This window comes from Tetrao urogallus (assembly GCF_951394365.1).
Source record: "Tetrao urogallus genome assembly, chromosome: 3".
Classification (NCBI taxonomy): Eukaryota; Metazoa; Chordata; class Aves; order Galliformes; family Phasianidae; genus Tetrao; species Tetrao urogallus.
Window position 1 is genome coordinate 35,095,054 of NC_136815.1, and position 112,918 is coordinate 35,207,971.

The window sequence follows — 112,918 nt, forward strand, 5'->3', positions numbered from 1 at the left end:
ATACACAGTATTAAAGGTTCACAGGCTGTTTTTCTGAATTACCATTCATGTCATTTTATTACCCAGTCATGAGTAAAACAAACAGGTTCTTGAAATAAGCTATCTTCTTTTCAACGTCAGACTTAACACTTGACTAGTTCAGTTGATGTTTTGTGATAGGTGTTGCAGGTTCGTATTACCATCTTCCTGCACATCTGCATTTAAATCTCACAGGGCAGCGTAATTGGGTTTTTACAGCATTACCTTCCACCTACTGGTAACAGATAATGGCACAGATTGTACAGCAACTTATTAGCTAATATCAAAAATCTAAAGCTTGACTTCCCAAACCGAAGTCAGTGAAAATTTTACCATGAACAGGTAACTGAATTTGCATTAAAGAAACATAAAACAAAAACTTTGACGAAAAAGCATAATAGAAAATGGACATTTTTACACTAAAGGAAGATTTAATGGCAGTTTTCTTGTAAGATTCCACAGGAGAGTACGTTCCAAAATAGCTAACATGACTTGAAGGCTACAAGTTTATGGCCAGAGACTTCAACAGATATAAATCAGTAAGGTTTACCAGTTAGAGCTGGCATGATTCAACTCTTTGTGACACAATCATAGAGCCACTATGGGAGCTACACTAACAAATTTCATGTAGGAAGAAGATAAGCAATGCCACAGGCCAGATTCTGCCATTACTCCACTGAGTTGTTTCTCATTGGTATTTCTGTAGAAGCTAAGAACTATACAAACACACAAGAAGATGGGCTCCCTCAAAAGGAATTCACACCATCAAACAGCATAGAGGGCTACATACGGTCTAACAAGAATTACTAATAGTGAATAAAAATCTTTCAGTACAACTGATACTATGCATCTGTGAAACAGAATACTTTTCATCGAGGATGACGGTGTACTTTTACAGCAAGGTCTTTCCTTGTTATCTAGAGGAAACACAGCCATGACCACCACACCTACAAGATATCCAACTTGTTGGGAGTTACTGCTACTGCTGCCTAGAAGAAGGCATTTACTTCTATCTGCCAGGTGGAACTGCCAGCTGGCAGCTTTACATCCCACAAAGACCAGATAGCCTCTAACAAACACCATCAGACTTCCTGTTCCCACTGTCTCTGGCTCTCATTCCCCACCTCGGTTGTATTTTGGACTCAGCCTTTGCTTTTTCCCTGTTCAGATGGCCTAAAACATACACCTCTAATATTGCTTATATTTCACCACAGCAAATATTAATTACTTACATACTGTCAAAGACATTTGCAACCCATTTATTTGCAGCTTTTGACAGGGGAAATCAATGTCCTCTTAGGAAATATTATCACACAAAATAGCATTTTTATTGGAAACAGTTGTCTGCTTCAACTGCTTTTGCTATGTCACATCAAGCATAAGTAACCACACATTCCTTTGTCACAGAATTTATTCTTCGGATTACCAAATATATCTTCCTGTCTCTCTCTATGAAGGGGGACAAGATTATTACACCCTATGTATAATCCACTGCTGTGCTAAAAGTTCAGTGTTTGCTTGAGTTAGGTTGCACCCAAACAACAAATAACATGCCCATTAATTTAAACAAATGAAGCAATTGCTCTTTCAGTTTGAAAAGCTTGCAAGAAATCAGGTTTTACTTGTCAATAAGCGCAACCATGTACAGATTGTATCAGCCCAGTATAATTTTTTTCGTGGAAATTTCTGGAACTATTATAGTGAAATTCAGAGAAAAAATTAAAACACAAACAAGAAGGACAAAGAGACACCCACCATCAAAAACCTAAGGAGTACTTCAACAGTAAGACAAGCCAGTAAGACTTTACAGTAAGACTTTAAAGCGTTATGCTCCAGTGGGAGGAAAAGAGATACCTGTGGGAAGTTGAAGCCAAGCTCCTGAAAGCATACAGCTGGCAGAAAATGTTTATTGCTGAACATCTAAAAAAATTACAGCTTAAAAAAGAAGTATTCAAATACCTTATTTATAGGTATGCACCAAGAGCTAACCAGACAGTAAACATGCCAAAAAAAGATCATTATTTATCTCAAAGGAGGCATCAACATACAGTGCCAACTCCACTCAGGTCTGTCCATGTTCTATTCATACCATTGGGCTCCAAAGATTAATGGATGAAACACAAGGAATAATTCAACTGTGAAATTCACTTGCGTAACGAATGTAAGGTCATGGGTGTGTCAAGATGCTATGATTAAGTTACAGTTCTTCAACTGCCATATACATTTCACTGGAAAAGAAACAGGTTTAGAGAGAAATGAAAATAAAAGTTACTTAATGAAAATATCAACTTTAAGTTTTATTTTTTCACCTTGCTGATTGAAGGAGCTAATAGGAGTCCCAGGAAGGCTAGTGCTATCTGATATACCAATACTACCATACTGAGGTCGCATCCTGCGTTTCTTGTGTTCACTTTTGCCCTTGACACAAATACACTACAAAGGCCAGGAAAATCCCTTTGGCAGTATGTGTCTGTGCTGTAGGATGTGCTGATGATATGACTTGGAAAGCCATGGGTGTGAGTGAGTTCTGATCAGTTCTGCTTTAGCAAAGAGTCTAATTCTGAAGGGAAAACTACTCATCCTATTTACTGCCTTCGTCTGATCGTACAGCCAGACTGAAACTGCCTGCAAGGAAGGAACCTGTGAGCAAGTGCTTTGTGCTGAAAAGATCTCTCATAGGGAAAGCTCTACTGTTTCCAGTCTTTACCAACAGCAGCTATTGTTCACCTATTTCTTGCAGGTGCTTTCAATTTTTCAATTATTTTAAATACAGTTAAGCTTACCTGCTTTATTTCTGGAAAGATTAAGTACGTAAAAGCTTCTGAAGGTTGCAATGCATTTTATATGTTGAAGAAACCTGAGTGGTATTTATTTATAAATAAAGTTCATTAGAGAGAACGTAGCTCTTTAATTTGCCAGCAGGTTGACTGATCAGCAAGTATGTATTGGCCAGCTATACCAGAACATGCCAGTCACAAAGCTCTGTATTAATCAGATAGCACATGTTATCTGAACATTCCACAGGGATCAGCACTTAGCAGAAGCTGGGAACAACTGAGGCTGAGGTGGAAGAGGGATTTGAGAGACAAAGGAAAGAAATCTTCAGCAAATTAGGTATCTTGTATTCTACTGCTCCCAAAACATGCTGTTTTGTTTTCCGATGTGCCAAATTCAATACATTAGTATATCAGAAAATGTGGAGGTAAGCAAAGCAAACTGGCATTTGGGGTCGGCAGCTACAGATGGTGGCTGATTATAACTTGATAAGAATACTCTGGATCAATTCTGGAAAGCTGCTCAGTCATTCTCAGTAAAGTATGATGCAGCAGAAAAACCTAATTAATAAGTGCACTGCTGCTTCTGCTCCTACCTGCACATCCTCCAGGAATGATGCCCTAATTTATGAAAAGTACTTCTTTTCTTTCTTTAAAAAGACAGACAACAAAAACATACACACACAAAAAAACCATCACCAGAGCTTCAGATCAACTTTCTTTTTTCCTTTTTTTTTTTTCTCCCAACTGAGATGATCTTTCTCTGCTTCTCTACTTTATCTGTAGTCTGTACAGCAGTTTTAGTAAATGTGATTGCAGGCTAGAAATAAATTTGATGTTTTCATGTGCTCATTACTAAAAATATTAAGTCTCTGGAAAAAGAAGCAAACAGTACACAGGCAGTAAAGTATCTTCTCCTGTTTGTTATTTTTTCTACTGTTTTCAGTAATAGCTATCATAGCACATGCTGGTAATCATCAACTAAGCTCCATTCTCCTGCTCCCATTGCAATAGGGATTTTGTTTGTTATCCAAGATTCTCTAATACTAATGCTGGTTTGTTTTAGTATTTACGCCTGAATAACCTGTGTTTAGCACTGTTAGATTTATCAGTTGCTCACAATCCATCTGAAAAGCACTACTTCTAGCTACTTTCTTCTACTTTCAAGGGCAGTTTCTGATGATAATTTTGAAAATATATATCGTAGGTAACTTTTACAGGCATACAAAGAAACTTTTGCCCTTTTCTTCTCAGCTTCTCGTGCTACAGGAATAAAATCCACATGTTGGTACACACTGATGTAACAAAAGGATTTTATTAAATTTCAAGTTCAAAAACTTGTTCTGAGAAATCTGAGAAATTCTCAGCTATAATTATACTCACAGGGAATTTAGATAAATTAGACCTGACAAAATCTGCAGGAAGACTCTCAGAAGCCAAGCAAGATAGCTATAAATTCCAGACTGTCAAGCCACAGTGCTGACCCAAAAGTCAAATTCTGTTTTTGTTACTCATTGTGAGGGGCAATGCTTTTTTTTTTTTCTGAGAGCTAAAACAGGCTTTTGACCCAGACTTTAAAAAGGTCTGCATTTAACCTTACCAAGTTTAAAGTAAACTTTGCTTCAACTTTAGCTTTGCTTGAATTAGACATGTTTCACCTGGCTCAACTTCCTATATTTTGGATAATTATTCCTTCCGAACTGCCCTTTAATAAAGGGCTACATTCCATTTTCACTGTCCCTATTTAGAAAACATTCCAAGGTAGTTGCGTTCTATAATAAAAACAATATTAAAAAAAAAAAAAAAAAAAGGAAAATTCCTCCTTGAGAATTACCAACTCAAATATACCCTCCTTTGCTTACAGGCTTACCTGGTGGAAGATCACTCCAGTCAGCATAGTTGTTTATGCTCAGGTAACTGAGACACTCTATCATCCCTTTCTTCCCCTTCTTCCCAAAACTTCTGTCTCTGTTTGTCTATAAGAGGTTAGTGAATACTGACAGACAAATACAGAGAAGTGGGTGTTGGTTCTCTGCATTTCCTGCAGCATTAAAAACCAGAAAGATGATCAGCAGATCACTTGATAAACCAGAAAACAAACACCAAAACTTGTGCATCACCCTCTTTGATCTAAAAGTCAGCTGGCAGAAACATCAATTGTCTAGCAGGGTGCTCAGTTAACTTACCAGTTAGGAAAAATTACCATCTGGCCACCTTAAAATTCTAAATGCCAACATCTACTATCAAAAATCTTAGATGGTATCAGGGATTTTTTAACATATTTTTTATTTATTTATTATTATTATTATTTTATTATTATTTTATTTTTTATTTATTTTATTTTTATATTATTATTTATATATATATATTGTATTTTTTAACACATCCATCCTGAAAATTTCCTATTTGAGAATTCTCCAGTTCTTCATACTGCAATGCACTGTAATAAATACGCTTGTCTCCTCTAGCTGGAAAATTGCCTTTCTCTTAATGATTAATTGAAACTGAACTATTTATGAGAAATGTACATAGTTCAGTGGACAACTGTAACTCAGTTTGAATGGAAAACATTTACATAAAATAGCTCAGAATCACCAACAGAATAAAGGCGTGTTGTCTAAGCCTTCAATTAACGTCTGCTTACTTTTTTTCATAATGACACATAATGGCCTTGTAGAAGAGTAACAGATACCTTTATGATACGTTCAGGGATTTTTATAAGAATTTGATAGAAATCATGAATGGAAATAAAACCATCAATATAGCACATGAGTGAAAAATCAGCAAACTACAGCAAGTTTGGTACAGATGATGGTCAATTTAATTTTTTTTTTCTGTATCTGTGAGAAGAGAAAAATGCTGGGCTAAATTAATGTTTGTTTTAAGCAGGTGTCACACTTGTTTTTTGTTGTTTTTCAAATTCATCATGCCTCATTGTTTTGCATCTCTTCTCCCTGCTGCAGGCCAGTTGTATATTTCTGCTTCTTTTAGAAATTTGGAAATCAGAGATAGAGTCCTCCTCTTATGTAATTATTTCATTGCTGCTTCTACTTATCACCTCGGATGTGCTTCTTTCCATCAAACTGCAGAGTCACTGCTCTGTTAAAGGAATTCGGCCTCAAAACAGCTGTGACAGCATTAATGCAGAAGTATTTATGGAAAGTAAATGCAAAGTAAAAGCAATACCACAAGTTATGTTATGCAGAATAACTTTACTTTATCTGTAGTCTCAATCAGCAGCCAGTTCAGACATTTTGTATTTGAGGTAAATGCAGTTCTTGTCAACAGGAAAGGTTTTTTATTTTTTTGCTTTAAATGATCCAATTGGAGAAACTCCAACTCACTGCAGCTGCCTTCATTACTTAACTTCTGGTTTTATTCTAATTTTTTTTCTCTGGCTTTTTCTCTTCTCTTCTTTTCACCTTTGCTTTATAAACTTCCTCATTGTTTCATTGTTTTAGTGTCTTATTTCCTCCTACAAATACAATATTTATCTTCCTGTGGATTACTGTATTCTATCACCATCTACCAAACATTTAGCTTTAAAAGAAATCAGCAGATTGAAAACTGAGACAAGCCAGACCACACACATTCACATACCTGCGTTCAGTTTGCTTTTCACTCCATTACCTATCCTAAAATTACATTTAAAACTTGATCTAACGTGTTACATTTCAACTGAAATGTAGAAACAGAGGGATTACCATGTTATTTCTTGCAACAGTCACTCCAACAAATTTAAATCAAGCATTTCTGACTCAAGAATAAGCCATACCAAGCTGTCCCAAGCATCTCCAATAGCAAAATATGGACCACATGCTTCCACAACAGGTATACTCTGTTAGTATCCTGTAAGCTGTAGTATCTAACAGCACTAATGTTTTCTGCTAACTTGACCTGAAAGGCTGTTTATTCTACAGCCATGCTTCACGATCAGATTTAAAGTACGTGATCAGAATTAGGCAAGAATACAAGGAAAGTTTCTCTCATCTCAGCAAGATTGCATCTCCTCATATCTTTGACATTTGTTTAGAGTTATCTGAGCATTGGAAAGAAAACGGCTTTTTGATGCTACAGGAAGTCACCAGAAACCTTTGAACCACAATGTGATGCAGAATGCTGGAGATCAGAACAAAGGTACAGCACAGCTCTAAATAGTAGAACCTCGGTATGTATGCTTTAATTCTTCTGCAAGAGCCTACTTGGATGGAGGAGAGCACAAGCAGACACTGACTATGCCAGCACCTAAATGCTGGCATTTGCATACCACTAAAACAGAAGTAGGAATTTTACAGCTCATTTACATTTAAAAGTTTGTTCCGCAGTAAATAACTCACCCAATTGCTTACTTGTTCTTCATATCTCTTAACAGAATGCCAGTTCCTATAGCACAGCTCCAGGAAGCTGCATCCCACACTAATCACAGGAAACTGCCTTCTTATTTGGTAGTATCCACCACATATGAGAATAGTCATGCATGCAGTTTGGTTTGTTTTTTTTTCCTACTATCTTTTTAAATAAGCACAATGAAAAATTGTCAATTTCCAATCGCTATCTTTAGAATGAATTTTTTTTTTTCCTTGCATTGTATATTGCCAGCTGTTGGAATGATAGCTATTGTCCCCAATAGCATATCTGTGACAAACTGTATGTGCTAGGGGGTTCTGTCTGCTCCTCTTGAACATTCTGAATTCATTTGCCAGTTCCAGCTTTGCCAGATGAAAGGAGCACGTCTCCAAAACATTGGTTCCTTCCACACAGTGTGAAAAACAAGGTTTTGGTTTTTTAGAGAAAATGACACCACGGAACAGGCTTCACATTGATGCTTGTGGAATCACCTTTACTCCGAAAGGACCACACTGCCATCCTGCTACAGGATGAAGCATCTAAGTTCAATCTCATAGAGAATAACCGATTAACTCTGCTCGGTAATTTACTGTTTCAGGCTAAAACACCATGTTTACACTCAGGGCTCAAAGGTGAGTTTGCTTTCATTTCAGACGCAATTTACCATCACACCAAGCCACTGAGTAACAAGAAACAACCTGAATTTCTGTGGAAAAAAAGGCTCGTTTATGACAGACTGAAACACTCCAAAGGCTCGTAATCCTGTTTGAGAACTTACTCGTGGATGTAGCGTGCCAAACTGCTTTACCAGTTGAGCTGAAGAGGTGCTACCTGCACGCTTAATCACTTAATAATTCATGCTTTTAACAAGATATTGCCCACAGTTCGGGCATTTAGCGGCCGGCAGAGTGGGGTACAAACACCCGAGGAATGCAAAGCACGACGCTTTACCACCACAACCACGCAAGAGCCCGACACTGCCACTGCCACTGCCACCGCCACCTCCACCTCCACCTCCACCTCCACCGCCACCCCTCAGAGTAAGACCCCGCCCTCAGCTCCGCGCGCTCCCAGCGAAGCCTCGCGAGAGGCCGCCCCGCTTCCATGTTGCCACGTTCAAAGCCGCCGGCGACGGGGAGCGTGGCGGACACGCGCAGCCCTCACGCAGCCGCTCTGCCCGACCCCTCCGCCTCGCAGCCAATCGGCGCAGAGAGAGGTCACGCCCCGTCGCCCTGTGCGCTCCGCCATTGGCTGGAGGCTGCGGGCGGGAGGGAAGGGGGCGTGCCCGGCGCTTGGCCGCGGAGGCTGCCGGCGCTCCCGCACGCAGCACTCGGGCGGCGGCGGCTCCTGACTCATTCCCGGTCTAGCCCCGCCCCACGTTACCTGACAGGAGGCGCCATGGCCTCCCGCAAGGGCTCCAAGGGCACCGGCGGCACTCCCGGCCCCGGCTCTAAGCGAGGTGAGTGGGGCTGCGTTGTCTGGATGGGTAGCGGCGGATGGGGGGTGGGGGTCCGGCGCTCCGTCCCGGCCTTCCTCTGCTATGGAGCTCAGGCGGAGGCGAGACGTGGCCTAGGCGACTCCGGAGAGGTCCTTTGAATGGATCAGGGCGGGTCTCAGGCATCGGTGGTCCTATTGCAGAGGCCTGGGGTGGAGTTGAAGTGCCCGGTGGGGGATTGCTGTGGAGCGTGCGGTCGTCTGTGTGTGTTTGGAACATCACCTTCTACTTCTGTGCCCAGAAGCAGCAGTCTGAGGGTGCTGGATCTGTTACAGGTGCATCAGCTGACCCGATGGCTCTACAGAGTGCAGGAGGGTAGAGGAGTCATCTGGAAACGTGCAAGCAGAAGGTGCTTTGGAGAGAGCTGCCCCTCCGGCAGTGCTACACCAAATCTGAGTTAATAAATTGCTTAGCGTTGTGTTAGTGGGTTAGGCAGGGAAAGCCTTGTGTACACGAGGTTCTCTCAGCACAGCAGGTCGTGCCTGACTGAGGAGAAGGAGGTTTGCTTCCACAGACACTGCACTGCAGCAGGTAGAGGAGATGCTCCTACTGAGGGTTTGAGCGCTGTCACTCGGTTCTGAGCCCTGTTGATGGATGGAGTGTGGTGAAGGTCGTGCTGAAGCAGTCTGTTTCTCCTTCAGTATAGCAGTAACACGGAGAACAGTATTCGTTGAGAGATGAACTACATAGGATTAGCTTATCTATCACGTGATGAATTGAGAGAAAAAGATTTCAAGTGCTGTTTAGGTATGAAAGAGATGATATACAGTGATAACTGAAGTGGGTGGTTGCTTTTCGTTTTATCCTTTTTCAATTCCTGGCATGGGCAATAGTCTCTGCATTATGTTTTTTCCTTGGAGTGGGGCTACTCGTTGTTCATCTGCAGTCTTAAGTAAGCTGAAAACATATTTCCAATGATAATGTGTAAAGAACATGCATTTCTTGTACAATTTTGAATACTACAGAGACTCAAGCAGTTCTGTTGTTATTTTAAATATTGCTTCAAAGATTGGATGATGTTTTCAAAATGGTTTTATCAGGGAATAAGCATGAAAGCATTCTGTAGATTTTTATTTTCAGACTAAGTAAAATCAAATATTTTTAAAAATTATTAAGAGCTGTCTGGTTTGTGTAATTGCACAGGGAATTCTTTATTTACTGTTGTCAGTGAGGGGTGTAGCACTATGAGTAATGTGTTAGGCAGGCTCCTAAGATGTGACCTCTTAAAGTTAGACAAATCTTTTGCTAGTTTCAGCTACTACTAGATAAAATCTTTTGGACAAGAGTAAAAATTGAGGCTTGAGGCTGATGCCATTTTCATAAGTGGAACTGAAGAAAGAGGTGATGGATGGTGACTCCCAGGTGAATAAGAGACCACTGAGAGAAGCAGAATTCTTATAGCAGGCATGGAGCATTCTGCAGTTTTGAGCCGATTGGTAATTGAGACTGTGAGACATGGAAACCTCAACCTTGAGGCAGTTTGCTGGTACTCACTTTCACAACTACTTGTGGGTGAGGATGAGGCTCTTTGCCACACCATTGCTCACAGCTCTGAAACCACGAAGTTTACAGTGCATCTTGAAATCTGTGCAATGCCTGAATATGAATGCAGTAATCTGCTTCGAGGTTTCCACATTAGGAGATGTTGACGGTAATGTTATGGGTAGATTAGGTCTGAAATAACACTAAGGGGAATGTTCATATAACTGTCTTAAGTTTCATTGAAATGTCAGAAGTGCAATAAAGTATCACTTGGTCTTGAATTAACTCAAATTTCACAAGGCAGGAAATTTGGAAATACCTGGGGCATTAGCAGGTGTCTTTGAAGAAGCCTTCCAGTAAGAGTGAGGATCAGCAACACAACTGCTTTCAAAATACAGATGGATGAAAAAGTCTGAGTAATGTTATAGGCCGTATTTATTTGTGGAATTAAGCGTAGTGCTTATGTGTCACTTCTGTGATGCTAGTTTATGTGATGGCATGTTAAGAATTTTATGCTCTGTACCTGTTTTGTTTGTAAAATGTGTTTAAATATAATAATTTGCACAGTGCTTGAATGGAAACATGACCAACATATGTATGCACACTTAAAAAAAAAAAAAAAATCCTTGATTTTCTTTTCATAGATCATGCAGATGTTTCCTAGCCTTGGCTACTTTACCAGTGATATAGTATCAAGCTTCTATAGTGGTTACCTAGAATTGCCTCTGGGAGAAGGTGGGAGAACATTCCCTTGCGGCAGTCGTGATAAAAACTATTAAAAAAAATCCCTCTAGCTCATGTTGCTTACGTTGTGGCAGCTGGCAGCTAAACTGTAATAAGTCTGTATTCTCCAGAGGAAATTTAACCTTTGTGAGTGAAACAGGGCTCAAGTGGGAGGCTAGTTCTCTAATAAGTTAAACACAGTACAAAAAACACATTTGTGGCACAAAACATTGCCTGTTCCTATAGGTAATTGCATTCTTATTTTCTCAATGTATTAAAACCAAATTACTGCTTCTGTAAGTTCTCTGTCTCCAAGCTGTACCTCTTAATCTCTATAGCAGCAATTGAGATGACCTTCTGATATACCCTACTTTTCCTTGCAGAATCCCAGAAGATGTTTGATTTTTACTACTCCTTTTTTGAACCATGTAAGGTCCTTGTATTTCCAAATGCAACTCTGTTCCTAAGCATCTCACTTCCTTTTATTCATCTGAAAGTCTGAAGTCCGTTAATCTCATCCTCTTGTTGTTGTCTGGGTATTTTTTTTAACTTTTTTTTTTTTTTATTTGTTTGTTTTCAGTTGACCTGATGTCCTGATCCAAATGCAATTCTATGTTAATGTTAATTCCTTTTTTAGTTATCAGTATCGCTGCTGTGAAGGTATTTCGTAGAATCATAGAATGGCCTGGGTTGATAAGGACCACAATAATCACTTAGTTTCAACCCCTCTGCTATGTGCAGGAATGCCAACCACCAGACCAGGCTGCCCAGGCAGCCTGTGCATATTGATTTGCATGAACTTTCATATTTTATTTAATCTCTATTGCAAAGACTGCATTATAGTGTACTTTCTTTGTGCAGGACTCTTTTTTTTTTTTTTTTTTTTTTTTTTTTTTTTAAATTTATCTGATTTGCAGAGGAATTTCATCAGTTACACAGATCACACTTCTTTTTCTTCTGCTCAAGTTGCTTTGATGTCTGTTTTGTCCATTATCTTCACAACATTTCTTCTGAAACTTCACGTGGATTTTTCAGTTCAGCACTGTCATCTTTTAGATCTATCTGTATGAAACTTTCAGTGTGCTGTTAGTTATGGAAAGGTACAGTGATGGACTGTGGACATCACTCTGCAATGGAAAATAATCAGTTTGCACACAGTATGTCAGTCGTTTCTCCATACTGGCTGATATTTGGATTTCTTGTCTTGTTATGACTTTGAGCTTTAAAATTGATACCCAGGTGTACCAGCACTCACATGAAAACAAACACAGCCTTTTACCTTCCCTGTATCTGTGTTTTTTCCCTTGAGAAATAACTCATCCCGCCTTCTGAGATGCTGATGTGTAATAAAAACATTAAGAAAAGTTTTGCTTCTTCTGATCTAGTGTAGGTAGCAATCTCAGACTTGCTTTGTGCTCTCTGACGTATGTTAGCTGTATGCAGTAAGTCACTGTGGGACAAAAACTGCTATTTGTTGTGCTTTAAACGTGGAGGAGCTTGGTGCTTTACATCCAAAAAGACGCCTGTGTTCATATATTTTTCTCAACATTTCATTAAGAGTTTACATGGTATAATAGGAGAGGTAATTTTTTTTAATAGTGTCTGGAGATAGAGCTTCTTTAAAATGAAGGGTGGAGAACTATTCTGTGATTCTGTGAACTAAAGTATCACCAACAGTATCAGAGGCATGAAAGGCTGAAGTGTATTTTCTCAGTTTTCAGCAGTCGCTTTGGGAATGCACCTGCAAGTTTCCTGTCTGATTAATGAGCTCTGGTAATGAGACTAGACTGACAGTCCAGGGTGAGATTGAATCTGTACTTTGAGCTTCTCCAGGGATGTGAAATCCACAGCTTCTCTGGACAATGCATTCCAGTGCCTCACCACCCTCTGAGTAAATTTCTCCTTAACTTCTGACCTAAATCCCCCCTCTTTCAGTTCAAAGCTCCTTTTACTATTACTTCTGATTCTCTCTTGTCCTATCGCTTTCAGACAATGTCAAAAGTTGGTCTCCCTCTTGTTTAGAAGCTCTCTCTAATTACTAGAATGCTGCAGTCGCTCCAGAGCCTTCTTTTCTCCAGGCTGAACAAGCCCAGTTTCCTTCCCTCAGCCTGTCTTTCTAGGAGAGGTGCTCCAGCCCTGTTGGTTATCTTTGTGACCCTCCTCTGAAGCCATTCCAATAGGTCCACGTCCCTCCTGTACTGGGGGCCCCGAGCTTGGGCACAGTTCTCCAGCTGGGGCTTCATGAGGGTAGAGTGGAGAGGGACAGTCCCTGTCGGCCACACCTCTTCTGATGCTGCCCAAGGTTCTGCTGGCCTTCTAGGCAGCAAGAGCACAGTGCTGGCTCATGTCCAGCTTTTGTTCATTGGGTCCCTGAAATCCTTCTCGGCAGGGCTGTTCTCAGTGAGGTCTCCCAGTCTGCTTTCATATCTGAAATTGCCTCAACCCAGGTGCAGCACCTTGCACTTGGATTTAAACATGGAAGGAAGGTGGACAGTCTGGCTTGACATGCTGAGTGATGGCTAAATAATTAACATATGTATATATTTGTCTTAATATGTATATGTGTCTTAAAATCATCTTTAATTATGAAATGCATGAAGTGGTGGGACTTCAATATTGCTGTTTCTTGGGACTGAAAATGCTTTATGGATAACTTTTATAAAACAGCAACAAAGAAACAAGTGAACCATTCCTTTTCAGCAGGACCCATTTCGAATCATTTTCATAACATGTAAGAAGTGTTCCTATGCTAATTCTTACATTGAATTCTTCATTGTAGAGAACTTGTGCAGTGAACTTCTGATTTACCCTGAGAGGTTCTTTCCTGCTGAAGATCACAAACTGGTAATCTGTGTGACAGCCTGCAGCAGTATTTTTTTTAACCGCATTCCACAGACTAGCTCTTTGCATGGAAAGGTTTTGAGATATGTTTGAAGTGCAAATCATAACTTGTAACATTATGTCTTTACACAAACTGTAAATGAATTATGCTGGTATTTATATACCAAGTTTGAACAGATTGGAATGCGTGTGGTTCAGCTTTGTTAGAACTTCTCAAATGAAACAAGCTTTTCTATCTCCTTCATTTGTGATTGCACCGTTACCATGCATGTGCTTAACCAGTATAACAAATGCTATCAAGTTGTTTGAAGACTTCATGTATAAAAGCTTCAAAAGCTAGAAGTTTTGTAACTATTGAGTAGTAGTGGTTTCCTTATTTTGTAACTTTAATTCCTGAGGTTCTGATTCATTTAGAATAACTACTAATGTAAAATTTCTCACTTTATCTCTTTTTACAGTAGTGTGTGTTGGTTTTTGGGTTTTTTTTTTTTTTTTTTTTTTTTTTTTTTTTGTAAGGGGGGGCTTTTGTTTTTATCAAAGGAAGTTGAGTTAATGGTGGGTTTGTAACTGTGAAACACATTCTTTCCATAGGTGAAGGAAACAGTTCTATCTTCTTAAGCACTTGAAAGTATGGTTGCTACTGCAACTGATACATTCTAATAACATTGTTGTAAAACTGCTTATACACACAAAATGCCATGACTGTAGGTATGAAACACCTACAAATTCTTTTGAATTCTGTAGGAATTGCAGTTGCATTCCACCTCTGTGAAGCTTTACCTAATTCAGTTTATTTTAAATCAGACTTTAAACTTCGCTAAGTTTCAGGCATTAAAAAAGATTTTTAAATGTGCTTTTTTGTTTTTTCCTCCCCATGAATGCAGTGCATAGCAGAACTGTAGACTGTAGCCTAGCAACTAGAGTTTTATTGGGTTATTTTTAAAACTCCTTCAAACTATGGAAAAAGTAATTGAGAGAAAACTACATCATCTGGTTTATTTCCTTTGTGTCTTAACTGGGACTCATTGCTAAAACAAATTGATATGACCCACATTACAGAACAGGAAAATGGAACAAGGGAAAAAAAGAAACTAAAATTAATACCAGCATGCCGTATGCAAAGTTGAGAAGTTTCAACTTTATGTAATAGAAACTTTATGTAATAGAAGCCTTTTATAAAGGTCACCACCAGTAGAATTTGTACATCATGGACTTAAATACTTCTTGCATTTCTTTCACGTTACCTTTCCTGAACTCTGCTCTAAATACAACCAAATATGTAATTAACCTTGTAATTATATAGGAATGTTGGCTACATTGTATACTTGTAAATCTTTGTTGCTTGTATTTGAGTGATCTATTTTAGCTGTCTCCAAATTTTCTGTGGGAGAGAGAGCCAATTGATCAAAAAACTAAGAATCATTAATTCTCTTTTTAATTGTACTAATGATCTAATTTCTCCTCATCAGTGTTATAAATACAGCTCAGGTATGTTGTGCCTGTAGTGAGACGCTGCAATTTCTTTCTAAGCTCGTAGTCTTAACCTTGAATTGCGTTTCAAATATAAAAGAACTTCAGAAGTCGGCTTGAAAGAGGAGGAGAGAGTTAAATGGGTTTGAAAATGAAGGTTGAATCAAGTAAATTACAAATGAAAAGTTCTAAGCTCAGTTTTGGACGTACATTTTGTGTTTTGTTTCCATATGAATACAAACTTGAGAAGAATCATTTTACTTTTGAAAAATACCATTGAGTGTAGGAAGGTTTACTTTTCTATTTATATATATATAGGTCTGGTAAATAGATAATGAGATATTTTTAATGTCTTTTATCAAAGATTTTTTCCTGAATTTCTGATTCTCTAATCCTACTGTCAATAACTTTGTGGGGAAAAGCTTCAAAAGAAATGCAATCTGATCTGAACTATTCAGATAGTATGTGGTAGCTGTGTTAAATATTGCTTTAAACACATCAAGTTGTATGCAGTGTCATTACTAGTTACTTAAGCAGGATGCAGGGATGCATATGTGTGTAATAAATTTTAATTGAAGAACTATTCTGAAGTGTCTTCTGAGAGGAAAAACAAAAGAAAAACACAGCTTAAAATTGTCTAACTTTTGACATTGATCATCTTTCTAGATCTTTTACAGAAGAACAGATGTGGCTTCAGGATTTTTTCTTATTAGTGCACATCTCTGTATTCATTTTTACCTCCTCTGACTTCAACATTTACTCTTGCTTAAACAGAACTCCCAAGAAAAGTTGCTAACTGCAGCAGCTTCCTATGTTGGCAAACAGCTGGGCTCCCCAAATGTCAGTGAGCAGTGGAGGGCTAGTACTGCAAGTAGAACTCACTGTTGTGCTGTATTTTCAAAAAGTGCCTCTGAGAAGTTTTAACAAAACTGTACAAGCTCAAAGGGCATAATTAGTACATGGTGTATAGGATAGAGTTTCTTCCTGTGTTGAATTTGTGACTGTATTCTTCTTGGAAAGAAAACCTGCAGTTATTTAAAAAACAAACAAGCAAAAAACCTAAATCCTCATAGAAGAAACACATGAAATGAGAAGTAGATTTCTTTCTCAATAAATTTTCTGGTTTTTGATTTGTGTATGCCTAAGAAGAAATTACTTAAGTTCAAAACAGTTGGGATTTGTTCACTGTTTGTGGTAAATTGAGCGGTTGTGCTTGGAAGGGACATTTAAGATCATGTAGTTCCAACCCCCTGCTGTAGGCAGGGACACCTTGCTCTGGACCAGGGAGCCCCATCCAGCCTGGCTTTGAATGCGTCCAGGGAGGGGGCATCCACAACCTCTCTGGGCAACCTGTTCCAGCGTCTCACCACCCGCATCCAAATCTACCCTTCCTCCAGTTTAAAGGCATTTCCCCTTGTCCTATTGCTATGTGCCCTCATAAAAAGTACCTCCTCAGCTTTCCTGTAGGCCCTCTTCAGGTCTAGGAAGGCTTCTGTGGCCTTCCCCACAGCCTTCTGTTCTCCAGGCTGAAGAGCTCCAACTTACTCAGCCAGTCTCCATTGGGAAGGTGCTCCAGCACAAGATAAATATAACTAAATGATATTAATAAAACTAGGAGGAAGGTGTGATTTTAATCAAGCAGTTAATGGTCAAAGTCTTGTTTTGTGCTTGATTTTTTTTTTTTCCCCTGAAGATTAGTTAATTCTTATTCCTTAATAACAAATTTTCTTAGCTTGCAACTCTTCTAAATAAGTCTTCTAAATATTGTGGGACTTCCTGTGAACCATAAAGGTAGCTGATGATATAAAAAAAGCAAACAATAACAGCTTTATATTCAGCAGTGGGCTGAACTTTAAGAAATACTGACCATCTCATATTTAAAATTTGATCACTGGATTGATTCTTCTTCTAGTCTACTGTTCCTGCATTTATTTTATTTTATTTTTTACTGTTGCATAGCTTTGATTTCTTTTAATTAGACTCAGCTCTTTAGTCAAGATCTTCAGTTGAGTGTTTGGAAAACATGTGGTTCACTCTGAATTAGATTTTGTAGTTGCTGTTACAGTAAAAACAAATCACACCTACTGCTTATGCTTAACTGTGTTATCCTTTCTTTAATTTCTCTTACTGCATTCTTCCAGCTTATGCTACTCTGGATGCCCTGCCTTTCTCCAGCTGTGTCCATTTCTGCACTTGTAAAAAGAGTTGATACAGAGTGTACAGATAATGAATATCCCAATGCTTTTGAATAGCAGTACCTTACACATATGCACAGAGAAGTAAAAGTGTAAATATTTAAAGTCTCAAAAGATATCCTCTGTCATCTGATTTTGATGTGATCTGATTCTGAATTCTTGATTAGATTTTATGGTTTACCTACCTAAAATTTTCTTTTTCACATCAACAGAAGTTTTAGTTTTAACAATGCTCAGTATATTGTCTCTCCTCATACCTAAATGGAATGTGAGTTTGCCGATGACACCAAGCTGTGACACACCAGAGGGATGGGATGCCATCCAGAGCATTGGGCAAAGGCAAACCTCATGAGGTTCGACAAATTCAGGTGTGAGGTCTTGCACCCGGATCAAGGCAACCCTCACTGATACAAGCTGGGGGATGAAGAAAAAAAAAGACCCAGGGTACTGGTGGATGACAAGCCAGACATGAGCCAGTCAGTATCTAAAGGGGAGCTACAGGAAAGAAGGGGACAGGCTCTTTAGCAGGATCTGTGGTGATAGAACAAGGGGAAATGGCTTCAAGCTCCTAGAGGGTAAATTGAGGTCGGTTATAAGGAAAATGTCTTTTACAGTGAAGGCGGTTAGACACTGGCACAGTTTGCCCAGAGATGTGGTTGATGCCCTGTCCCTGGGGACTTTCAGGGCGAGGCTGGATCAGGCCCTGGGCCAAGGTCCAATTTGTCCAGATATATAATGAAATCAGTTTCAACCTTAGTAGTGTACTTGTAGTTGTTATGATGTGAAGATTTGTCAGAGTGTATCAGTTCAATATATATGCTTATTGAATCTAGATTTTAAAATAAATACACACCAAAAACCATAGAATCATAGAATGTTTTGAATTGGAAGGATTGCGTAGTTCCACTGCTGTAGGTGGGATTGCAAAAGGTGCAAATGTACATACGCATACTTTAGAAGTGTGTGTATATATATATATATATATATATATGTATGTTTATATTATGTGCTTGTGTATATACATATACAAATAGCTGATCTATCTCACAGTATTGAGTTGACAAAGCTATTTTAATAAGAGGAGGAACAGTGAGAACTACAGAGAATGCTGTAAGCTTCTCTTTAATAGGTATTACTCAAAATACTTGCTACTGATCACATTCAAAATAATAACTGTACAAAGTAATTAATTGTGATTGTATTGTTGAAAATGTTTTGCAAGAATTCTTTTAGTTTAAGTTGTTAATTGTATTTGAAAAGATGGCAAAATGTCAAGCAGTAACTGGGCATGTGGCTGTCCTCTGCTGCTGATTCATCTCTGTTAGTAGTAGGGCAACTATATTGTAACATATCTCAGCTTATTTGTCACACTCTTTTTTATATTGCTCTGACAACTTATTTCCGATTTGCTAACTGTAGGTATTTTTCTGTTGAACTGCTTTGTTGTTTTTCATTCTACTGTGTTTTTTTCTTTTTTTTTGTAACTGTGCTCTCGTATGCAGCTTTCTCACCATGTGATAATCCATAACTGCTCCCGTACTTCTTTCCTACCTCTGTGAGAAATAATTACATACATCAGAACAGCTACGTTTGGTGCTTTGAAACAGTCATTATTTCTATGTTCATGTTTATTTTTTTTCCCCTCCTGCAATCTCTTTCTTGCACTTTGGTAGCTCTATCAGGTGGTGTCCCGAGTGGTCAGTTACGCTTTCCTAAAATAAACTAAAATAGTGTTCATAGTTATACCATACCAGTTATAGCAAATTTCTCTTTCAAATAGTTTTCAAACTAACACTCATACAAGTGATGTGAGTGATACTGTTTTTTGAGTGTCACTGAAGTAATTCAGAGCATTTCAACGCTGTAGAATAAAGTGTATTCAAGAAGTCTGTACTGCTGACTGAACTGATCCCAGTCTTCGTTTTTAATTATCTGTTTAGTTAAGATTTTTCTTAAATAATGCTTAACAAAATTACGTTAACTTGAGTGTTTCGTTCTATAGCATCCACAAAGACAGGTGGAAGAGTATGTGTTCATCATGTTGTTCATGATGAGTTACAGTTGTGCAATCCTTTGGCCCATCTTCTTTTTTATGGTCATTTTCTCAATTTTAGTTGCAGCTTCCCTGTCAGGGAGGAATGCATTTTCCATTTCTTGAATCAGTTCTCGTAGTGTGTTTGCTTTGAGTGGCACAATGTAAAGCTGTGGATACTTGGTTAAAGGTCAGTGTATGTTTGTGTGGTAGCTCAGATCAGTAGTGCGTATTTCAAATGATTTTTTCAACTGTCCTCCCTCTCTCTGATTCTATTCACTGTTCAGTTGTCCCAGAATATACTTTTGTTTTGAAGCAAACAAAATAGAATGGTGTACTGCAACTGCTTACCCACGTTCAGCTTGATAAATAATTTTGAAACAATCTCTTCCAACCTATGTATGATGTCAGGTTGTCAGCATTAGTTGTATGCTCTCTGACTCCACTTGTAGTAAAATACACTATATGCAAATGGTGCAGCTGTATTGAAGTGGCAATAAATTGCCTAATCTAATGCCTGTCAACATGTTTTTTTATGCAACAGACTACATACTATTGCACTTAAAACCAGTTCTCTTTAATAAGCTATTGATTTATCCATACATAGTGAGCTTTTACCTTTGCTTAATTTCTTCTGTTTGTAAATCTGTTGTACATCATACGTGTTGCTGGAACAAGGAGGTCTTTCCTAAATCATCTGTTCTCCTTGATGTATTCAAAAGATACATTACTGATAGAATTATCTGCCTGCACTTTCTTTACATCTCTTTGAAAAGTCTTAAACTTATTGGAGTTCTGCCTGCGGCTGTTGGGAACTCTGGGGATTAGTTACTGGATTGTAAAAACCAAAGGAGATGTATGATGGCTTTCCAAATACCTTGTACATGTAATGCTTCACTTTTTTATTGTTATTGTATTTTTAAAGAAGGGCGAAAGAGGAAGAACAAAGTGCTAAATAGTAAAGCTTTCATCAAGACTGCTGCCAATCGGACAGGAGTTGATTTCACACTCTTCTACAAAAAGGGAGCTGCTTCTTGTTTGAGTGGGAAAAGGACAGTTTGCTAAAACAGATGTATTATGGTGTTGTTATTTTTTTTCTTTTTCTGGTCCTTGCGCAGAAGGACAGTATGCTGGTCACTTGTTGAAAAAGTAGCATGCATGTTTTCAGAATTTGAAGGAGATGTGGTATGAGTTTTGGAAGAGAAAGGGGAAAGAAAGCAAAATCAATACCTCTGGTGCTTTCAATGAATCTGTCTGGGGAAAAGGAGGCTGAGGGGAGACCTTATTTCTCCCTTCCAATATCTGAAAGGTGCTTACAGTGAGAGCGGGGTTGGTCTCTTCTCACTGGTGACTGGTGGAGGGGAAATGGCCTCGAGTTTCACCAGGGTAAGTTTAGGTTGGATATCAGGAAAAACTTCTTTCCAGAAAGGGTTGTTAAGCACTGGAATAGGCTCCCCGGGGAGGTGGCTGAGTCACCATCCCTGGATGTGTTTAAAAATCTTTTGGATGTGGTGCTCAGGGACATGATGTAGCAGAGGGCTGTTAGTTAGGGTAGTTTGGTTAGGTTGTGGTTGGACTCGATGATCTTTGAGGTCTTTTCCAACCTGAGTGATTCTGTGATTCTATGGTTCTGTGAATGTGCAGTAGAATTTTTGTCTAGTATGTGGTGCATTATGAGGAAACAGGCTTTGCTTTGGCAAAATTGTTAGAACCCTTTCATTCAGTCTGCTAGAAGCGAATAAGAAGTCTTCTGGAGGAGCTGCTCTAATCTGAAAATTCCTTGGCAACAACATGTATAATCAATTCAAAGGGACTCCTAAACTCACTGTTACATTTCAGAAATCGGCTGTTTTCTTGAGTGATAAGCCAACTGGAAAGAGTCAGTCTGCACAGGAGTTTGGGAAGCTGCTAGAGGAGTGACAGCGTGGAGAAAGTTCCTTGGGCGTGGGCCAGGCTGACAAATGCAAGCCGGCAGGCTGTGTGTCCGGACTTGTGCTCCAGCTTATGCTGGTGGATGTAACGCCCTCAGAGTGCAGGCAGTGAGGCGCTGTGGATGGCAGCAGCACGCAGCGCAGCGTGCTTGATTTTATTTGCTATGTGTGACGTTGAGAGATTAAGGGGAGGGGAAAGGATCAGCTACTCAGGGTGCTCTGTTAAGAGGCGCAAGTGAATTTGATTGTCGTCAGAATGGGATTGCCATATGAGTTCTGAAAAGCATTTGGCTCGTGAAGATAACCGCTCTAAAAATAGATTTTTTGGAGGAGAGTTTTCACTTCGGTCCAGTTTCGGGTTCCAGCTGAGCTAGCTTTATGAAACTCATCAGCTCCTGTTGCAAGACTACAGTGAGGATAAATCGCTTCTTATTCTGCCTTCGGTGTCAGCTTCTGGAGATAACGACACGCTCACTTGGTGAAAATTGAACACCAGTGTTATGGCCGACGACACAGGTACAGTCCTGACTGTTTTTGTGAGCAAACTGAAAATGCATGGTTGCAAATACTGACTCTGTAATCAGCAAAATAAATGGCTTACTGTGGCATGTTGGTACTTTCTAGTCGGTTTACTATTAGTCTGCATTACTGACTGCCTCTGGTTTTGATTCAGTGTTTCCTGAAGTAGAGAATTCTCACGGATTTATGCAGACTCCTAAACTGTAACTTCATTTCTCTTTGAGTAAGCACACATTATTAACACAAGACATTAGTCTGTGTGCAGATACCTCACTTGAAAGTTATTTTTGAAGTATGTAAAATTACCTTCAAAGTTAACTAAAGTAAAAGGCAAATGTTTTTAATGCTTTTTTAAAATTTTTTTTATGTGTTATCTAACCACGACTCTTAATTTGGATGAGTGATATACAGGACTTTTAAAAATTTGCTGCTGAGGCATACAGCACAATTTGAGACTTTATGATGTCTGCGTAAAGCCATCTGGTGGTGTAAGCAAAGGCTTGCCAGATATGGAAGGTGACCTACTTTGGACATGGCTGGCAGCGGGCACAGGGAGAGGACTTGAATGTAGAATTAACTGTCTGGAATGCGTTCTAAGCTGAAGGCAGTCTTCCGTGATGGCCTGCAGTTTTTTGTTCTGTGTGTGTTTGGTTCTGTTGAGAGCACGCACGAATTTTATGTCGCCTGACTTCCATGTATGTCAGAGCTACCTGATAAAGCTGCTGTGGTGGAATTCCTAGCAGGATTTTTCAAGGATTTTGGAAATATTGTGCTCATGAGGGAAACCAGAGCACAAAAATATGTTTTTTCACTGTTGTGAAAGATGTTTTTTATATCAGAATCTGTTTTGGAGGAAATTTCATGAAAAAACTTCAAGATTGAAAAAGGAAAGTTACCTTTTTATTATTACTTTTTTTGTTTTGTTTTGTTTTCCTGTTCTTCTATTGACTAAAGCCCTTTTCATTAAAGGTAAATGCAAAGTACAAAACAATGAGGTAGAGGAATTAGTATGAAATACAACATGATAATCTTTTCTGTTTTCCTCTCTTAGTACATGGTTTGCTCTCGAACAAAACAATAACCTGGAATAATTTAAAATGTTTTAGCTTAAAGGTTCATTTTTAAAGGTTTTAAAGCACTCAAATACAGGAATAGCCACATTCTGCAGTTACGTAATTGATTTTGGAATATTAAAATTTCCAGTTCAAGGAATATTTGATAATTTTCATACCTAGTTGATAAAATTTCTGAGTGTATTACCACGTACTGCTTGCCTCTACCTGTGTTTTCAAGGTATCCATACATCTTCCCATAAGGGAGATGTGCACAGCTCATAAAATTGTACCTGTGTAATTTGGTTACTATGTATTAGGAAGTGGAACATGCCTAATGTGAGGCTAAGTTGTCTGTTTCTAAATATTATTGATAGCTTATACCAAGGAAACTGCGTGTAATGTACAGAGTAAGCCAGATGTCTTGTATTTGATCTTTGTGATAGTAGTAATAAAGAAATGTATTCTGAAATTAAGTACTGCATCCATATGAGCTGAAGTGAGCCAGTTGTTGTTTTCTATAGCTCTCACCATGGTACATAACACTATGACTATAATAAAAAGCTTGTTCAGTGAAGCTATGAACCTGATGAAAAGCAGGCTCTGAAAGTCCTTCTATGTCATATTGATAGCTGGAATAAGCCACCAGTCTTTCGTTACTCACTCTAAAAAGCTACTTCTTTTTTATTCCAATAAGGAATCATGGTAATATTCAGGTGTTTGGGGTATTTTTGTATTTATATTTATGTGGACTAGATCAAAATAGTTGCTTCTAGATCATTATTTAAATGATTCTACTTGAATGTAAAATTTCACTTATGGAGTTTTAGTAACTTGAAAAAGTTAAGAGAAAGTGAATTTTGAGCCTTGGATTAATTGCGGTGCGAATTCTCCGCCTCTGTCCTTGAAACTGGAGTTATTGTTGTCGTTAACAAGAGTTAAGAGTTGAGCATGAATATTTTCATATAGGTTTAGTTGAGGGCATTTGTTTGATCACCATCATTTGAAGAGTGAGAAAAATATTTTTAGTGTGGACTATTGGCAGTATTCTGGGAGATTTCGTTGCTTTCTTTAAGTAGCTGACCATTTGCAACTTGAGGATGGATTGCTGGACTAGCACGACAGTATGGCTGGATGGGCAAAGGGCAGGGCTTGAAGGGAACAAAATTGGGGCTGGCCGGTCTGAAACTGCCAGCTTTGCAGTGGTAAACACCAGAATCACAGGAATCACAGAATGGCCAGGGTTGGAAGGGACCTCAAGGATCATGAATCTCCAACCCTCCTTTACGTGCAGGGCCACCAACCTCCACATTTAAGGAAGAAGAGGAACAGACCTTGAGCTTTGGTAAAAAGCTGTAGACATCTTTTTAGGTGCAATTTTACTACTTTTAAAATGAAGTTTTACCTAAAATGATCCGAAACTGGACAAAGCAATGTATGTTTTATGTAAACCTCTGCACAGTTCTAAGAAACAGAAAGTTTTCAGTTAGAACAGTGACTGAACTTCAAATTTTACACTTGATGAGGTTTAGATTTTTGCTGCTCTGTAGGCTATTTGAATTGTCATGTTGATTTCATAAGCTAACTTAACTTTCCAGTACTGGCTAGCTTTGAATGCGTTTGATACTTCAGAAATGCTTTTCTTGAAGCATTTCTGCTGCTGGCATTGCCCTCTGGTGGCAGCTTGAGAAGTAACGGCACAAATGACAAACATCTCAAAAATGTTAAGCTCTGTGCAAATAAATACCAGAGAAGAAAAAGGAGGGATTTCCAACTACATTATTGAAGCATATTACATGTGGTTGCTTTATTATTGTTGGTTTGTTGGGTTTTTTTGGGGGGAGGGGGAAGGTGAAGGGTTTGGTGTTTGGTTTGTTTGGCCTTTACGGCACAGATGATGATTGAGATGTCCATTGTAACTCATAGCGACATGAAAACTCCAGAAGAAATCCACAAAATGTATGACCATATGCTTCATCATAATTTTTTAGCACGAATTCATTTTTTTTTTTTCTATTTGTGTGCCTTATTTTAACAGAGAGTAAGCATGGAGGAAACAAGAATGGAAAGAAAGAAGGCCTCTCTGGAAGCTCATTTTTCACCTGGTTTATGGTGATTGCTTTGCTGGGAGTTTGGACATCAGTAGCAGTTGTCTGGTTTGAACTTGTAGATTATGAAGAAGTCCTAGGTAAGAATTTTAAATCTTAATATAGTGTAATAAAACCCTTCTAATAATGACTGAGACTTACTTGGTAGTAATGGGTGCAATTTTACCTTTCAGAAAGGAAACCAAAATATTAAAGTTCAATGTCGGTGAAACGGAGCAGCGCATGGGTAGTTAGCTAAATTGACAATTGGAGTGTATGAAAATGTCCTACATAAAAATATGCAGTGTAGTTCAAAAAATAAATTTTAAAGCTGAGCTCAATTCTGATGCTAAAATGAGAATGTCATAAGACTGAAAAAGGTTACTGAAGTACTGCATGCATTTAAAAATTGAAGAAATCTCCAATGTTTAATCTTCATCATCTTGTATGCAGTATATAACGTGTGTACAGTAGCTCACTAGGAATTTCAGTTTAACATTTGTTGTTTGAGTTTTCAGTTTTTCTCAGAAACTTGAAGAAGTAATTTGTTGAACGTAGGTGGCTAATCTTATTACTGGTTCTTTGGTGGACTGTGTTAGTAGTAGTATCAGAACAAACAGTTGTCGTCTTGTGAATGATATTTTGTATGACCTCAGTTTTAAGCCTACAACAATGTTAATTGTGTCTCATTATGAAAGTGTTAAGACAGTATTGTTAATGTAATATCTAGGAATGAAAAATTGAGGGCTCAAATTTCAGGATGTATGCATGTAGGTAGAATTGTTCTCTCTGTTATAGGCTTCAATATGCAGCTTTACAACTGCTGGTTTTGAAAACGTTACAATCGCTTCTTAGAAATTTTTTTTTTTTTAATGTACAAATATTTAAAGAGAAGTTTTTGGCTTGAAACCTAATTAGGTCTAGTGATGCAAATAATGGTTTCTGTATTTTTACCATGCATGCAGCCAAAGCAAAGGATTTCCGTTATAACTTGTCAGAGGTACTACAAGGTAGGATACTAGAGAAGTAAGGCTGTTTTACTGTCCCTTGGCTAGAAACTTTATTTTTGTCTTTAACTTTTAATATGTTACTGTTCTTCTATAATGACACGAAACAGTCATTTCTCGTCTTTCTCATTCCTCCTGTTTTTGAATGTGATATTATTCTTTTTTTTGGAACATGATATTTATTCCACTAGTGTATTGTATTTAACCAAAAATAAATTAAGATCCTTTCTAACTGATAGAGTCAGTGCTGTGATGATGACCTTCTGTCTATTCTAGACCCATAGCTGAACTTCCTTAAATTTTTCAGTATCATATGGAGAACTACATTTCATTCATTTTGCTAGCGTTCAAGTTCTGCCTTCATTTAGAGAGGACAAAATTTAATAACTAACTGACAGACCACAAGGAGTTGCAGTCCTTCTGCAGTTCAGTGTGTGGAGTTTTTATCTGATTAAAAGTTTGGCTTGGATTTTTGAAAATTAATTAGACAGTCCTCTATTTATCTGATGATCTCGGGGCACTTCTAATCCTGGACACTGTATTTCTACGCTAAAAACTGTTTTTTTAAATAGAAACCAGATATTCCTTTTGCTTATATCTCATGCTGACAGAGTTCTTACCAAACTAAAAGTGAGATGTCTGATGTCGCCTACGGAAGGGTTTTGTTGACACTGGATGCTATATAGTTGTTCATAAAACTATGAATGTTTATTCCTTTGTTTAGGAAGTAGGTTGTTTTTCTTCTATTAACTTAGCACCAAAGATGAAATTACCTACACATCTATATTCTGAGAATGTAGAATAATTTATGATTTGAAAACAAATTGTGATTATTTATTTTTTTTACTTTACTATTTATTTTCCATCTTTAAAATGTTGAGCCTTTCTTGTGAAGTTAAATTTTATGCTGAACAAAACTTGTTGCGAGAAAATGCTTCATCGCCTCATTCCATTCAGTATTCCAATATCTAAACTGGGAGTACAGGAAAGTTGAAGAGGCACTTTTTATTGACCAGTGTAGTGATGTGACAAGGAGTAATGGCTTTAAACTAAAAGAGGGGAGATTTAGATGAGGTATAAGGAAGAAATTCTTTACAAAAAAGGTAGCAGTGCGCTGGAACAGATGCCCAGAGAATTTGTGGATGCCCTGCCCCTGGACATGTTCATGTCCAGATTGGATGGGGCTCTGGGCAATGTGGATCTGTGGTGGTAAGGTGAGGTTGGAACTAGATGACCTTTAAAGTCTCTTTCAACCTAAGCCATTCCATAATATGCCTGTTTTTAAGTCTGTGAGCACTAAAGTAGATGTGCGGGGAAAAGAACCTACCTGTATTCAGTCTAAAGTCTAGGAAATGAAGACAGGAACTTAAAATATTGGCAATATAAAATAAAAGGTGGTTAAAAAAAGTAGCACTAAGTAATCAATATGGTAACATCCTAGCATTGTCAGTTAACCATCATGCCTAGAAAACACTGTTGGAAACAAGTTGCAGAATTCCTAATACTTCTTGTTCTTCTCTTGACATTTTTAGGCAAACTTGGAATATATGATGCTGATGGAGATGGAGATTTTGATGTGGAGGATGCTAAAGTATTGCTAGGCAAGTACAAAACTGAGAGGAATAGTCAACGTAATTTATATGTCATGTTCATGTTTGTTGTTTTTTCCTAATTGAATAATTTTAATAGATTTGTGTGGTGTTTTTTTTTCCTCATGCAAGTTGAAGGAGTACTTATTCTCCTTATTTATCACTGTTAGTATAAATCATGTACTTACTTGCTGGACAGTTTCAAAGTTAGGTGGTTGATGCTGCTGTATCCACTGTTACAAGATCATTGTGTTTGTTAATAAATTAACTGGGTAGAGGGCTTAAGATGCTTCAAGAATTAGAATGCTATTCTTGTAGACCTGATAAGCCAGGTCCATTTTGAAATGAGTGATAACAAGCCTTTGTATGTGACTGTGAGCACCTGTTCAGCGTATTTTTGTACTGTTTTACCACTGTTCTCAGTTCTCCAGAAGTCTGTTTTATTTTCACTTTCAAAATCCTACGTGACTTGAAACTCTAGTCTTAAGCATGGTTTTAAGGACTGTATCTTTCTGATCACTGAGTATCTTAAATAAGTTCTGACTGACAGGCATGTTTTGTGACAGTGCCCTTTTACCTCTTTTCTGCCATCACCATCTTCACTTCATAATCAAGCATGGGATAAGTACTTTTTATATAAGTGATTTTAGAAAGTTTGTTTTTCTTTAATTGGTTGCTTTCAAGTATAAACCTATTCTGATCACAGAAACAAGTAAAAAGAAGAAAAAAAAAACCCTACCATAGTTAATAATAGCTTGAGCAATATGCAATCTGAAATGTCTCAAACTGTCAAAGTTATCAGTGGTGTTAGGATGTTATGTCGTATAGCTGGAAGGTCACAGTCCATGATAACCCGTTTCCTGTCAGTTTATTTTTCCTCATTTGTGTCTGGAGAAATAAGCAAGTCTTTCAGGGGCCATATCTGTTTAATCCCATTACAGTTGAAGAACACTCATGTAATAATAATCACTGAACTTGTTTGCAGCGCTGTGAATGTGAGGGGTGCTGTGAATTGCCTCAGAGATACAAATTGGCTATTAATTATAAGCAGTGGATAAAACAACATTTTGCATAAAATAATCCTAATCTTTCATTATTTATGGAAGGTGGATGTTAAGTTCTTGTGGGTCATATTAGTTTTATTCAGACTACCAGAACTGTGCTGCTGCTTTGTTACATCTGTTTCACGCAACTTGATATAGCTGGGAATTCTGCCAATATGTCATAGTGTTTCTATTACAAGCTCACCTTATCATGTAGTTAAACTTCATACTTAAAATGTGACACTAGAAGGTCACACAGATCAAAAACTGATTTTCATTATTTTTGAGCTCTTGCTTAGAAGTAAGATTTCATCTCATTCAAATTCAAGAGTATTTTCAGCAGTACAAAGGAATTCATAATTTCTAAAATGTTACAGAACATTATTATAATCATTTATGTTTATAATTTTATCAGCTACTGGAAAAACATAACTTCAGTTGAAGCTCCCAATAAGTTAATGTGTTTGTTAGTATTTAAAAATGTACTAAAAATGAACAGCACTATTACTTATGTAGAATACATTTGCTTTTTAATTGATACAAAATCTGAAAGACTAGATGCCCTCTTGAGGAATTAAGTTATCAAAGTTAGTAAAGGAAAACGTATTCAACTGCTTCTCTTCAACTGCATTAGGGTAACTTTCTATATAATTAGGGTAACTTTTCTATATAAATGAGTGCTCCTTTATTTTATTTGTGAGGCTTTTGTTAGCACATATACTGTGTTTGAAGACTTGTGACTTTCATGGATTTTTGTGTGTCATGCTACCACAGCAACAAGTGATTTCTCTGCTAAAATTGACTTGAACCCAAAACAGCAATCTCTTTTAAGTTAGGAATTCTTATTTTTTATTTTTTATTCTCTGTTCTTTTCAGACTACTGCATATTAAGGTCTTTGCATCTGCAGTGGTTTAATATTGTCCAGTTCCTTCAGATTTCTCTATAAATGTAAAGATTTAATTTGCAATTTGTGTTTCAAGTTTAGTAGCTGAATACTAAAATACTGAATACATTTTCTATATGATTTGGGCACACCTGAGTAGGATTAGCATTTACAATTTTATTTGTTGTATTAGGGTTGTGGTTTTTTTTGTTTTGTTTTATTTTGTTTTGTTTTGTTTTTAAGGAGGAGCTTTAATGATTAAGATCTGTTTAAGGGATTTGTGTGATTTTGAAAGCTGTGTATAGGAAGTGTACTCTTCCCTCTCTCAGCCCACTCCAGAGGTTAGAGAGGAGGGAAAAAAAATCTACCTAAAACCTCCCCAGCCAAACGAACTCAAATGTTTGAGTTAGTTTTGTATTTTTATTTTTTTTTTAAATACCCAAAGCTGAAATGCCGATGATTTCTTTGTGTCAAGGAACCTACAAGCATTATGTGGAAAAAAAATACAGAAACTAGTTTATAGCTGTGTACCTTGCAAGTTCCTCTTAACTAGGAAAGACAGGACAGTATTTCAAAGTTCAGATAATCAGGAGGAATATAATTCCTCTGTACTCACTTTTGTTCTCTGTAGAGAAACAGAAAGGCTTTAGTAGTATTGCAAAAAAAAAAAGCATGTGTAGGGGTCACCAGAGCCTGTCTGTCTGAACCCTTGGAGACAATTTTTATTCCTCAGTTATTTATAATAAATAACAATCTCTTGAGAAATTCTAGTCTGAATGCAGCAGTTAGTTGAATTTCTGAACAGAAGGTCAGATACAGAAGGTCATCAATATATTGTTGTAGTACTTGGATAACTAGAAAATAAGAAAATAGGGGAAAAAAATTAACCTAGTATCTCTGTGACCATTCAGATGGAAGTGAATTGTAGAATCCTAAATTCCACAAATGAACTTTTTTTCCTTTATCTTACCTATGGTAGAATGAAGTATTTGCAAACAATCATACAAGGATTGCATGTTGAGAAAATCTGTGATGAGTTGATGGGAGTTGAGATTTGTTTGTTTGTTGGTGGTTTTTTTTGTTTATTTTTTCAGGTATGGTTCACTTAATTTAGGATAATTTGCATGTCCTCTCTCTTTATTCATCTTCTGTTGTAGAATCGTTAAATGTTGGACTGGCATATGCATATTCTCTTAAAAGATGCGTTTGCACACAAAGGCATATTCTCTTGATAAATAAAGCAGTTGCATTAGCACTTTTGAATAGATAAAGATTTTGACTTTCTAGATAAGTGGCATTGTTTAGACTTCTCCGAAAGTAAAACAGTTGTTTCCACTGATTTAGCATCACTTAGCTGCCTGTTGGGGCAGTTTGTTTTTAGTCACTAATTTCAGCTACTTCTTACTGTGCTTGTGTATGAGTTTTACTTTGAAAAGCACTTTTTCCCAAGCATGTGAATGAAAAATACAGGCAATCCTTTGCATATCTGCTAGAAGTTAGCTATCTTCATTGAAGACAAAATTAACCCAACTATGAATTTGTGGTGGTGATATTTCCTTGTTTGTATGGTTCTGAGACAAAAAAGAAGAATATATGAAATAATATATTCTTTTCCATAGCTTAGGATGAAGTGTTTTTGTATACAATGGCTTTTAAATCTAAAACAAAGTCTTGGATAGATTTCGTAAAGAATTATGAAGAAAGGATTTGGGCTTTGTTATTTTGTTGTTGCTGCGGCAAGCATTTTTATTTTTAATTGGTTAAAATGTCTCCCAGTTTGTTGATCCCTTTTGTGTTCTGATGGTTTTCAAAGAGAATGTACTGCTACAGTCCATATTTTGTGTTTGCGTTTGGTTTAAGCCCATTCAACCTCCTATTAATGTTGAAAGGATTGGTAGGGTGGTTAGTAAGGTAGGGTTGAGGGATTGTGATGATATGAGGAGAAGGGTGATGGGGGGGAGTTTCGTAAGAGTAGAGAGTAGCAGGGCAGTGATTATTGGGGAGCCTTGGAGGACTTCTGGAAATCAAAAATGGAACGGGACTAATCCTGATTTGATTGCGATTGCTATTGTTAACAGTAGGCACGATGTGGGGTGGTTAAGTTGTGTAATATCCCATTGGCCAGTAGATCAGGCATTAGTTAGGCTCGAAAATAAGATTAGGGCTGATGCAGTTGATTGGGTGAGGAAGTATTTGATTGTAGCTTCGATTGCTCGGGGGTGATGAGACTTGGAGATGAGGGATGATGGCTAAGGTATTGATTTCTAGGCCCGTTCAGGCTAGGATTCAATGGTTGCTAGAAATGGTAATGCTGGATCCTATTATTAGGCTCAAGGTGCAAATCAGTTTTGCGTGGGGGTTCATTAGTAGGGGAAGGAGTTGGACCATCGTTTTCAGGGTATGGGCCCGATAGCTTAGTTAGCTGACCCTACTAGAAAATAATATAGAGGGAGTATGAAGAGTTTTGATCTCTTCTGTGTAGGTTCGATTCCTACTTTTCTAAGTTTTGAGGCAGCGAGAGGACTGTTATACCTCTATGTTCACTTTATCATAGTGATCCTTTAATTGTTCGGGCACACTGCCTTAGATGGGGGGGAGACCAGCGTAGCTAATTGGTATGCTGGTATGCCAGAGACATAAGGCTAGGGTTAAGGGTAGGAAGTTTTTTCATAGGAGGTGCATTAGTTGGTCATAGCGAAATCGTGGGTATGAGGCTCGGATCCATTTACGCTTCATAATGTCCCAGGATGCTTGTCTCGAGTTGGGACAACAGTAGGAGCTTCTATATGGTTATTCACACGTCTGTAGAAATACCATCTAAAACCTGTGATTTAAAAAAAATAAAAATTAAAAAATTAAAAACCAGATTTCAACAGAATAAACAGTTGTTTTATAATCCTGTGTTTATAATTTTGATTTTACTGTTTTGTTTTTTTTAATTTGGGTTTTCATTCTTAAATTAAAATTTAATTTGTCACTAAATAGATTTATCGTGGTAAATATCTTTTGTCTCCTTTTGTCCAAAGTTTGAAAACAAATTAGAATGATGACTGACTACTGTACATAAAGTTAAGTCTATAAAATTTAATTTTTATAGAATTAAGCCATGGAAGAAGTTGGAGAGGGGTATTTATAATACCTTGGTTGCTTCCTGGATTCAATCTATCATTTTAAAACCTTTTGGGCTATCCAGTGAAAAATTAAAGAGAATGGCTGGTCATACTCAAGTAAAGGTCTGGACATGCAGGTACAAGGATCGTGGACTTAGAAGTTTCCTCAGAATTATCATTGATATTTTCTCTGTGTGCCATAAGAAAAATATGTTGCAGCACATTAAACATCTCTGCCATAAGCTTCTCTTATTTTGAATGTTTCGTTAACCTGCACCTAATATTGCTTTGTAGTTTGCATGTGCAAGATGTTCACGTAATTTTTTGTCTCAACAATCTGTCGTCTCAGTCTTTTCTGCTATTCTTTCCAATGCAAACGAAGGTTTGTTCTGGTTAGAAGTGGAGAGGAACATTCCTTCCTCTCCTTTAAAGCTTACCTATTACTGATGTTTATCATTGCTTGATCATTCTGTTGTGTTTTTTTCCAGAATGGAAAAGTTGAAATGTTATTATTTACTAACTCTAAAACAGTAGATTTTAATAAACAATAATTAACCTTGACTTTAACCATGACTTTATATTTGAAGTGCTAATTAGATCAATTATCAAATGGCCTAAAATAACAAGTCCTGGCAGAAGTGATGAGCTCTGTCTTCACTGCTCTGGCCATCTGTATGTCTCTTCTTAAGTTATCTTGAGCCAGCTTTAGATTTTCTATGCAGCAATTCATAAGGATTAAAAATAAAAATAAAAAAATTATAAGCAAGTCTATGTCCCTTTATATTGGATACATCTTTGTTTTTATACAGTCTTTGTATACCTTCGTATTTGGAGTTATTCCTGAGGATCAAGTATATGATGTTAAACAAATATCATAGGAACAATGATTGAGAAGCAATGTAAAAAAAACAAACAAACAAAAAAAAAAAAAAAAAAAAAAAAAAAACCCCAAAACAAAAAAAAAAAAACCAAAAAAAACCCCAAAACCAGCCAAACAAGAAAATCATAAAACCCTCAGCAATCAGTCTAAGCAGAATTAAAGTAATGCATATAGAGTAACTGTTATGATTACAGTGTGGCTGTGACAAATTTTGTTTAAATACTGTTTCCTTTTAAATATTATTCTCAGCTGTCTGACAGTGCAAAGCACTCAAATTTCAACATGATGATTTTAAAAAAAAAAAGAACAGAAATTGTGTGCACGATTCATAAGCCTCACTGTTTAAAAACTTTCTAAAAGGAAATGCTACAGTAAGAAAACAATATAGATGAATTTGATTTTAGGATTATAAAGAACAGATGAGAAAGCAAAGCTGCCTTCTGTTTTAAGGTTTTTGCATAATATTGTGCATGTCTGTTGTCCAAATTCTAGCCTATACTTTGAAAAACTGAACTTTCCTAACATTTTTCTATTTCCTAAATAGCTCTCCTGTCAAGACTGCAGTCTGTGACATGAGTTGTCTATCACAGATCCTCTGTTGACAGTTACCTCTTTCCACCTAACTGCTGTCCTTTTTTTTCTCTCTTTCCTCTATTCTTGTGTAGGCCTGACCAAAGATGGCAGTAATGAAAATATTGATTCTCTTGAGGAAGTCCTTAATATTTTAGCAGAGGAAAGCTCTGATTGGTTTTATGGCTTTCTCTCATTTCTCTATGATGTATTGACTCCTTTTGAAATACTAGAAGAAGAAGAGAGCGAAGCTGCAGATGATGTTGATGGTACGTCACAGAATGAAGGGGTTCAGGGAAAAAAGACTTGTGTTATTTTGGATTTACAGAACCAATGACTGAGAGACTAATTTGATTGGCTTTCAAAAATGTCCATGAAATCATCAGTCTTAATATGACAGGAATTTCAGGCATTGAGGGGAAACTCCCAAATGGACATTCTAATGATTGTACTAAAGTCAGCCGTGCAATACAGTTATGGTAGTTGGAAGCCTTTCAGTGACTTTTCCATTTTTGTGATAGGAAGACTAATAACACACAGCTGTGTAAATATGTAGAATAAAACATCCGTCTGCAGTTGTGTAGTTGGTTTCTGTATGTGCTTCAATTTGTGCATTTTGTGCACAAAACTTACAAGACTAAATGTAATAACCTCTACTGTTAACGTTATAACATTTGTCTTTCTACAAAACATTAACTGGAGCATTTTGTAACAGCTTTAATTGTAAAGTATTCTGGCATGAATGCATTATGTAAATACATATTTGTATGTTAATCCTTAACGTAGACATAACAATGATAATTCTCTTGTGAAATTTAATTTTAATAAATAATTCCTTTTATGATTCACTGATTTCTCAGCCAGACACTTTTTACTTGATCAAATAAAAGCACTTTGCTTAAAAGTGCTTGATAGCTTTACAAAGAGATTCAATTCTTAGTGAACATCATTTTCAGGCTGATATGTCATTTTTATGGTCTATTCCTCCTATCTGTTTTCCAAATAAGGTTTCAGTCCTTACACCTTCCTCACCCTTTTGTGTTCTTTTTCTTCTTGTATAATGATCATGCTGCAAGGGCTGTTCTGAATTAAAATAAATAATAAAATATAAAAAATAATAAGGTGGACCTTTTGTGGAAGTGGGAAGCTGTGATTGTATATTTCTTATGTAATACTGAATATATTAAAGATTAATTAGAAATTAGAATGTAATGTCTTTTATTCCTTTTATTGTTAAATTAAAGAGTTCTGTCTGCTATCGTAAAGTTACTGGTATATAAGGGTAGTTTATAAATGTATTCTGCAATCTGTATCAAGTCCTAAAAGCTGGAAATGAGGAAAAACAGGAACAGTGTACTTAATCAGATTATTATTCTTTATTCATGAAGTTGTTCGTTGTTCAGAGTGTTTTTTGCTATGATTACATTTGTATCTGTTTGCCATATAAAGTTTATATTCGAATTTTAACTCTATTGATGTAAGGTGAAATTTCAACCTCTTTTTCAATTAAATGAGTATTCTGTTGCTTTGTCATCACAATTCTAAAGCTATTTAATTTGCTATTACTTTAAACAGTAATAAGGTGTTAGAATTTGTTTGCTCTTATTCCTTTTGATGTAACAATTAAAAAATCATCAGTGGTGTGCGTTGCTGTCAGAGCTTTCTTGAAGTTTGAGATAAATTGATTTTAATGAATTGCATAAATTGTTGTGATTGCAAGCAGGACTTGGCCAGGAAACGTGGCAGTAGTTTATATGATTCATGTTTGAAATTGAGAAGAAAATGAAAGCTAAACTTTTATTTTCTTTTATAGTCACACAAAACACAGCTGGTTAAGTTAATCGTCCAACCAAAGTCCAAAAAAGGAATTCAGATTATTTTAGAAAGCAAAGCTGTTGCTTTTTACCTATAGTTTTGGCTTCTAGAACTTTTATTACCTGATTTCAATCCTATTGTAATGTTTTCAGTGACAAAAATAGAATGTATAGGTGAAAGGAATTTTCCAATTTTCATAGCTAAGAACTGAAAGTTGGCGATTTATGTGAAATTAGCAACAGTTTTCATTAGCCACTTTCATCTTTCTTACGGTCAATTAAATTGTGAAGAACTGCATAAACAAATGTCTTTGACTAAAGCTGTAATTTATGAGTTTGGCCACTGTTTTTAGAATTTTGTAGGATGATTTGCATTACCCTTTTCCTTGTGTTGGTAAAAGTATGTTGTAACTGCCAGTCCTCAGCAGAAGTTTACAAGCTTTGAACAAAATGCTCCATTGACTTTAGTAGCATAAACTGTTGCTTGCCTGGATATTAATATAAATAAATTAAGGGGAAAAAAAACACCTTAATACATGTATGTCTGAGAACATGTATAGCTGAGAACACGTAGGAGGTTTAAACCCTGGGTTTCTGTGACCACCTTCAACAATATTTAATTGGAAAGGAAGGGAGGGTATATTAACAGGAAAGGAAAAATATAATACTCCTAGTATATAAAATAACTTAGAAATGAGTAAACAGGAAAATGTTGGCATATTTGTTGAAATAATTAAAATAATTCTGACAACAACTTTTGTCAGTGCTATTTTGGTGATTCCCCCCTGCCCCCCCCCAAAATATGAGCTTTTTGAGTGCTTTTTCAATCTGTTGTTTGAAGGTCAGTGAATGAAGCTTATTACCTGTAGATTTTATTGTATATTAATCTTGCATTACAAGTGAGTCTTCAGTGAATGGCCTTGGAAGAAATTAACTTTTTGTGAAAGGTTTTCGTATGATTTTCAGTTGTATGGACAGCTAGAGGAATGCATTGAAATGTTAGTAGGATTTTTGTGTCAGTTCATAGTAGTTAATGATCAGATGGGAAAAGAAACCACCTGTATTGTAAATATGATTTGATAGAGTGCTGCCCATGGTGGTTGTGAAGTCTTTCTATGGAGACATTCAAGACCTGTCTGGATGCTGCAACCTATTTTAAGGTACCTGCTTTTGCCAGGGGTTGGACTCAATGATCTCTTGAGGTCCCTTCCAACACCTGTGTTTCTGTGATTGGAAAGCTGCTGTGTTCAGCTGTTATGGACAGATGCTTACTATTTTCCTGATTAAATTGTCATCAGATAAGCAGTTATTGTAATGGTGGAACAGCAGCATGAAATTCATTAAAAGCTGTATCTCATGTCATCAGATAGGATGGATTCTTTCAGACAAGCCTAATCAAAATAAAAGGCTTGTTGATTTCCTGCACGAGATGAGAAACTAAGAAGGTATGTCTGCAACTTCAGAAAAGAAACTGCCCTTTGTTCCTGACTTGGATTTTCCTTCTAAAATTAGGTAGTTAAATAAGTAAGGGGCTTTAAAGCAACTTACTGAGAATATGTTAAATGTTCCTTTTAATTTTTTGTGCTAGTTGTCTGAATTAAAAACGTGTCTTGCTCTTGGGGGGGCTACAGCTCAGTGATGTCTGGCAGTCTGCACACAGATAATGAGTAGAAAGAAATTATTTTACGGGTGAATGTATGATAGTCTTCTGTCAGCAAGCTGTTTCGCTGGGCAGAAGGCCTTATATATCCAAAGCAGTATGTACTATAGAATAATTATTAAATGTAGATGTATGTAGATTTATGATATAAAATCATAAAGCTAGCTAGTGGAGTAGCATGATTTTCTTTTCTTTTTTTTTTGTGTGTGTGTAATGTTCTTAGATTTGATGGCACCGTGAGTGTGATGGGAAGAGTTGGAATGCAAGTTCTAATGGCTAGAGCTTGACACTTTCTGCTTTGCTACCCAGGCTTTGTAGAAATGGCAGTAGGGTAGCAAGTTCCTATTTGATAGCTGCTTAGCTCTAAGTATGACCGTAAACTTTGTGATGTATGTGACATAACGTTTTCTTTTTAAATGTACATGGAGAATCTAATTAAATCAATTTACAGTTGCTGCGTGATAGTGCAGGTTAAAAGTTTTTTTTTTTTTTTTTCAGTTACATTTTGTTATGAAATTAATTTATAGGAATTTCTATGTCAGAGCTTTTTTACATAAAAAAATATCTTGAAATTTTCAGTATCGCTAAATGGCTAACATAAAAATTGCATATGCAGGAAGAAGCTCTCATGTGAAATTTGTTCTTGAAGGGAAGAAAGTTTCGTCTTTCTTCCTCAAAATGATTTTGTTACATACTTGTAATACCTGTAATATTTAAAGATTTAAGCAATCATTTAAATGAAGATATAAATTTATCAACAATTGTAAGCTATTAATAAATAACAGCATTGACAAGAATACTTAATTTTAAGTAAAACACCTTTAGAAGGCAATGGCAACACTTTCTAATATGTAATCTCTTCATTCTTTTATATGTGTTTATAAATGCATTTATTTCTTCTATGTTGTCAACACAGGATCTTTATAATGTAGGATTACTTGGGAAACAAAAGGAATTTGAAAACTAGCTCATGAAGATATTTGAAATGTAATTTAGAATAAATATCCATTACTTCAGTTATGTGATTTGTAAAATTCTGCATGTTGACTTGTATGCCCCGACACTGCAAGAGCCCCCTTCTTTGCTGATGATTTTACTTTAGATACCAGGTTTTATCACATGCTCCCTGAAACAGCTATCTGTCTGGGAAAAGTGAAGTGTTTTGACTCATTTCTTGCTTCAGCTGCTTAGACTTCATAAATGAGATTTTCCTGTGTTATAGTCATTGTGTGTGTGTGTATAAATATATATATATGTGTGTGTGTGTGTGTGTATATATATATATATATATATATATATATATGGTCCTCCAGTCCAGGTGGAAATGAATATGCAGCATGATTTCTGTCTTGTGATTTTTAGATAATATTAAGATTTTGAATAGTATTGTTATACATAATCTTTCTGTAAGTGGGTCTATTCATATTATGAAAAAATAGCTTATTTGCATAATTGTCAGACATTGATAATGTGCTGAGTCTTAAGACTATTCATTTTGTTAAAAGCATATTTATAAGAATTAAAGCTTGAGTATTTTACAAGTGAGATATTAATGAACAAAGTGTTTTGTAATCAGCTTTTCAAGATAGCACATATGTAATGTGCATGTAGATGTGTATATATTACAAAAATACAATATTTTTAAATGTACAAGTCTTTGCAAAATTTTCCATTTTCTCCCTGTGGTAACGTGCTTGTAAGAATATCTCAAAATATCCAGGATCACTTCATTATACTGTGTAGGTAGATGAGAGTTGTTCTTAGATTTAAACAGTAGTTTGTGCAGCTTATGTATTAACTGATGTTGTAGTGTAACTAAATTGGAGTCTATTTTTCCTTCTCTATGAGGAAATTGTTGTTGCTGAACATCTTGCTTACAGTTTGGAATTAATAAGATTTGAATGACAAACATGAGTCAGAACACTGCATTTCAGCAATGATGGCAATCCATCCCTGATCTCAGCGAGACCTTCATATCTCAAGTTGAATTTGTGAGGGAACTAATTAGAGTATTTCATTTGACTAGCTCAATTTAGAAGAATTTTGGCATAGTGTAAGTGCTCAGTGCTTTGAAAATGCGTAAGAGAAATTAAGTACAACTTTCTTGTGTGTGTAGCATTTTCCTTGTTTGTTTTTTAAGACTAAATGTTGAGGTATATTGATGTAGTCCAGGTAATTATGAATTGTTGTCTAGGAACCTAAGATTAATATTCAGATGTCCAATGTAAACCTCTTATATGAATGAGAAGCCTAATGCTAAGACATGAGTGTATCTTTACTTGTCTAACAGAATGATGTATAATTTTTAAGTATATTTACATTTTATTAAATTTTTTTGGCTAGTAGGTCATCTGATTTTTGTTGTTAAAATAGTTGTGTTTATGGGTTTCAGATCTTAGTACAGACAAGCAGGATAATCGAGTTCTTTTTGTGATTGTAAAGACACCAAAGCTGCCCATGTTTTATATTTTGGAGAGGCTTTTGTCCTATTTATGTGTGCTTTTTACTAAGTTTCACGAGATGCTGAAAGATCTGAATTTCTGATACCATATTTTGGGGAAGGGGAGCAATCAGCATCTCGCATTTGACTTGGACTAGAGAATTAAGTCAATTTTTTTTTTTTTTTTTTTTTTTTTTTTTTACTAAGTCCTAAGTTTTATATGATCTTAAGTAAAAGCAGCAAGTAGTTTGACTGAACTGAAATGGCAACTGCTTTTTTGAATAAGAGCAATACATCACTGTATTACAAAATACATATTTTGCTAATGGACATATTTCCATTGGGTATAGTAGCACCCAAACATCTAGAAGAAGAAATGAGAGTAAAATAACCTTAACGTATATTGTTACTTTTGTGGCATCAAAGGACTAATCTAATCTCCTCTACACTCTGTGAAGTTTCTTATTTTGAATTTTACTCAGTTTTGCAAAACACAGATTGTAATTCATTATGAGAAAAGAAACAGTTTATATAATGTACATTATGTAGGTGCTTGTAGATCTATTGAATTAATATATAGTTAAAAAATTGGTCATAATTACATGACAGAATGCTTTCTGGGGAGAACTGAGGTAGCTCAAGGAAGCTAAGAACAGCTCAAGTAATGTGCACCTGGTGATGGGGTATTTTACTTGGTTAATCAGCCTTCTGTCTCAGTACCTGTGTTGTTCTTGCTACAGAAAATGCTTTAGTCCTATTGAGCTTGGTATTATGCTATTATGCTTGGTATTTCTCTGTAGCATTACAGTGTGCTATGTAAAGGTAACTTTTTACATGGCGGATTCAACGTTTGTTGAATATCACAGATATGTTCATAACTGATTTCCATTTTGCAATAAATCAGGTGAGGAGCCAGGAGGGGTAGCCAAGAAAAAAGCTAAAGTAAAAGGTATTTTAAATGTTTTTGTGTGTGGAAATTTATGCAGATAATGTCTGAAATGCATGCGTGTTGCAAACACAGATTGCAGGTTATGTTTACTAATATTAGCTGTGTTGACTAAGTGTTGTCTGATGGAGCAGCAAGCTATTATACCCCCCTTTTTTGTACCACCTGTTGTCACTTAATGGCAATGTGAGTGCTTTCCTAATTAGACATTTATTTTCCTTTAATTTTATCAGCAATTCTGTTGTTTGGATTACAAGTAGTTTATGTTAAGTTTGTATTCCACATGTTTTTTAAAAAGTTCTGATATGTATGCAGTATAAGTCTGGTCAGCGTTAAATCTTTATTTTTTGTAAATTCATGATACTATTTCTTTACTGTAGTGGGGCTAGATTTCTTTTAAAGTGTGGAGTTAATCATAATTTAGTTATTTCATCTCTTTCTTTCTTATGGGAGGAGAAATCTGAAGTTCAGTACCTTTTCCTTAGGTTTGCGTGGTCAATTGCAGTGATGGTCTTCATAACTTTTCCAAAAGCTTGAAGTAGGATAGTTTACAACTGATTTATGATATATATTTATTTACAATTGCATTGCCGTATGAGCAGAAAATAGTAATTCAGAGGTCTGCAGTGCAATAAAAGAGACTTAAAAATCTAATTAACCTAAACAAAACTCCAAAATACTAGATACATTTCAGGTATTGAACCTTTTTAGAGATGCTCAGTTACCTCCACCCAGCATGGTGATATACGAAAAATAAAGTCTCTTTATATTATGTTGAAGACATTTTGACTTTCATGTATGTTGTGGTTTGTTTTGTTTTTTTCTGTATGTGAAAAATGCACATTGCTTGTATTATAAAGTCTCATTAGAAACAAAATGCATTTGGTGGGGGAAGCTTTCATGCTTACATGAATATGTCTTAGCATCTTTGCATGCAAGTTAATTTTTTTTTGCATTTGATCCACATTATGCTTGTTATGACTTATTGCTGAATCGTGTGTTTCCAAGTTCTTAATAAATGTCATTTAACAGTGTATTCCTGTGTTTTGAGTTGTTTTCCAGAGGTGCTTGATATGAGAATGAAGAAATGGTGTGATAATTTCTAAATGCTTTATGCCAAAAAAAGTACTGGAAGGAAATAGGATGTTGTTCCTTTTAGGCTGAGCTGTGTGATTCAATTCTTCACATCACAGCACAGAAAAGTTATGTAGGTGATAGAGGCAGAGGGAAGTGTTACAAGAGACTCTGGTCTCTGTTCAGAAAACCTTAATTTTTTTCAAAAGTCTGAATAAAAATAGAATTATTGTGTTTTATGTACAAAATCTTTATGGCTTTTATTTTCCAATAATGTGGGAATAGTAGTAATTAAATTAAATACAAATACTGCATGCAGAGATTTCTGAATTCTTTTGAGAGATGAAAAAAATGTTCTGGAGAATTCTGACAATGATTTTCAAAACTGAACAAACTGGAAATGAACATAGAACATCTCAGTTCTGAGAATGCTATTCTGACTATTCAGTTGACACATTATCTAGATACCGAATTACAGCCACATGTGCATATTTTCTCTATTTCAATTGTATCACTTGAGAGAGAACTCCAAAAAAGTTTTTTACACAAGTAAATAAATCGATTAAATCAAACTATTGCTTTTAAGGCCACATATGGAAAAGATGTACAAATTGATATGCTGTTGTTACTTTTCATTTGTCCACAGTCAATGAAATCAGTTAAACATCTCTTTTTGGGCTGATTTAATCCACCAGAACACTTTTTCTTCTTCAGAAATATGGGAAATAGGTACACAGTAATTAAGAAGTACATATCTAGGAAACTTTAAGTCTCGGCTTAATCTGAGATAATGTCAGGAATGTGGTATGGTAAGCAATTCTGTTGTAACAACCAGAATTGCTGATGTTCTTTACATTTCTAGACCCTTAAGGCAGCCATAACGTTGCCAAAGATTAAAAATTTATTGTTCGTTTCAAACCCACAGATGAAAAGGTTTTAGCATTCTGCAGCAAGATAATAGAGGCATGTTTTTTTTTCTAGATCAGCGTTTTGTTTGGATGCACTTATATTTAGCTGAGATTACTGTCTGCATGGTGTGGGATATTGCTGAAAGTCAAAACTAATTTGTTAAAATTAAGTTTTAAATACATGTAGAAGTTTAACGTGGCACCTAACAAATATCAAGTGTGAAGATTATCAAAGCATTTAGACTTGTTCATAAAATGTCCTCTGATTTTAGAATGATTCTCTTACTGAACATTTCCTCTTTTTTAATGGAAAAACTAAAAAGTAAAAGAAACAATTGCAGAACCACTCAAGAAATTAAAGGAGAAGCAGGAATCCAAGAAGGAGGAAACGAAGGATGAAGAAGACAAAAAGAAAGCCAGAAAAGGAAAAGATGCTGCTGAGCGAAAGGAGAAGAAAGCTGTTGATACAAATAAATTAAAGAAAGAGTCTGAAAAGCTTAAAAAAGACAGAGGAAAGGAAAAGGAAAAGGCTCTAGAGAAAAATGTAAAACCCAAGGAAACAACAAAAAAAGCAGCTGGTGAAAAGGCTGGTGCTGCTCAGGTGGGAAAAGAAAAAGAATCAAAAAAGATGGTTAAAAATCCATCTAAAATTTCTGAAAGCTCAGCAAAGGAAGACAAGAAAGAAAAGAAGTAAACAAAGTTCTGATTGTGCTAATTTGGAACAGACTCAAGAATGAGAGATACAGTGTATTTATCAGTGTGTAGTAAATATGGCAATGAGAAATTAATGCTTTCTGGAAATAAGTGTGAACAAAGATTATTTTTTTGAAAACTGTGCTTTGTAAACACAAAGCAAAAATGTCTGCTGTGAAACTCGAATGTGTACATATGTTAATATACCTGGCTATTAATGTATGTTGAATGTATCCAATTCATGCCAGTTACTTCAAGCAAATTCTAAACCTGATCTATTTTTCTTTCTTTGTATCCATTTATTAAAATGTTGCTGTATTGGTATTGTGTATCAAGTACAAGTTTAAAAGCAATGTCAGGAGGATTATCGGGATACAAACAGTATGAAAATACTTGTTTGACAAAAACAACCAAGATGAGCACTAATAGAGTATATTGTCATAGGAATTTAGCAACTAACTGTAAATTAATTCTTTGCTAAACTTTGCTTCCTGAAGTGGACTGGGAAGACTGTGTTGTATACAGATACATGATCCAACTTTATTTATTATGTATAATTGCTACCGCTGTTTTTTAAATTGTCCTGTGGCAATATATTCTGTTTATTTGTTCTTTTCAGATCTAAAAGATATGCAAACTTGCTTCATTGTCATTTTTCAGGTGACCTAAATTTTCCAAGGTTCTAATAATGAATACTTCAAAAATTAGACCCCTTATTTCAGTTTTGACGGGTACTGATGGATTTCTATTACATTTTAAGAGTAGGGATTTGCTGCTATTATTGTATTCTGGCTTAATTAGGGAACGGTTTGTATCTTTTGCAATTCTTATTTTCTTCCAATAACACTTTACAAGTACTCGATACTTCTGTAAGCCATCTCCTGTGTTAGCTTGCTGTTACAGCTTCTGTATTTTTATTATCAAGAAATGATTTATCTAGCAGTTTCATTTGAGTCAATGAAGTTAGAAAATGTTTCTTCAGACATACATTTCAGTATATTATTGAATCTGTACTTGCTTACAAGCTTATATTAGGAAAGGAATATTTCCTGTTTTACTAGATAAACAATGTTGCTAGCATGCTGAAATAAGAATTCTTCAATAAAATTGCACAATTTAAACAGAACTTGTAAAGAAATTTGAAGATTTATTATTATAATACTGCAGTATCATTCTAAAGGAGAAAAAAAAAAAAAAAAAAAAAAAACCCAGAACAAAAACTAAGGAGTGAAGTTGAGCATGGTTATGTGGTGTAAAATGTTTGAGCATGTTGGTGTGGTGTAAAATTAAAGTCCTGGAGGTTGATTCCTATACTGTGTACTTGGTTCTGCTTAAGTTTTCTGTACCAGTGTTGGCAATACAGTTATGTCAAACAATTAATAGCACATACATGTCTGTAATACGCTTTTATTCCTGTACTAGGGTAAGATACAGTCTGCTTGATTGATTTGATTTGATTGATTTTTCAGACAAAACATTTTTGAAAGGGGGTGTGTGTGTGCAAAAAGACTTAAAAGAAGATTTTACTGAATGCACTTGCATAATGAGTATTCTTTTTCAGGTTTCAGTCAGGATAGAGATGTGTTTATTCATCCTTGCTTTACGAGACTGTAAGAGACATATTTGATAGTGGAATACACAAATGACACTTCTCGAGGATAATGGCACAGTGGTAAATGCACATCACTTCTATTTTCCTCCCTGATATGGCAGGAGGTATAACTGTGAATGAAATTTTAAAATGAGTTATGTTTAAGGTTACTGTATCTTAACATCTATGCCCCAAATGTTTATCTCATCCTAAATAAGTTGCTTTTTCAAAGAACATTCTGTGTGAGCAGCACTTAAGGCTATACAGTAAAATGAGGGTTTTTTTCCATGGATATGTTTTGCTGTTCCGTATAGCACTACGAAATACTGTTGTCATTCAATATAATGTGTCAAGTTACAACATAGGATGAAAAAATTCCCCACAAGTTAAAATTGAGTGCAACTTTGTTTTGATTAGAAAGAGAGCGAATAGTGTGTTACAAAAAGTAAATGACAGTGTTATATATACAACAGGATTAAACAGGAATTGGTGATAGACACACACACACACAGTAGATCTACATGAAGCTTGAAAGCAAAGATGAGAGATGTGCAAGCAAAAACAAAGAAATATTCTTCCTCATCATTTCTTTCATTTTACCTATTCTAAATGTGTTCTGACTGAGATACTGAATGTGTTTTAAAAATACTTTGCATTCGCTTATCATTTGTGGAGCAGAATAAATGGTTGTCTGTATTGGGTGCGTGTGTTATCAGAAGCTATGGAGACTTACTTCAGTAACTGTATATGTAAAGAAAGTGAACTGCATTTGTGTAAGTAGCGTTGCGCCTTCGACTCTTCCAACATCCTGAAGTCTGAAGTGGTGGTGAATATAAATAACTGCTTTTTTTCTTCGTATTTCATAATTAGTGATGATTGTGGAAATAAGTAGCATCCTACTCTTGTAGCCATGAATGTAATGCCATAATACTCCAGTATTTTATATGACATTGGAGAAAGTTAACTAACAGTGAAGTGTAAATTCTGGTCTTGATTTCATAGAGGTGGATTCTTAATTTCAGTGCTTCTAGATAGAACTCAGTTGCCTGATGAAATGCAGATTATATTAAAAAAAAAAAAAAAAAAAAAAAGTAGAATTAAGTCTTTTTTTGGTCTTTTTTTTTTTTTTTTTTCCTGATTCCATTTTGTATAGATGGGATAATGGAATAAGTACATGTGCTTCTCATGCTGCAAAATAATGAAATCTCTCTAGAGTAGACAAAGCTGTGTAGGGGCATATAAGACCTAATTGAGATATGTTTGGCTCTGATAGAGACATAATATTTCTAAAGCCAAACTGACTTGAAATATGCTACTTCTACTGCAGTTAGTCAACTTCTCAAGATACTTTTACTTCAGGGTTAGCAGTGAAGGAATGCTTATTGTAGTGTGATTTCTGCTTTTTACAATTTGTATATACAGGGCTCAGGGCTTTTTTTAATACAACTCTTTTGAAACTAGTTTGTTTTGGGGAGGGGTGTGTGTGTGCGTGTGTGTGTGTCTGTTTAAGAAAGTGGAAGTGTTCAAGGCCAGGTTGGATGGGACCCTGGACAGCCTGGTCTAGTATTAGATATGGAGGTTGGTGGTCCTGCACGTGGCACGGGTTGAAGCTTGATGATCCTTGGGGTCCCTTTCAATCCAAGTGGTTCTATGATCTCAGAACTCCTATGTAAATCTGCTAAAGGTGTCGTATGGTCATGGGAAAGTTCAGTTTTGAAGGGTCCTTAGGAGGTCTTTATTCAAACATCCTGCTCAAAACAGGGTCAACTCGGAGTAAGACCATCTTACTCTGAGCATTACCCAGTACTGTCTTGAAAAAATAAAAGGATGCGAGTGCACCTTTCTGCTTAGGCTGTTCTGCTGAGTTGACTGTCCTCATGGGAGGGGTTGAGGGAGGGGAGTTTATCCCTGCATCCACATCTCTTATTTCAGTCTTGCTTGATTTTTTCCTGAGGAATGATGGAGAGGAGGATTAGGCTAATACCAATACATTCTTTCTTGTGGATGTGCTGTCTTAAGATGTGGGATCATCTTTCCGACTTCTCACTGTACTTCATGTAACTAGGGCTATAAGTTGTAACTAATGAACATATCATTCTTGAGCAGGTGTTTGTCTGAGTAAGATATTAATTGTCTTTCTTTCCATCTCTTACCTTTGTACTGATCATTGCTGTTATTTGTTGCTTTTTTTTTTCATGGTGTTTGGATCGAGAAAGATTCAGTGATATGGATAGTAAACCACGTTGTGGTGAAACGTCATCAGTCATATTTTTTGTGCAGTTACTTAAGTGTCAGGAGAAATTAGAGTGACATTGCTATATTTTGAAGAAACTACAATTCTCTTTATCAGATCTTTGAAGTTATGAAAGCATATTCTCAGTATGAGCTTCATATCCTAAATTTCAAATTAGTTATTTATAAAATATAAAAGTGATCATATAAAGCACTTTTTTCCAAAGATTGTAAGGAAAAACCTGTTGCCTGTTTCTCTTTTGGATACTAAATAGGTCTTGAGAATAGCACAGTAACTTGTTTTGCTTACCCTGAATTAAAAACAGATGCTTAAATTTCTGTCCATATTTTTCTCATTGTGTGTCTACCTTTAAAATGTATATTTGTTTATTATCTCAATACACTTTGGTTTTTGTGTACACTAAATATCAGGACAGCCCTGCTGTTACAATTGATTGTTGAAATGAATTTTCAAGTGTTTAATGTCAGTTAATTTTAACTGTAGTTGCTGCTGATGTAGTTGAAACAACTTATAAGTCAATCAAACAATAATAAAAAAGCCTAAAGATAACTTTATAACTGAAAAATGCAGGCCTAAAAGAAAGATCTGTCCCAGAACAGCCAGCATCCCCAGTATCTGAGGAGACCATTCAACCCGCTGAGGAGTCATTCATCAAATCAGGTAAGGTTTTTCATAAACCACAGATGAAGCAAAAGACTCAATGTTTCGCTTGATTTAGTATTCTGTTTCTTCAGTATGCAAACTCATTGTGGTATTTCTTTGGGTAGAAAATAAAATCTTTAATCACTTTTATGTATTGTTTATACATTATAACATTCAACTGGAGTGACCGTTAATAACTTTTTGTAAGTCAGTAGAGATTTTATTACAGTAAGAGTTTATTGCTTACACAAAGTATAGATTGTACTCTCCTCACTTCTCATGGTTGCTGTTAAAACCATATCACAGCAGAGAGACTTTTTGCTGGTGTATAGTTATGGTCTTTGTATGTGTGCAACCATATACACAGTCAGAATAACAGCAGATTCTCCAGATAAAACATAAAAATTAGATATCAAAATGAATAGAATTCATTTTCCTATTTGGGGAAGAGGAAAAAGGAAAAATATAGAAGTAGCAGTACAGCAGCTGTTCCTTCTAAATATGACTTTTATAGTAAGACTGTTTACAGTTTCTCAACTAATCTGACAAGAATAGAAAGGTCTGCCATTTAATTCTAGTAATTTCAACATTTTATGTTGTTTTAAACTTCAACTAAAAATGGAATTGCTTGAGAAGATTAATCAAATATTCACTCTCCCACTGAAACTAATAGTATATAAAAATTAGAATAAGTATATTCTTAGTATTAGAAAAAAGTCACAAATATTTTAAAGCCCCTCAAATATTAGTAAAATTTATTAGATTCAAGAGGAATTTAGGGGAAAAAAATGTTAAATGTCAACTTTTGGATATGCAATTTACACTTTCCTATAATTCACAGTGTATTTTTTTCCAGTTCCAGGAAGAGGCTTACCCTGTTTCATCTTTATGTATAGCTAACACAATAATCCACAAATGTGGAGCATATGGTTAATAAAATGTAATATAGAATCTGTTTAAAAGACTTGAATTACTGAAGTCATTATAAAATATATAACTAAGGTGTAATTTCCTGTCTATTCCACCCCCAACTTTCTTTTACAAATGTTTTGGTATTTTATCTGAAAATGCATTTGGACTGGTTTTGTGCCATGGAGTTTCTCAGTGCAATTTTTCAGGATATTTATATGAAGGTAACTTTTAGCACAGAATCCAGTTATGTCATGGGCTGGTGTATTCAATGATTATTGCTTGTCCCTGGAAACAGTTTGTGATTTAGGCTGCTATGCTGGGAGAAGTCCTTGGTATTGTAATGTTAATATTTATTTCCCCTACTTCTAAAACAAGCAAAACGCCACTTGTGCAAATGATATTGTGTTGTCAAAAACTGCATGTTACTACTGCTGCCTAAATCATAGGAAAATAACAGGTGAATTCATAGAAGAGAATTCATGGTTTTTACAGTTATCTCGAGTTGCAACTGTTATTGCTGCTGAAAAAAAAATATGCAGGAAATCTACGTAGAATAATTCTTTCAATTCATTTGATGTAGTCAATGCAATATTTGCTTTATTGGACAGTAAACAAAATGCAGAGGTTTATCTGAATTTGTGGAAATTGATGGAAAGGAGTAAGAACTTTATGGAGGCTACTGAAAGCTGCAAGCCTTGCTTTAGTGTTAATAATTTCTATTTTGTACTTACCTTCACTGCAATTTATGATCCCTTTAGAGCACAAGAATCTTGATGTAGAATTGGAAGAGGAAATTCAGCCTGTTCTTCATGATGCTCTCCATTCCCAGCCTGGTAATGAATTAACATTTAGACATCACTGACGAGTTATAAAATGTGATCCTTTTTTAAATTGGTTTATTTATTTATTTATTGTATGCACTCAAGGTATTTTTACCTGCACAAGACGTTCTAATCAAATAGTTTGTGATTTTCCAAGAATGTCTTGAAAATTCACTCAACAAATCCTGAAATGGTAACTTTTTAATTCAGAGAGTTCACAGAAACACTCTGTACAGTGCAAGAATGGGTAAAGAGGAATTGTTTTTATTCGTGAACAATGAAGACACTGATCAGTCAGTGCAGACACTTTGGACTTATACTTACTGTAAGAGGCAGTCAAGTTGTATCCTCTGTTGTGGAGTAGTAGAAAAACGCGGTAGTTGTGTTGAAAGCTGAACTTTTTTTATTCTAGTAGAGTGTACCAGTGAGTATGTGTTATCTAAAAATTTATATTCTTGATTAGGAGAGGGCCATGAAGATGTAGATGAAAGCATAACTGACCAGTGGCAAGAGAAGGAAGAAATACATGCAGAAACATTTGAAGCTCCTGCAACAGATGACATGCTTAGAGAATTAGAGAATGAAGTGACAGAGGATTATGAGATACCAGACTCATTTCAGAAAGGTATTTGAATGACTAAATATATTTAAAAATTAAATGTTCACAAAAATTCAAGCAGACAAATTTAAATAAGAGTCAAGTGTCTTTAATTTAATGAGAAATAATTTCTGCTTGCCACAGAGTCTTGGAAAATATTGGAATGCTTTAAAGATGTTCTGATCCAGGTAGCTGTAAGTTATAGTAAGCTTACTGCTGTGTTGGCTTTCAGACAACAAAATTAATCTGTGTTCCAGCTATGCATTTCACCCCAAATAAAAGTGCTCATACAATATCTGAAGTGATAGTATCAGTGAAGAATATCTGAAGATTGAGCTTGCTTCTATACTCAAGAAGCTTTTTTTATGTTAAATTTTACGCATTTCTTATAGGCGTTCTCAGTGTATTTCCCTTGTAATGTGACACTTGAAGAGAATGTTGTATGTGAGCAATATTCCAAGTCTTGCAAAGAACATGCTGTAGTATAATGAGGATATTCATACCCTGCTGCTTTGAGATATCAACAGGCTGTTACAAACTGTAATATTACAGAAGAATCATCTGGTTTAATTCAGATTGAGGGAAAAGTACATCTGAATGCTTTTGTCTGCAGTACTGACAATTGTGCATATATTTTTAAGACCTCTTTTTGAAAAACTCATGTAATGATTGCTGTCTACATGCTCTGATTACTGAAAGTATGCTGAGATTCTTTCATCTCAGCTGAAGTAAATCCTTTCAGTCTTCTAGTCCTCCTTGTTTGTTTGTCTTCTGTTCTTCATGGTGTAAGCTACAGTAGGAAATACATTGAATATTCAAATTCCAGTTATTTTAAATCTTGGAAATAATTTTTAAGAAGGCAATATAAATATGTTCTTTTGTTCTTTACATTGAATCTCTCATGAAGTCTGATTTTCCAACAGCAGACCTGAATTTGGGAGATGAAAATTTCTGTAGGAACAGCCATCTTTTCCAGAGCAAATGTGTTTAGTGTATGTGTATTCTCAGTATAACATACATGATTATTATTTCAATCTATATGAATATCTTTCTGGCAATAGAATAAATCTACTTACTATTTCTGCTTAGAAATGTTACTATTCATGCATAATATTCTGTTAAAGGGTTTCACAAAACCAGGAATTTTTAAATATGTCTATTTCTTAGATGCTGATTTTGTAGCAGATGATCCTGGAGCAACAGAACCTGAGACATACGAAGCTCCAGGTATAATTTTATGTTTCCAAAGTCAATAATATTAGCTTTGTGTCAGAAATGGTAAGAGAAAGCAAAATACAAAATGCTAAATTGATTTAATAACAGATAATTTTGAAAATGTTTATTCTCCAAACTAATGTTCTTGACTTGTCTTATATATTTTTATTTTCACTGAAATGACTGTATCATATCTGCTATGACAAGTGATTCTTAACAGATACAGTATAAATAAATAAATAATAAATAATACATAAAATAGTACTTTATGTATTACTGTCTTGTAACATTCTACATTGCTGGGGTTCCTCTGGTCTATTATTTTTGTCTTTAGTCAGGAACTGGTGCTCTCATGTGTTTCAGAAGTATTCAGTTCATAACCTTCCATTCAGAACTATTTGAAGTGTTGCAATGTTATGCTGTCAGAGCCAGTAACCTCCACAGGCTTGATGTGGAACTATCTTTGCACTATCATTCTGTACACCCTAATTTATCTTTAAACATTCTTAAGTGTTACGTATACTAGTACAGTTAGCTTCTAGTCTTCATCACACTGTGTTTAATCAGATCTGCATCTTTCTTATGCTGAGGGCCTCAGGCCTGGATACAGTGGTCTAGATGGGGCCTCACAAGTGCAGAGCACAGGCAGGCAATCACCTCACTCTGCTGCCTGCTGCTCTTGATGCAGCCCAAGGTGCATTTGGCCTTGTGGACTCTAAGCGTACACTGCTGTCTCTTTTCCAGCTTTTCATCTGCCCACAGATCCTCCTATACAGGGTTGCTCTCAGTTTCTTCTCCCAGTCCATACATATGTGTGGGATTGCTCTGACCCAGGTGTAACACCTTGCACTTTGCCTTGTCGAACCTCATTAGGTTCTTGTGGGCCCACTTCTCAAATTTGCCCAGGTCCCTTTTTATGACATCTCTTCCTTATGTTGTATCAACGGCACTACTCACCTTGGTGTCATCCACAAACTTGCTGAGACTGCTCTTGATCCCACAGTCTGTGTCATTCATAAATTAAAGAGCACCAATTCTAAGACAGATCCCTGGGAGGGACACCACTTGTCTCCAGCCTCTCTCTAGAGAGACAGTTAACCAGCACTCTGGCTGTAACTGTCCAATAAAGTCTTTATCCACCAAATAGTCCAGCCTTCAAATCCATATCTCTCCAGTTTAGAGATAAGGATGTGGTGTGGGTAATCTTACCTATTAATCCATCTATTGAGATCCAGCTGGATCATTGAAATTTCCGTGCTGAGAAGAGTCTTCTTCTGAATGCTACTAATGCCTCTATATAGCATAAGCATTCTATTCCATTTAAATCAAGTTTCAGTGAATTTCAGTTTAAACTAGGTTTATTTTCTTTGTCCCAATGCTAGTTCTGCATTTTACATTCTCTTTTTATACCAAATATGATAGCAACAATTTTTTTTGCCTGTTACAGCAGAAGGATCCAGCGCTTTCCATTAGATTGCTATTTGTCTAGTGTCAAACATCAATTTGTAAGATTTTGATTTAATAGTTTTCTACTAGATATATAAATGGAGCTATTGAAAGATGTATTATTGATGCAAGTTAAAACAGTGGGTATTGAAAAAATATATTTTTTCATATTCAATTTTCAGTTTCTTATGAATATGATATGGGTTTGGAAAACACAGTAAGTGATCCAGAAGCTCCAGGTTTGTACATTTTCATAAATTCAGACTGTAATCAATTCTTTAAGCAGGTTTTGAAGTAATGTGTCATTTACTGTTATGTCACAGTTTTATTTTTAAACAGATTTTTCAAGTAGTATCAAATAAAAATTGTTTTTTGCGTCTATGTTACCATTACAGTTATATACAAAGGATTCCATTAATCCAATCCACAAACACTTGCAAAGTATTTGCTAGAGTAAGTAATAGATTATTATGCTAGGCTGGGCTAGGGAAGATGTGAGCTGAGATCCCCAAGGAAACTGGAGCTCCTGGTCACAAGGGGAAAGCTGAGGTGCTCAATTACTTCTTTGCCTCAGTCTTCACTGGCAAGAGCTTTAGCTGCACCATGCCAGCTGCAGAAAGGAAAGAACTGGGTGATACAAGATCTTCCCAGAAAGAAGATAAGATTTGAGACCATCTAAAGAACCTGAAGGTTCACAAGTCCATGGGACCCGACAAAATCCATCTGTAGGTTTTGAGGGAACTGGTGGATTGAACTTGCCAAGCTACAAGCTATCAATCTTATCTGAAAGGTCATTACAGTCTGGTGAATTTCCACTGACAGGAAAAGGCAAACGTAACGCCCATTTTCAAGAAGGGTAAAAAAGAAGATTCAGGGAACTACAGGCCCATCATTCTTACCTCTGTGCCTGGTAAAGTCATGGAGCAGATCCTCTTGAAGGCCCAACTAAAGCACATGGAAAATAAAGACAAGGTGATTGCTGGTAAATAATGTGCCTTCAACAAGAGCAACTCATTCCTGACAAACTTATTGGCCTTTTATGGTGTTACAGCATCAGTGAATAAAGGAAGAGCAACTGACATCTACCTGGATTTGTGTTTGACACTGTCCTTGACAATATCCTGTCTCCAGATTGGAGAACAATGGATCTGATGGATGGACATCTCCCTGGATAAGGAATTGACTGGATGGTCACACACAGAGAGTTGTGGTCAGTGGCTGAATGTCCAAGTGGAGACTGCTGATGAGTGGCATTCCTCACAGATCATTACTGGGACATCTTTGTAGGTGACATGCACAGTGAGATCAAGTGTACCCTCAGCAAGTTTCCAGGTCACACCAAGCTGAGTGGTGAGGTTCACGCGCTTAGAGGGAAGAGATGCTATCTAGAGGGACCTGAATAGGCTTGAGAGGTGGGCCCATGCCGGCTTCATGAACTTCCAACAAGGTTGAGTGCAAGGCCCTGCACTTTGCTGGGGCAATCTCAAGCAGAGATAAGAATGGGCGGAGAATGGCTTGAAAGCCCCTGCGAAGAAGGATTTGAGAGTGTTGGTTGATGAAAAACTCAGTGTGAGCAGACAGTGTGCGCTTGCAGCCCAGGCCAACCACATCAAGAGAAGTGTGACCAACAGTCAAGGGAGGTGATTCTGTCCCCCTGCTCTGTTCTCTTGAGACCCCACCTGTTATACTGCATCCAGTTCAAGGGCTTTCAACACAAGAAGGACATGGAGCTGTTGGAGCGAGTCTGGAGGAGTGCCATGAAGATGATCAGAGGGCTAGAACACCTCCCCTGTGAGGGCAGTCTGAGAGAGTTGAGGCTTTTCAGCCCGGAGAAGGCTCAGAGGAGACCTTATAGTGGTCTTCCAGTATTACAAGGGGGCAGATTTAGACTAGATATTAAAAGAAATTCTTTACTGTGAGAGTGGTGAGACACTGGAACAAGTTGCCCAGAGAGGTTGTGGGTGCTCCCTCACTAGAAGCACTCAAGGCCAGGCTGAATGGGGCTTTGGGCAGTCTGTTCTAGTGGGAAGTGTCCCTGCCTATAGCAGGGGATTGGATCTAGATGATCTGAAAGGTTCCTTCCAACCCAAGCCATTCTATGATTATCAGCAACCTACATGCATTCCTAATAATAATACAGACATGCTTATACAATAATACATATAATAATACAAATATGCAAATAACTTACTATGTTGTGGTCTAGCTCATGGATGTGTTTTATCACCTAGCTGTGACTTTCGAATAAATATTGTGATGTTTATTCTTACATGCATGTTTCTGTTGTTTTTGAGCCTGATATGATTTTTTTAACTTGTGCTATTTAGCTGATGCATGAAAATTTGACAGAAACATAAAATATTGAATATTTTTATTTAAGGTAATGCTGAGCTAACATTAGAAGATGCTGTTGAACACTACACAGGTACAATCCAAAATCGTACTTTTTTCAGTGAATTTTATCCTCAAAAAAAGCTGTCCCCTTTCCTGTCCTCCCAGATTGGAGCTGGTATATAGCATCAGTTTATTAGTGTAATCTTAAAAAAATACGAATGGAGGTCTGGCAAAATGAGCAGAACAGTATTTTGAGGGTTATAATATTTAATAATATAATATATTATATTTAATAATATAATATAATATTTAATATTTACACATATTTAGGGTATTTATTTTTTAAATTGCACGGGAATATTTCTGTAGATTAAAAAAAAAAAGTTATTTTCAATTTGCTAAAGACTTTTGGCGGTGGTATATCTAACTGTTGGGGGAAAAAAGTGATATCTTTCTTAAAAAGTAAAAATAAAAATATCCACAATATGTTGTAAAGTTTTACTGTATGTAAGAAAGACTGATGGGTATTTCCTTTACGATTTATAGGTCATTTACAGTTGATTTCATGACTTGATTATTATTATTTGTTATTATTATCTAATTATTTGATGAATCATTTTGAAGTCGTACCTAGTAACACCAGGAAGCTTCTTATTTTTTCCCACAAAAACTGTAAGATCTTCAGTTGCAGAGAACTCTTTGTATTATGAACTGTAACACAGTATAAAATAGTATATTTTTGATTATTTTTTTTTCCTGAATGGACTTTATTCTGAATCTTTTATTTTCTTCAAAATTCAATGAATTTTAATATTAACTTCTTTTCCCTTCTTTGAACAGAGGACAGAGAGCATGGTGTTTATGATGAACATGGTATGACAACTGTTATATTTAAATTTTATATATTGAATCATAAACCTTATTTCACTGTTGAATTATTATGATAATCTCTCTGTGATAGAAAATGAAATTATTTTGTCCTAATTTTTTTCTTGTTGTCATATTCATCTTATAAGTTCTGTGATAAGGTATTTTTGATCTTTGATACTCCATGTCAGGTCAGTCAGTCTATAACAGTGGAACAAATGTAGAGTATACATATTAGTTAAATTCCCTAACTGATCTCTTTTGTGCCTGTGTGGCATAAAATATTGAGAACATCTCATGCCAGCCCTTCTCTCCCCTTTTTTCTTTAATAAAACCATGGTAAGTCAGCGGTAGTTCATTGTATCTGTGTAGCTCAGTATTACTGTACTGTACTCATTTTGTTCATAGCTAATAGCTCAGTGGAGATTTACTCCAATATAGTTTGATTTGGTTAATGATTTGCTAATGATTGCTAGGAGGGTTAGTACCTGCTAAGATAATGAAATTATTCAGCGTGCTTAGATACATGTTGAAGTTCTCAATTTTAAAATACACTATTATGTATCAAAGACTTACAATAAATGGCCAGCATCTTACCTATTTTCAGACATTATTTGAAGTAAAAATAATCAGTATTTTTAACCTGTTTCTTGTTCAGTTATGAAAACTATACTAGCTCTTTATTTAAAGTATAGGAGTGTAGGTGAATTATTGTAGTTGTGCAGAATGATGGTTTTATTGTTGTCATTGTTTTAAATATCTGTGTGGGTAGAAATGCAGGAATTTCAGCATTATGTTCACATTTGGTATTAGTTTTATATGTAGAATTCCCCACTGTGGGTTCCATTAAGAATTCATTTATCTGTGCAGGCCTCAAGAGTAAAGAAAGCTTTTGAGAGCTTTGCAATTAAGAAATGAATTAGATGCCTAACAGCTAAATTATTTTTAGTTTTGTCTGTAGATCAACAACATATTTTTCTTTCCCTTTAAGAACCAAAACACGAGAAAGAGACCGAGACTCAAGATACAGGTATAGTCTATTGTATGTATGCATGTCTGTGTGTATGCATGAATATATTTACATATGGCATATATTAAAAAAAATATATATCTTTGTGTGTGGTTAAATTGCCCACAAACCTAAGAATAGAAATACAATGAGGGGAGAAGTAGACAGTGACAAAATGCTGCATTGTTAGCCATTTAGGTTGTTGACGATGCTATTACTAAATGAGCATTAATGCTCATTACTAAAGCCAGTCAGCATGAGTAATCTTTGTAAGGGTAAAGACACTTACAAAAAGATCCTTTTTAACTCATAAATGTGTTTCTAAATTTGCTCTTACTTTGCTCTTGTTTCTTGTCCTGCTTATCAGTTCCTTCATGGTTTTTTAATTGAAAAGGTTATGGGTTTGTTGTTCACACATCCATCAGATGTAGTTGATGATGCAAAAAATTAAACTGAAAGACATGCTCAGAAAGACTAAGGAGGGTTTTTTTTCTAATGTCAGCTTTTAAAGTTAGTATGTCTTAAGTATTCACCTAATAAATACAGTAGTTCTATAGAAATACGGAAAGAAAATTTAAGGTACTACTTTGTTTCCTCAAAATTGATAATAGTTCATACTTCCCTTTTGAAGTTTTATGTTCACAGTTGAACATCTCTGTGTACGAGCTCTGTTCGTTTGTGTTATATGTAAGTTTCTTCAGTTTAGAGCTTGACTTCGTTGTTGCTCTGAATTAAATGTTTTTTAGCTGTTGAAGACCTTCCTGAGGAAGTACATGAAGCCACAGAACCAGGTATGTATTGTTATTGTGGTCTTGAAGTGCTTTTGCTATCCACTTCTTGGTTGTTTTTTGGTATTGTTTTTATTTTGTTTTTTTTTTTTTGAGAGAGGGAGAGCTAACTATGTGCTTCTGTCTTTTTATAGTCAGAGATGAAATTGTTGAAGACTTAACAATTGAGAAAAAACTACCAGGTATGAAATTTTTATATATAAAGAAATCAAGCATTTTTCTTCCATTTATATCTCTTAATATGTTTTTTTAAAAAAGACAAGAAAATGTTCTCTATGAAGTGGTTAATGTCAAAAATATCATTAAATATGATGATTTTTCAAACATGACCTTAATTCAGTCAGCTTGAGGAAAGTGGTTGTTGCTTTAGTGTTAGCATAGCTAGGGATTTGCTGCTATAGTTTATTCAAGTTTTCCATTTCATAAATTGTTGTAATGGCAATCATAATTGAAATCCCTTTTTGGGAGGAGGGGGCAGAATGATAGCAGTCATTAACTAAGAGGGTCTAAACTTATTTTATATGAAATGTGCTTAGGTGCTTTTGTGCTACTGATATTTTAACTTGTTTGTCCTTCAGTTTAACTTCTACTTGTTTGATAGTAAAGAGACTGGGTGGTTGGTGAGGAACAGAAGCAAAATTTTAAGCATTTTGTGTAACTTTCATATTTAAATTTATTTATAACAGTAGAAAGTAAGCATACAGAAGAAGATAATGTGGCCACTGGACCAGAGGAATCAGGTTTGTATATTATGTTTCACATGATCTTGCTACTTTATATAAATTAGATAAATACCATAGAATAGAATTCTACTGTAAAAATATATTCACAATTTCTTTTGCCACAGAATTTCTTTTCCTTTAAGGATGGGTGTAACTGCGTTATTAGAAGCTAGCATGTTCCTTTTTTATTTTACTTTGCTTTCTAATGTTAGTATTTTAAATGCTTAGGAAAGCGCAGTTTTAGAAGTCAAGAGTGCTCTAGCTCAGCATGACTTGTAACAATAAAAACGATCATAGTTGGTCCTAGGAATTGGAAGATTTTCTTGCCATGCTCTGTCTGCCACCTGGCAATCAGTAGTGCATACTCTGGAAAAAGAGCGTAAAAGAAGAAAGGGGGAATATTTCCCCAGCTTTGAGTGGCACCACTACAGAATTTGTGAGTCAGAACATATATTGCCCTCTTCAGTTTCTCGTATTTGCTACAGTCAGTATTATAACTATTATGAATTCTTCTCTGGTAAATTTGACTCCCTCTATGCATGAATAGGGAACTATGTGCAACCTTTAGCCTACTAGCAATAGCAGCAGTTGGTGACATGTCTAATTTAAACGCACATCCTGAATTAAAATCAAAAATTTTCGAGTCAAATCCATACTCAAATAGCATATTACACTGGGAGATTTGTGCTTATGATAGTACAATTTCAGAATTTTGTTTTTAAATTTAATTTTAATTTTTTCCTAGAAAAACTTAGCTGGAAAAAATTTGTATCCCACTTCAGAAAAAGTATTATTACTCATTAGTCTTAATAGGTCACTGTTTTGAGCATAAGAGGAAAACTTTTCTGTAATCATTTTAGACTTTCTGTAAATGTTTAGAGAACTACCCAGTTTTAGTTGTTTGTGCACTTTTCATTTACAGAAGTCCCTGTTCAAACTGAGGATTATTCAAACGATAATCTAGTGGGTAAGTGTTTAAATGTTTTCCTTATATATTTTTTTTTCCACCAAAAAAAAGAAATTATAGCTGCATGGTAAGTTTTGCAGACAATTTTTGGAAAGTATTGAAGGATAATCATTACTCTCATTTTAAGTTTTTTGTGGTTATGAAGCAATAATTTTTATCTTGTCCTGGATAAATGTGAGTGATGGCAAATTGAGCTATACAGAAGTATTTCAAATAAAACTGAGTAGTTTTAAAATAGAACTTATTTTAATTGATTTCAGGGAGAGCTGTATACTTTTGCTGTAAAGGTAAAAATAAAAATATCAGATTTTGAAATATGTGCGTGCTTCCTTTCCAGAGTAGCTTGTCATGGGTGATGATATTACTTCTCTGTATGTCAGTCAAATCTATTGGAGTTTGGCAATGGCTCTTTCTTCAGGCACTGGTCTGTGAACAAAGCTGGCTTTGTCATACTGTCACATTTTTCTTGATATTACCATTTTAATGAACAAAGTGAGCACTTCCAGCTCTTTCATCAGGACAATAGTAATTACCAAAACCATGTTTAGAGTAATTACTTAGGGAACCTATCTGATAGGAGGGAGTTGCTTCATTGGAAGCCTGTGTGTTGTTACATTTGGTCCACTTTTCTGGAGTTATTTGAATCATAGAATTAAGTATCACAAATCAGTAGTTGGTTCTTTTATAACTGTGGCAGTGTTGAGGGCAGCACTGAGCTGTGTCTCTCAGTGAGAAACCACAGGGATCATAATCTAGGAGCCCTGCGAGCTTTTTTAGTTCTAGTTAGCCTCAGACCACATGTGATGTGGGTGGTGAGACACTGGAACAGGTTACCTAGAGAGGTTGTGGATGCCCCTCCCTGGAAGCATTCAAGTTGAGCAACCTGTTCTAGAGGGAGGTGTCCCTGCCTATAACAGGGGGTTGGAACTAGATGATCTTAAAGGTCACTTCCAACGCAAACCATTCTGTAACTCTTGATGTGGTTGTTGGGCAAAGGAGTTTTTGACTATCTTTGTGCATTGGTTAATCTTTGCAGTATACAGAAGCTCTGAAGTGGTGTGATACCTAAGTGATTCTGTGAGACTTTTCTTTCCTAGCAGGGAAGGAAATTTGTATTCGATGCTTAGACATGCCAAAAGTACCTAGAGAACTGAAAGTGCAGGAGGTCTGTGTGTTCTCCCAGTACTGATCAGAAGCATGATTGGGTTTATGTTTTAATTTACATGCTGAACATTAGCTGAGGTGGTCTGAAATGCTTGTTGTAATACGTATCACTGATTTGACTGTGGTGTCTTTCTAACCTGTTTATCATAATTGCTACTCATTATGTATGTGTTCACTTATAGATAGCTAATAATAAATATTTATTTTCATAATGAATGTCAAATATTTTAAACAAGGCTTATGAACAGTGTTAAGTAGTAGTTGTTTTGACAGGATTGGCAATAAGATCAGTGAATGTAGCATACATTCCATTAGTTTGTTGTGGAACTGTAGAACGAGAAAAGATGCATCAGTTTTCTTGCAGAAAATGTGGTTGCCTACAGTTAAAATAATAAGTAGGTCTTTATGAGACTATTGGAAACTTTTAACGGTAGAAACTTCTACTGCATAGTGTCAGTTATGTTGATATGAGGATATTAAGATGAATTTGTCTTGTATATGCTATTTCAAAACCAAGTTCAAACTCATTATCAGCTTGAAATCCTTGAATTTTGTTTCCATGGACCATATTTTTGTCAAAATCAAAACCTATTTATTCAGTTACTCAATAAGGCTAACAGTATCATGCTCCTGAGTCTTCTCTTATGAAGTAGAAAATGAAAATAATCTGTAGCACAAAATTTACTACAGCATGCTAACATACTGAAAGATTATAGGTAATTTGTGTAGTTGTGTGGTAGCCACTTTACAGGCAGAAGAACAAATTGATGTATTTTGTAAAAAGCTTGTCAATACAATGCAGAAGTCAATTTATATAACATCTCTGAAAATTGAGAAAAGCAGGGTGCACAATTTAAATAATTTACAATTACTGAATTTTCCTGCTATTAAAGGTTTCAGATGTGAAAGCTTTCAGGAAAACATTATTCTCACAGCTTTTTCCTCTTAGGTGATAAAATTCATATGTAGTAAGGAGTCAAAAAAAATATTTTCGGTCAGAGGCTTCACTATGAACTTTTTGTTGTCAGAATTTTTTTCTCCTTTGGCAGCTTTTGATATAAATAATTTAGGATTTTTGTTTAATTGTTTTCATTTGTATGTAAATTACAGTGATTGTGTTAGAAGTAATTGGGATATATTTGGGATATAATAGGATATATTTGAAGGGAAGCATTTTCCATTTTGGGGGGATACTATTAGTCTTTCTGTTTGAGTTTTTATCCCTCACATATGTAGTTCAGATTTAAAATATGTAAGGTTTTTTTTCTCCTTTTCAATTGCACACTTTTCATTTACTTTTACCAGCTACTGAAATCCCTTGTGTTCAGAAGTTTCCATTTCAAAACATTGACCCTTCCTCATTCCCTGGCTTCTTTTTATACAGTACCTGTCCTTGATGATAGCCCTCCCCCCCCCCCCCCCCCCCCCCAAGTATTTGTGACATGGCCCTGATTTTCCTTTATGAGGTTAATGCACTGCCATATGATCAGAAAAAAATTTACTGCTCAGATAAATATTTGAAAGTGTACATTTCCCACCTTCTACAGCAACTTTGTGCATATTCATTATGGTAACACCTAGAAATGATAGCTTTCTTAAAGTCTCAAACAAAGTTGCTTTTTTTTTTTTTTTTTTTTTTTTTTTTTTTTTTTTTTAAAGATTTATTTGAATTTTTTGTTTTACAGTAAGCTGTGTTTTGGTTGGTCCTTTAATATAGATTTCCCCTTATTTTTTCAGATACTTAAAGCTTCAAAAGAAAAGTCCCTACATCAGGAGGACCAGCCCTAACCATACGCTACAAAGGGGAGCAGATGGTTGTCATAGATGTTACAATGTAATTACAGAGCAGTTCAGGGTTTGGGAGCAAACACTAAGATACTGTAAATGGGTTGTAGCCAACTGTCATCTTAGTAAGCTTTTTTGTTTTTGTTTTTTTTTTAACACTTGGATGTTTAATTTACATTCCTATCTTGGTTTTTTTGGGGGTGGGGAGGGAGGGAAGGACGGGGGAGAGGGGTCAAGTTTAGTGAATTAATTAGCTTTATTTTTCTTCTGTGTTCATGGCAGAGTTGCAACTTTGAACTACATTTCATGTGTGCTGTTCAAACAATTGTTAATATTCTATTTATAATATAGCAGCAAGTACATTTTTTCAGATTTTAATATATATCTTTTGGTGTGGATTCATACAGTGTGTACAGTGCATTTTGGTGAAAGGAAACTTAAAATATTATGAATTTTTAAATGCTTTATAACTGCTGATAATAGCATACAGCCTAAACACATTTTATAACACTAATCAGGCACACACTAAGCTGTGAATTTTGACTTGTATCTCTTTGCACTGGCATTAAGTCAACAGACACAATATAATGTTCAGGTGATTTTTTTAAAAAAAGTCTAATATTCAAAGAAACCTTTTATATGTGAATCAGAACTTTATAGGCATTTGATTTGGATAGAAAACTGCATAATAACTCAGCAGAGAGTCAGCGTAAATTGAAACAAACCTGAATGACCAGAATCAAGTAGAATTCAGGAAATTTTTCCCATTTTCCTACTAATTTATGATTTCAAAGATGGATTTAAGAAACTTTAAGTGAAACTTAACTTTTAAGAAACTTCAGTGAATTACGGAAACTGTGGAAATTCAACCTCAGGAAAAATAGGACATCAAAATTTAAGGCCTGCAATTATAAACGTTCTTGTAGATGGTACACGGCTGAACTATAGGCTTTGAGTGATTCAGAATTTTAATATTGCAGGAGTACTCTTTACCTGTGCTGTGTTGTTGTTCCACAATTACAAAGACATATTTTATTCTTTGGCAATTTGCATGTGTTCCTTTTGGGCTCAGGAATATTGCTGTGATTTTAAGAAACTACTAAGTCTAATAAAACAGCTTAGACAAAAAAAACAAAGGTTAAGTTAAATTTTGTAACCCTAGCAGCAGTTGCCTTTTGGTTGACAGGAAGATTTTAAATTTCTGTAACACTGTTTTGAAGTCAGGTTCTCAATTACCTTTTCAGTTACGAATTTCAATAACTTCTAGTTAAAGGGACATCATTTATGCTGGCTTATTTTGTTCTGGACTTCAGTAAGATTCCATGTAGGTGAGTGTTGCATCTGATTAATAGGCACAGAAGATGTTCCAAAGTGATTTCTTCTAGACTTTTCAAGAAAGCAATAATACTCTTAGACTGTGATGTGGTTTAGGGTGGAATGTACTCATAAAATTACCTGTGATTGTGAATTGCATAGCAATAATTTTTACAAAGCCATATTTTGCGATGAAGTTTGGGAATGATTTTAGAATGGTGAATGGAGGACTTATATATAACAGTGGCAGCCTATTTCTAGCATTATGGGACTGTGAGAGTGTATTATGCTGTGATCAAATTTTAAGCATTTTGTAACTGGGTATGTGTTTTTTACGTGCTTCATGTTTACAAAAATATGCCAAGCTGGGCAAGGTCAAGAGAAGTATTAAGGAAAATGTTTGTCATCTGTTCTAATGTTTGGCTTTCAATAAAACACAGAAGATTATCTTTGTCTTTCTAGCGTCATTATTTTTTCCAAAGTGTAACACATTAATGAGGATAAATATTTGTCTCAGCTAGCAACAAATATCATTCTCCAAGTTAATAATTTGATTATTCTTTTTTAAATACACTTGAAAGTAACATTTACAAAGAGAAAAATCTCATGAGCAGAAATAATTTTTATTTTTAGGTGGTTGTATGTGATAGGACTGGGCATTACTCTTATCTTTTACGATTGTGTTATATTTCTTCTTCTGTACTATTTGCTATTAGGCAACTAATTTGACTTGAATTATGCCCATTGTATATAATTTCTATTTATAACTTAAAATGGATGAGAAATTACTCTTTATATTTATATTTGCCCCATACATTTATCTTTGTTAATGTAACTACTTTTCACCCAAAATATTCCATATTATAGTTCATAGTCTGAATTAAAACTCATAACAATGGTGTTTATGCAATGCGTGTGCATCAAAAGTAGCTTGCATTTATTTTTGTCTTCAAACAGTTTGGTATTTTAATGTTGAAATTTGAGTAAATAAAGAAGATAATATCTTCATATTTTCACATTGCTGCACTGTTTCTTGATATATCTCGATCTATAAAACCTTGGATTCAGTTACTTTTTTTGGAAATCACAAGAGCACCAAAAAGAAAGGAAAATTTCAAGTAAAAGCAGTATACTACAATATTATTTTAAGCCATTTTCACCATCAAAGTAAGGTAAAGATCACTGTGGAGAGAAGAAGGCAATTTGTGCAGATGTTGCTGATGAAGTTTCATAGTTCAGTATGGTGAGAGCTAACCAGATGAAGTTTTTCTTTATTTTCAAAAGCAGTAATCTAGAAGAAGAATCTACAGTAAATTAAGATCATTTGAGAAACTTCATCAAAATTGATGGCAGCTCATTTAACAGAATGGAGATTGAAGGAAATCTAAGAGAACTGAGAGAAGTTGTTCTGGTACATAAATAGATACAGACAGCTATACATGCAGGGGGTTTGGAACTAGATCTTAAAGATCCCTTGCAACGCAAACCATTCTGTGATTCTTTGTATATTGTATGAGCCTCACTTAAATGTGAGGCTGACCAAGAAATGGGAGACGGGCATGTTTTAGAGTAATAAGCTCATATCTTGTTCTTGCTGTGATGAAAAAGAACTGGCAGAACTCACAAAAATGTCAGATACAGGGGCAAATGGGTCACTAAGCATCCTAGATGGAATCAAAAGAGTTCCAGTGAGAATGTGAGTCTTAATAATAACTGAAAGTGCACAGGGAAAGTGAGTGGTTAGGTCACGTAATCTATTGTGGTTTATTATCCTGTAATGATTTCTTCGTTTGCTTTGAGTTAGCAGAATAATAGAAATATGAGTATATCAACTACTGTATCTGGAGCTGTTATTGCTCTTTAAAAAATACACTGTTTCTGATGTCATGCTGACAGGCAGATACACCTTTTTATTTACCATCACATGTGCAAGAAACCTGTATTTTAGCATGTCCCAAATAGTGCTGTCATTAATGTGCTGTTCGAATAATAACATCTTCAAAGCTATTTTGTAGTATGTAATTGACTCTGTAGTTCTTTTTTTTTTTTCTTCTCCTTCGTTTCTCATATCACAACGAAGTTAATTCTCACTGTGCCTTGTATTGAATGTTAAAATCAGGTATACTGTCTGCATGTTGTAGTAGTAGTAGTCGGTAGCAGTTGTGTATCTGTAGTGAAGAGCGAGACAAGAATTTCTTGAGACAAGAAAATAGTTAAAGAAAAAGCCATCAGTACTCTGTAATATTTTTTGTAACATTTATTGGGTATAAGTTGAAAACAATGATAACATCAGAATTATAAGGCAAGACACTTAAAAGAGTAAGACAAAGAACAAAAGATGCTAAAAGGTCAGAGAAGGAAAAGAAAAGCCTATCTCTGCACGAACTTTGTTCATGATACACAGATGTGATTTCGTTACAAGTATGCTTTTGTGCTGTAGTTGTGTTAACATCTGGTCATGAATTCAGTTGTTTACAAAACATGTGGGCTTAGTTTTTTTTAGAAGTTGAAGTATGATAAAAGCTTCCAAGTGCCTTGGTTATTTCTGAATATGAGACCTAGGTTTCCAATTTGTGTTTTTCACTTTTAAATCAAATATGTATGAAGCCAGTATTCCCAAGACTTTTTAATTAATAAACAAAATACCTCTTGCAAAATAGTTTGTATCCTATGTGTAACATTTAAATCTGCAAAATATCTTAAGGGGAACATTCATAAAATATCCTGTGACAGCAGGAATTATGCAATAACTGAAGCATCTGCAGAGAAAGACCTATGTAACCACAGTTCAGTCAGTACACTATGCTTTAATTATTTCTTTAAAATAAATTAGTCTGGTTGGCCCAATCTTATTTTGGGTTGAAACTATAATTATATTCTAACTCTTTCTTACTGTAAACTGTTAAAATAAATTTACTTAAATGGAATTATATTTTTAATATTCTAGGAAAAGGTGAAACAGAGATTGAGCAAGACAAAATGGAAAAAGGTGAGTCTAAAACATTCTACTCTTCCGGATTCTAAAATCTCTGCTTTCTGAGGTAACTGATTTAAATTAGATTATATGATAGTGATGCTTCTAGATATGTCAGGAGTGCCTGACCTTTTGGCTTGCCTGGGCCCCATCGAGTGAAGAGGAATTGTCTTGGGCCACGTATGTGTCGGTTGACTAACTGCTCTGAGACTAACGTGGCTTATTTGTTTTCATGGAAACTACAAGGGATGCAAAGAGCTGGCACTGCACTGTGCCTTCCCAGTGTCCTGGTTTCAGTTCAGGCAACGTTAGTAGCACAGTGTTGGTTTGGTTATTGCTGAGCAATGAGTGCGCTCTAGGGGCTGGGCTGCTTGGAGGGGTGGAGCTGCTGCCTTAACAATGCAGGACAGTCAGTGCTGGCATGGAGAGTCGTGCCAAACTGTGGAACAGATATGCCTACCTTATGTACATGAATTAGTTTTAAGTATACAGTGTGCACCTGTTGTAAGTAAACACATGGTCATCTTGAACTTACAGTCATGTTGTTCCCCTTTTATAAAGTCATAGACTGCTGTTAAAAACTCTGCTGTCTCAACTGGAAAGCTGCAATGTCCTAATCCCAGTGTGACATTCCAGAGGTTGTAGCTACACCATGCAGCTCAGATATCTCTGAATGAGAGGTGAGGGGCTGTCAGAGCCTGTAAGACCCATTCAGTCTGTTGTGCCACTTGTCTGAGGTAAATAGGAGCAACCTGTGAGTGACAGCACAGATGGGATGTACTGTCACATAACCTGAATTATTGTAGTTTTATCTGCATTAATGGCTGATGGATTACAGGTCTAAAACAATGCAGCTGTGATGCAGGGCAGTTGTATCCATCTTTGCATGCAAGACAAACTCAGTGGAGGTGAATCTGTAGATGCTTTATAAAGAGAAGATAGCGCTGGAATCAACGTCAGCTCTGTGTTATACAATAAGGGTTTTTATCTGGCCTGGTAGGAATATACAGAGGCAGTTTTTGTGGAAAAGTGAGTAATGCTGAGAGCACTGCAAGTCTTTTCTTCCCACGTTTCTTTGCACAACCTCTGCCCTTCAGCTCAAGGTTTGCATCTCTCCCTAGTTATAGCAACTGACCACAGACAAAAACCTTAAGGGCTGTGCATGCATCCTTCTCACTCAGGTAAGGCCCTCAGAATAGTACCTGCCACAGGTAGTTCCTTCTAAATGAAGGTAAAGGGACTCTGCTGGTGCCTGCTGCTCCTTTTTCAATCCTTTCTCATTTTTTATATGTGACTAACTAAGAATTCAGCTTCTCTGATCTTTTGATAAGGTTTTTTTGGATTTGTGCGCTTGTATTTTGAATGGTAAGCCATTTTAATGTTTCATTGGAATATTAAATATGCCAAATGCAAGCATGTTAAAACAAAAGCTTACAATTAGAAGGTTTATTTGGGAAACAATGCCGTGATATCAGCATTTCCAATCACAAAATAATAGATTTGGCAGAGGCACATCTTTCCCCCTTGACAGTAGGAGAAAACATTTGGATAGCTTTATTGACCTATTAGACCTGTAGACAAGAAAATATGTAATAGTTGTGTAGTACAGGTGAAAAAGCATTCACGGGTAAAAATATTACCTCGTTTAAGGAAATGACAAATGGAGAATTGCTATTATCCAACATTATTAGTCAGAATTAGTAAGGCACCATTATTACTTGAAAGTATGACAAAATGAAGCCACTTTCCTCCTGAACTCTGTTGTGGTTGTTTTGTTTCTTTGTAAACACTTCACCACTAAATAAATGCTTCTTTTGAACCATGCTATTGCAGATAACAGGATTGTTCTAACTGGGAAAGAAAGCCAGCTTTGTTTTCTGTCTGAATTGACTAAATTATGCATCCCGGAGGGAAATCACAGGAGCAACCAAATCTTAAATAAAATTTATTTATAGCTAAAGTGGTTGTGTTAGTTTTCACAAGTATAATGTTGTTTAATTGCTTAATGGAAAGTGTCAAGCTAACTGAGCCAAAAAAAAAAAAAAAAAAAAAAAGTTTTAAAAAACTATAATTGGATTGGTTTATTTTATATTTCCCTGATAAGATGAAACAGTAAATTTATAAGAAATGCATTTATAAACATGGTTCTATAGCTGCCTGGCATATGTAGAAAACTTGGATCTGTGGAATCAGGAACTTACAAAATCATATTTAGCTTATTTTTAGAGATTGCTTTAGTGATTCTGACAGAGCTCAGAGATTTATATGCAAGTTTGCATTTGCATTTTAATGTTTGTACATACAAACTCCAGAAGGCCTTCCATGACAAAAGCTAGTTACAGATTTGAGTAGATCTTAGATCATTAATAGTTCATTTTATGTGTGTAACACATGCATACATGTATGCTTATCTTAAACATTTTTCAGTCCTTTGCTAGTGAAATGTTTTAGTTTCTGTAAATTTAAATGTTCTTTCATCAAATTTATTGAATTTCTAAATTTTACCTTCCTGATACTGAGAAAGAGATGAACTTTCATAGTAAGTTTCTACTATATGAATCTAAGAAAACATCAAGCTGGGCTTTCAGAAAGCTTGATGATATTGAATGTTCATTATAAAAGAATTTGTTCTGTAACATGCTATATTGATTTCTTTTTTTATTATTTTAATTGATACAGAAGACATAGAAAAAAGTAAGGCTGTCTTGCAAACCCTTTTAAGTGCTGTTTGTCAGGATTTAAAGGTATACAAGAATTAAAAAGACTTTATCATCCCCTACTTGTTCTACTTGCTGCTTGCTATCTTCCCTACATTGATTCTGATTAGTAATAAATGTGGATTCAGATCCACATTTAGAGACAATGCTAATCATGTCCTTCAACTCCTTTACCCTCATATAAAGGCTCTGTGTTTACATAAACAGTTAATATATACAATACTATGAAAACGTACATTGCAAGGGAGCTGATTATTTTAGGTACTTACCTATCTCTGACAAGGAAGAAAAATCCGTTATCCAGAATGAGAAATCAGTACTTGTTGCTATCTTAAAGAATGAAATAAATATTTTTTTCTAGGCTTTCTGCCAGCAGAAATAAATTTTGCCTTCTAATTTCTGTGTTAGTCAAAACTCCTCTTGAAACTTCTCTAAAGAAATAAATAAATGCATTTGTAGTATACTACTACTTCAAGTTATCTCTGTTCAATTAGATTGAGAAGGATTGTTTGTCTTCTCCATGAAAATGTCATCATATTTTATATTAAGGAATTGAAAGGCTTGGATGTTCCAGATGAGCCTGAAAAAATTATTCCTTAAAGTACTTTGAAGATATATACATTCTGAATTGAACTATATCACAAATGTACTATACCAATATCCATACGGTCTAGGTTTAGTTGCATTTTATCACATGACTGTTAAATCTACCTTTTCAGCAGGATATGTAGGATCCCACTGATGCCAGTAGAGATCTAACCTGTGTGGCTTGTGGAGTATAGGGTGCTATTCTTCTTGCTAAACTTTTGCTGCTGGGTTAGATGAAGTATACCCTGAACTCCATTAACAACCTTTACCAGGGCCTGCACATTTGACTGACCACCAGTATTATCTGCTTGTTAGATGTAAGCTCCGTCATTAAGGGTGTGTATACTTTCTATTTACTTACTTAGATATTTAATTATAGCTTGCATCAAATATGAGCTGTTCGCAGAAAGTAAACTTTTATAGAAGTGCACTTTTCAAAGTCCAAAGTGCTGCATAACACTATGCTAAGTTACATGCACAGAACACTATACGTGTGTAGGACATTAGTGTGTGGTGCTGTATAGGAAGTCACTAAGTACTATTCTTGATCTAGTCAAATAGTTGCTTAATCATCTTTGAATGAAGCCAAGTGACTTCGTGGTAAAAGGGAGCAGTGAATGGTGGCAATACATGCCAAAAATAAAATTCACAATTCTGCAGTTGTTTCTTATGATAGACATTATGTAACCAGCAGTCATTTCAGACTGAAAACCCTGTAGAATACTTTTTACTGTGAGCAAAACTGTTCTGGAATATCTGCAGTTGAAGATTTATTATAGTCATTCCACAGCTTTATTAGTCCTTAAAATGCCTCAGTTTTTTATTGTCTGATTGCTTTCCCAGATAAGTTGATTACAGACATTTTGCCTGTTCTACTAGCACAGTTTAGAAAGATCTTTTAATTATTGTAGCGCTGCTGGCTTTAAGCTGTCTAGATGCACATATTGGGTTTTATACCTTTGAAGTTTTTACTTGTAGAGACCCATAAAATAAGTGGATCACTTACGCTATCTGTAACCTACCTAATGAGCTTCAGAGACACCAGAATAATGACAAGAGATTGTCATCTCATCAGATTATTCTCTCACTCCCTGTCCCTGTGAGGCTCAGTACAACTGCAAAAGCTAATTTAGCTAATGACCAGGGCCAAGCATGAGGAAGGAAGATAGATGCATAGGCAGACTTTTAATTTTAGGTAGAAGTGTACATCTTTCAGCCCATAACTGGAACTTTGAACCTTGGATTAGGAAGGTAGGAATGTCTGGGAAGAGAGAGCCGAGGCATTAGTAAAACAGAAGGTCAGAAAATCTATTGAAAAACTTCTGCTGGGCCTAATCTGTAATATTTTCTTTTAAGTGGCTATCTACACATTACTAAGAGAGGTATTGCTGATTTTATATCACAGCAGGAATAGATGTTTAGAAAAGAAAACCTTTGCAAATGGCTTTTTTAGTTTTTGACAAATTAAGATGGTGAATTGGCAGGAGTAGCCTTTACCACTTGCTCTCTGTTAAAATGCCACATGCATGACATATCTTCAGGAGAAAAAATAGTATGTTAAACATGAAAGGTAATCATGATAGTATTCAACCTTTTTGTCCCATTCTGGCTAATAATGTTTTGAGATGTAAGGCTGATCTCCGAGTTCAGCTGTGTTCACTCCTTCTGGATAACAAGGTTTTTCTGACCCTGACTAATTATTTAGTGATTCAGGTGAATGTGTGAAATGGAGATCTGACTTTTTTTTCCCTTCTGTGGAGAGGCTAGAAGAGGATTCGTTTAATCTATTTCAGAAGTATTATTGTCAATAATTTCTGATGTAATATTTATACGAGTTTGTTCTGTAACTTAGAGCTAGATGTAATCAATTTTTTGCCGTGTAGTAGTCATCATCACTCTTTTTTTCTGTTCTTCCTATGTAATTATATTGCTTTGAATGCATTTACCACACTAGAGTAATTCAATTACCTGGCATTTTACATCAATTTCAAGCCTTATGTTCTGCTTAGTTATATAGGAACATGCAGTCCTTGGATGCTTTTAAGACGTTTGTCTAGAAATTCTCAAAAAGATTCATGTCTTGATTCTTTACGTGAATTTTTGGATTTAATATTTGAAAGGATTAATAAATTATACTTCTATCGTAATTATGTGAATAAAATCAACATCAAAGTTGCAGAAATATTTGTTTGATATGCTACTTATTTGGATAACTAAAGAGCAAAAAATGGATCTGCTTCAGATGGAGATTTACAGAACTTGAACAAAGTGAATCGCATAATCCATTCTAGATCTTCAGACCTCAGCAGGATTTCCTCTGATACAGTTTCTTCTCTGCAATGAAAAAAAACTTTCTGTAAGTTCAGGCACTGAAATGAATCACAGAATGTCTTGGTTTCAAAGGAACTTGAAGATCAACTACCAACCCCTCTGCTACAGGCAAGGTTACCAAGCACTAGATCAGTTTTCACAGGGCACCATCCAACCTGGCCATGAACACCTCCAAAGGCAGGGCACCCACAGCTCATCTGAGCAGCCTGTGCCAGTACCTCACCACTGCCTCTGTGAAAAATTTCCCCCTGACATCTAATCTATACCTACCCTCCTTTAGTTTATGATTCCCCTTTGTCCTATTACCATCAACAAGAACTTCATCTCTTGCTGCCTAGTGGCCTTCTCAACCGTGTGCGTCATTCCTGGCAGATGCTTATGCAATCTTTTCTTAAAAATTTCCAGTGATGAAAATTCCACACCTACCCTCAGAAATCTGTTCCAGTGCACTTACAGATACTACTTCCAGATTTTCAAATCCAGTTTTCTATTGTACCGATGTCAAGCCTTTTATTCCTTGGCCTCATTGTGTGATGGATGAAAATAATAAATTACGTAGCTACTTTTTATGTGTGGTATGTACCCTTCTTCCAGTGAGGCAAATCACTCCTAGTTTTTCCCCCACCTTGTTTTTGATCTGTTGTAAAATGATGTGGAAATGTTGTAAAACAGACATAAAATTTGCTCCCCACCTCCGACAATTAAACACAAAAATTAGTCGTTCATTCACCATTAATCACTTAGTTACTTTTGCTAATTCTGCTCTTGGTGCCTTAGAGTATCTGAAGTGCATTCGTTATTTTTCAAATGATATTTATCTATCCTTTATAGAGAAGAATTGTCTTTGTTTTTGGTGATGAAAGTGCCTTTCAGTTTCAAACTATGGGCATATTTTGTTTTTAGTCTTCATATATGGAAACCATCACATAAAATGTAGTATTTTGCTATCCTTCATTTGATAACATTGCAGACTGTTAACTTATCACTTTGAAAATATTTTCCATCTGTTGTAGTTTTCTCTTTGCTTTGCTTTCTTCTTCCTTTCTTCTTCCCTACATCCTAATAGAGGAGGGAGATAATGGGGTTGCTTGTCAGCGCTGCCCATTGTTTATACTCCAGTGGGAAGAAGAAGCACGTGATGAGTCTTTTTCCTAGATTACTGTTGTTAAAGTGGAAACTGTTTTTTTCTGAGGGAATCTTCAGCAGTTCTATGACAGCAATCTTAGGTAGCAAGTGTATGCTTACCTCCAAGGCCATTACTGGAAACTTTCAGTATTCTCACCAGACCATAGTATGATAAATATGAAAGCATTATCCCCATTTCAGTGCTTAACCGGATTTGGATCAGCCTAGCAGTTGTATGATTGTGCATTTCTTCATATATGATTAAATCTGTAAATTACTGAAGAAAAGCTGCATGTTTTTTTTTCCTCTGAAAGCATGTAAGTTCATTTCTTCGTAATGCTGAGTTTAATATACTGGATCACATCTGCTAAAGGATTATTACACTAGAAGGAGGCAATGTATAATTTATTAAAATACCCCTGCAGGGAGATAGCAGGCTATCTGCTTAATAGAGGGGAATGCTTGATGGTTATACTGAAAGCTCCCAGGTGAATGCTTTAACGTAAGAGTGGAATGAGTAGATGAAAATAATTGCTCATTATATAATGTTAGCTGTGTTATATTAGTGCCTAGCAGCTGAATAATATTTACATTAGCAGCTCCTTTCCGGCTTTTCACATTGGTCCCCTGCTGCTCTAAAGTTGATATAAAATTGTAGTGAACATGGGAAAATAAAGCTTCTTGGTAATGGGGGTTGACTAAAAGATTCTTTCCATGTGTCACCAAAACTGGACATGAGAGAAAAGATGTCATTTCTTTGGCAAAAGATTTCTAAGAGTTTGCATTTGCTCTTTTTTCTGAGCTGTTTGTCTCATATTCTTGTAAACTCAAAGCAGAAAACACAGTTCTGCAGTCAGTAAGTTTCTCCTTGGGGGTGGAGGGGGGAGAGCTTCTTTCCATTGCCTCACAGAAACCTCGCTGCTGCCATGCTTGAGCTTGAGAAGGATCAAGCAGCTGGACATCTTTCTGTCAACACTGAAAGTTAGAGAGGTGACCAACAGCTGTTCTTTCTTATTAAATACAAGATTTCTGAACAGCTGGCCACTTTTAGATAAAGGTTTTTATTCATACTGCAGGAACTGAGAATTGACTTTTTTTTGTTTGTTCTTTCACATAGTTTCTCATATGTACAGCCTCATACTTAGGGAACAAGATCGGAATGCTTGGTGGTGATGTTCAGCTGGATGTCTCCTAGATTATGCAGTCAGTGGAATTGAAATGTCTCAGTTTTCTTTCTAACAGCAAACCGCATTTTCTATGAGCTCAAGCAACCTAAAAAGCTCTTAGGGAGTCTTGATTTTAATGGCTTTTAGGGCTACTACTACTCCTAAGTTCATTCACAATTACTTCTGAGAAAGTCAGATCTTGGTTTCAAGATACCATTGCTATTTCTGAGGTGGAATATTTTTAGGAAAAAAAAGATATTTTCTGTCCTAATGATGTTATGTCAGAAGTTTCTGCCCATAACTGTTAGTCTGTTTGGGTCCTGGGGTGGAGGAATCCTTGTTTGCATAATGAGAGCTAGTTCTTGTGAACTGTGCAGCACTGAAGAGAAAGTTTCTCTTCTATCATCTTGTTTCCATGATAATGACATTCCTTAAGTACATTATTCTGTGCCTGGCTAGAAATACTTGATTTCAAGTTTAAGGTGCAGTGAAAATTTAAAGTGGTTAGTGGAGCAAACTGAGTACTTTAAAGTGAACTATGCAATGGTTTACTGTGAAAAAAGAATGATTTCTGGTATATCATTTATTTGCTTACTTTCCTGGTTGCTAATCCATTGGAAAATTTCAATGTCTCCTATTATTGCAAGGATCAATGAGGATATAACTATACTAATGTATCTCTTCTTTATTATTTTTACTTTATAGAACCTGAAACATTTTTATATTTAAAGCTTTGTACAATCTTTGTGAATAAGCAAATGAAATTTAGTAGGACAGCTTCAACCTTCACAGAATCACAAGGTTGGAAACGACGTGCAAGATCATCCAGTCCAACCACCCTCCCATTCCTATCAGTACCACAAGCTACTAAACCATCTCTCGTAGCTCCTCATCCAGGCACCTCTTGAACACCACCAGGGACGGTGACTCCACCACCTCCCTGGGCAGCCATTCCAGTGCCTGACCACCCTTTGAGAGAAAAAGTTTCTCCTAATATCCAACCTAAACCTCCTCTGGTATAACTTCTTCCCGTTTCCTCGGGTCCTACTATTTGCCTGGGAGAAGAGGCCAGACCCTTTTGCACCACAACCTCCCTTCAGGAAGTTGTAGAGTGCAATGAGGTCTCCCCTGAGCCTCCTCTTCTCCAGACTGAACAATCCCAGCTCCCTCAGCCGCTCCTCGTAAGACTTGTGCTCCAGACCCCTCACCAGTTTCGTTGCCCTTCTCTGGACACGCTCCAGGGCCTCAATGTCTTTCTTGTAGTGAGGGGCCCAAAACTGAACACAATACTCGAGGTGTGGCCTCGCCAGTGCTGAGTAGAGGGGGACGATCACCTCCCTGCTCCTGCTGGCCGCACTATTTCTAATGCAGGCCAGGATGCCGTTGGCCCTCTTGGCCACCTGGGCACACTGTCGGCTCATGTTCAGCCGAGCATCAACCAACACCACCAGGTCCCTTTCCTCTTCGCAGTTATCCAACCACTCATCCCCAAGCCTGTAACGCTGCATGGAGTTGTCGTGGCCAAAGTGCAGAACCCGACACTTGGCCTCGTTAAACCTCATCCCATTCACCTCAGCCCAGTGATCCAGCTTATCTAGATCCCTCTGCAGGGCTTCCCTGCCCTCAGGCAGATCGACAACTTGTCAAAATACTTTGTAGTGTGCACCCGAAGTATTTGCTACAGAATTGCAGCAGTGTTGTGATGTTAATCTGTATGGTGTTTGGTTTTAGCTTTACATGTACCAGTTATGACATTCGCTGTTTAAAGGGAGTTGGACCACACGATTTTTTTTAATTCACTGTTCTGAGTAATTCTGTGATTGCTGTCAATTCCCTTAATTGCTTTAGATAAATAGGTACATTTAGTCACAACTTTATCAGGACGTGCTGATCATTTTTAAATGTATTTTTCAAAATACCATACAAATGTGAAGAAATTACATTGTTCAGTTCTTCTTTTGGAAAAAGATGAAAAATGCTTTTATCAAAAACTCATTTGCAGAGAGTTATTCAGTCTGAATGACTGACAGTTACTTTTCATACATGATTTTGTGATTTTAATAAATAAGAAATCAGCTCTTTCTCAGTGTATTTTGAAGCCGCCTTATTTGAAGATACATGCTCTAACGCACAGTGTTAGTTTCGAGTTAAAGCTGATCAGTACAATTGCTGTGAAGTATGAAAGAAGTAACAAACTGTGTATTTTTAATTTCTTTCCAGTTAAAAAGAAGAAGAAGCCGAAGCTCTTAAACAAGTTTGATAAAAGCATTAAAGCCGAATTAGATGCTGCAGAAAAATTACGTAAAAAAGTAAGTTTTGAATGTTTCACTCCGAGTCTAAATGGTGGGCGTGAATAACAGCTAACTTAAGAAGAAAACAAAATGAAGAATTACTTCTAGATTACATTTTGTATAACTTTCTTTGAATTTAAATGTTTGGTGACCGTTGGTACCTCAAGTCTAATTTCTGTCAGATAGTTTATATTTTTCAAATGATGTATATGACCAGTCATGTGTTTCCTCACTTTTAACCATGAAAACATACCTTAACTGTTGAATTCATATTATCAATAGGTGTTCAAATTAACCACATGGATGTGTGTTACATCTATCACTGTGGTCAGCTTTTATTAGAGAACTTAGATAACGAAAGTATGTTAATATGACTCCCTTGGTACGGGTTCATGTGTTTCATGAGCATTAGGTGAAAACCTTGTCAGAGGTGTTGTTTTGGATGGACTTTTGCATGCATCATAGGAATATCTCTGCTGCCGTATAGCTTAGAGCATTGAGGCAGAAACATCTGCTTCACACCAGTTGCAAAGACCGTAACATCAGGTTAGTCAGTTTCAGTAGTTTAAAAACTTGAACAAAGCATGTGGAGAACAACTGTATGTCTTTGTTCTGCCCTTTTTGGTCACTTCAGAGGACAGAACAATGAGGAAATATGCCTCTGTCAGCACAGTGCAGTAAAAAATAAAAAGCATCCTAATCATTGCAAGTATAGATGAGTCTTGATTTTTCAGAAGACTGACTGCAGATTTTGATTTACTTTGCCATCCATGCAGCCCCACAGGGGCTGCGAAACTGTGGCAGGGCTATTGTACACAAAGCACAAGCATCATGCTGCTTCTACTGCTGCTCTTCACTGGGGACCTTGATTGCATGTTGAAATACAAAAATTCAAAACATTTACATGCTTATTTTGATTTTCTGATGAGCCTATGGGTATCAATTTGCTGACTGTTTTTCTGTATTTGTCTCATGGTGAGTTGCAAACAATCATGCTTTCTTGTAGGAAAGAGGGTAAATATAATGACAATGTAGAATCATAGAATAGCCTGGGTTGAAAAGGACCACAGTGATCATCTAGTTTCAAGCCCCCTGCTACATGCAGGATCACCAACCAGCAGACCAGGCTGCCCAGAGCCACATCCAGCCTGGCCTTGAATGCCTCCAGGGATGGGGCATCCACAACCTCCTTGGGCCAACCTGCTCCAGTGTGTCACCACCCTCTCTGCATGAAATACTTTCTCCTAAAACTCAGATGTATGTAATATTTGAGGATAGCAGGGCAGTGATGTATAATAATCACTCATTCGTAAAGCTGTAAGGTTTGGATGTGGCAGCAAGATCTGATGCCAGATTTTGCCAACAGTGCTTAGTTTCTGTTTAAAAGTGCCATTCTTTCTTCTCAACTTCCACCCTAGTTTGCTAGTCAGCATCAGCCATGAAATTACTATAGTTGCGAGTGAACTTTGTATGGAACAGGGAGGAGACGCAGAGCTCATGTGGAGTCCTGAGGGATGTACTTGTTCAAAACATTCAGAGGAAACATCCATGTACTGACGGCTCTATCCTATTTTCCAGAGAACCACAGTTATGGTACAGCCGGTCATAAGAGATATCCAGAGATTAAATTTCTATCTGTGTATAAAACTTTTTTCTGTATGTTGCACTCAGTTTGGAATTTGTTATTATCCATAGAATCTTTATATTTTAATATAGACAGGTTGTTGTCTTCTGACGTTTCTTCCAGTCAACAAAAGTAAAATACAGTAAAAAATTTATTAGCTTTAACCATGGGAAGTAAATGTTACCACTTTGAAGTAATGTAATGAGACAGTGGTTTCTCTTAAATAACAAAGTAATCCCAACAAAAATATAAGTGAAAATTGTTTTTCACAGACTCACAGTCTGAATTTTGTATATTTTTTTGTTCCAACTTGGGGAAACTCATTTGCTATTAGGCCATGCATCCTTCAGCATCTTTGTTAGATGTAAATGCTGATAAAATTATTTGCTTTCCAGGGAAAAGTTGAAGAAGCTCTAAGAGCTTTTGAAGCACTGGTAAATCAATACCCAGAAAGCCCCCGAGCAAGATATGGAAAAGCACAGGTACATAAATGAATGAATTAGAAGTCGTAAATGTTTTATAGGTGAACCATAAATATTTTCTAATGATAGAACTCTAGATTCCATTCAGATTTCATTTTTTTAAGGAAAAACATTACATGATCTGTCAAACTGTGCCCGTTCCAGTATTCTGTCCTTCCTCAGTTACTTCATAAGCTTTTGTTTAACTTTAGTCAAGAGGCAAGTGTTGTCAATAACACAAAAATAAGATGTGAAGTTTCTGTAGAGTGGTAAAGAATATATAAAGGATAAAGAAGAACAACAACAAAAAAATCCAGACAAGGGGGCTTAATTAACTTTATCTTGTGGAGGAGGTTGCTGTGTTTTAGATGTTCTTCTCTCCACCCTACTCACACACAGAAAGGGGAAAAATAAAACCAAACCAACACATTAGCAAATAAGCTCTGCCTTTATAATGCTGTTTTTGAGCCATGTTGAGTTGTCTCAGAGGGAAAAATTCTGACTTGAGACAGCTGCTCTGAGACCACCCTGCAGTCCACTCCCTAGTCAAAACCTTGCCACATAGACATAACACAAGAAGTAATGGACTAAGAAGAGTTATGCTTTTAAGACTTACCTAATTAATGAATCTGTTTATTACATCTAAGAAAATACAGTTCCTGTCCTCATAAGTTCACTGCTTTTAGGGAGGAGGACAGATCATATAAGCCAGCTTTTTAAGAGTTCTTCCCAGTGACACAACTGCATTCATCCTTTTACACCAATTCATAGTCACCATCTACAACTTTAATAAAGATGAGACAGACCTTCAGATCACAATTTGAAGTCATAATGAGCAGGCATTTTTTGGGAATTGTATAATCAAGATGTTATAATCACAATATAGTTGTGTATAATCAATAGATATCAAGATGTTATAATCACAATATAATCAAGAGAATTAGGCAGAGTAGACAACGATCACAAAAGAGAATAAGTGGAAGAGCTTACCCTTTGGCTGAGCTCACCAGAAAACACCAAGAGAGGCAATCTCCAGAAGAGATCCTTCCCCTCTGGTAGCCAGCTCTTAAATAGGTCTAGGAGGGGTGGAGCCTGAATTGCCTTCACCTGTGCTCCTCTGGCTGACTCATGGCTCGCCTCAGGTGATCAATCAGAGGTTCAGGCCGTGACTCAGCAGTTCCCATACAGGAATGTATAAATGCAACTATTCATTTCCATTTTCAGTATCATTTGTAGACTCATACAAGTCTTTCTACTGAGCACTTGCATTGATGTGACCAATGACAGTTTTATTGCATCAAATATGTGTAAGGTGTAGCCGTTTGAAAAGAGCAATAAAATCATGGGCTTTGCTGATAGATGGATTATTATGAGGATTTACCTTGTAACAACTTCAGAGTGGATATTTAGGCAACAAAATGCATTTGAATTTGCTATTTCTCATCGCTAACTAAAAGTAACATTTCAGAGGAGTATAAATGTAAAGCCCTGGAGTTTGCTACAGGAGCACTTTGCCTTGTCTGTGAACCATGAACCAGAATTATATGTTAATTTTGAAGATTCTAGATTTAATAAAGCATGGAGATTCACTTTTCCCCATCTTTTCTCCATCTTTTAATAGCTTTATATGTCAACTGTTTTTCCCTCAAATTAATGTTTTTAGAAATTTGAGTAATTCTTGCTTTAATGCCTGAACTACATGTAGGCCAGATGAAAAATATTCTAAAGAAATAGTTGAAATATTTAGGGCTGAAGAGTGGACATATCTTAAGCCTCTTTATAATGACTTATAGCGTATATATTGGTGAGTTTAATCAGATGTTACATTGAAAATGTTTGATTTTTTTTTCCTTATTTTTTACTATTCTTTACCCTGTAATTACCTAAAAAAGGAAAAACAAATGTACTAGTGAACATATGAAAAATAAATAATCTCATAATTTATTTGTGAGGGTTATTTGGAAGTAACTGAACAGGTATTGGACCGAGGAACTGTGTTTTATGGTATTCTCCATACTCAATTTCAAAAAAGCCTGAGGAAAGAAAGTAATGGACAGAAGTGCAGAGATTCCAGATATTAGCTGCTTACTACAACTAACACAGATGAAGTTGTTTAAATTAATGTGTGATCGATACAACGATGGATTGAGCAATAAGAGCTTCAGTTTCATCAGTGCTTGTGATGCATCTACACCTTGTTCTGCTAATTGACTTCAGCCAATAAAAATAGAAGCATTTAGGAAGAATGATTTAATCACATGAAAATGCATACTTTTGAATAAATAATGCAAAACAATTCATTAAAAATTCATGACTTGAGATGTAGCTGTGGAAACAAATTATAAAAATAACATTCCACAGGTGACATCAGTAGGGGTTCCCACTGGCTTTACTGAAGCTGTACTTTCACAGTAGAAATCTCATATATCCTTCGGCCTGCTCCTGAACTTAATGAAGTAATTTAAGTAAGAGTTATGTGATAGGTATTATTTCAAGATATGCAAAAATAAAGTAAATTCTACATTATTTTTTCTAAGAAAGACTGAAACTAAATTTGTCAGAATATATGAAAGAAATATTTGTTGGTGTCTTTTGATCTGCGTGCTACTGTTAGCATGAGACTTAATTTGAAATTAATCTGGCAACAGTTTACATTTCTTCCACACTGTTACAGATAACAAAATTGTTTTGAAAAATAACGTATTATTATGTGTTCTGATAATAGTTTTGTAATTCTCTTTAGTCAGAAGATGACTTAGCTGAGAAAATGAGAAGTAATGAGATGCTGCAAAAAGCCATCAACACCTATGATGAGGTGGTTAGTCTGCCAAATGTCCCTTCAGATCTGATAAAACTGAGCTTGAAACGAGAAGCTGACAGGCAGCAGTTCCTTGGTAAGATTTGTGGATGGTGTAAAAATCGTGAATGTTGTGTGACTTAAGAAGATCACGAAGGGTTTCACAGCAAAAATTCAATTGAATTGTCATTGGAATAAATGAAAAATCTTTAATAAGTCTTAAAAATTTTGCTATAACCTAGTGTCTACTGCTTTTCTAACAAAGGTGCCTAACAGACAGCAGTGCACAAGATGCCAAGAAAGGCTATGAAAGGAGATGGTTTAAAAAAAAATTAAAAAATAAAAAAAATATTGAGTAAAAGAAAAAAAATTCATTTTCTACTCAGGTTGATGGAAACCTCAGGGAAATAAATGGCATACATGAAGTAAACGTACCCCAAATAAACTTATAGTAAACAGAGAACAACAGAATTGAACTGGGGGATAATGTTTTAATTCATAAAGTATTCCTTCTTTTGACAGTTTGGAAAGTCTTGTTTTTCAAGGAAGTTGAATTGATAGTATTTTGTATAACCTAAAGGAGATATAATAAAAGTATAAAAGTGTATTTATGCAGTTTTATAAAATTAAAAAAAAAAGTCTGTGGAAACTGTTAACGTGCTATCAGGAATTGTAATTGTATATCTTTGCCATCGCAAAATTTCACATTATGTTTGCTAACATTACTTGAGTTGGCTCATTATTTATTCTTGGACTGAATGATGAGTGGCAATGACTCTTAGGCCAAAAATTGTGAAGCATCGTGAATCTCCATACCTGGTGTTCTTAATCCCACTTTAAAAAATGTAAATAGTGAAACAAATAGCTAATGGATTGAAAAAGAAAACTATTTTTTCTATTTAACAGTGACAACTCAATACAAGTAGAGCAGGATTATATTCATTACTTCTGGAGATTACTTACAGCAACCTTTTAAGGCACTAGATTGTCTTAAATAGGTGGCTTATTATGCAAGATGATTATGCATCCCTTTCTTGCTTTCAGTAGATTAGACTTTGCCTACTGATACTTGAATTTCATAATTTTCTCACATATTTAGTTTACAATGCTGTTTTCTCTTAAGAAAAAAAATAGATGGACTTGATCCTGATGATCACAATATCATCAAGATTTCTAAACCATGAATCTTTCAGTGATTCTGTGTCAGAGGCAAAGGGATATCCATTGTGACCTCTTTGCAGTTTTCAGTGTGTCAGTTTTGGATGTCCAGATGTATATCAAAAAGCTGCCTGTTGAGAATACTCTAATACTAGAATGTCTCATTTAATAATTAGCCAGATTTGTTTTATGTTTATCAGAGAGTGAAAATCTGAAGCTGGAATGCTGAGAACGAAGTCCTAAAACAATGAATGAAAACAATCCATCTGAAAGTTTAGATCTCAGTTCTGTGATGTACAAGAACTTTTTATCAGGGCATGAAGCACAACAGACTTCAGTGGGATAAGAGATCTGTTCCTGTGGACTGGGTTTTAATGTTAACTTGTTTTGATCTTGCTATTCTTCAGTAGGACCTCATTTAGGAAGTTGATGAATCATATATTCAGTTTTATATGTGTGAAGCATGATTGCTTTCAGTGGAACAGCTGAGCATTTCAAAATGTGTTTAGTTACTTCAGTTAATTACGACAAAGTTTATTTTGATATGTTTATCGGGTTTTATTAAGTGCTTTGATATCTATGTATGAAAGAGCAAACGGAGCTTAATGTTAGAGCTACACTGTGAACTGTTCTCCACTAGAGGCTACCATAACACTGCATGATATGCATTCTAGTGATTTCCTAAAATATTCCTTGTACAACTACACTTGCTGTGGCAACCAAGCAGCTGAATATATTCCTGTCTGCATAAGCTTTGTCTGAAGTTCTGCCCCGTGATCTCTAGTGAAAATGGAACATCTGGGTCTGATTTGTGTTTTCTTAGATGTCGTGTATCTTACTGCTATTACTTGTATCCACTGTTGTAATGAAGCCTTGTTCAATCAAATTAGGTCGTATGAGAAGTTCCCTGATTACTCTACAGAAATTAGTTCATCTGTTTCCCAGTGATACATCATTCAAGAATGACCTTGGCGTCGGTTACCTCTTGATGGGAGATAACAGCAATGCCAAGCAAGTGTATGAAGAGGTGAGCATCCATTCCAGTTGAGAAAAAAAAGATTCACATTCATAAGTTCATTTTAAAGATTGCCTGCTTTTAACTTCTTTAGCGGTGAAACATTTTGCATGTCTGTTTTTGAAGGATTAATATTGATGAGATTTATTTTACCATCCATTTCCTGTTTTCTGGATTGCATTCAGACTTCCTGATACCATCATACTGAATGTTTTTTTCCTCACAAACAGAGAAACATACTTAATAATCCTTGGTTTCTTATGCTTTCTAATAGGCAGATTTGGAATGTATTGACAACATAGGTAGATGTTGCTTATATCTGGAAAACATGGAAAGCAGAAATAAGCTTGTTTCCTTACAGGAATGGTGTCTTTATTCATGCGAATACAATAGTTGAGTACCTGCAAATCTGTTTATCTGTAGCCTTTTGCCGGATTTTCAAAAGCAGCCTAAGTCTGTTTTTCTTTCATGATCCCATGATCCTTGTAGAGTGCCCTGTTTCTTGGATTTTTATTGCTGTCTAGCACTAGCAGGCTGGGGGAAGCGTCAGCCTACTCCTTTGATGCAAGAACCCCATTCACATCTGGAAGCTCTCTAACAGATGTGGAGCTTGATGTAACTGGTATAGCAAGAGCTATCAGAATCTGATCAGAGATAATATTGTTGGTGTTGGCACGCTTGTTCCAGGTCTTGTTTGGTGCATGAGTGGTATGAAGATTGACTGGTTACACAGACTGAGGACAAGCCAGCATGACTGATACCTCCTCCTGAGAGCAGAGGCACAGTTTTCAATCCCCACATCTGGATGTCTGAGGGGTTCTTGTCTCAGATGGTTTCCCAGAGGGGATGAGGCCATTTATATATTATGAGGCCATGGTTGGAAGCAGGAGCCAAACCCTGATAATACTGTTTTGTCTGAAGCTCTTCTGACAGCTGCAGTTGTTGCCAACTACTGTTTGCTTTGTTACTCTTGCTGCTCTGTAGGTCTCTCCATAGTACACTTCTGTTCAGTAATTTTTGGCTTGCTATCAAAAGTTAGCTAAGGATAGAAAATGGTGTTTTTTAGAGATTGACCGTTATAAACTGAACCTGCTTCTCAAACAGAAGGATCTTAAACAAACAAACAAACAACAAAACTCATTTGGGGCACGATTTTTCTTCATAACTTTTCAGTGCTTTGTTGCAAGCAATGTAGATGTTAGAATTTCTCAGTAGCAATAATCTTAGTATTTATTCATAATTGGAGGATGGTAATGAGTTTGTTATGCACCTACTGTGAGATTGCATTTGATAGACTTGAGAAGAAGCTTTTTCTGCTTTTATTAAGGCTAGATATGCAAAATAAGAACTGGTCTGGTTTCAATATATTGTTTTCCATGCTTCCATAGTCTTCATCCAATATAATTGCTCTGTTTTACAGTTCACTAGTCAGTGAAATAGAACAGATCATAGTGATGTTCTGTCCTTGTAAAAGAGCAACAAATAAATATCTTTTAAAAGGATTTGGATTTTTTTTTTTTCTTTTTTTAGAAATCATGCAGATTTTGTCCAAATTCTGACTTTTCCTCAGGCTGAATTCTACTGTTGTAATACATTTTTTTTTTCATTTGCTATAATGAAGTATAAATTTACATGAAGAATTTTTATGAAAGGAGATATAGTCAAATGAACAGGCGGAAGCTTATGTGCACATGCTTTTATTCTTGGTTATACCAAAAACTTGGCTCTGGGGCCATTTGGTCTGCTCTTCAGTGCTCCACTCAGCTGTTGCAATGCATAATTAGGAAGTGACTGACATATGGTTTAAAGCTCTGCCATAGGTGCTGAGGCTCTATGCATAGCCAACACAAGTGAGGCCAACTATGGTAAGTTGTTCCGGTGACCTCCAGGAGACATCTTCTTCCAATGAATTAAAAACAAACAAACAAACAAACAAACTAGGACAAATTAGTCATCTGCTAGGAAACAACACATCCCAAGCAAGAGCCTAAACTCAATGCTGCAGAGTAGATGCCTCCAGTATTTATGAATCCTCTGTAACAGTTACCACTGTAAGAATATTCATACACTTTATTCAAGTATTTTTTAATGCAAAGAACGCAGATGTGTAGGAAAAGAAAGCAGAGCTCAGCTCGTTCTTAAGGGTTACCTTGGGTTTGACTTTAGACTCTGCTTCTTGCTGATTCCCATTCGTTTCTTTGTAGTCGTCTAACAAGGGAATGGTGTACTTTGGAACTTACTTGAGGAGCAAAAAGTGCAATTGGGCTGGAAGAGAATCTAGACTCCAAGTTTCCCATTTGCAGCAAATGTACTGGATGCTTTGGAAGAGATAACAGTGATCTTGTTTGCTTCCTGCTGTAACATTATAGTCTAAACTCAGTGTTGGCTGTGTGTTAGGCATGGGCTGAGCAGGCATTACCCACTGGATTCTTCACAGGCACTCTGGACTACGTTGCATCATGCACCATTTCAGACCACATTAAACAGCTGACATGATCTCTTAAAAACTGAATCAGTGCCCAAGGAATCCTAGTGAATGAAAGCTTTCTGTTTCACATTTAATGGCCAGCTTGCTTATTTCCCAAACAACTTCACCCCCTTTTTTTAAGATTTAAATATTGGAAACTAATCAAAATTGTTGCTAAAAAAAGTGGAGAAACTAATTTTGTCTTTGTAGCTGTTAAAGTGTTATGATCAATTTTTTTTTCAACAATCTTAAATGTGTTCTTTTTACAGTAGAAGTCATGTGCATAAAATGCTACACTTCAGATCAAGACATCTTTGTACTTTCAGCTGTAGTGTAGTATGATTTAAAATGATACAAAATGCACTTTTTAGTTGCATTTACCAGACTTTCTGCTGAACAACAAATGGAAAATGGTGTCCAACTGGAGAGGATTTCGATTTTGCCAAATGTTAGTATATTTTCTTCTGAACATTATACCCAGCTACTTGGAAACATAACGTTGAAGGTAGTTCTCACAGAAATTAAAGCTATTTTTGTTTTCAAGTATCTTGATAAAAGGTTGATAAAACACAATGGGGAGAATTTCCTTAGCAGAGTGAGTGAACTTAAAGCAATTTTTTTGCCTGCCATTCTGAGCTATGTCTGTATGGCCTCAATGCAGTCATATACAGATGCATACAAGCCAGCTCTGATTGAACTACCTTAGGTACCAAAAGCAGAATACCCACATTAACACACTACTCTGCCCTGGCTAATTAGCCACTGATAGCCCCAGAGGTTAATTTCTATATTCATGATTAATATTTAATGGGCAATGTGTGGTTTAGTAAAACTTATTTTTAAACATAATTAATATTGCATGCAGCAACAGCAACAGAGTAATACAATTTACATTAAATACTTCCAGTGTAATTTCTGCTGATTGTATCTCTTCACTTCTCTTTAGGGGCTCTGAATGTAGATCATGCTTTAATGCAACCCGGCAGAGTTTAAATGAACCGTAATATAGAAAATTCTCTTCTGTCTTAATTAATCAGATAGCTTTATCCTATAGTTAAAGGAACTGTAACAAAATTATATGACTAATAAATATTTCTGTCAGTCATTTTTATTTCACCCAGCAGGTACAGATTCGTGGAACAGAATGCTTCTATGCAGAATGCTGTATGCATAAAGTATAAAACTCATATGGTGGTGTCAACTTAGTGGTCAATCTGATCCATATTATGAATTGCAAAGTTCATTTTTGCAATTAAATACCATATTGTAGAGTTCAAATAGATTCTCAAAATTGTTTCTTCACAGTGGCTTTCTTTCTGTGAAAATATATAAAATACTCCTATTTTTAAGCCATAGCATTTATACCCACATAGCACTGATTTTGTTTTTGCTCGGATGTATTTTATGTGTAATAATGTTGGATAAAGTAAAGAAATTGACCCAAAGGACTTGTTATAGGTTTGCTTCTAATTATTTTGATTGAAGAATTAGGTTAGACAGTGGCTGGAAAATAGGATAGGGAAATGGCTATAATGTATGCAGGCATTTTATGCGTGGCATGAGCTTAGCAGTTTCAAAAATGGATTTAAAGAAGAGAGACTGTGCATCTGCCATCTGCATCTGTCCTGTATCAGTCTCTGTCCTTCTGCTGACTTCTAGGCACTTGTGCTGGTCCTCACAAACTGAGGATCTGTCCTGATTGGACTTTCCACCCTTATTTTAAGAGAGAGGGGGTTTATCAACAGATTTATCTTGACCATGTAATCGATATCCCATGAAGCTTCAAGTCATACTGGATATATACACACAAGGGCTGCTCTGAAAAATAATGCCTACTGTTTTACTATGTTGGCCCACAGTGTTAGCGGTGGATGCTGGTTGGTATGGTCATAAAGGTTAAACGTTCCCACCAACATTCTGTTACATTCTATTGCCATGTGACAGACGGCATCACAGGGGCAGTCTGACACAATGGTGGACATGTGCAGGAAGTGTGTAGGAAGCAAAGGGGTGAAATTCTTCTATGAGGGGAAAAAATGCCACCCAGTGACATTTATCTGAGCTTACTGAATGTTTATGGAGACCAAAACAGAGGATGTGAGCATGGTGAGGTGGTGGATGTTGCAGGTTTATTGCAAGTGCGATATGCAGGCTCTTGTTCATCACTGGTGAAAGTCCATGACCCATGTTGAATAATAGTGCTTTGTACCTGAGAATTTGTTCTATCAACAGTACTATAACAGTTCTATAACAGTAACCAGTGTTACTGTGCTCTTTATATTTCTTGTAGTTTCCATGGAAATAAACAGGAGGTATTACTTTCAGAGCAACCTACATATATTTAATATTTATAGTATGATAGAAATGTGGAACTGGAAAGTTGATCAAGGCATTCTGTAATTTTTTTTTTCCCCCCATAGCTGAGGCACAGACCAAATGCTCTTAAATTATCCAGTATTGTTGGGAGTACACTTTAGAACTCAGGCTAGTCAGCTTCACACTTCCTTCCCCTGAAACACTCCCCCATACAATGACCCTCTCTTACAGCTTTCCCTGCGCTCACAAATCTTTCTCTTGCACTGGAAATATCCATCTGTGCCTAACGAGGATCAGATTTCTTAGTTGCACATGGATTCTCCTTTTCTGCAAAGTTAATGATGTTATGTTCTAACTTAAATATATCTAAATTTTCTTCAGGGTACAAACTCTTTTAGCTTAATCAAGCATGCTAGGTCTTTGAGTGCAGCACACAACTGTCAAGGAATGATCTATCCGTCACCTGGTATGAAAGTGCACTGAATCACTTGAGGTACCCCACTAGTCTTTGCATTACTTTCTGATTGCTTTCTCTTGGCCAAGAAAGTGTAAGCTCTTCCAAGAGAGTTCTTACTTTTGTGTTGAGAATGGTTTTTGCTTTGCTTGGTTTGTACAGTTCCGGCTTGTGATACAAGCATTATTTCACAGCATGTTTCTAAATAGCAGTCACTGTGCTTCACAGCATCGTATGTTCTCTCTTGTCAAGACTAGTCTGCCAGTGTAAAACTAATGTGTTTTAAACTATTCTAGGCGTATTACCACACTGTCCTTGTGACTCTTCTGTAGACTTGTTCAAAAAGGTGCTGCCTTCCTTTACATTAGTCCTGTAATTTAGCATGTTGTAACTCAAGACAGAAGGTGGAAGAAAGAGGAGGCACAAGAAGAAAATAACGCAATTCAGAGAAGCCAACTGGAATAATTTTACATATGAAAGTTCAAAGTTTGGTTTATGATAAGTTATTTAGGAGAAGGATAAATGTAAATGTATACAAGTACAGGAAAAACAAGAATATATCTGTGCCAGCGATGGAAGAAAATCTAATTGCATCACTAAATAGTAATTTGTACACAGATTTGTTAATTTGTATAGATTCATACATGACTGTTTAATTCCTTTGCCCTCAAACAGGTTCTACGCCTGGCTCCAGACGATGGCTTTGCCAAAGTACACTATGGCTTCATCCTGAAGGCTGAAAACAAGATAGCAGAGAGCATACCTTATCTAAAGGTAGTTTTATTCCCACAATTCCTACATTCTACTCAAGCTAGAAGCATTCTAATTGCAAATTACAATTAAAGCTGTACATCAGAGTTATGTTGCTGTATCACTGCCAATGAACGGGAATGAGTTTATACACTAAGATTCATCTTAAACATCAAATGCTGGTTTTATTAGTACACAGCTGTGAGTCTCAAATTGTTTTGAGCCTTGCAGTATGCCGCAAACTAAAGGTTCTTGAAAGATCAAAAGAGGGAAATTGTGTACGTCTGAGTGTTTGGAAGAAATACTATGAAAAAAAATCTTAATTTACAATAACCAGCTTTCTAAAATGCTTATGTACATCTATAGGATTTTGAAGTCAAGTGTTTGTCTTTGAATACATCTGTGTCTTGGAGTAACTGGGGGAGGAAGCCATGGGGTTTTGCAAACTGATAACATTTTTCAAGGGCTCTTCACTGAATACTGTATTCATTCAACCTAAGTTCATAGTTATCACGGTAGTTAAATTTTATGGCCAATTTCATAGGTTTTCTCTTGCATAGAATTGACAGACTATATACAGCAATAACCTGAGCTCTTTTAGAAGTCCCATTAAAGTTTCTTTTCTACTGTTCTATTTCTATTATTGTTTTTTTAAGGAAGGACTGGAGTCTGGTGACCCTGGCACAGATGATGGACGATTTTACTTTCATTTGGGTGACGCCTTGCAGAGAATAGGAGACAAAGAGGTACATATTTAACATGGCCTTGCTTTAACATCTGGCAAATCCAGACAAAACTTTTGAGCATGGGCTCATAGGAAGAAACTTGAGTAGTCCATTTTAAGTAACAGTCCAGCATATGTGTGTAGAAGTCAAGATAAGCAATAGCAAAAAAAAAAAAAAGCAAAGAGCAATTTGCATGATGATAGAATCTGTTAGCATTCCTTCTTTTGCCGCAGAATTAACCAAAACTTTTGACATTTACATGGAACTTGCAAAAAGAAAAAAAAAAAAATTAGAAATGAATTAAAGGTGTTTTTTGTCTGTTTTTTTTGCTCCTACTACTTGTGATTTTTTCCACCAGAGTCAAAATACGGTGACTTAAGTATATCACTTGAATGCAAGTTCTCTCATAGCACTGACAACAGTATTCTATAAACTTTACCACTTTCCCAAAGTTACCATGAAATTACTGACCCATATATGATATCAGTGATTGTGTGTAGGGTCCTGTTTTGCTAATGCTGGACTGGACAAACTTGGCTGACTGACATGTCTGAGGATTGATGATTTTTCATTTTTTTCTTCTCAAAGTGTTTATACCTTCTGTGTAGTAGAAGAATATCCCCAGAATCAAGTGGATCGTAAGCTTTTTCTATAAAATTTTGATTGATATGAATTTAATTGCTAATAAGTGTCATATTCTAGGCATACAAGTGGTATGAACTTGGATACCAAAGAGGTCACTTTGCGTCAGTCTGGCAGCGCTCTCTCTACAATGTCAAGGGACTGAAAGCTCAGCCATGGTGGACAGCAAGGGAAACAGGTTATACAGAACTGGTAAAGGTAAGGAAGTTTGTCTCTGTTTAATTTATTTATTTTTTTAATAATGACTGTAATCTAAGGGGTGAAGCAGAGCAAATGCTTGTCCCTGAGGTCTGGATTACCACCTGTGAATACCAGACACCAATCTCAGACGGAGTGGAAGATTTCACTAAGATATGATAAATTGAGCTTAGGTGTTTCAAAAATTGAGAAAGGGGATAGGATGACTGAAATCATTACTAAATCCAAAGTTTGCATGGTAGGCAACTGTAATATCTCAGTAACAGCAAATTTTGGCAATGGCTGGGACACACACATGAAATTTTTTGCTTAATCAGGAAAAGCTCTGTTCTTTGTCCCTTTTATAGTACTTGGTGTAATCTTCGGCAGATTCTTAATTGCATGAGAGAAACAATTCACAGGGATGGATTTAGCAAGAGATAATGATGCAGAATTTTAGTTCTTAAAAGTTCTTTTTATTCAGAATGAAGCATATGGTTTGTTTATATTTGTAATAATAGTTTGTATTTTCAAAAGCAGTCTATTTTTGACATTACAGATCCCTAAGCAGGTCTTTTATAACTCCAAAAAAATTACAGCAGTAATAATTTTAGAAATTAGGAAGGAAGTACCCCTTTTGTGTATGTTTTGATTATTAGTGGTTTCAGTCGTAGAATCATTGAATGGGTTGATCATAAAGATCGTAAAGATCATGCATCTCTGACCCCCTTTCCATGGGCAGGGTTGCCACTCACTAGATCAGACTGTTCAGGTCTCCATCCAACCTGACCTCTAGGGATGGCATATCCATTATTTATACAGAAGAAATTTATTACCCCAGTACACAACTGTGTGAGAAGATCATGGAATAGATCATCCTGGACAACATGCTTGATCATATGAGGAATGAGTGTGTGATCCGAGACAGCCAGCATGGCTTCACCAGGGGAAGGTCATGCTTGACCAATCTGGTGGCCTTCTATGATGGAGTGACAGCATTGGTGGACAAGGGGAAGGCGACCGATGTCATTTACCTGGACTTGAGCAAGGCCTTTGACATGGTCCCCCATCACATCCTTATCTCCAAATTGGAGGAATGGGGATTTGATGGGTGGGCCACTCGATGGATAAGAAACTGGTTGAAAGGCTGCAGACAGAGGGTGGTCATCAATGGCTCAATGTTCAGGTGGAGGCCAGTAACGAGCAGCGTCCCGCAGGAGTCTGTGTTGGGACTGGTGCTCTTTAACATCTTTATCAATGACATCAGTGACGGAATCGAGTGCACCCCCAGCAAGTTTGCTGTTGACACCAAGCTGAGTGGTGCGGTCGACACGGTGGAAGGAAGGGATGCCATTCAGAGCGACCTCGAGAGGCTAGAAAGGTGGGCCTGGGTAAACCTGATGAGGTTCAACATGGCAAAGTGCAGAGTTTTGCACTTGGGCTGGAGGAATCCCAGTCATCCATACAGACTGGAAGGAGCAGTCCTTGAGAGCAGCCCTGCAGAGAAGGACCTGGGGGTCTTGATAGATGAAAAGCTTAACATGAGCCAGCAGTGTGCTCTTGCGGCTCAGAAGGAAATGGTATCCTGGGCTCCATCAGAAGAGGGGTGGCCAGCAGGGACAGGGAAGTGATTGTCCCCCTCTACTCTGCTCTTGTGAGGCTCCGTCTAGAATACTGTGTCCAAGCGTGGAACCCCCAGTAGAAAAAAGACAGGGAGCTGTTGGAGAGGGTCCAGAGGAGAGCCACAAAGATGATCAGGGGACTGGAGCACCTCCCCTATGGGGACAGGCTGAGGGAGCTGGGCTTGTTCAGCCTGGAGAAAAGAAGGCTGTGGGGTGACCTCACTGCAGCCTTTCAGTACCTGAAGGAAGACGACAAACAGGAGTGGAATCAACTCTTTGAAAGGGTAGACAACTGCAGGACAAGAGGAAATAGCTTTAAGTTGAGGGAGGGGAGATTTAGGTTGGATGTCGGGGAAATTCTTTACAGAGAGAGTGGTGAGGTGCTGGAACAGGCTGCCCAGAGAGGTTGTGGATGCCCTGTCCCTGGAGGTGTTCAAGGCCAGGTTGGATGGGGCCCTGTGCAGCCTGGTCTAGAATTAAATGGGAGGTTGTTATTTCCCCATTCCATACAGCTAAATCCAGTCAGCAGTTATTACTTACTGCTTCATCTCTGTACGTTCCTGTGTCACTTGTGCAGAATGCATGGGAAATGCTTTCAAGTCCAAAGAGTATTAGTTGATATTGAGAATTGTTTTATGTAGGATGAAGCACTGGAAGGGTGGATGCACTCTTCCTATATTTTGACATTTGTTGTTACATGCAAACAGAATATTTTTGATATTCTGGTAGCTTAACTGTCCTAATGGAGGATTTATCCATGACGAGCCTACTACAACTAGCTGAGGCAGTGCTAAAGCCAGCTTCTCTGACATATTCTGACAGCTCTGTCTTTGTTCATTCCGTTAACTAACGCAGCTATAGTCAATAACATGTTAGAGCACAGACCTTGCTTGATTTTGTTATAAAGGGTCACAAGGTTCCTTGGGATTATAGATGGAGATGTTTTTTGATGGTGACTTACTTTTTCCATGGAAAACCTGTAGAAAAAAAGTTGTCTTTTTCAATACTCCCAGTTTAATAAATCTGCTGAGTGGCATACTGTTCACATAGTTATATGAGGACATGAGGTGAACTGTGCTAGTCTGGTCTAGTGTGGGTCTAGTTTAGAAGTAAAAGAAGAAAAAGCATTTCCAAAGGGCAGTATTCGTTGCTACTGTGTTAAATTACTTTCTTAGGATGACATCTTTTCATTTCTGGTGTTAACTTCCCTGCTGCTTGATTTGGAAAAAAAAAAAGGAAAAAAAAAAAAAAAAGATGAAGTAAAATCCTAGATAACTAATGTAGTCTTGATATTTAACCTTCTGATGAATAAGGTTGAAGAAGACAATCTTATATTTTATTTAATTCTCTATGAACTGCTAGCCAGGATGTCTAAGGAAGAAATGTTTTGTTTAGTTACTTAGAAGTTACTTCAACAAAGAAGGAGAGGTGGTAAATCCTACTTAGTGGTACCATGCTGGTTCAAAGCATCTCTCTAGCAGCTGCCCATTAATGCTTACTTTTGCTTTGTTATGTTATTTGTAATTTCTTTGAAAGAATAGGAAGGAGAACCTGATTTCTCAGAGAGCAGAAACTCTAAACCTTTAAGTTAGGAAGTGCGTCAAGGGACTTGCGGAAATGTTTCTGATCCATAGTAGTTCAGGGCTTTGGATCTGGAGATTCAATGTGTTTATTGTTTGAGTTCAGCTGAAAGTAATTTTGTTTTTATATTCAAAAAGTTACCCTCCTACCCTGAGGCAATTAGCTTTCCTTTCCAGATCTTAGTTTTTTGCGTTATCTCTGTTGTCTTTTGTAGAATGTCAGTATAGCATTATTTTTCTGTACTCGTAATCGGTGAGAATAATAAATAAAGAATTGCAGTGCTATTTATCTCAGACACTTTTCACCAGTAATACATGGGAAATGATCTAGGTAACTTTGTCCTTTCCTTATTTTGAGTCTTACGATTTTGTAAAGGACTACAAGGATGCTTTGCCAACAACGTACTACAGTGAACAGCTTATTGATTAGAGTGGATCTTGTATAGACAATTTTCACTGATTGTTCAGACTTTTATTAGTTAAGACTTTTATTAGACTTTTATTAGTTAAAAGTCTCAAGTGCAGCAAGAAAAATACAGAAAGAATGAAAGTACTGGCAACAGCACATATCCATAATATTTTCGGTAGAGAGACACCTAACAGGATTAGGTAGTCTGGCTAATATTATCTGGACACTCATATTTCATGATGAAATTTAACAGAAACATGTATTTAAAGTCTGGCTGGATGCTTAAGAGAGCTCTGTGTTGAAAAGAGCAAGATGATGCTTATGCATGCTGATGTTTAAGCACTGCAAGCAACTGAATGAGTGCAAGGAATTATTTTAGATGGCTTTAAAAACTGCCCCTTGACTGGAGGTCATCAGAATTCCCCAAACTGTGATTATTGTGAATGCTTTCTTACTCTGTTTCAGTAACAAAGTGAAGGGGATTGGAGACTTACCATTATTTTACTTTATAGCCCCATGGATTAAAATGCACATGTGGTCAGTAGTTATGCCTCACATGGGGGGCACTAAACTCTTAATCTCTGTCTGTGGCATTTATGAGTATGCCTTGAAAAGTGCTTGATAGCACAGAATAAACATTTTTAATATAGTCACACATAAAAATAAAACAATATTAAGAAATCCCTGTTTAAATATTGTAATTTCTTTGCCAATAAAATCTATGCTATTGCCAGATGTAAAGCAACTGTAAAGTTCCATTATTGTTAGGAACTGTATTTAAAAAGCCATATGGAGGTTTATGAGAATCAGCTGGTAAGAAACAAGTACATATGCTCCAAATGCTGTTCACCACCTGATTCTTTGCTTGAAAGGAAAATATTGCACCTAAATATAATATGAATCTTGCAACCTGAGGCTTGTTTCCTTACATATTATAGAGCATGAATATATTTTTTTCTGTAGATACTAGCTCTTGGATCAGTAGCCTGAAACCCAAGTCCTCAGCTTAGCTAGTGTTTTAATAGTTTCATGCATTTGCAGAATCACAGAGTTGCAGGATTTGGAAGAAATCTCAAGAGACCATTGAGTGCAACCCCCTGCTAAAGCAGGTACCCTACAATAGGTCACACGGATAGGCATCTAGACAGGTCTTGAATATCTCCATTGAAGAAGACTCCACAATGTCTCTGAGCAGCCTGTTCCTGTGCTCTGTCACCCTTACTGCAAAGAAGTTCTGCATGTTAATATGGAACTTCGTATGTTGAAGTTTTAGGCTGTTGCTCCTTGTCCTATCACTGTGCACAACCAAGAAGAGCCTCACCTCATCCATTTGTTCCTGCCATTCAGTGTATGCCTAAGAGTCTGTAACATCAGGGAGATCAGGGCTGAGATGTGTTTGGACTCCTGTAACCTTCCCTTCTACCTAGGACTTGTGAATTACTCATACTAAAGCATTATCAGTTTGTTTTATAGATGAGGGTCCAGTTTCTCAAGAATACAGAAAGACTATTGATTTCAGTGGCAGTTACATCTGAAACCATTGAGGAGTTGGCTCAAAATCAATGATATGTATTCAAATCACTTGGATGCAAAAGTGCTAGGGAAGGAGTTTTAAAGACAAGGACAGTCACAGAACTTTGCAGGCTGACTTTCAACTGGTCACTTGTGAACAATTGGCAGTGACAAACCTGCCATTAAGGACGACAACTTGAACTACCAGTGCTCTTCATGCACCTTTTAATTTGCATGGGTGAAAACTCCTTACATTTTTCCAGGCAAAAGATTAAGTGTCTGAGGAAACAGGGATGTGTTTGTATTATCTTTCAAAGTTTTCCAGTTTTGATTATCTGTATTGCTATATAAATGCAAGCTTTTCATTTGTCTCTTTTCTCCAGCCTGTACAAAATCAAGTATTCAAGCTAGCATTTCCTCCTGTAGAAATGGTAGCATTGAATCACTGACTACTTGGAATTTTTTAATCTATTTTATATCCTATATTTCAGAAAAATCAGTTTTACAAAGATATTCTTGAGAACATTTCTTCTTAATGTTAGCCACTGAAGGAGAGTTACGGAAATCCATCAGTGGGAGAGAATAGGATGGCTGCAGCAGGAAAATGAATGTTTTTTACTTTTATTGATGGATTAGAGAATGCAGTTTGCTAGAGGAGGAAAAAAAAAGAGAGAGAAAACAGTAATAAGAGAAGTGCTAATTTTCATAGACCTTAACAGGCCTAAAAAGACTGTAGTGAGAGGTAGTCTGTGTATTACAGACAGCATGTTCCAGCCGTAACTTTGACACTGAAAATGTCTTACAGAAGTGCTTTGTTCAGGAGCACAAAGACAAAATGAAAACTATTCACCCAAAATAAGGTTTAGCAAGTAAAGTAAGTAGCTGGGAAATGAAAGTCATGTCATTATTATCTAGATCCATTGTCAAGCTGTGAGTTTCAGTTTTGTTACTATAACATTAAATGGACTTAGTACTGGCAGAATGCAAGGTTTTCTAATCTGCCTGATTTTTACAAATAGAATGTCCTAAGGCAGCAGAGAAGAGCAGACATGTTAATTCCACAATCTTGTGGGTTTGGTGTGTATAAAGTACAAGGTAGCTTACACGTTGTATCCATAAATTGTCATCTGACATTTCAAGTTGTATTTGATCATTTTCAAAAGCATCACAATGTGTAAGTGCATCTTTGCAGACCTTTTTGAAGGTTTAAATCACAGCTGTCAACCGAAGTAGCTTGTTTGCGTTTGTCCTCTTTGAACTGAGATGTTCTGTCAGTGCTTGGAGTTTCAGTTTACACAGTGGTTTTCCAGTTGCAAGAGCACTTCTGGGTAATCTGTGCTATGTTTGAGAAGACCAGTAGTCTTTTTAGCTTGCAATATAAAGTCATCGGTTAAAGTGCCCTTTAGCTAACCAGAGCAAGTAAAGTCAGGCTTTCGCTGCAAAGAGTCTGGGGACCATTGAAATTGTTAATATGAGTATAATTGAGTCTGAAGAATACTGTGAAAATTGTTCCTGCCTTAGCATGACAGAAGGAAATAGGTATGTATAAGGAAAATTGATAATAATGATGAATACTTGTGTGTGTGTGTGTGTGCTTTTTTAATTAGAAAGTTAATAATGGAAACAAACAAAAAAAAAAAGTGAAATGCAGTAAGTTCTCAGTGCAGTAACATGGCTTTCGTAACAGTCCTTAGAAAAAAACTGGAAGCTCATTCGAGATGAGGGGCTTGATGTGATGGATAAAAAAAGAAGCCTCTTCTTGCCTGAAGATGAGAATCTACGAGAAAAAGGAGACTGGAGTCAGTTTACTTTATGGCAACAAGGTAAAACATTTTGTATTTCTTTTCCCAGTTTTACTTTCTCAGATTAAAAGTAGTATAAAAAGTAGTATAAAAAGGAGTTTTTTCCTGAATGTTTTGTTTTGTTTTGTTTTTTAAATCACTGAACCTGTTCTTTAAGTCTGCAGGGGAAGGGAGGTAATAGAATACTGTCTGAGACCCCATTGACAGCGAACAAGAATTCTTATTGCCCACAAGCTCCTCTAATAATCCATTCAGGGTGACACTCACCTTGTGGCAGGGCTGCCAGAATTTTGCATGTTAATGCATAGTAGAGATCATCGTGAAGGAGGACAGGAAAGCAGAAGACATATCCTCAATGTTTTATTGCCCTGTAGCTGAGGTCCGTTGTTCAGAAATGGTATGGGCAAAGGAATCTGAGCTCTAAAAAACCTGTTTGTCACTGTCCTGTGGAAAGTTTAATTACAGGGATGACCTGAATTTCTTAAAAGACTCTACATGTCAATGAGTCCTGTAAGATAATGACCAAAGTCTATCAAAATAGTTGGTGAAATGATATAGTATTGTTGGCATTTGTCTTTTTAACAATTATACTTTAATGATGTACTTAATCGCTAATAAAAATATAACCATACTTTCAGAATCACGTTTGAATAGGTAGAAAGCCTACTCTTTTCAAATAATTTAAAAGCAAAGAAATGGCAGTCTGCTCTGATGTTACAACATGTAAGCTGGCATTTCTGTTTCATAATTTGAGAAATGTGATTATGAATACTTACTGATTTTGGTGTCAGCTCTCTAGCAGCTTTGTTGCTGTTCTGCAAAGTAGAAAACAAGGGACTGTTTGTTCATTGCATTTATTAGTGCTACATCACTTATTTTCACTAGGAAGAAAAAATGAGAATGCTTGTAAAGGTGTTCCAAAAACGTGTGCTTTATTGGAAAGATTCCCAGAAGCTACGGGCTGCCGAAGAGGACAGGTACCTGGCAAACTTCTTTGTTTTTGCAAATCCCTAAGGCTGGGTGCAGGTGATGCTGAGGAGTGTGTATAGGAGGACACATGAACTTGGTGTATTTAGTGATGCCACAGACACACAACAAAGTTAATACTGTAAATACCTTCAGCAAATACAAGGTAAAATATATTAGCTAAAGGTTTCTCATGGAATTTTTAGTTGAGCCAGTTTTTCTTGTGATCATAAGGAGCTCGTGCTGGGTAAGTAGTTTACTGTGGGTCAATTGGTGGTAATAAATTACTAAACTTAGTCTTACGTGATCTATTGTGACACACAGCTAACCCTGCTTTGAGCAGTTGGTCAGGCTAGATCCTTTCTAACCCAAGTTTGCCAGTGTTTACTCTCAGCTGAATGCACAAAACAAAATCAGGGAGCCAGACTCTTGCTGTGATAACCTTCATATACTTACCCAGTCTGGCTGCGTTAGATGGAATGGGAATCACCTTACAGAGGCCAAACAGTGCCACTGCCACATAAAGGGAAGAAACTTTACATCCATGGGCTGTGTCCTTGGGTGTCAACAAAATCAGTTTCATTTACGCGATCTATGCTGATTACTCTGCTACAAATTAACCTCATTAAATCATGCAGAAGATCTCTATGCTAGGGATCAAATATACATATGCCACTGAATGACCCAACAGTGATAACAACTGATTCTGTAGATCGTATCTTTTTTTTTTCCAAAGAAATTATTAAACCTGTAAGCTTTAGCAAGCAAAACGAAGGATACTGAAGCTGAAAAACACAGTGCATAATCCTGAGTCTTTTGTGTAAGTGTCCATTTCTTTCATTAGACTTCCTTTTGTGCAGAAGAACACTGAATGGCCAGTGTTATGACAGTGAATAAGGCTGTTGTTTCATTCGTTTGTTACAGAAGCTGGTTGAAGTGAATGTAAGTGATGAAAGAAATCATTACAATCAGTGTGGCACATCCCAAGAAAACTGCTTTCTGTGGCATCCACAACTGAAAACAAATCTATCCCAGAGAGCAAAAAGCTACTTTTGTGTTCATCATTTTTGGCACCCCAGTACCCCAGTAAAACTCCTCAGAGTTTTAGTCTTCAACCACAGTATAACCTGTCTGTAGTTCAGGAATATTTGATGATGTACATGTAATTCTTGAGTGCAGCACGTGTGTGTTTATGTATATGTACCTCACAGATGTATCTAAACAGATATGTGGAGGCAAATTACATACATGACAGTAATAATTCCACAATGCAAGTATTTCTAGCATTATAGAAGTATTTCTGTGGGATATCAGTAATTTCCCTCCAGCCAGTAGTAGCAGTTATTTGAGTTTCTTCAGAGACTGACAGGGTAAACAAGCTAATGTATCTCACTGTAGCAGAGGCAGTGTAATGGAGCATCTGTGTGTGCCACGGCCACTGGAGCTTATTGCTTGCTGTCGTAAGACATCTCTGGTAAGACCAAACCTCAGATGTTGGGAACAGCTAAGGCATTAGGCATACATTCTTTTATGCTTCTTTTGTTGTAATTGGAAAGTTGGGAATATCTTAAAAATAACAGGATTTAACAAAGCTACCCTGTCCTACCCTGAAAAGGTGCTCCACCACTGTCACATAATATTCATCCTTTTCATTGGGCCCTTGTAGAATCACAATGATAATATCCCTGCTGAGCCGCTTTTGCTCCAGACTGAGCATTCCCATCTCTCTCAGCCTTCCCTTACATTTCAGAGGCCATTGTTTATCTTTGTGACCCTTCACCAGACTTACTCAATGTGTATATGTTTATCTTGGAGTGAGTAGCCATCTGGACCCATCGCTGAGAGTGCTTGAGAGTAAGGGTCACCTCCCTCAACCTGCTTGCAAGGCTCTGCCAAAGGCAGCCCAAGAGGCTCATGGCCTTCTCTTCTACAAGAACACATTGTTTTAAGCTGTTGTTTACAAGGACCCTGAGCTCTTTTTTTCTGTGAAGTTGTTTTCCAGACAGTTGTTCTATGGCTTGTAGTGATGCATACAGTTATTTCTCTCCAGTGCAGGACTTTTCATTTCTTTTTTGAACTTCGTGAGGTTTGTGTTTCTTCCAATCTCCAACTTGTCAAAACCCCTTATGAATGACAGCAAAAAAAAAACTGATGTACCAGCCTTTTCTCCTCGATATTCTATCCTTGACAAGAGATGTACTCTTTCCTTTCATCCAGGACATTAGTGAAGCATAAACAGTGTTGGACCCAATACTGAACCCTGGGGTCTATCTCTGGTGAGCTGTGGGTGTTGTGCTTTGATCACAGCTCCTTGAGCCTGTCTGAACTGTCAGTTTTCAGCCTCCTTCACTGTCAGTTTACCTATTTTCCACTTCATCAGTTTGTCAATGAGGATGTTATTGGCAGACAGTGTCAAAAGCCTTACAAAAGTTGAGCTAAACAATACCCACCAATCTCCCCTCATCCATCAAGCTAGACATCTCACTGTAGAAAGCTGGTTAAGCGTGATTTCCACTTCGTAAATCCATGCTGACTGCCCCAACCACCTTTTCCTTCATGTGTTTGAAAATGGCTTCCAGGATTACTTGCTCCATCTGTAAGATGAAACTGACTGTAGTTCCTCAGATCCTCCTTGTTGCCCACAGTAATGACATGAACATTTGCTTTCTTACAGTCCCTAGGAACCTTCCCAGCCGTAGCCTTTCAGAGATTGAGGGTGACCTTTTGACATGATCAGCCAGCTCCTTCAGTACTCTTGATTAAAACCTGCTAGGGTCTATGAAATGATTTTTTGAGTTTGTTTACTGTTCCTTAACATGAGGGTAAGTCTTTGCACCAGTCTTCTCCACTGTTCTCAGGTGCCTGGGATTCCTGTAGGTCAATCTTACCAGTAAAGACTGAGGCAAAAAAGGCATCTAGTGCCTTAGCCTTTTCCATGGGCTTTGTCATCAGATCTCCTGCTACATTCAGCCATGGGCCTGTGTTTTTCCTATACTTCCTTTTATTGCTGATGAACCTGTTGAAATCTTTAATGATGCCCTTCAATTTAATCTCTAGATCTCACCAGATGAGCCTTGACTTTCTTTCATCCCTGCACACTCTATGTTCTTCTGGAGTAACCTCACCCTCCTTTTTTCTCTTGTATGTTTCTTTATTTCAGGTTTTCAGTATCTCTGTGCTTCTTAACTGTGGGGATAGACTGTTCTTGAGCTTGGAGGATGTGATCCTTAAAAATAAACCAAATTACCTAGACTGCTCTTCTCTCCAGTATTGTGTCTTTTGATATTTTTCCTAGCAGATCCCTGAATAAATCAGTCTACTCTCCCGAAGCTGTGGGTAGTACTCCAGCTTTTTGCCTGTCTCCCTGTCCCCATGACCCTAAACTCCATCACATAACCATCTTAGCTTCAGCTAAAACTTTCAGTAGCCTTCACAATCCCATCGTTATCTGAGAGTGACTACCAGCCAGTCACTCTGGCCAATGCATGTCTTGTGCCTCCTGTAGACCATCCTTTTAGATGTTAAGTGTGTCTGCAGGTCTTACATTGGATATAGGATGTTTTTCTACTGGCACACAAGAGATAATTCATGTCAGCCCACAACAAAATGAAAAATATACATGCACACCACAGTATTGAACACCTTCAGGAAGTGGGAATACGCAAGTATTGCTAAGACTAACAGAAGGTGATATCATTGTGGAAGAGATGTAATGAAGTCCTGAACTCAAAGCAGTACGGTTGTGAAAATGACCTTACTGAAGGCTTCTCTCTCTTCTTGCAGATCAAATATTCTGTCATGCTTCCAGGAACTCATGTTTGGCCCCACACAGGACCCACCAATTGTCGGCTAAGGATGCATTTGGGCTTAGTGATACCTAAAGAAGGCTGCAGAATTCGATGTGCCCAGGAAAACAGGTATTGTCTGGGATTTTTGGTTCATTGGCTGTTTTTGTTGTTATTAATTTTCCTCTACCATCCTTAGCCCTGAAAAGATATGTGGTAATGTGTCTAATGGAAAGGAAAAAAAAACAAAATAGGATGTTTTACTAATCAGGAGGTGCTATGTATTTCTTTAAGCAGGCAACTTGCACCCTCGCTCTTGGTATAAACATATCCATGTCAGTTGTCAAACAAACAATGCCAGAAGAATCTTTAGAGACATAGCTGCTCTTTCTGTGTTAGTGTGGGGAAAAAATGTTTTTTCATCCATGAAATCTGTGTTTACTTTTACAATGCCAATCTAACATACTTGCCAAAAGAGTTGTTCTATCTGATCTATTTTTTGTTTGTGTTTTTGTTATTTTGTTTTTGTTTTTTTTTTTTTAATTTTGACTTTGAATTCAATGCTGTTTACTTACAGAGCAGCAGCTATTGCCGTTCTCACCACTGTAACCAAATGCTATTGTATGTCTGCAGAAACCTTATTCCTAGCATTCATTCTAATTCAAGATAATTCAGTTAGAAAATATTCCAGTCCAATTTTTATGTGACACCATATTTTCCTGTGTTTAAAGATAATAACTATATTGCTTTTCACAGGCTTAACTTGCAGAACTAGGTGGACTTCTAATAATGCTTTGTATCTCAATATATTTATTTGGAATAGTGAATATTTTGTCTATAGCATCTGAGTGCAACAAGTGTTGACTTTGAATTCTTTTTGTGGTACTACTGTAGAGTAATATTTGATATGATGAAATGAAGCACCACTCCTGTTTGCATGACTGCAATGTGTGGCAAAGATTTTTTTCCAGAGCATCTGAAAATAACTACGACAAGAAATTTTTATAATTTTTGTAGATGCAATTATGCAACTGTTAAAAATGTTACTACAGATGTGTTAGGGCTCCTGCCAGCATAACGCTGACTGTGTCAGACTGTTAAACTATAAAACCTACACTGCCTAGGTTGTGACAAATATGCTTGTTTCCATCATTTCAATCCAATATCCAAAACAAGTTTAAGATAGACATTGGGATGAAGGTAGAGATACCTAATGGGCTAATGGATTAACAGGAAAACATGAATTCTTTTAACTGTGGGACATTATTGTGAGTTCAGATCTACAGTGACTGGAAGGCATTATCACAGGTAGCTATTCTGTGCCTGTGTAAACATGGTGGTGGTTTTGATTCCCTTCCAAGGTAGCAGGTGTCCACAACTCATCTCCCGTTATTGTAGCTGACCACTCTTCTTTGCCTTAATCTGAACAGAAGGGATAGTGGTGTGGAAAATGAACTTAACTACCCCCCTTGGTTCCCCATCATCAGGATGTGTCAGAGCAGAGTGGAGAAATGTCTGTTGTTGCTGGTGTGCTGTGGTCAGAGCATTTCACTCAGTATCTAGGCTTCTGAACTAGGTTCATTTTTATGCATCCAACTCGCTCATTTGAAATGTAACACTCACATTCAAGAGGTGACCACAGCCTGTGTTGGAATGTGTTAACTTCAGTTGATTTTTGGCAAGAGCTATACATTCAAAGAGAGGGTTTTCATTTAAAGTGTGTCCAGTAGTGGCCATGAAAAGCTGCTTTTATATTCCCTTTCTCACAGAAGCTGATAGAGGTGAACTGCCATGGAAAGAAATTATGTCAGGAAGAAACTGTATCTTTAGCATTTTCATTTTCTCCTCTCCTAGTGGATCAGAACATTAGGAAGATGGTGGTTTCAAACAGGAGAGCTGGCACAAGTATAAAGGTTTGACAGGGCTTTGATGCCATCCTTCTTTGGATTCCTGTCCCACTGCTGCATGCACAATATAGAAAATTTTGTATCCGTTAGCTCTGTGTCACCCTGTGTGTGTTTAGAGGGACAGTGCTACTACGCAGCTCATTCTTTGATGGACAGGCAACTCAGCTCTATCTAGTACTGTGATTTTCTCTGTTACCTGCAGGAGAATCTTTTGATTGCTACCAGGAGCTTGTGCACCTCATTGTTATTCAGCACAGCTATAGTAATTTGAGGTCATTGGGGCATTTTGAAGTCTGAAGGGAAGCCTAGGGTACAGCGTACAGAAATGGTAGGTAAATAATATCTAGCTATCAGAAATCAAACATCAATCAGATGTGGTAATCATGTCTTGAAACAAATATGCAGAATTACCGCCTTAAGCAGAAGTCAATCCAAAATCTCACCTGTGACAGGTGACATAAGAGCTGAGCAGGTGATATAAAACTACTTCAAAGTGGCTTAGCACCACGCCAGAGTAATATTGTCCTTGTGGTTCCACTGTGAAATGTTTCTGATACCATGAAGACATCTGGAAAATACTTATTTGCATACTAATGGTGAGTTTTGTAATCTATGCAAAAAGGGCTAATAGTTCTGTCAACTTTATGACTTCTTTGTTATGCAAAACAGCTCATCCCAGATGGATACAGTTTGTAACCTCTGAAGCTGTTTCATCTGGATACTTGGAGTTTCTGTTGTCTTTAACAGGCTTACACTTTCAGGATATTTAGCGCAGTGCTGTTTGGACTTTGTTTAATCAAAAATAAACATAAAAAAAATCAAAATAACAACAGCAACAACCCCACAATTCTTTACCACATAAAAACATTAAGTTGAGTAATACCAATGTAATTCTAGTGCAGTCGCAGAGAATCAGAGACTCAAGGCCAATATGACATAAAACATTTTTCCTATTGGATAGCTGACTCAGTAGCAGAAAAAAATACATGATCATACTTAAACCTGCAAGAGATAATTATGTGGGCCTTCAATGTTCGTGTGCAAGGCAGTATGAATTTTTCAGTGTTACGCTGGTTGCCCTCTGTTGCTTAATATATGTTTAGATTATCGTTTCAACTGAAATAATCCTATTTCAATTTCCACTTCCCTTCAGATCATTATAGGACAGCCCCATAAATGTTGATAGCTAAGTTTTGCTTTTGTTGACTTAAATGCTCAAAAATACCTAGATGACTTAGGAATCCAAATATCATTTTTCACAGATTTTTTTTTTTTTTTTTTAACAGAAAGTTGTTTTCTATTTGAATGAACATAGTTGAATGAGCTAAGCAATTTATTTCCATCTTTGATGACAAGATCTTTGCTTCTTTATCATCACTACTGCTTACAGTTTCTAATTTCCTTTAGGGACATCAGTGCTCAGGAACTGCTTTTCTTGTTGAAATACTTGATTATACATTCATAGTAGGATGGCTTTAGGAGGTAACATTGGTTGTTACTGACTTGACTGACTGTTATATCCCTTCAGATGAGACTCAATGAATAATCAAACAAATGCTTCTGTCTTTCCGCAATGTAAAATAAATTTGCTTTGCTTGTACCACTGCCTAACTTCATGATGGGCAAGCGATGTAATACACAACTGCCTACTTGCATCTAAGTGGAGCAGGCAAGACTGTGATCTGAAGGGCAGTGACAGTGTGATGACATTATCTCTAATGTTCTCTGCTCATATGCTGATTTTTGCAGTAATAAGGCTTTAAATCTCTTCAAAATTATGAATTCAGATCTCAACAAGCTGGAGAAGTGGGGGAAATAGAGCTTCATGAAGTTCAACAAAGGCAAAGCCCTGCAATCTGATAACAGATAACAGTATAGGCAGGGTGGGCACTGGATAGAAAGCAGCTTTACTGAAAAGGGCTAAGAGTCCTAGTAGGCATGTTGAACATGTGCTCTTGTGGTGGAAGGCTAACCTCATGCTGAATTACACTATTAGTGCATATGAATCAGTTTGAGGGAAGCAATTTTTTCCCTCTTCTGCATCCAAACACTGCATCTGTGTCTGGTTTGGGACACTTCTGTGCAAGAAAGTCATTGATAAGTTGAAGTGACTTCTGTGGAGGATGACCAAGAAAAAGCTGGACCGTGTGACACTTGAGAAGAGGTTCAGAGAGAGGAGATGCCCATCATTGTAGATATTAAAAACTCCACTAGATGAGAACCTGAGATATTTCATCTGGCTTCAACACTACATTCAGCTTTGCAGTAAGTCTTGCTTTCAGCAGAAGCTTGGAACAGATGACCTTCTGAAGTTTCTTCCGAACCTAAATTGTTCTGTGATTTTATACTTCATAAAAGAGAAAGAAATGCAGATTCATAAACCAGTGATATTTCCCATCTCCATCTGCTCTTGCTGTGGCTTTTAAATCTGGCCATTGTCTTAGTTTTTCAAACAATGGAGGTGCTTAAAAATAAGCCGGTTTGTGTAAGTCATGTTTTCCTTTTTGGGCCTAACAGAGATACAGGTCTTGGAAAGATTCCATTGTTACAACTTGGCTTTACTTATAACGGTGAACAGTAACCCAGAGTACTTAGGTCCACTTCAGTGGTCTCTGCCTTAGTGGTACTTGGCAAGCAGAAGAGGTTTAAATTATGTGTTCTCATGCTTTCAGTTCAACGTTAACAGAATAACCTGACTCAATGCATGCTATAGCACTGCGACCTTCTTATGAAGAAAAATCTTTAGACTCTGTGCTTTGAATGGATTTATGGGATATGGCTTATGTTCACTGAAATTATAAAGCAGGATCAGGACCTAATTGTGTTGTTCTGGTTTTCAGAGAAAAAAAAACAAAAAAAAAAAACAGATTTAAAGTAATTTATTTTCAAGCCATGTTGCTCGTCACTCCATCAGTTTCCATTACTCATTGAGTGTATATCTGATTAGAAAAGAGGGAGAAAATTACTGTACTAGTATTAGGCCCCTGAGTTTGATGAACACTCCCAGCTTATTGGACTAAACTCATAAAAATTAAATAAATAACAAACATTGCAAACGTCTGAATATGTATGTGGGCACATGTGGCCATAACTAGGCAGAGGGAGAGAAAACAATCAATAATACAAAGTTTCTGATCTTAGACTGATCTTCCTGTAGTTTATTTCAGTTAAATCTCTGGTACTCCAGTATATTAACATTAGGTACTGAATTCATGACTGTGCAATATATAATGTTTAAATGTTTCTCACATGTAGGAGAACATCCTCAGAGCTGATGTATAGCTTGCATGCGTCAAAGCACTTCAAATACTGCACTAAAGCATGTTCTTTTTGTGTTGCAGAACCTGGGAAGAAGGGAAAGTTCTTATTTTTGATGACTCTTTCGAGCACGAAGTGTGGCAGGATGCTGAAAGTTATCGTCTGATATTCATTGTTGATGTGTGGCACCCTGAGTTAACAGCGCAACAGAGACGAACCCTTCCTGCTATTTAAGGGATTATATCTGATGCGAAGAGACAGAGGAGTTTTAACCTGACAGAGTATGCAAATAAAAACATGCAGGATTAATTTATACAGCATATGAAGAATGCTAGTATTGTAAGGGTTAAAAGAGATAATGACATTCTACAATCACAGAGGACTTGAGTTTAAAAAACAGAAAGAAAAAAAAAGCAAAAAAAAAAAAAAAAAGCCATGTTTGTTTCATACTGATATAGCACTGATACGTATTGTTTTTCAGGCTGCAAGTCTGAGAATACAAATCTTGTCTGTCAAGGAGCAATACAGGTCTGGATTTTCAAGCTGAGGAATGTGCAGATGTTTTTACCATGCCTGTATGATGTGTTCAAAAACAGTCATCTACCTGCCTGGCCACGTTCAGGCACAAGGTTTGCAATAATACATCTGGGAAATACTTCCCAGGCTTCTGTCTGCAAGCAGCACGTATGGTATTTATAGACACATGCATCCAATCAGCTTTGATAATCACTGTGCAGTTGTAGTGTTAACTGCTTTAGGTATAAAACATGTCCCTATGTTATCAACTCTAGATAATGTGAATGGGTTGTGTGTTTTGTTGTTTTTTCTACCTGAATAACTATTTTTCTAGCATAATTATGAACAGATCTTCTTCAATCAACCACTATTTTTAAAAATAATGTATATACAAAGTACATCTCTAGCTATAAGCATATATTTTACATTGTGCTGTAGCACAACAAAAGTAGTATATGAACAGATTTCATTTTGCCACCTGCGGCCTTCTCTTGCCTTCCTAGAAAAGCAAACAGAAACTTGCATACTCCGCTTCTTAGTAGAGCACTGTCCTTCTAAAACAAAATAGTTCTCTTAGCAGGTAAACTTCAGTTTTGTAATGTGACTTTGGAAGACGTTGACTTGACCTAGTGGTGTTTTCCTTTTCTTGAAATGTATGGTACAATCCGGAAACAGCATAATTTACAGTATACTCTGTATTTGCTACCCAGAGTTTACTGTATGTTAAAAAGGCCTTATTTTTAAGAGAGAAATCCTGGATGTTTAAGCAGTTGGCTCGTCTTTTGGTTCCTCACTGTTTGATGGGAGATGGAAGGTGCAGAAGCCTCCACTGTTGATTTCTAAGAACACTAACAAAATAAACTAGAGTTTGCACAGATAATGTTTGAAACCAGCTGTTAGCTACTCACCTGCAAAGCCAGCGGAGAGTGGATAGGTGTGCTACGATGCTTGGGTCTGCTCAAGCTCATCAAGAGCAGTAGCATCACTAGTGAGGGTTGTGAGAGACAGGTACTAAGCAAGGAGACATTAGGGTTACTGAGTCTTCAGAGCTTTGGCCTCGTGGTTTAAAGGACGCTGAAGAGTTGTCTTATTTGCTTAATGTTCCATGATTTTGTACTGCAGAGACTACATCATGGTGCCTAAGTATTGTAGGTATAAACAGCCCATGCTGCCTGATTGCCATATTTGCTAGGCAAAATATAGGCAGCAGCCTTGCATTCCCATAAATTGAATGCTTTTTCAGACTTTGTATTTTATTAAGAGATCTTGTAATGCCATGTAATGCATGACAATTGTACCATAAGCTGTTGTAACCCATTTCTGGAGGTGTGCACTTTAATTTCCTTTCTGGCTATTAAAAAATAAATAGAACACACACTGATAAGCCCTCTCTGATCAAGAGTCAGTTTTAGGTAGCAGTGGTAATTAGACTTTAACGTATTGTCCATATCAGCAATAACACAGAGTACCACCTGCTGTAAGGTGACAGTTCTCTGTGAATAATCATGGAAACTGAGAAAGATTTATAAGTTTCAAACTTTAGAAAATATAAAAGTACTTTTGGAGGCTTTACAAGAATTATGTATGAAACTGGAAATAATGTACTTTTTATATTAAGGAGTCGTAGTACAATAAGAAAAAAAGTAATGCTGGTAGTTGTTAAGTCGGGCCGTGCTTTGTATCTCCATACACTTATCCGGCAGTAGAAATTATAAACTATTTTGCTATTCTGTAAAATAAAGACATAGTTTGTAATGAAGTAATCAAGAATTGTTTAAACCAAAATTAGCGGCTTAGGAATGCTTTTATTAATATTGCATTTTAGTTTCTATAGCACAGAGTGAACACTAAAGGAGTGGTAAAAACTTTGGAGCTTTATTTATAAGAAAACATGCTGTCCTGATTGTTCCTTTGAAGTCACATGCTTCATGTATACAGATTGCAATTGGCAAATAGATCAAAGTTATCTACCTAGAATGTGCGTGTGCCTGAGTGGCACTGTTCATTAAACTGTGTAGTGACATATTGACCGTCTGATATCTTAAGTGCCTTGAATGTGACAAGGTTTCTTGTGAATAGCTGCTGCAGCACTGAAGTGATTCTGCTCTCTGCCTACCTGTCAAGGAGCTGAGAGCATCTCTTTTTGTTAGATTCATTTTTTGGATTAGATACATAAATGGTGAATATATATATATATATATATATATATATATAGTGAAACACAGGAAGTAGGCAGTGAATAAGTGGTATGTTATTTTAGTTATTCCTCTTTGCCATCCAGTATTTCATGTTGTAAAAGCTTTTTATACATTGGAAATACCAACGGATGAAGTGAATTGAAATGCTTTTCAGATTGAGCACTATTGCAATTTAAATGTTTCGTTCTTCAGCTGTGTTTACAGAGGAAATGGCAGCACAGGGCATTTGTAAGGTAGTAAGTACATACTTGAATGAGCAGTGTAGGCCATTACAAAGATTCAGTGGCAGTGGAGATAAGTGTATTAACAGAGAAAAATTGCAAACCAAAGTATTTCTTCACTAATGCTGCAGTGTAGTAGGTGTCTGCCTTGGTGTTGTTTTTTTTTTTGTTTGTTTGTTTGTTTTATGTACATTTGATTTACATTATGCTTTAAGCAAGCTTGCTCTGACCAATCCAGATGTCTGAGAGTCTTCATGAGCCTTGGGGAAAGGGGGAGCTGTGTCCAGTCTCAGCTTTCTGTAGTGGGTATATAATAATAATGCCATAGGGTAGAGGAATGGAAAAAAAAAACAAAGGTAAATGGGCTCAGTCATTTGTTTAATGTCCCTGCAAGCCTCAGAGTGTTTGCTGCTTTTTCTGACTCCTTTGCTGGGAACATTCACTGCCCTAAAGACTCTCTACTGTGGAGGCCAGGCCTTGCTCCAGTAACATACCGCTACAGAGGAAGGTTACTGTGAATGAGACTGTCCTGTACACATACAAGCAGGTACAACCTAGTTGTGTTAATGGGATCTGTAGGATATCTTTTCTGCCTTGCGCAAGTGTAACAGGCTGTGAATGAAGGCAGTGTTTTGTTACTCCATTTGTTAGGGATGACCATTTCCAGCTGACCCAGGCCACCACGTTCAGAGCATTGCTTATGAATCTGGTGGATGTTCCAGAGCTGTATGAAAAACTCTTGTGCAGCCCGTGAGTTATCATCTCATTTTATATATGTATGGTTTATGCAGTTATCTTTGATATGTTGGTGCCAACCACATGTTCTAGGAACTGTCAATGCATGGCAATTAAATTGAAGACAAAAAGCATGTATGGTGTTTGTAACTGTTTTAGGAAATAAAGTCACTGCTCATGCAATTTGATAACAATTTTTCTTTTATTTCTTTAATCTGATTTCCATTTCAATGAAGGGATGGGACTCTTCTTGCAAATAGAGCAAAGAGAAAGATAGCAAACTGATCTTTGGCATTTCAGTTCTTCTGTTTGTCCACATTTCCTTCTAGCAGAAGCCTGTACTGAGTAATTAATTCTAAGTTTTCCTTTCTCATTTTAACCATGGCCCGCATCTGCAGTCAGCATTCCCTTCTGGCTACACCTTTAACTGACTGCAGGAGGAGAGGGGGATGAATGGTTCAGCAGAGCTTTTATTTGAGGTTGGGACCTAAATGAAAAATCTGAATGAACCATTAATCACTGGTGAATGTGTCCGGTGGGTCTCCCTGGCACCCCCTCGCATACACGCACACACGTCTAATGGGTTCCCGAGTCGCCTGTGGAAAAACATGTTGTT

The 112,918-nt window shown here is 36.6% G+C and overlaps 1 protein-coding gene across 1 annotated transcript; it reads left to right on the top strand.

The window, feature by feature from the left end:
* Window positions 1-8,537: 8,537 nt before the first annotated feature.
* Window positions 8,538-108,866, top strand: ASPH (aspartate beta-hydroxylase; the record flags this gene model as incomplete). Its single annotated transcript, XM_079533472.1, has 27 exons — window positions 8,538-8,598; window positions 24,918-25,067; window positions 25,932-25,976; window positions 27,506-27,574; window positions 48,000-48,089; window positions 49,742-49,816; window positions 50,268-50,429; window positions 51,570-51,629; window positions 53,246-53,302; window positions 55,444-55,488; window positions 57,256-57,294; window positions 58,020-58,064; window positions 58,196-58,243; window positions 58,748-58,801; window positions 59,706-59,750; window positions 66,961-67,002; window positions 77,135-77,223; window positions 79,225-79,311; window positions 82,034-82,184; window positions 84,136-84,272; window positions 90,173-90,271; window positions 90,904-90,993; window positions 91,675-91,812; window positions 98,602-98,737; window positions 99,602-99,693; window positions 103,466-103,599; window positions 108,716-108,866. 27 exons carry the CDS (start codon window positions 8,538-8,540, stop codon window positions 108,864-108,866), a joined length of 2,391 nt encoding a protein of 796 aa, XP_079389598.1.
* Window positions 108,867-112,918: the final 4,052 nt, after the last annotated feature.